The sequence below is a fragment of the Sebastes fasciatus genome, chromosome 3 (genome assembly GCF_043250625.1).
Source record: "Sebastes fasciatus isolate fSebFas1 chromosome 3, fSebFas1.pri, whole genome shotgun sequence".
Lineage (NCBI taxonomy): Eukaryota > Metazoa > Chordata > Actinopteri > Perciformes > Sebastidae > Sebastes > Sebastes fasciatus.
In genome coordinates this window covers 31,831,297-31,947,979 of record NC_133797.1, presented here as the reverse complement: position 1 = coordinate 31,947,979, position 116,683 = coordinate 31,831,297, and the positions used below count along the sequence as shown (strand labels likewise).

General features: G+C 39.2%; 9 protein-coding genes and 1 long non-coding RNA gene across 21 annotated transcripts; 5 read left to right on the top strand and 5 right to left on the bottom strand.

The window, feature by feature from the left end:
* Positions 1-4,230: 4,230 nt before the first annotated feature.
* Positions 4,231-8,789, bottom strand: LOC141764774 (uncharacterized). 3 transcript variants are annotated; one of them, XM_074630292.1, is made up of 5 exons: positions 8,522-8,789; positions 7,994-8,064; positions 6,876-7,034; positions 6,488-6,617; positions 4,231-4,781 (listed from the first exon to the last, which is right to left on the bottom strand). In XM_074630292.1, the coding sequence occupies exons 3-5, from the start codon at positions 6,988-6,990 to the stop codon at positions 4,421-4,423; spliced, it is 606 nt and encodes a 201-aa protein (XP_074486393.1). In that variant the 5' UTR covers positions 6,991-7,034; positions 7,994-8,064; positions 8,522-8,789; the 3' UTR covers positions 4,231-4,420. The 3 variants fall into 3 exon arrangements, with proteins under 3 accessions (XP_074486393.1, XP_074486391.1, XP_074486392.1); XM_074630290.1 differs by having other exon boundaries at positions 6,876-7,013; positions 8,522-8,780; XM_074630291.1 differs by lacking the exon at positions 7,994-8,064 and having other exon boundaries at positions 6,876-7,013; positions 8,522-8,784.
* A 1,870-nt stretch (positions 8,790-10,659) lies between these two features.
* nfam1 (NFAT activating protein with ITAM motif 1) lies at positions 10,660-16,053 on the top strand. The gene is made up of 6 exons (XM_074630289.1): positions 10,660-11,015; positions 11,440-11,709; positions 12,901-13,025; positions 14,513-14,629; positions 14,766-14,876; positions 14,976-16,053. Exons 1-6 carry the CDS (start codon positions 10,922-10,924, stop codon positions 15,036-15,038), a joined length of 780 nt encoding a protein of 259 aa, XP_074486390.1. The 5' UTR covers positions 10,660-10,921; the 3' UTR covers positions 15,039-16,053.
* Positions 16,054-16,142: 89 nt separating this feature from the next.
* f8a (coagulation factor VIII associated) lies at positions 16,143-23,057 on the top strand. 2 transcript variants are annotated; one of them, XM_074630285.1, is made up of 13 exons: positions 16,143-16,285; positions 16,645-16,691; positions 17,316-17,388; positions 18,374-18,533; positions 18,672-18,740; positions 18,855-18,975; positions 19,092-19,184; positions 19,495-19,559; positions 20,292-20,373; positions 20,520-20,566; positions 20,950-21,005; positions 21,116-21,196; positions 22,917-23,057. In XM_074630285.1, coding segments are annotated over exons 1-13 (954 nt in total). In that variant the 5' UTR covers positions 16,143-16,226; the 3' UTR covers positions 22,918-23,057. The 2 variants fall into 2 exon arrangements, with proteins under 2 accessions (XP_074486386.1, XP_074486385.1); XM_074630284.1 differs by lacking the exon at positions 22,917-23,057 and having other exon boundaries at positions 16,144-16,285; positions 21,116-21,904.
* LOC141764772 (epithelial membrane protein 1) lies at positions 21,583-29,186 on the bottom strand. Of its 2 annotated transcripts, none has more exons than XM_074630287.1 (5): positions 29,037-29,186; positions 26,666-26,756; positions 25,489-25,588; positions 25,125-25,265; positions 21,583-23,056 (listed from the first exon to the last, which is right to left on the bottom strand). In XM_074630287.1, the coding sequence occupies exons 2-5, from the start codon at positions 26,738-26,740 to the stop codon at positions 22,896-22,898; spliced, it is 477 nt and encodes a 158-aa protein (XP_074486388.1). In that variant the 5' UTR covers positions 26,741-26,756; positions 29,037-29,186; the 3' UTR covers positions 21,583-22,895. The 2 variants fall into 2 exon arrangements, with proteins under 2 accessions (XP_074486388.1, XP_074486387.1); XM_074630286.1 differs by having other exon boundaries at positions 26,666-26,749; positions 29,037-29,185.
* A 1,571-nt stretch (positions 29,187-30,757) lies between these two features.
* Positions 30,758-36,547, bottom strand: LOC141764770 (uncharacterized). Its single transcript, XR_012593307.1, has 3 exons — positions 36,408-36,547; positions 35,916-35,945; positions 30,758-31,742 (listed from the first exon to the last, which is right to left on the bottom strand). It is a non-coding gene; the product is annotated as an uncharacterized LOC141764770 (long non-coding RNA).
* Positions 36,548-36,564: 17 nt separating this feature from the next.
* On the top strand, positions 36,565-50,530 carry LOC141764769 (uncharacterized). Its single transcript, XM_074630283.1, has 19 exons — positions 36,565-37,054; positions 37,597-37,755; positions 38,824-38,942; positions 39,032-39,215; positions 40,407-40,519; positions 40,604-42,107; positions 43,309-43,433; positions 44,877-45,135; positions 45,384-45,511; positions 45,611-45,707; positions 45,828-45,950; positions 46,232-46,404; positions 47,376-47,473; positions 47,930-48,057; positions 48,318-48,498; positions 48,654-48,798; positions 50,050-50,126; positions 50,347-50,393; positions 50,483-50,530. The coding sequence occupies exons 1-17, from the start codon at positions 36,592-36,594 to the stop codon at positions 50,122-50,124; spliced, it is 4,074 nt and encodes a 1,357-aa protein (XP_074486384.1). The 5' UTR covers positions 36,565-36,591; the 3' UTR covers positions 50,125-50,126; positions 50,347-50,393; positions 50,483-50,530.
* Positions 50,531-53,651: 3,121 nt separating this feature from the next.
* Positions 53,652-101,046, top strand: rbfox2 (RNA binding fox-1 homolog 2). 8 transcript variants are annotated; one of them, XR_012593305.1, is made up of 14 exons: positions 53,660-54,796; positions 63,697-63,747; positions 84,620-84,826; positions 86,600-86,767; positions 87,312-87,365; positions 87,497-87,589; positions 91,447-91,546; positions 92,336-92,392; positions 92,512-92,662; positions 93,209-93,254; positions 93,676-93,712; positions 96,237-96,325; positions 97,033-97,105; positions 98,020-101,046. XR_012593305.1 is itself a non-coding variant. In XM_074630278.1 (13 exons), the coding sequence occupies exons 1-13, from the start codon at positions 54,542-54,544 to the stop codon at positions 98,062-98,064; spliced, it is 1,374 nt and encodes a 457-aa protein (XP_074486379.1). In that variant the 5' UTR covers positions 53,652-54,541; the 3' UTR covers positions 98,065-101,046. The 8 variants fall into 8 exon arrangements, 6 of the variants coding, with proteins under 6 accessions (XP_074486379.1, XP_074486376.1, XP_074486377.1 ...); XM_074630278.1 differs by lacking the exon at positions 93,676-93,712 and having other exon boundaries at positions 53,652-54,796; positions 86,603-86,767; positions 91,447-91,534; XM_074630275.1 differs by lacking the exon at positions 93,676-93,712 and having other exon boundaries at positions 53,657-54,796; positions 86,603-86,767.
* Positions 101,047-103,897: 2,851 nt separating this feature from the next.
* LOC141764767 (retinal cone rhodopsin-sensitive cGMP 3',5'-cyclic phosphodiesterase subunit gamma-like) lies at positions 103,898-106,494 on the bottom strand. Its single transcript, XM_074630281.1, has 3 exons — positions 106,414-106,494; positions 104,426-104,543; positions 103,898-104,104 (listed from the first exon to the last, which is right to left on the bottom strand). The coding sequence occupies exons 2-3, from the start codon at positions 104,533-104,535 to the stop codon at positions 103,987-103,989; spliced, it is 228 nt and encodes a 75-aa protein (XP_074486382.1). The 5' UTR covers positions 104,536-104,543; positions 106,414-106,494; the 3' UTR covers positions 103,898-103,986.
* A 2,888-nt stretch (positions 106,495-109,382) lies between these two features.
* LOC141764768 (retinal cone rhodopsin-sensitive cGMP 3',5'-cyclic phosphodiesterase subunit gamma-like) lies at positions 109,383-110,692 on the top strand. Its single transcript, XM_074630282.1, has 3 exons — positions 109,383-109,543; positions 110,243-110,358; positions 110,494-110,692. Exons 2-3 carry the CDS (start codon positions 110,255-110,257, stop codon positions 110,609-110,611), a joined length of 222 nt encoding a protein of 73 aa, XP_074486383.1. The 5' UTR covers positions 109,383-109,543; positions 110,243-110,254; the 3' UTR covers positions 110,612-110,692.
* Positions 110,693-113,987: 3,295 nt separating this feature from the next.
* Positions 113,988-115,299, bottom strand: LOC141765356 (retinal cone rhodopsin-sensitive cGMP 3',5'-cyclic phosphodiesterase subunit gamma-like). The gene is made up of 3 exons (XM_074631418.1): positions 115,141-115,299; positions 114,390-114,505; positions 113,988-114,262 (listed from the first exon to the last, which is right to left on the bottom strand). Exons 2-3 carry the CDS (start codon positions 114,491-114,493, stop codon positions 114,145-114,147), a joined length of 222 nt encoding a protein of 73 aa, XP_074487519.1. The 5' UTR covers positions 114,494-114,505; positions 115,141-115,299; the 3' UTR covers positions 113,988-114,144.
* Positions 115,300-116,683: the final 1,384 nt, after the last annotated feature.

Genomic DNA, 116,683 nt, shown 5'->3' with positions numbered 1-116,683 from the left:
AAACTACAACTTCTTAAGGTTTAGGCAACAAAACTACAACTTCTTTAGGTTTAGGCAGGAAAACTACAACTTCTATATGTTTCGGCAGCAAAACTACAACTTCTTTAGGTTTAGGCAACAAAAATACAACTTCTTTAGGTTTAGGCAAAAAAAACAGTTACGTTTAGGGAAAAACGTTGTATTTTGGGTTAATAACTACGAACACAAAGACAACTACATATAGTTAGTTTCACACAGGATGCAAACTCTGGTCTCCTGGGTGAAAACCCTGTGTTTTGTGTCCTCCACCCCTCATGGAGTTTCACACTGTCTATACAGCGCCTGACTTCTTCTTCTGCTCTTGTCATAATTACTATAGTCGCTAGAGGTCACTGTCATGTTCTTTTATACCTTCTTTCAGCGATCTACCATGTGAATAGATGAGAAAACCTACTAGTGGGTGTAGTAGGCCCCTATATTGACCCATATCTACGGGCCTTTTAGTGACTGATAACACCTATTTTATAGCTTGACAACAGTCTAATCGGCTGGCCCTACTTATATTTGACATTTATATGTGTACATGTAACCGATCATGTTATTATGTCCCATACAGCCAGTGGATCTGAGATAATGGTGAGTGTCATCTTCTGCTCTTTCATTGCATCTGTTGCTCTCATAAACATGTGAGATTGATGTTACTCATGTTGGATAAGTGCTTTTGTAGCTCAGAGGAAAATAAAGAGGCTTGAGAGTAAAACGATAGGCAGAAGAAGAAAAGAAAAAGAGAGATATTGAGGGAAGGAAGAGGTGATGCAAACTGAACGCAGCAGAGATCAAAGCACCCCAAAAAACCTCACTCCCCCTCACTCCTCAGACTCTCTCTTTACTCTGAAAGCCTTGTCCAGCAACAGGAGTTATTTAAAGAAACCCGCAGGTTTGCAAATGTATACCGACGCCTTGTGTGTGTATGTGTGTATAGATGGTGGTGGGAGAATTTTAACATCTGCGGTCGTGGATGCTGACAGAAGGATGTGAGGCGGTAGAAATAATCCTTTAATCAGTTTTTTATCTCCTGCTTCTTAAAAACAAATCTTTACTATTTTCTCTCTGTGTGTTCATCTCTTATTCTCTCCTCACACCAACCCAACAACCTCAGGATGCATCGCAACACATGTAACTACTTCTTGACAATTAACTTGTTACCTAGCAACTGGCTCTTTTTCCAGAGATGGGGAGAGGGGTTGAGGAGGGGGAGAGAGAGAGAGAGAGAGAGATTTATACAGTATTCCCACCGCATCTTAACTGGATTGGATGCAACAATGCATTGACAATACAATACCAAAATGGAAAGTACAGCCTGAGCTTAACGCCCACACATAGCAATGTAGGGGGGGTGAGAGAAGAAGAAGAGACGGAGAGAGAGGAGGAGGAGGAGGGGTGGTTGATGTATAGATTATAGTTTGGAGAAAAAAAAAAGGGGGATGAAACACATGCAGAGGGAAACAAAAGAGCAACTGACAGGCGGCGAGTGTGCAGATGCAGGTTGAAAATGAGAGAAACACGCTGCAGTATGTGGTGTGGATGACAAGTGGAGTTGTAGAAGAAGAAGAGGAGAGAAACTGGTTGCTGTAGAAACACTTGGCAAAGTTTTAATGAAGGCATAAAGTTTGACGCCTGTGCCCACAACACACACACACACACACACACACACACACACACACACACACACACACACACACACACAAGATCACCATACGCAAACAAACAGTATAATTATGTTAGCAGATAATAGGCACCCCCTGCTGGGCCCATGAGGGCCGCTCCTGACTTCAGCTGAGCAAAAAAACAAAAGATCAAGCCTCAATGAATCAGTTGTAGTGTCACGTCTGTTTACGGCAGCAGGAGAGCACTGACACCCTGTGGCAACAACATGGCATCCTCCGGTCACTGTGTGTGTCGTCTTAGGACACGGTGCACAGGTACATTTCATTTATGACTGGAGTTTAAGGCAGAGGTAAAGTAACAAAGCACAGTGGTGACAGATGCTACTGGGAAATCAAATGTTCATTGAGTATAGTCGGTCTGTAGATTATTAGTATAAGAGTAGGATAGCCTACATTTTTGTAGTTTATATGTTTTTGTATAGTTTTTAAAGAGGTACACCGACAATTCAATATCGCACTTCCATTAAGTTTGGGGACTCACAAGAATCCGATTTTTAAAAAAAGAATCGCAGCAGCAGAGGACGAGATGTCCCTACTTAGTTTGTAGTGTGGTTCAAGCTTCAAAAACTTGTTTTCTATTTATTAAAACGTATTAACGTCTTTCAATAGACCCTCTACACATCGTCTTTCAAACTCAACAGCTCCCATGCAGACTTTCTGTAAGAACAGTCTCAAGCACAACCTGTGATAACCATAGACTGTATATGAAGATGGACGACGCCCTTCCACTTCCTCCCATTGTACAGATGTGAAAGCAAAATATCTTGAGATTTTGACGCCATTTGGAGCTAGAGTCCGCGCAGTAGTGATCGGGGGGGGGGGGCTGGAGCCGCGGTATCGAGGTCCTGTCTGAACCAATCGCGAGCCGAGCAAAGCCGCAGCTTGTCAGCGAGAGAGAATCACAGCTGTCAATCATGACGTCTCACCCCCTTTTTATAGCATCAAAAAACTTCTTAAAAACCAAACTTATTAGTTATCAAACTTATAAAATTAACACTTGAACATACATCAGCATGATAACTACCTAAAATAACAGAAACCAACTTTGGGAAAAATGTATTTGGTGTGTACTTTGACTTTTTAGTTACATGGAGGGGGCGGGATTTATGACCTATACCGCAGCCAGCCACCAGGTGGCGATCAGGATGTTTTGGCTTCACTTTTGGGGAGCTTTCACGTTGTCCATCTTTATTATATACAGTCTACGGTGATAACCCTGATGACATCTGTTTTTCTTTCTTCTTTTTTATTTTGTGCCCATTTAAGGGGGAGTTATGCCTTTAGCTTCCCGACGTCTCCTGTCATATTTTTTGTTCTGCTTTAATCGCTGTTTGTATCTGGAGACCCAGGGTGCCATATTAACTGAATAAATAACACATAATTAAATAAATCATATTAATAAATGCAGGCAAAATATAAAATGTAACCATGAAATTGTGAAACAATACCATAAATTTTTTTTTTTTAATCAGCCCATTCTTTTTCTGCTTTTTCTTACATTTGTCTTAATTTAACAGCCATTTCTCCAAACAACCATTTCATTTCATGAAGCCAATTTTTTTTTTATCAAAGTCTTCATGACAAACAGAGCCATGTGATTGGCTCTCCAACAGCCAAATATTTATTAAATTAATACTGAACACTGTTTGTTTATGTGCCAAAAAATGAAAAGCAGAAAAAGTACATCACGTGATAACAACTAAACTAAATGAGACGCGAGCCATTATCTACTGAGATGTGGTTGAAAGCAAACAACAACTGCTGTTTCCATTCTCAACATTTTTTTTTTCTTTTTTTTTTCCGTGATCCATTTTCTAATTCTGATCTAAATTATTTTCTCTCCTGTGTTTATGACTTAAGAACAGGTGAAACTTTTTTTTTTAGCCAGGATCATCTTTCCAAGTTCTTTTTTTTTTAAAGTGAAACAGGTAAAAAAAAAAAAAACTTAGGCAGATTTTTCTAAGTTATTCATTTTTCATGTCAAATAACAAATAATAATAATAAAAAATTTAGGCAGATTTTTCTAAGTTACTTTCTTTTTTTTTTTTTTACCTCTTACGGAAATCTGCGGAAGCCCTGAAAGGCAAAAAAAAGTAACTTAAAAAAATCAGCCTAAAATAAAAAAAAATGTCTACATGTTTTCAGACAGGAAAAAAAGTAACTTAGAAAAACCAGACTAAACATTTTTTTTACCTGTTTCACAGAACTTAGAAAGATTATCCTGGTACAAAAAAAGCTCCACCTGTTCTTAACTTATAAACACAGGAGAGAAAATAATTTAGATCAGACTTAGAAAATGGATCACCAGAAAAAAATTATAATAATCTTGCTTGCTGCTCAGGGCTTCCGTATCTTAAAGCTCGAAGAAAATACACATTTTAAGGATGTTGCTGTGCAGAAATAAGCTCCTGAACTGATTAAAGATGTAATATAACAATAATAATATACTATAGGAAGGGAGTTTGTGTTTCTGTATGTGTCCTGACTTTAAACTCAATCTGACATTCAGAGCTGGACAATAAAATAGTGATAATCATAAAAAGAATTTATTAAAGATAAGAGTTATTTAATGACTAATACAAACTTTAATCATCATCTCTGATCTCAGAGTGTCTAATAATATGTCTATAATATGTTATTTTTACAAAAAATGAAAATCTATACAGTTAAAAGTTTGATATCATATTTCTGTGTTAACTTTCTCCTCCCCTCCATCATTGTGTGTCTCTCTCTCTCTGAACCAGCTTCACTCCACTTCTATTCAGGACTCTCACCCGTCTCCTCCTCACCACCCGGCTCTGGCTCCCCCTCGGTGGACTCGGCCTCCCCGGGGTCCCCGGTGTCCTCCTCGGGGTGTACCGGGCCAGACTCGCCACCTCTCCTCTCAGGCTCTGAGGTACCGGTACCCGGCCTCCGCCTCCAGCCTCCTCCTCCTCCTCCTTCATCTCCCGGTAGCCGTGGTGACGGAGGAACGGTTCCAGCGTTGCTAGGCGATGAGAGAGCTCGCTGATGCGCCTGCGCAGTAGGGAGACTTCTCTGAACAGGTCGTTGACGGACTCGGACAGAGGGCGCACCCTGCAGGACGAACAGAGGAGGCTCATAGGTAATATCATATATAAATATAAATATATATAAATATAACAACCGGGGAGAACAGTGTGTTGTGACAGGGTGGCTGATTATAATTTGTTAAAATTAGTGGGAGAATTAATCATTGCATTTAAGTGTGCTCATTATAGGCTACAACTCACTCTCATACACTCCATTATTGTATACTTTAAGATCACTTTCTAACTTTAGACTGGCTGCAGGATGAGTTAATGACATTAAAAAAAATATATTTGTTGAATGTTGTGATTTTTTTTACATATATTCATATGTAATTAGACCTTTTCACTTAACCGTTATACTTTCTGTAGAGAAAAACTCACCACATGGTCCATTTAGTACTAGAGCTTGTGATCATATCACACCTTCTTCATCAGCAGTTGTCATGGAGTTGCAAATGAAGAAATTTCCATTTTTTTCTGAGCAAAATTCAGGACTTCTTGTCTATGTTGGCTTAAACGCTTAAATTTGAAAATATAGGCGACAACTTGGTAAAATATCTGCTGATGAAGGAGCGATACATCTTTTGATGTTTTGTCAACTGATAGGGAGATCAAATTTACTCAAAAATACCATACTGACAAAAATACTACTTTTGTTCACAGTTTAATTTTAAATATATTAATAAATATATTTTATATTAATATATTAATTTTATATATATTTTAAATATATTAAAGCTGCAATGGGTAGAAATGGAGCAAATATGATTTAAAAAGTTATTTTTATAAAACGTTCACTATATCATGACAGTAGTTCATGAGACAGGTAATCTGAAAAAAAAAAAAAAATCATATTCCTCTGTGTCCTCCGGTGCTCCATATGGCATCTGCAAGATCTCCCCTACCGGAGGAAAACAACCAATCAGAGCTGCCGTCTCTGAGCAGCTGTCAATCACTCGCAAACTCCGATCAAACAGTCAAACTAGGCAGCTCTGATCAAATATGAATCAATATTCTGTTACTGTAATGCCTATTTCTCCCCTCAAATGTTTTCAGAAACATCTTGTAGTGTACTGTTTAGCTGTAAAATGAGAAAGTTTGTGACCCGGCAGCCATGTTGAGATCAGTTGAGGAAATACCAAGCACCGCCCACCAGCTGCAGCACAGCCAATAGGAACACTCTCTCTCTGAAATGACCTGTGATTGGCCAAAGTCTCCCGTCACAGGCTACATTTTTTAAAGCCTGAAAACAGAGCCATGAGGAGGTGCAGAAGTCTAGTTATCTCTCACAACACTTGAATTACAATATGCTGAAAGGTTATTATGGAATATTTGCCCAATGATGCAAAAAACATTCTGCCTACTGCAGGTTTAAGTCCAAAAATAAAATAAAATAAAAATCAGAAAATCAGAACCAGCCTTTACTAACCCATCATGTGTTAGTTGTGTGGTAATAAACGCCCCCCTGGGTCATGAAAGTTAGTGTTTTTAGATTGTTTTATGCATGTGAGTGAATTGTTTGTGTGTTTTTATGTTTACATACCTGCTTGCCTCAAATTGCCCCACGAGGGAAGTATTGGAATTGAGTTTTGAGATTTAAATTAAATTAAATTAAATTAAATTAAATTAAATTAAATTAAATTAAATTAAATTAAATTAAATTATTTAAACTAAATTAAATTAAATTAAATTAAATGTATTATTATGAGGTGCTAGAGGTGTTACAGTTACCTGGAGTAGTCAGGCAGCAGTGCGCTGGGCTGGGAGTGCAGTAGAGTCTTGATCTCACGGAAGATGCGTTTCCCCCATGCGTCTAAAACTCTGGTCACACTGCGCACTGAGGCCACATTCACACTGTCAGCTGAAACCAAAACATCACCCCATCAGGCTTCCATTTAAACAGAAAGAGCCTGAATGAATCAGGAATATTATGGCCACACATGCCTTTTGATCACTTTAAGATCCAGATATCCATCTCATCTCTGCAGAGTTTCTTAAATTGCTGCTTTTCATTCAGTTCACCAATAAATTCTCTTTTTAATCCTCAACTTCAAAAGGTTTGTCCCCTCAGTGATTTACAGGCCTCGTATCAAGATCAAACGTGGGGCTCGTGATTTACCTCCTTCTCTGTAGTTCCAGTACCCATAATCCAGTTCATTCTCCTCGCTGGCTGAACGGGCCCCAGTTGCCAAGGCAACCACCATCAGCAGCATCAACAGAGAGGGAGGGGCCATGATGAGCAGACAGACACGTCCCCCTTTAAGAAAAAAGAGAAAAACAAACCTCATGTGTCGTTTGTTGATAATGAACTTGTTGAACTTTTGTTGCAGAAAAGACGAAAATAAACTGAAATAAATAGAAGAAGTGATGAAACACAGACTGAAGGCTTCATGTACCAGAAAAGAGTCAGCAGTATGCAGATGTGCACACACATCTGTAACCAGTGGTGCAAGTAAAGTCAGTGGGCTACATTTACTTAAGTCCTAAGTAAGTACGTAAGTACAGCTTTCATATACTTCTACTTTTCCATTTTCTATTATGTATTATATATATTACCATACTTTGTAGGTAAAGTTTTTGAGACATGAAGCATTTTTATAGCTGAATACAGATTTTCTCCACTTTTACCAACTACAACATTAAAATACTGTTTATACCTTTATGCATATATAATATTAATACAATAATATAATAAATACAATAATTTAACGCTCTGGCAGGGACTATTCTTCACAATTAATACTTTTACTTTTGATACTTTAACTACATTTACTACATTTTATATACGTTTACTTTTCTATTTTCTACTACTTGTACTTTTTACTCTTTTTATTACTTTTATCTGATAACTTTAGTTACTTTGCAGATTAAGACTACATACAAAATGTGTAATAAATATGATAAGTTTATGAAATATGATGCATTTTTATAGCTGAATTTTCTCCACTTTTACCGACTACAACATTAAAATACTGTTTACACTTTAATGCATATATGATATTAATACAAAATATTTACTTTTGTTATTTTATCTACATTTTGCTGCTATTACTTCTGTACTTTTATATTTCTCCTCTTTTATTCAAGAAAATGGTTTGAATACTTTTTCCACCACCTGCACAGGTAGAAAGGTGCCTTTAATTCTTTTAATTTTAAAGCCATCCATAAATCAATAAAAATCTGTGATTAGTAATTGAATTGCAACTAGTCAACTAGTCTTAAAAAAAATGCACTTACTTTAACTGAAGGCCTGAAGAAAGCAGCGTTTTTGTCCTGTGACAGTCAGTGTGAGTGACCACAAGTCCAATCTGACAAAACAAAGGACGTGTTTTCATTTTTTTGACTCTAATCCCATGACTCCAGGTGCGAGAGGAATAACAAGAGAGGAGGATAAAGCATGTGACCCAGAAAAGAGGAGAGGAAAAAAAGAAGAAAAAGCAGGATTGCATCCATATGATCGAGTCTGTGAATCATGCTGGACAATAATAAGCCGATGACTCATTGTTGAGGTATTTTAAAATGTTTTCAGGGGAATATGAATTTGGAGGCCGATGAAAGGCGCAGTGAAAATTAGCCGAGCTATAATCTGACACAGCTTGTTTCACATCTGGACAAACACATCAACAACTCTGAGTGAATCAAACCACAAACCAGTGTCACTATGAGTTTGGTTTGTGTTGAAATAACTCTCAACTTTGCAGACTAACAGTTCACTGGTAGAAGCATCACAGGCTGGAAAAACAGAGCAAATGAGCCAAAACTCACAAGTTTGAGATGATGATGATGCTTCAGCTCTCAGCAGGAAGTCCCTCTCCGATCTTATTGAATACCAGATGCTCCTCTCGCCTCTCCTCTCTGTCACTGCCCCGGTCTTTTCTCCTTATTTCTTCCCCTCTCTCTCTCTCGCTCTGATTTCCTCTGATGCTCTCTCCACCCTCGCCTCGCAGCTGTAATATAATGAGGAGGAGAGTGTTGCAGGTCCAGTGCTGAGTTTAAAAACTCCTTATTTGTGGAAGAGCTGTCGTTATCTTTACACCCCAACGCACGCCCTCCTGCTCTCTCTCTGACACACACTATGACATCCAGCTGCTGCCAGATGTGTGGTGCATCCTCTGCTTTCAGATAAGTCTGATAATTGACCTCGTTTAAGTCTCCTATTCCTCCCCCCGGTGTGGAGCAGACAGGTATATGTGTGCCCGAGGCTGTAATCTCACTCTACTGAGGGATCCAGTTTCTCCTCAAAACTTGAGTTATGGACCTTTTTCATCTTTCGCCGCTTCTCACCGACTAACCTTTACCCTCTCAGACGCAGCTCACAGCCTCAACATATTTTAAATAGTTTAGATATACTGCACTACATTTATTTGACAGCTGTAGTTTTTCTGAAGAGTTACCCACAAATATGTTCAGTGTATAACATATGATGCATTTTTATGGATTAAATACCCAAGGAGGACAAGGAACTATAGCTGTAAAATAAATGTAATGGAGTACAAAGTACAATATTTACCTCTGAAATGTGGTGGAAGTGACGTATAAAGTAGCAGAAAATGGAAATACTTAAGTAAAGTGAAGTTTCTCAAAATTGTAGTACAGTACTTTGGTAAAGTTCCTAATTATTTTTCCACCACTGGAGACTTCAGGGGGATATTATACATTTAATCAACAATATTTTCAAGCAAATATGTTTTCTATATGCAACACTGACAGAAGTATTCCCAGTAAATCTGGTTAAAAAGATCAATGTTGCCCTCTTCAAATGTAAATATGTTAAAATCTGACAATATCGAACAATGTGTTAAGTAAAGGATTTGTAGGAAAGAGGGGTGATAAGAGATAAGACAAGATAAGATATTCCTTTATTAGTCCCGCAGTGGGGAAATTTGCAGTGTACAGCAGCAAAGGGGATAGTGCAAAAAACAAGATGCATCAGCTAACACAGTAAAAAAAGAAGAGCTAAACAAAGTGTAACAAAATATGAACCATTTAAATAGAAGGAAATATAAAAATATGAGCAGTATATATAGTATTGACAATAAACAGACTATTAAAAAATTGCACAAGTGGAAAAATGATATTGCACAGTGAGAATGAAATGATATTCCACCTGAAAAATATTGCACAGTATGAATTACACCTGAGTAGTAATGATATTGCACAGTCAGTAAACAGTTTAATGCAGTTATTGTCAGTTTTTGGTGTGTAAGTGTAAGCAGTGCAGTGCTGTTTGGAGAGCAGGAGAGCAAGGAGAGCAGGAGACGGGTTATGAAATGGAATGAATTATTCTTTATTGACTGACATCCAGATGTTATTCCAACTCTCTGTGTCTGTTTTCATGCTGCGGATGAGGTGAGATCAGAGTTGGCCGCTAATGCAGCCAAGAGAAGTCAAGTGTAGAGGCCGAGAGAGTAAGGAAGAGAGGAGGCGTAAAGATGGGAAAGAAAAACAGACAAACAAATGGGATTAAATGATAATAATAAACCGCTGCACTTCTTCAACATCTGCACACCTCTCCTGGCAGCCTCACAGAGTGATTTCAACAGAGAGTTACTGCTGTGAAGAAGTCACTACCGTCAGACACAGCTGGTTCACATTAACAACAGGCAGTTTGTCACCTTCAGCTGAATTCCAGCCTCACACACACACACACATACACTGACACACAATACTCTCCCTCCCCGCTCGAGTCTTTCACTTCTTCTGTCTTTTACAAACCACATGACGAGGTGTGCGCTCGTGGCTCACACTTTTATTTCTCCAACACTGTCTCACTGTGGAGGAACGCCAACATTGCACTTCACTTCACAACCAGAGACTGACGTAACAGAGTAACGCAACCAAAAATATTCCCTCTTAAGAGAATACAAAGAAAGTTAGGGGTCACATGTGTACAATTTTATTTCTATGTGGATGTATCCTCCAATGCTTTCAGGCTTTAATGTTAAACGTCTTCAAACAGATCTGTAAATGCTGTTTTCATTAGACTTTAGTCCCCAATGAGTCTCCAGATAGACGGGACATTTTGAGGAAGTGGTTTAGCCAGAAACAGGAAACCCAACGCTGCAGTTTATGTACCCAGACAAACTGAAACACTCAATAGATGCGTGGAACAACCTCAACGAAGAAGACTAGAAACTTCCCCGCAAAAACCCCAAACATCACAACATGGAAGCTCAACAAGTTTGGCATCTTTCTTCCATGTCGACCTGGATATTTGTCTTTTGCTTCCTGCCTGCTTGCTCAGGAATGGACGCACCAAGTAAGCCTTCCAAACTATATTTTGACTTCTTGGTAAAAAACAACTTTGTGGATGAAAATCTTCAATTATTTGCAGTCAAAAAAGTTTAGATATGTGTTTCTTTATCATATCAACTCTAAATCTAGTGATTATCCTCACTGCCAATCTATTCCTTAGTTTTTTTGAGGAATTGTTTCATCTATAAATGTCCAAAAAATTTGTCATGGTTTCCCAAAAGCCGAGGTGAAATGTTCAAACTGCTTCATTTTACGACCAAAACCCAAAATGATTTTGTTTATAATGATATTAAAAGAGACAAAAACAGCAAATTGACACACTTGAGAAGCTTGAACCCGACAGTGTTTGATGTTTTTGCTTAATAATTGATCAACTATTTAATTAATCGACTAATCATTTCAGCTCTCTATGTTATGTCCTCTCACAGAACTCAGCCTGGAAAGCACCGTCTTTGTGGCCTTCCCAGGCGAAGACCTCCACATTAAGTGTGAGGTGATGATGATCCCAGCAAACGGAAGCGGCGGCGTCTTGATGTGCCTCGATCCTCTCGACCAACAGATACATAGCGAATCCATCTCTGAGATGACCGGCGAGCAAAATGTCAAAGTGACATTGGAGCTGAAAAACCTGACCAGATCAGGAGAATACAGTTGTCACTATAAAACAGCCACAGTGTACTGGTTTCTTCGAGTGGGAAGTGAGTATGAAACGAAGAGAATGAAAAATGAAACTGAAATAGATTTTTTAGGGAAGTGAAGTGAATCAATAACCAGATTTTATAAATGTTTCTGCTCAGTCTTTGTAAGAGATCTTTAAAGTGGACGTGATGACAAGGTGTGAGTCTCTGTAAAAGACTGTCCTCTACCTTTTCCACGGTTGTACGGTAAAACTTAATGCACGGGACAGCGGTCTCCTGGATGAAAGACCTGTGTTTAACCACCTCCCCTGTGTGCGTCTCTTTCGCTCTTTAAAACTACGTTACTGCCCTCCTGGCGCACTTTCTCTGAGCGTTTACTGTTACCACGAATGTGTTTACAATTAATGGAACACCCGGTGCATTTCAAAGGGTGCCTTGTGCGTCGGTATCACACGCCAACCTTCAATAGTTTTGTGTCCCTTCAGATTTAAGGAATCCATTGGTACCAACCATGTCACACTAGCGTTAGCGTTAGCATTATTTAGCGTCCTTCGCTAACTAACACTCCAAACTTACGCTAAATTTTGGCGAGGAAAAACTGGCATGGCCATTTTCAAAGGGGTCCCTTGACCCTTGACCCCAAGATATGTGAATGAAAATGGGTTCTCTGGGTACCCACGAGTCTCCCCTTTACAGACATGCCCACTTTATGATAATCACATACAGTGTGGGGCAAGTCATAGTCAAGTCAGCACACTGACACACTGACAGCTGTTGTTGCCTGTTGGGCTGCAGTTTGCCATGTTATGACATATTGTTTTATGCTAAATGCAGTACCTGTGAGGGTTTCTGGACAATATTTGTCATTGTTTTGTGTTGTTATTTGATTTCCAGTAATAAATATATACATACATTTGCATAAAACAAGAATATTTGTCCACTCCCATGTTGATAAGAGTATTAAATACATGACAAATCTCCCTATAAGGTTAATTTGAACAGATAAAAAATGTGTGAATAATTTGCGATTAATCACGATTAAATGTTTTAATCGATTGAAGCCCCTCGTCTAAAGCCATTAGTGGACTATATTACTGATGCTGACAGTGTGTTTAGTTTATATTGAAATATATAAAAAGTCCATTGATCTTAAATATTTTTAGCCTGTGGATCACTCGCTCGACAGATGATGATCTATTTATGAAACAATCCTGCACAGACTGACATTGCATTGTGGGTGTCTTCTTCCAGGTGAAAGCAACACAAAGTCGGAAGGAATGCTGGATTACACAGAATCCAGCATACTCGGCGTCTTCACTGTTGTGCTGCTGGTTTTCAGTGTGGTCGGCTCATTGTATGTCTTCAGAGGAAATGGGGTAAGATGGGCCCTGCTCAGACGTTAAGAAACAGCATGTTGCAACGTCAGAACATTGTTTTGTTATTGACAGGCAGTGTTGTTGATGAGTTTCTGAAGCTCCAGATGAAGTTGAGCTTTTTTTAAATGTTCAAATTATATTTAGTCACAGAATTAATATGCAATTATTTGATGGCTGTCATCAAGCCTCTTCTTAAAATAGAGCAGCCTTGAAACATCTAAACCCAAATCAAACCTACCTTTTGAAAGTAAGATTATTGAAACTGTTGTGTACCGGAACTAAATAACTTCTTAAACTCAAAGGATTAATTAATTTATTAATAGCTGGTAACTAATTAAATAAATAGACAGACTGGAAAACTGGGCTGGACGGGAGTCCTATCTACAGGACAGGAACTACTTTGTCTTACTCAAAAAACACAACTGTGACTGTGGTGTTTGCATATGGTTCGAGTCTAAAGGCAAATATGTCCTGCTATAATCCAGATTATTTAATGCAAATCATTAAATTACAGTCACAAGATACAAAACTAGAGACGCAGCTTGCATGCCCTTATGAAAAAGTAATATACTTCAAGTTTATTTTATGAAGTATACTTAAGTTTAAATTCAAGTATATTTCCACCCAAGTATACTTTATGTAGTAAGAATACTAATATCAATGTACTAGTAGTGTACTTGTAAGTGTACTACTTCAATACTTCTTGGGATTAAATTGGCCTACTTTTTTAGTTTGTAAAAGTATACTTTTAAGTGTACTTTAAGTTTAAGAATAGTAAACTTTAGTACACAACTAGTTTACATCTAAACTGTATTTTGTACTGCAACTATACTATGAACTATACTACAAGTGTTAGTTTAATAGTTATATACTTGTCGCCCACTTTTTAGTTAATGAAAGCACGCTTTAAAGTATTCGCAGTAAACTACTAGTTGAATAGTTTTTATACTGCAAGTATACTTGTATATACTTGTAGCCCACTTTTTAGTCTATGAATGTTTGTATACTTTAACTTATAGTACTTAGCCATCGATTTATGTATTACATAAAGAGACTTGCTCCTTTTGTTATTTGACTTGATGTTTTGTGATTAAAATAAATAATTAAATTAGTTTTTCTCTCATGCCTCCACGGTGAACGGAGAATCCAAAAACGTAGAAGATTCTTGATGAATTTAAGTAAATTCATATCAAAACATCCGTTTACAAAGCCAATCATGCCGTTGCCATGGCATTATAAGCCAAGTACACTTAGACTTTTCTGTATATTTGTCAGTATAAGCAAAGTATACTTAAGTATATCTCTGATAAGTACATAAAAAAAGTAAACTGAAAGTATACTCTCTTATTTTAAGTTTAAAATAAGTATAATAATAGCACACTTGAAAAAACTTATATTTGGTAAGGGTGTGCTTTATTCTAGTTTGTTTGTTATCCAGTTTTTGTTATTAATGTTTCTTTTGTTGCATTAAATTATCTATTCTTTAGAAAGATCGCATCACTGGAAGTGGCGACACCGGCAGAAACAGAGAAGGAAGGACAGAGAGTGAGGTTGTGGAACACAACGTTGATGCAATAACAGCTCCGTCTACCTCTTTTTATGCTGTAAGCACCTTTCTACTCATCAGTATATACACAGACACATTTCACTTGACTTAAACTGTACCATGTTATTTTTGTCCACCATCTTCCCTGCATTCATATCTTCATTTTTATATTTCTTGGAAACTGATTTTCTCAGAGTCTTGAGCCTCGGCCCAGGTCCATTTATGATGAGCTGGACCTCTCAGCTGCCAACAGAGAGCCAGACCAAATCCCAGCAAAACTCCAGAAAAAGGAACCCAAAGAAACAGTAAGTGGGAACTTCAGGTGCTTTGTCACGTTTTCTGTTATCAGTGGAAAACAATAAAACATGCAGTAGTTGCTGACCTGTCTTCTACTTCCTCCACAGATTGCACAAACCACACAAGACCAGGATGAAGGCGTATTTGAGTCTGTCTATGAGAATTTTTGAATCATTTATAAACTTGTATCGACAGATTGTGATATTTATATCATTGCCTGAGATGATCTCAGTTTGCTTTGCTGTGTCATTGTCGCCTGTTACCAGAAAGTTTTAGATCCTTTAAAAGTAAAAGTAACAAAAACACAATTAAAAAAATACTCTATTGCATGTAAATTTGTGAAAAAAAAGTATTATCAGCAAATTATACTCAAAGAACAAAGTTAAAAGTACTCATTATGCAGGCACAATGGCATCTATCAGTGTTACATTATAATGTATGATGTTGTAGCTACTTATTTACTGTATAATTATAGGTTTGAAATATGAATCAGAAAAGTAATTAGTATCTATAGCTGTCAAATAAATGTAGTGGAGTGAAATGTACAGTAATATAAAAAAGTGCAGTGTTTCCCTGAAGGCGAATTTGAGTCTGTCTATGAGAATTTATTAATCATTTATAAACTTGTATCAGACTAAAAGTACTCATTATGCAGGCATAATTGCATCTGTCAGCGTTACCTTATAATGTATTATAATATTATTACGGATGCATTAACATTGCAATGTTGTAGCTACTTATTTACTGTATAATAATAGGTTTAAAATATGAATTTGAAAAGTAATTAGTATCTATAGCTGTCAAATAAATGTAGTGGAGTAAAATGTACAATAATATAAAAAAGTGCAGTGTTTCCCTCTGAAATAAGATAAGATAAGATAAGATAAGGTATTCCTTTATTAGTCCCGCAGTGGGGAAATTTGCAGTGCACAGCAGCAAAGGGGATAGTGCAAAAAACAAGATGCATCAGCTAACACAGTAAAAAAAGAGCTAAACAAAGTGTAACAAAATATGAACCATTTAAATAGAAGGAAGTATAAAAATAGGAACAGTATATACAGTATTGACAATAAACAGACTATTAACAAAATGCAAAAATGTAGTGGAGTAAAAGTATAGAATAGCATAAGTAAAGTATCTCAGAGTTGCACTACAGAAATTGAAATAAATAAATCTGCCACCTGTCTTGACTGTGTCTTTTTGTGTTCTTCTAACCTATCCCCTTATTTGGGCATTTCCGTCTGAGAGTCAGCACCACCCCGACCAATAGAATTGTGAGCTCTCGATTCAACGAGCCAATCACAACGCTCCTGACCAGCTGTACTTCCTGGTTTGGTTTGTTGTGTTGTGCATCGATCATGGCTGCAGAGGGAGACTTTCTGGCGAGATACCGAGCCGTGTCCAATAAACTGAAGAAGTAAGAGGGTTGAGATACATTAGTTCAACAATAATGATAATAATAATAGTGACAATAATGCTGTAGATAATGTATACAGCTAGCTAGAGCTAATAAGCTAGGCTATGCTAACAGTTAGCATGTCACTGTCATTACAGTCAGCGTCACGTGACGTTATTTTAACCTTTGTGTGCTTGTAATGTAGTTTATAACGCAAATATCATGTTACATGATGTTAATTGTTTAGTTTAGGTTCATGCAAAGTAGTAACTGATATGTAACTATGTTGCTAAATAGCCAACAGTTCATTTGCAGCTAGGGTTAGGGTTAGATATTGTGATATTTTAGAACATTGTAAATCGTGTGTTTCCTTCTCACAGACGTTTCCTGAGGAAGCCCAATGTAGCCGAGGCGAGCGAGCAGTTTGGTAAGTGCCTGTCAGTCTCTGCACAACCTAATGATAAGATAAGATAAGATCTTCCTTTATTAGTCCCGCAGTGGGGAAATGTGCAAAGGGGATAGTGCAAAAAACAAGATGCATCAGCTAACACAGTAAAAAAGAGCTAAACAAAGTGTAACAAAATATGAACCATTTAAATAGAAGGAAGTATAAAAATAGGAGCAGTATATACAGTATTAAGAATAAACAGACTACTAACAAAATTGCACAAGTGGAAAATTATATTGCACAGTGAGAATGAATGAATGAATGAATGAAATTGTATAAGTGGTCTACTGGGAGCAGTGCTGGTTGTGGAGTCTGACAGCTGTAGGAAGGGAGGACCTGCGATAGCGTTCCCTCACACGCTTTGGGTGGAGCAGCCTGTCGATTAAGGAGCTCTCCGATGCTGAGATGGTGTCCTGCATGGGGTGGGAGTCATTCTCCATCACGTTACCTTTACACTAATACGTCAAAATAAGAGTATACGTTTAGTACGCACGACATAAAACCAAACTCCAACCTTTCTCCTTGTTATTCTCCATATTATAGGTGATATACAGTTTCTTCACAGTTTGCCTCACATGTATTTTCCTTGTTTTGTGTTTTAAGGTCAGTTAGCCAAGGAGCTGAAGCAGCAGGACTGCCTTCAGTATGCTGCCTTCTGTAACCTGGCCATGGCTCGGTGAGTGGACACTTATATATACTCATACCTTTTGCACCGGGTTGACTTAAACCACAACAATACAAGAGACAACATACAGTGATATTTTACACAACATCTTTGAGACTACTGCTTTATTGTCAACTGCGAGCCAGACGTCATCACCCGAGATCAGTGGCCCACCTCATTAATGTTCTTGTGGCTGAAAAGGAGCTAAATCCCTCAAGAACAGCTCCAAATTTTATGAAAAGCTTTCCATGAAGTGTGTCGGCTGTTATAGCAACTTAGAAATGCTCATGGCTTTGTAATGAGATGTTCAGCAGTTCATATACTGTATGGGTGTAATGTTCAGGTGTTCATAGTTTCAGCCATGTACTGTACTTACGTAAAGTCCTACCTTCACATCATAAAAGATTCCTCTATTGAAAATGACTTGTATACTGTTGCTGTGTCGCCCGTATGTTTGAACACAGCATCAAGCCAAAGGCCACCTATAAAAAAGCATTCTAAAACCGTAAGCATCATTTGAAAACAACCTCCTAAAACCGGAGGGTTTTCTGAAAAACTGACAGAATTGTCATCGTTTACTAAAACCTTTATTTCTCAGCCTCTGAAGCAGATAGAAACATGAAATATAAACCCTTTGAGAGCATAAGTAATTTGTCAGTTCTCCACCCACATGTCAGGCATGTCATATCATGCTTGTTATGAAGTTTTTGGATTCATGCAACTATGTTTTCAACTCTTTAAACACTGATTGGTCTAAATAGAGTGCCTTATGTTAACGATTCAGTAACCAGTTAGTCAGATCATCTCCTACAGTTCCATGAGTGATGACTACTCTCTAGTTATTCATGTCCCATACAATAAACCACCGCTGTGTGACATAGATGATGGTAATTAGCCCAGAGGGAGCCTGTATAATTCATAGTGATGACATGTTTACTGTTGACGTATTTGATGGTGCATCTGTTGTTGTTACACATGCTGAATGTCTTGACTGCAGGTGTGAGCAGACTCTTTTTAACGCTCCTGGTGAGGCTCTGGCGTTAACCGATGCAGCCCGCCTCTTCCTCACATCTGAGAAGGAGAACAGGGCGCTGCAGGCTCCGGGCTTTGATGAGCACCTTCAGGCTGCACTCAACTGCTACAGTTTTGCCATCAAAGTACGTAATGATTCCTAGTTTTTTTTAGTGCTTGAAGCAACATTTGTGCTCTGAATAGATTACAGGAGTACATTCCTGTATTGTTTCCAAATTTCTATAGAGACTGTAAGATAATGCTGATGTACAAATGGCTTACAGGTGCACATTGAGATGAACCAGCCTGTGATGGCAGCCAGCCTGTGTCTAGAACTTGGCAACGCGCTCAAGGTAAAACTTTGGATCCGAGCTTCAAGCTGTCCTGAAAGATTTGCTTTGATTTTAAATTGATATACTGTTATACAAATGACATGTTAATCTCCTCTTCTCCTCTGGTGTCAATAGGAGATGAACAGACCGGGAGAGGCTATTGTTCATTACCAGAGGGCTGCAGAGTTGCAAACACAGACACCAATTGAAGCTCTGCTGTCAATGGGAGAAATGGCTACGTGTAAAATTCTCACCCGTGAGTTCAGCCTGTCTATTTACATCGGATATGTAGCTGATGTGTGTTGTATGTGCATATATGATTTGACTTGATTATCCGCATTTGAAGCTTGCATGTCTCTCTTGTTTTTGCAGGTGACTACGACGGTGCTTTGTCAGTGTTCACAGAGATGCAGCTGATGTGTCAGGAGAGAGGACTGCAGCTACCAGGCATCAGCACCCCTGTTGGTGAGGCTTTGCATTTATCTACAGGCTCTACCTTTTTAAAATAATCAGATGTATGAATGGATCCCCAGTGAGACAATTTTCTAAATGGAGGTTGAATACAATATGTCGAAAACAAAAATGTAGGGATAAGAACATTTTTAATGCAGTGATCAAAAGCTGAATGTTTAAACAAACTAAAGAACAATAAACCAGGATCAATGTTTAAAGGCAGTGTCTCACTTTCTGCTTCAATATCAGTGTTGCATTTTATTTGATTACAGAACAGTGTAATATTTCATTTCTCTTCTGTATCTTCAATTTCCCGAAAAAGGTGCCTTTTTGGACATTGTGGCTAAATGTGAGATCTCCAGAGTACTACTGCTGATGTTGCTTGAGGTAAGCACCTTGATTTTATACATAAAGACAAGACATTGTAAGAAAACCATCTATATCACAATATTTGTGTAACTGAAGTGGAAAATACGGCCTAAAAACATGAGAGGCTCTCACTAGAGCCAGTGTTTGGTTTGTCCGTTCTGGGCTATTGTAGAAACATGGCAGTGCAACATGGTGGACTCTGTGGAGAGGACCCGCTCCCTATGTAGATATGAAGGGCTCATTCTAAGCTAACGAAAACACAACAAGTTTTAGTTTCAGGTGATTATACACTAATGTACTAATGTATCCCCCAAAATGTTACACACTGTTCCTTTAAAAAGTGGTTTGCCATCGGCCAAGTATTGGTTGCCAATTTCTCATACTAGTTGCCAATGGCAACCTGGCAACTGTCAGCCTGTCGAGTCCTTTAAACCAGTTCTGTATTTTTCACTTCACTTATGGAAAGCTATATTTTAACAGTGTTTTATAGGTAGTGATAAAACACTGTGTACCCAGTGCAAAGTATTTTTTTACTACACATACACAGCTACAAGAACACCTGCCAAGACTTCAGTGTCAAACAGCCACAGTTACATTTCAAATATTAAAAGAAGGAAACGCCTCCACATCAGCAACGCAACAGAAAATATTGTATTATCAATGCCAAGTATTGACAATACTGATTATTTATCCCACATCTGCACATCAATTACTGAAGCAGCACTTTAACGTTGCTGTTTCCCTGTGCAGCCTCCGCCTCAGAAGTTGTTACCAGAACATGCCCAGACCCTGGAGAGATACGCATGGGAGTCTTTTGACCCTCACAGCCAAGGTAAATGCACCTCAAGATTTATCTACTATTAGAGCAAAAATGTATGATTTATATACGTCGTATTTTCACTGAGTATGCAGATCATGAATCCGTTGAGTGACATATATTTGAAGTGTTGTAAACGTGGATCTTGTCCTCTCCTTCAGTGACCTTCCTGCCTGAGAATGTTTTCCTGCTCCTGCAGTCCGTAGTGGTGAGTTTCATCATCCACATACTTGTACAGTTCACAGGATTTCCTGATGCTTCCTGCCTCATACAGGAAAAATAATGGGGTTTGTCTTCCTTTAACAATGGAATGATTTCTATTAGCAGCATTTGCAGTGCTGTCAGTGTTTGTAGACTTGTCTTTTAATATGAAGCAATCAGTATTCACAGTTCTTGATTGATGTTTACTCATGACTTAAATAAAAGATTATATAAAGCAACTTGTTCTGGATGAACAGACTTTATCCACCGTATTGGCAGAGCTATAAATGAGCATAAACATTGACGAGACTCAGAGAACTTGTCAAGGTCATCTGAATCTGCAGTTCTGGTTTTATTTGTGCTGCGTATAACAGCAAATCTGTTTTGCAGATGGCTTGTCAGGAGAAAGACACAGAGTCCCTCAAGTCTCTTCAGACTGAGCTATGGTGAGCATTCAAAAATGTTAATTTCCATCATGTGATGGGGATTGAGCAGCACTTTTATTGCTTCTCTATCATAATTTTCCATATTGATTATGTTATTTTTCTCCCCTCAGGCCGTTTCTGACTGCGGAGCAGAATCATCTTCTCCACCTGGTGGTTCAGGAGCGCATCACGCCGTCTGGCCAAGGCATTTAGTCAGCCCAGGTTTTACTCACTTCCTCTGGGAACGATACTTTATATAATGGAACATTCCTGTTTCTGACTGGGTCTGTTGTAAGGCCTGAAGAAGTGTTGCTTTCAAAACCTCAATGTTGTAACTTGCACTCAGAGAGAAATGCTTGCAATACAAAACTTTGCCCTTATTGAGCAAAGTCAAACACATTTTAAAATCAGTGAAAGTCCAATAGCATTTTCTAGTAGTGTGCTGTCCTTTTTTGTAGGGTTTCTTATTTAAATTTGAATTAATTTGAATGAAATCTTGTGTGCTCGCTACAGAACTGGACCAATTAATATATATTTATTATGCAACAGTGACTTTTGTTGCATTTACAGATAGTTTAATAGATGAAACATGAACGGCTTTGTGGTATAATTTGTTTTATTAATAAATGATATGGCTTAAATTCCAATGTAATTACAAACAAAACCTTCTATTGCATAGTTTTGAATTATGGTGAAATGAAACACCATTGACCTCCATCCCTGGTTCACCTTGCATGTACTTTTCTTATGATAGCAGCCAACTACAGACACAAAATCAAACATAGTTAAAAAAACAAACACTCAATACAAAATGTTACAAAAATATAATGGTTACAATGTACATAGATTAAAAAAAAAAAAGGATACACTATACTTCAGTTGTAAAATGAGGATACATGATTAAAGCTACTTGTACTGTATATTAAGGCTGGTCTTTCCTGATTGTTCAAGTACTGCAACAGGAATGTTGTAGTTTTGCCAACATGCCGTACCTTCACAGATACACTATTTTGTTCACTTCTCGACTTCTGGAAACCTGACGTAGTAACGGTCAGCCTCACAACGGGATTATACAGGATGATAAGAAGTACTTTCGTCTCACAGAGTACTTTTAAACTACTAAATCTCAAAAGGGCTTTTTATGCTTTTCTCCTCCCACATGATTCTTAAAGGAATAGTTTGACATTTTTGGGAAATAATTAAACATGAAGGTAGCTACAGCAGCCGGTTAGTTTAGTTTAGCACAGAGACTGGAAACAGCTAGCCTGGCTCTGTCGAAAAGGTAACATCTACAAACCAGCACCTCTAAAGCTCACTAACGTCTTGTTTGTTTCAATCAGCGCTTCATACAGCTTCATACTTAAAACACAGATATAACATCTATCCTCTTATCTACCTATCTGCGAGAAAGCGTATATATTTCTCAAAAAGTCAAACTATTCCTTTACAGTACTAACGGACATGGATAGCTCTCCAAACCTATATGTAACTAGCTTTTAAAAGACATTGGTTTATTATGTATTTTATGGTTATACTGCTATGAAAGAAGCACTTTTAAAGGTTGCGCCCTACTAATCACAACCATCATGCTTTAGCTCATGAATAAAACGGTGCCCTGCCCTCTTCTCTCTTTTAATCAAATAGAAATCTATGAAGTAATATTGTGAAGTTCCGCCCTTCATGTAATGTAAGCATGAGCTCCATTTCAATTTATAATATTCAAAATATAAACAAATGGCTCTTGTAAGCAATTGAACATTATCCCCTCCCCCATTTTCTTAGCTGCAGATGTAGATCATCAATCTTTAGTTTTTTTTCCTCCAATTTTTGAAACAAATCCTACTCTTTCATTTTTCCCAAATTCAAACTGGGAAACATGATCCCAGGCCTGCCCTCGTTCCTTTTATCCTCTCACTCGCTCTTCTTCCGCAGGACGAGGTAGGTGATCGCTAAGATGAAGGTGAGGACAAAAGAGATCCAGGCCAGGACATAGGAGTGGCCAAACCCTCCCCCCGTTTTGTTGGATTGAAGCTCGGCCGTGTAGATGGAGGCTGCTATCATTATACACAGGCCTGCAGGACAGAAAGGGGGAACAGTGTCACATATACACCCAGACAAGGCAATTAAGAAGTAATTATTTTTCCTATTATGAGACAGGGATCACGAACGAGGACGGTGCAGCAGACGGTTCAATCACAATGAAATGAGAAACATGACAGTTTCACCTTGCTAATTTCCCAATGATTATAAAGTCATGACAAGACATGTTAAAATCCCATTACTTGTGCTGTCTGTAAGTACTTTTATGCACTAGTAGCAGTGCCAAACGTAATCCATATTTAACCTGCTTTACTTAATTGTATTGTGACAGATATTATTGTAGTTCACAGGTCTTCTGTCTACATGAATACATTCAGTTTTAACCAAACATCTGTCACAGCATGAGATCTTTTTATGGATTATGTACTACACCTAATTCAGTGATATGAATGTGACTTAAATTCATCATTCGGTTTTGAATACTCTGGTGAATATTGTAACTTAATGACAGATTTAAGGCTTTGATAACAATCACAATATTCTGCCCTTGTTGCCGACCAATAATTAGTAATAGAGCTGAAACGTGCGGTCGATTAATTGATTAGCCGATCGTATGAAATGTCCTTGTCCCAGTCCCTGAAAATTTGCGTTTAAAAAAAAAGAAAAAGAAAATCGGATTTATCGATAATGCTATTGTTCGTTGCAGCCCTTATCAGTACATTTACAAAAAAAAACTCCAGACAATAGGTTCACAGATGTTTGAACACGTCTCCATTTCTGTTGTACAGACAGCCTTTCACCTCTAAATATATATCGATTTCAGCCACATTTAAATGTTCTAGAAATGCCATCTCGGTGTGACATTAAAGACAAGAGAGGCTGAAGTTTGAGAAGATTAATCCAAACACGTTGATTAATCCAAACTACTGCAGTGATTTTCAGTCATGTGTCATTGAGGCCTGAGACTCTACAGATTAACAGGTCAAACCAGCTGATATTGGGGTTAAGGGGAAAAACATTGTTTTTCATGCACTGGTCAATTTTGAGATTTTGGGCTATTTTGCTTCCATAACATGTCTTCTTTCAGACTAGTGGAAAGAAAACATCCAAAATACACATTTAAGTGTTTATTTTACTATTTTGTCTATTAAAGATTTCTCCTAACTTCACCTAAAGTTAGTATTAGATAATGCATCATTTGCATATTAAATCATAAAATCTCAGAAAACTTATAACAAAAACGAATTGTCTTAATGTGTGTAATAAACTGAGAAAGTTTCATAGTAATATCTATTAGTTAACATTTTATACCCCATTCACATGTAGTGTTTTGCAAAACATGGAATTTTACAATACATATCTTTTAAAGGCCGTTTTCTCAAAATTCGTTTTTTTTTCTCAGTCTCCACTTCAGTAGCACTTAAACACACCAAATGTTCTAATTTCATTCCCATCTATGTTCTGAAGGTTTTTACAGAGGGGTTCATTCATATATCATTCATGGCCTGATTTATAGAACATTTTATTCCTAAAAACATGGCAAAAATGGATTTATTATGGATGTCGAAAGCATTTTATGATTTATGATAAAAAGAGGAAAACCTTTAAAAACCTTTGACTCTAAAATACATTTTCAGAAATATGGTGATATGACCATCTCTGATGGTGGGATAAATAATGGTGATATCTATTTGTTAAAACGTTTACCCTATTCACCTGTAGTGTCTCCCTTTAACCTTAAAACCTGCAGACTCTTGAACCTGGATGGCACACGGGTGAAAATCACTGACCTTCAGCGTAGGTTTGTTTTAACACTATCTGTACAACTTATTTATTTTTTTTACTCTGCTCGTCCTCGCCTCCTCTGAGAGAAAGTTAATACATTTTAATATGTTGTACTGTTGGAAAGCTTGGATGTTTTATGCTTAGTCCTATCAAATTAAATGATGTACAGTTACACATTAGTCTAGAACAACTTTAAAGTCAAGCATTTAGCTCACATCCTCCATAGAAATGTACAAAGCTCAGCTACAGGAAGCAAGAAAACAAATCAATATTTCTTATAGCCGCAGGTCAGACTTTTGACTCCGGGTTACTTACAGGCGATTAGCTGTAAAATGCCGGTGAAGGTGAACCTCTGGCCTTTGGGCAGGGTGAACAGCTGAGCCACAAACACTACCAAGGCCAGAATGGCAAAAATGCAGGCCAGCACTGAGGTGGCCTGCACCGTCTGGAGATATTCTGCAGCAGAAAGGACGACAAAACAGACACACAGTCAGTGAAGGATTCACAATACAACACAGATACAAGGCAATGTTCACCTTGAAGCACTGTTTAAATGTCATATCTACTCTATTATTAACACTCACAATAATTACTGATAACAAACAATTTCTGGCCAGTTACTTTCTCGATCTTAACACCTCAAATCTCCAGTCAGAGCAAGTCAACATGTGAACTTTACCTTCTGGGTAGTCTTGCAGGTTGGTGTAATGCCAGCCTGAGTTCGTCAACTCCCACCTGCCCCACAAGTCAGTTGTCACCGTATCAGTGATCCACCAGGCCTGAAGACACACAGGAAGATATGTATAAACACAGATATCAAGAATATCAAGGCACACACAGTGGTTACATCACATGTAAAGAAATACTTAGTTTAGTTTTACTCATTAAATGTTTAAACTTATCTTTCCCCTATTCAGTGTCTGCTTCTATGAGCTCTTATTAAGTTGACCGTTTTTTTTTTTTTTTTATATTTCATAAGAGCTGGTGAAAGTCTGTCTGTAGATTTGCAACACTGTGGGTGGCAAAATGCCAAAAAACATCTTTTGACTAGAGCTGCAACAATTAATTGTAAACTATTGAATTAATCACCAACTATTTTGATAATCAATTAATCTGTTTGAGTCATTTTTTAAGAAAAAAAAAATCTAAATTCTCTGATTTCAGCTTCCTAAATGTGAATATTTTCTGGTTTCTTTTCTCCTCTACGACAGTAAACTGAATATCTTTGAGTTGTGGACAAAACAAGACATTTGAGGACATCATCTTGTGCTTTGGGAAACACTGATCAACATTTTCTGACATTTTGTAGACCAAACAACTAATCAATTAATCGAGAAAATAATCGACAGATTAATCAACAATGAATAATCGTTAGTTGCAGCCCATTTGATGTTTGACTCCTGGGTATCTCCAAGTGGTTTAAAGGCATGTGTGCTGGCCTTAACTTCCAAACACAAATGCATAGGCCTATTGCTTGAGGAGTTTGAAAAATCATGTAATAATTATTAACATTATTTATAGAGCACTTATTAAAATAAAGTACCTCACAGAGAGAAAATGGAATAAAATACCAAAGTGAATGATAAAATACATGAAGGACAAGATTAAAATAATTAAGAAATTCAATCCAATAAACAAGCAGCTCGGATAAAATCAGGATATGCTTTCTGATAAAAGTATGTTTTTAGAAGAGCCTTAACAGAAGACATTCACTCAAACAGCCTTATTTCCTGTAGAGCCTTTTGGTTGTCATTTATTAGCTCCTATAAAACCTTTTGTTCTTCCTCTGAGCACTATAGGGGGAGTGTTTGTTGAATAAGAAAACAATAATAGACCAATAATAATCCACACTTTACATTATCAATGGCGGCCACCAGAAGCAGGATGATGGTGGTAATGTGCAGAACAACGATTCCAGCAAGCATCAACATCGTTGCCTTCTGAAAAATGACAACAAGAGAAAGTTCAGTTCAGTTCAGTTCAGACAACTTCATTTATCCCCAAGGGGGCAATTCATTTGTAGCATTCCCAGTCCATACATCCATACATCTATACGTACAACAGACAACCAATAGTTAGTTAAGTCAGAGGAAACATATTAAAGGCATGAGGCAGTTGGAGGGACAAGTTACAATAAGAGCCATATAAATACATAGGATTATAGCAAGTGTTATAGAAAATTATAGCAAATATATGAGAACAACATATCTTAAAGTTTCTCTAAATAACAGTCATTTAAAGTGGGTTTGGTCTGTGTTCAGCAGCTTAGCAGCAGAAGGGATAAAAGACTTGGAGTAACGTTTTGTTCTCCTTAAGGGCACATTATAACGTCGGCCTGAAGGCATCAGAGAGAATTCAGCAGAAAGAATGTGATCTGGTTGGCTGATCATTTTTTTTGCTTTCTCAGCCACCTGGGAAGGATGCACACACATTATTTATTTTCCACTTATGGATGGTCAATTTTGAGATTTTGGGCTATTTTGCTTCCATAACATGTCTTCTTTCAGACTAGTGGAAAGAAAACATCCAAAATACACATTTAGGTGTTTATTTTACTACTTTGTCTATTTAAGTCTTTAGATTTCTCCTAACTTCATCTAAAGTTAGTATTAGATAATGCATCATTTGCATATTAAATCATAAAATGTCAGAATATTATAACAAAAATAATTGTCTTAATGTGCGTAGAAACTGGGAAAGTTTCATAGTGATATCTATTAGTTAACATTTTATACCCCATTCACACGTAGTGTCACACATTTTACAATACATATCTTTAAAGGCCATTTTCTCAAGATTAGTTTTTTTTCTCAATCTTCCACTTCACCAAATTTTGTAATTTAATTCCTATCTATGTTCTGAAGGTTTTTACAGAGGGGTTTATTCATTCATTTTCATTGCCTGATTTATAGAACATTTTATTCCTAAAAACATGGCAAAAATAGATTTATTATGGATGTTGAAAGCATTTTATGATTTATGATAAAAAGAGGAAAACCTTTAAAAACCTTTGACTCTAAAATATATTTTCAGAAATATGGTGATGACTATCTCTGATGGTGGGATAAATAATGTAATGAGGAAAGCATCAGTTCACACACACAGATGTCCCAAATTAATAACAGTTACTCAAAACAGAATGACACAGAGGAGGAGAGCTGTGGCATGCAAGCCCAAACTCGCCCCAGAAGTCTCCCAGACAGACAGATCTGAGGATAACTGCTGTCACACATAACCGGTTTCACAGGCTAAAGAACGCTTTTGTCCATCAATCCATCTTGTTGCTAAATAATAATTAATGTGCTGCTAAAAGACATGTAAATCCAGAGGACAGATGGTAATTTTGTAATGGGTTATGTATGAATAAATGTGATGTGTTTTATTTGTTTTGTCTGATGGGTCTTACTTGTCTGTCTGCCTGTCTATGGTAACAGTATGTCTATTGTATGTGTACTTTTTCTCAAACTGAGCTGCGTATGGATGCAAAATGAATTTCAGTGCAAACTGACAATAAAGGTTTATCATATCGTATCGTATCTATAGTTTATCATGGAGATAATGATTTGCTATAGTCTGCATCGTATCGTATCATTTGCTATAGTCTGCATCGTATCGTATCTATAGTTTATCATGGAGATAATGATTTGCTATAGTCTGCATGTATCTATCTTAAATGCTTTTTTCTTTAAACACGTTATTTTCTATAATAAGGCAGCTCAAACAAATTGCCATCCATTTGCAGCTCCCAGAAACGCTCCTCTGTTAGTTTAACGACTCTTTAGTCTGTTTCCGTCGACAAGAAAGGCGCATTTGTTTGGAGACGCTGTTTGGACATTCCCAAATGGGTGCCGCTCCGTTACACACACTGTAGGCCTTTACTATACAGTCACCTACTTTTGAAAAGAGCGCGAGAATACGACGACAGAAAACAATAATAAAACACACCTCTAACTTTATATACCCGAATATACACACTGTGGACATGCTCAACCTCTTATGTAACTCATGAAAGAGTTTGTTGGGAGATGCGCGTTTCTTTAAAAATACTTTTTTTTGTGCGCTCACTCAAGTCACATCCGCAACAAATCCTTCAAAACGCTGCTGGAAAAAAACTTAACTTTTCTGCACTCCACACAACAACAACAAAAAACATCACAAATCATGCATTAGAGCGTTTCACAGCTTATTGTACATAAAACAACTTCACAAAGTATAAATAAACGTTACCTTAATGCGCTTTAACGCACGGGAGTTATTTGGGAATGTGTAACAGTGTAGACCCACCCAGCTTTGAATTCACAGCACACACATCACCCTGTTTTCCCTCTTCCATTCCCTCTCTTTCCTCTCACCAAGCCACACCCAGAAAGTTTCTTTTTTTTCTCCCCCCTCTCAATGAAATGTCCAGACGATCCAAACAGCTTCAGGTTGTCCCCTTCAACTCCAAACGGTGCGTAAAGAGGATCATTTTAACACCTCTTTTATTCCTCCAATACCTCCCCCACAGGCAGCTTCAAACTGATTCCTTTTGATGAAATTCACCACTTGGGTGTCCCATCTTTGTAGCAAACTGGCCACAGCAGCTACAGCTGTGCTGTTTTTTCCCTATGAATAATTTTGGACACACATAAGCATGTCTTTTACTTGTGCTTTCACACACTTGCCGGTTCATTAAGCACATAAAATGATTTCTCCAAAGAGGGGACGTTGAGAAGTGTTACAGACAGTAGTACCCCAGACACCGCACTGTTAAGAATTTCCCAGTAAAATAACAGTAAAGAACTGGCAGCAGGGTTGCCTTTATGTTACTGTAAAATTAACATTATTATACTGTCGCTGAAATTTACAGCTTTGTACTGTTAATGAAAAATACAGTTTGAACTGTTGTTTTCTTATTAATTTCACAGTATTTTATAGTTAATTAACCGTTTAAAGATACATTATATAGCTGTTTTTCACCTTTCTTTTACATTATCTTACTGATTTGTTTTAATGCACTATTTAGGTTGTATTTTTTACATACATTTTAATAAACATTATTTTTTGCCTAGATGAATAGACTTAGCAGGTTACAGACATAGGAATAGTCACACTAAATACAATTAAAGGCACTTGTTAGGAAAAGGCTATAATAGACTTGTTGACACTTTTCCCAAAATGTCTGTCTATAGCTGGCTACAAACACAGAATGCAAACCAGAACAACATGTGAGTGAAGAACAATAAAGCTAATTCACTGATTCTACAATCATGTACAATGTACAAGCCTCACATGTGCAGATCAGCTCCCAGTGCTGTTTTTTAAGAATGCATTATAGTTCAGTTAAAAAACGGCCTATGCGCATTATTTAACAGGTTTACTTTTGTATTAACAGTAAAGCACTGTTTTTAGCAATAACAGGTTAATACTGTTGAAATCCTGCTGTAAATTAACAGCAATTGTTTACAGTGCACATAGCATGTCTTTTATTTGTGCTTTCACACACTTGCCTGTTCATTAAGCACATAAAATTACTTCTCCAAAGAGTGGACGTTAAGAAGTGATATAGACCGCAGTACCCCAGACACCAGGGACATTTTCATCTCTCCAACAGCATTTGCATGTTTTGAAGCAAGTAAAAGTTAAATTAAATAAATACTGGCTCATTAAGGTGCAGTTTCCCCCAGGGTTCATGTGTAGAGCTACAACTATTTTGATAATCGATTAATCGGTTTGAGTCATTTTTTTAAGAAAGAAAATCTAAATTCTCTGATTCCAGCTTCTTAAATGTGAATATTTTCTGGTTTCTTTACTCCTCTATGACAGTAAACTGAATATCTTTAAGTTGTGGACAAAACAATGCATTTGAGGACGTCATCTTGGGCTTTGGGAAATACTGATTGACATTTCTCACCATTTTCGGACATTTTATAGACCAAACAACTTACATACATAAAAATGCATACACAGAAGAGGTTGGAAATTAACAGATATCAAGGACTTCAAGTCACATAACGTGGTTGCATCACATGTAAATATTCAGTTAACGTTTTGCAAATCTGCTGTGTCATAAAATGTTAGTCTTTAAAATAGTCTTTCCAACTTTGTTGTTATTTTAAAAATGTACATATATACCAGTGGAGATGGCACCATTCATTGTGCTCTTACATGAGCTCTTGATAATCCAATTCTGGGACACAAAATATAAAAATGTACTGACATTCAAATCCTGGGTATTTCCAAGTGGTTTAGCAACACATGCAGTGGCCTGAGCTTCCACTGGAAATGTAATTCATTTAATACACCCTTTTCTGACATTTATAAACTCACAAGTTGACTGTAAGACATTTAGTTTTTCCTCTGGACTCCAGCCTCTGTTAAATGGGAACATAAAGGGTAGGCGTGAATAAGAAAGTTCAGTTACATTATCAATGGTGGCCACCAGAAACAGGATGGGGTAAATTAACACACTAGACTCTCAGATAAAGAAAAACAGTCATATTTTAACCACAAACTGTCATATTTTAAATAGATACTGTCAGATAGGTATTATTATTGGCTGTAGTCAAATAATAGCATGTTATTAGGGGATTACTTGGCAGACAGTGCATATCTAGTAAAGCCTTTTATCACCGGTCTCAGATGAGAGAAAGCTCGAGCAGTTATCTTCTTATTTCTACAAAGAAGCAGTGTATAAAAACAGTTACAGGACATTTATGTATAAGGTTTTTTTTCTAACAGGCCTCAGCTCATGTCTGCCTCTGTGTTATCTCCCCTCAGGCCGTGCATGGTCTCTCAGTGAAGACCACATGGACCGAGGAAGTCCTGATCCCAGTACTACAATGGCTGCTTTATCCTCCTGGAGGTGGGATGAGGATAGATGCCATAATTGCTTCCTTTGCTCTTGTACCGACCACTCCCTCATTTGTTGACAGTACAGATTCACTCAGTAACCTGGAAACATATCAGGATTATGAATTATACTGACACTTTCCCACTCAGGTCATCTGTGGCCAGTAAAATAATACAGAGGCAAGATTCAAATATCACTGCTGGAAGTACAATATGTACAGATACTATGATTTAAGTAAAACAGGAAGAGGGTTGTATTTTCTCTGTGGTTTGGCACAGATCTACACTGGAGGCTCCCTTCTGCTGCAGTCGTTTGTTAAGCATCATCAATGGATGAAACAATCTTTAGAGACTCAGGGCTATCTTTGAAAAACCCAGAACACTTAACTGCTGATCTAAATGTATTTCCAGACTCCTCATAAACCTTTTTCTCAAGTTTTTACTGTATTATCTAATCCAGGTAGCCAGAACATAATGTCTTTTCTCTTTTTTATTAAAATATGCACACCTTATTTTGCATGGAAATGTAAAATATTGGAATGAAACATCAATATATACCAATATAACTGATAATAATTTTCTAAATTATGGTTTATGTTTTACAAATTGAGTAAGGAGATATGTAGTTCCCGTTACCGTCTTTGTTTGGATTAGGTAATAGCAATTGTGGAAGAAGTATTCACATCCTTTACTTAAAGGTGCTCCATACGATATCCAGAGCATTAAAAAAGCATCAAACAACTATTTACTATTTAAAGATATAGAGGAGTTATATCTACCTGAGCAGAGAATGAAGTCACTCTCCCTCTGTGTGTGTTGTAATCCGAGTTTCTCCTCGCTTTGTTGACATCCCCAGGCCGGCCGTACGTGCCTTTTAGTGCATGTGAGCAGTGTGAAAGGGTTAAAGTTCTAAGACAAAAACAACTCCCAGACCGGACAACGCCGTGGTAGCGACCTGTCAATCACAAGGTAGCCACACCCTAAAGCATCCCCTTCTTTATGGAGTTTTTGACCCTAAATGGGACCATAATTTACTAAATGAACATCATGCTTTATTGAAGAAGACTTGAAACTATCGATTGAGCCCAGAAACTCATGTTTACAATGTTTACTGAGGTAATAAATCAAGTGAGAAGTAGGGTCATTTTCTCATAGACTTCGATACAATCAGACTTCTTTTTGCAACCAGAGGAGTCGCCCCCTGCTGGCTGTTAGAAAGAATGCAAGTTTAAGGTACTTCCACATTGGCTTCACTTTTCAGACCCAGAGGTGACCCACTGACTTAAAGTATCAAAGTAAAAGTACTTAATGCAGTAAAATGTCCCCTGTGGCTGATCTATTATTATATGTGACATTATTAGATTGTTAATACTAATGCATTAATGTGTGAGCAGCATTTTACTGTTGTAGCTGCTCGAGGTGGAGCCAGTTTAAACTACTTTATACAGGGCTGCGACTATTGATTACTTTTATTATGGATTAATCTGTTGTAGAAGTAACATTAAAAGAAAAATACTCACGTAAAGTACATGTACCTCAAGTATTGTACTTGAGTAAATCCACTACTTCCCACCATTGGGCAACAGTGGCACAAATTTGGGGGAAAAAATAAATAAATTTCACCCCAATTGTTAAAAGACTTTTTGAGAATTCTGGATATACCATCAGGACAGCCGTACATGATGTTTCAAAGATTGCTCGGGAATCATTTTTCAGAAAATTGGATGCTTATATAGCTTTGTGACCCGAATGTAATGGTGCTGGTGCAAACCGGGGCGAGGTTTTATTAAAGTCAAGCATCTGTGGCTCAGACCTATTGAAACCAAATATCTCTTTTAGAGTGAATACATTTCTCTGTTACATAACTTTGTGCAATGCTGACTGGGCGCTGATAGCGCCATTAGTGTAAGTTTCCCTTTTTATTATAGTATTGCCGAGATGAAAATCATTTGGAGGGCTGTATTATTGTCACGGGGTGTAGGAGCGGACAAGGGGAAGTATTTTCTCCTGGTAGTACCTCTGAATAGAAGTCAAAATTGAAACCATTATACCTGACCCCTGATGGGTTGTCGTATCCTTACAGTGAACGGTGAGTGGGTGCTTAGCAGTGCTGGTTCTCCTCATACGCCTGAGTCTGAGTCACTGGAGTTTTCTATTCCCGTCACAACATGTGGGCCTCTACAAAGTACAATCTAACAGCCATTGTGCAGTGGGTGTCCATTGGAAAGACATTAAACCCAAGTAGCTGCTGCTGAAAAGACCTGATGTAAAACAATGAAATCTTTCAGGAACACATGCTGACAATAATCTCATTTTGAGCTTTGTTATGTTTTGTCTACAAAATGTATATTCAATCTTAAAGAAATTCCATATCCACTTAGACATTTTAACAGGCTGTAAAATGAAAATCCACATTTTCACACCTTTTCTAAAGAGGCTTATATTACATTTGTTGCCGTGCTAGTGGCCTGGCTCTTTGTAGGTCTGTTTGTTGGTCAACCACTTTGGTCCAGACTAAAATATCTACAACTGCCTGATGAATTGCTATGAACTTTTGTACATACATTCACGTTTCCCCGACGATTTATCAAAATAACTTTGGTGATCCTCTGACTTTCATCTAGCGCCATCATCTGGTATAAACCAATACTTTAGTTTATGACTAATTACCTGCAAGAACAATGATATTCCCATCAGGTTCAACTGTACTCTGTGTTTAGTGATAATTAGCAAATGTTAGCATGCTAAAGTGCTACACTAATACGGTGAAATGGTAAACATTATACCATACTTGCCAACCCTCACGATTTTCCCAGGAGACTCCCATTTTTCATTGCCCTCTCCCGGTTCCCTCCCGGGTCACACTTCTCCCATTTTTCTCATTATTTTCACACCTTTTTGTCCCTTTTCATTAACTCTATCTGTTTCAATAATGACATCGAGTACACCAAATGTTGTTTCCCAGTGGAAGAGAGCTGCTCGCGACTATTGATATAAATATGCTTTGCTCGCCGCACATCACAGCATGCAGCGCCCGAGTTGGGCTTTGCTCGATGCAGCAAAAAGCCGTCGTGGTGCAGCACAAACCATTGGAAATAACGGGTTTCAGAGCGCAGTGGTGCCGTTTACACGTTGTGCCTGAAAGGGCCTTCAGTGAGTGAGAAAAGGAGAGAGAAATGGAGAGTGCTAAGAGAAAGAAATACTCAAGCAGGGGCAAAAAATGAATGAATGAATAAAAACTGATGAATATAGTTAGTAGGGGCGAATTATTCAGTTTTCTTTCCTGAGAATTAAAAGTAAAAATTAAAAGTAAGCCTATTTAACATAAAATTACTGTTGCAGTGTATTTATTATTTTGTTATTTTCAGTCTTTAAAAGTCACCAGTATGCAGGAAACAAAGTCTGAAACTCAAATTTTTCTGGACCTCCCACTTGGGTTTTGAGTTCCTCCCTATTTTTTAGTCTCAAGGTTGCCAAGTTTGCAGTATACCTGCTTCGCATCAGCACGTTAGTGGTGTCATTGTGAGTATGTTAGCATGCCAATGATAGCGTTTAGCTCAAAGAACTGCTTCACAGAGATGCTAGCATGGCTGAACACTCTCGCAGAGGCCACATGCAGCAACATTGTGCTGAAGTTGTTACACAGCACACATCTTCCCACAACAAATCCCTGTCTCCTACTCTGCCCGATTCCTTTTGAACTGTCAGCGCACATTCCCATAACATCCAATTGATTACCACAGCCTTCACTCTCGGCTTAAAAGTTCCAAAAGTCTGAGCTTTTCAGATTAATTTCAGAGACTCTCGTTGCCTCTGGACACTCAGGCTTACAGCCGGTCCTATTGAAAATCTGCAGTGACACAATAACTAAGAAACTCCCCCACAGCCACATTTACCCTCCACCTCATGACTCATACCTGCAGGGCTTTCCCTTCGCCTTTCAGTCCTCCTCGAATACAAAACGTTGGTCTAAAACTGACACTTTTTTACCAATTTCTTCTTCGTCCAAACTATAATAACTCTTTAATCTTATTTCATCAGGACCCCTAAAAACGATTCAGTCTTTGGTTGAAATGGTCACAACAAGTCACAACTGGTAGACAGCTGTGACTGGTGATGAGGGGTCTTATGTAGACATTGATTTGTTTAAAGGGTCACAAGCTAAAAAGGTTGGGAACCACTGATCTAGGACTAAACTTTGTATCCAAGTAGCCACCTTCTCCTCGCAGAAAACCACTCACCCCACAAGATGGCGAGGATCAGGAGTCTTCTTACCTCTTCTCCTCTCCAGTGGCTCCCTGTGGACTTGAAAATGGAAATGAATAACTGTTTTTTTGTTTACATTTTCCTTTTTTTTTTTATTGTTGTAGGTCTATGGTACGATGGTACGACGGAATATTAGGGCCACATTGAGTCAAAAAAATAAATCAGAGATTTCAACAATAAAGTCATAATATTACGAGAATAAAGTCATACGTTTACGAGAAAAAGAGTCATAATAGAAAAATAAAGTCATTAGTTTAAGAGAAAAAAAGTCATAATATTGTGAGAATAAAGTCAGAAGATTATAAAGTATTAATTTTACATGTTATTTTCTTTTTTTCCTCATATAGTAATGACTTTTTTCTCGTAATATTATGACTTTATTCTGGAAATCTCTAATTTGTTTTCCCTCAATGTGGCCGTAATACTCCGTAGTACATTTGCTCTTTGGCCCTCACTGCATTAAACTTATATACTATATACTTAGACTATAAACTGTGTTACCTTCATCACAATGCTCAAATGTTTTGCGGCTCCAGACAGATTTGTATATATATTTAATTATTTATTTTTTTGCCTAAAATGTCTCTTTTGACAGTAAAGGTTGCTGACCCCTGGGCTAAGTCTATAAACAAGTCATCTTATTCAGCTTCACCATCTGTGCAGCTCTCTAATTGGTCCATCGTTGATGACTGTTAATTGCTCGCCCTCATGTTCAGGTGACGCCTGTTGTGCGCATGTGAACAAAATGTCTTGCAAACAGAGAAGAGGTAAAATTACTTTGTTTTTATTTGTTGTAACCGTTTATTTTCACACGTTTCAAGTCGGTCATTCGGTAAGTTTAGGACAGCGGGAGGAAGAAGAAGGTTTACCTGAAGTCCAGGAGTCACCAGCGACCAGGTGGGAGAGGATTCAACAGGATAACGACGCCCAGCAGAGACACCTGGTTGAACAGAGAAGAAGAGGCCAAAGTCTGCTCAAATCCACCCGGCCAGGTCTCACGGAGCTTCGGCCTCAATCTGCCGTCTTTCCCGGAGAGCCAATCCCATATTTCAGAGCACCAACACTTGATGACAGCTCGTCCTGGACTGTTGGTAACATCAGGTCCTCTGTTTCAGACCCTGAAGATGGATATCAAGCAGATTTTACAGGTAAAAGCTACTCCAGCGATTTAACATGTCAAAGTATTACAGGTATTTGAGATTAACTTTACTGCTGCAGAGTAAAAAAGAGATTTACTCTCAAGTACTGTTAAGTATAATTTTGAGGTAATTGTAGGGTACTTATTTCCATTTAATGCTACTTTATACTTCTACTTATGACATTTTAGAGAGAAATATTGTTCTTTTACTTCACTACATTTATTGAAGTGCTTTAGTTACTTTTCAAAATAAGATTTTATATACAAAACATGATCATCTTATAAAATATGGTCCTTTGTTACATATTAAACTACTAAAAGTATATGGAGTAGTTAAAATTTGCCCCACCTTGAGCAACTACAACATTATGCTGCTTACACATCAAAACTACTTCTGTACTGCTGGATGTTTTCCTTGTAATGGAGTATTTTTATACTATTCATTAAAGTAAAAGTAGCAATGCCACTGTGCAGGATTGCTTTGACATGGAGCAGCAGAAGGTAAATCTAATCCTAAACTCTTCTTTGTTTTCGTGCTGTTTTTATATTTAGGTGTTCATGGAGTCCAGGGGAAGGTTATGGGCCCATCATTGGACTCCAGTCCACATTCCTCTGAGTGGCTGGCTATGAGGCCCTTGGTGCAGTGTGATGGTAGTGTCATGACCTTCACTGCCTCTGGAGAAGAATTCAAACACCTGTTAGTGGACAGAGGTAAAACGTAGGATGCTACTGATGACGGTGGCAGTGCTGTTTGCAGGCTCAGATGGAATATGCAAATGCAAGGAAGGACATGTGGTTGCAGAGGATGCCTGCCTTTCTTGCATGAATATGCAAGGGGGCATGCAGTTTCAATGCAGAAACAAAAGACCTTCATTTCACATATTGTATCAAGGAGAGTGAATTTAATGCAAATTTACAAATGTTTAACATGCATGAGCCTGTTTTTTGCCCCCTATTTTATGCTGGAGAAAATGTTTGCAACAGCAGCAAAAGCTTTTATATAAAGGTCATTTGAAATTTACACGAAATGATAAACCTTGTGATGTAAACCAATTAGAACTGCAACGGTTAATTGATTAGTTTTCAACTACTAAATTAATCGACAGCTATTTTAATAATTGATTAATTGGTTTGAGTAATTTCTTTAAAGAAAAAAGTCAAAATTCTCTGATTCCGGCTTCTTAATGTGAATATTTTCTGGTTTCTTTGCTCCTTTTTGACAGTAAACTGAATATCTTTGAGTTGTGGACAAAACAAGACATTTGATGACGTCGTCTTGGGCTTTATGAAACACTGATTGACATTTTTCACCATTTTCTGACATTTTATAGACCAAACAACTAATCGATTAATCAAGAAAGTAGCCAACAGATTAACTGACAATGAAAATAATCGTTAGTTGCAGCCCTAAAACCAATACTGTACTATTGATCTTTCATAAAAATCAACTTGTGCTGCAAGTAACCCTTATTTTCATTTTCTATTAATCTGCTTTTCTCCCCAATTAGTTGATTATTGATTTATGCTGTAAAATAATCAGAAATGCCCATCACAATTTCCCAGAGTCCTCATATTGCTAGTTTTGTGCAGCCAACAGTATTAAACATGATCTAAAATAAAGAAAATCAGCAAATCCTCACATTTTAGAAGTTGGAACCAGCCGATATTTGTTGTTTAATCTTGATAAATGCTTAAACTGTAATTTTCTGTGGATTGACTAATAGATTAATCTGATTGTTTCAGCACTAAAATTAGCTGTTCAACATTTTCTCTTTACAGAGGGAGCCTCTCCCATCTCCCCGTTCCAGTTACCTCCATACTGTGGTTACTCAGTGAGGACGTCCTGGAGTGACCTTGAGATGATGGTGCCTTATGATGCATGTTACATTACACAGGAGGTACCAGCAGCAGCAGCAGCATTATATCTCCACCAGCAGTTATTCCCTTTGTCCTGTGTTCTTCACCTCCTTGTTTGTCTCTCTGTCAGAATGGCAGTTATGTGCTGCCCATGTTGTGGTGGGGCAGCCCACTGAAGCTCTCCTGTCCGATGCAGACGTCCACTGCTGTCCCCCCTCTCTCCCACTCTGCCCCCTCAGTCTTGTGCTCCTCCTACGGCATGGCGGTGCAGATACAAGGACAGGAGCAGGATATACAGATACTGGGAGTCATCGGTATGTTGGCTTTATTGGGGGAGCTGTTTGACAAATTGATTGTGTTTTTGGTTACAACAACTTTAATTGTAGTGTTTTATACTTTGTACATTTTATAGTGCTACAGTATATCATTTATTTCAATGGAATCCACATGGATTACAACATAAATCTTTTAATTAATTTGTCCATTTTATATGTAGAAATCCATTTTTATCTGAAGAATAATATAATAATTTTAAAAGATTTAATAGATTTAAATCTGATCTACAGTTATCAATTTATAAAAAATGTTATCAGGCTTATTGCTTTTTTATTTAGACAGTAGTTTTAGAATAACTATATTTAAGTCTGACTACTTTAAGGTCAACAAAACAAATAAATAAACCAGAATTATATTCCTGGCAGCATGGAGAGGGCTTTGAAACTTCAATTTGGGAAATAAAACGGTCATGCTTTATTTTACGAGTCCACAATCGGATATGTAATCAGATACTATATATAGATAAAAAAGGCAAAGCTCTGAGACGGTTCTTTTAGCTAGAGATTAGTTCATAGTGTTGTTTGTAATTTGTTGTTAATTTCCAGACGAATTTCAGAATACACTTAAATATTCAATTTAGTTAAAACCTATTCAAATAATATATAACATAAATATTGACAGTTTTATATTTTTATTATTCAGTTAGTAGTTAAATTGCATTGTTTTATTTAAATGGAGGAGATATTTCAAATAATTTCCTCTGAAGTTTACAAAAACATTTAAATAAGCTCTTTCCCTGTAATTTGTGCTATTATACAGTTCTTTCAAGAGCACCTCCCAGAAAATGATGGTCTAGTAAAAGAAGAGTTACTGTTTTATTGTCCAACATGAAGGTCTACTCAAAGCCCTCTCCACACTGCCAGGAATACGGTGGAGATATTATGATCCTTTTATTTAATTATTTATCTTGTTATCCTAAAAGCAGTCAACTTTAAATATACTGAGCCTGTAAGCTTATTAATAATTAATACATTTATTAGTGTATATGTCGGCTGGGATCGGCTCCAGCCCCCCCGCGACCCCTAACGGGATAAGCGGTTGCAGATGGATGGACATTTATTAGTTATGAAATTAAATTAATAAAAAATATCTACATCTATCTCCATGAATCTGAACCATTATTGACTGAATGAGACTGACTACAAAAACATTTGTATTCTGCTTTACAGTGAATGGAGGTTGGGGTCCGTTTGTCTCTGAAGAGTGTGCGTACCGTGTCCCCTCCCATCCTGGGGAGCTGGCCTTCTTCATCTCCTACGGTGCTCCGTGTATCACTAATGGAGTACGTTATTTAATTTGAATGGATTATTGAGGCGGGCTGCTGCCTTGTACCAATAATATTTTTTATGTGATTCTATTTTTTCAGGATGGTCTTCATCTCCAGCTCATATTAGATGATCAGGAATTCATTCTCTCCTGTCCAGTCAGTCCTCAGTTTCCCTACGTGCCCTCTCCTCCTCCTCCTCCGTCGTCTCCTGTTGACCCTCAGCTTCCCTATATCCCAGATCCTGTCAGTCCTGCACCGACCTCCCCTCCTCCTCCTCCTCCTCCTCCTCCTCCTCCTCCTCCTCCTCCTCCTCCTCCTCCTCCTCCTCCTCCTCCTCCACCCCCTCCTCAACCTCCAACCCAGGAGCAGATTGCTCAGCTTCCTGACTTCTCCCACTACCCCTATCCTGGATTCCACTACCTGCAGCTTCCCCAGGTCTACCCTCCTGGCTCACAACCTGCCCGTCCCTCTCAACCTACTCCTGGCAGTCCTCCTGGACCCCAGCAGCAGCAGCAGCAGCAGTCCCTCTACCCCACGGGGCCTGGCAAACTGCCCTACTCTCCTGGAGAGCACCCAAAATACCCATCCTCTCCTGACCAGCCTCCTGCGGAGGTGCAAGCCACATCCGCTCCAGATCTTAGCCCAGTGGAGGATAGTTCTCCCCATCAATTTTCCAAATTACCTGTTGGCCCTTTTGAATATGCATCTGGTGGATATTACCCCTATGTGCCGTTCTACTACCCTCCATTGACACCAGCGCCGACCTCTGCAGCTAAAACTACTACTACTACAACTACTACTGTTACTCCAGCTACCCACCCACCCAAACCTCCAGCAAGCCCTAATTACCCTCCATATTATCTTCAGATACCTTACTATCCTGCACCCACTGCAGCACCAGTGACCCAAGCACCTGCTCCTCTCCCTCCCAGCCCACCATCACCTCCTCCCTCTCCACCAAAACAACCTGTGGGTCCACATTACCCCGTCGGTCCATTTTATCCCCCTGCTTCTTATAGCTCTTACTATCATTATGGACTATTTTCCTACCCTGGTCTTGAGGTCCAGCCTGCTATCGCTCCATCTTCCCCTCCTCCACCTCCTACCACCACCACAACTACAACCACAGCGATGGTTCCCAAACAACCTGACAGTCCCAGCTATCCCTATGGCCAGTTTTACGCCCAAAGACCCATTTACTTCCCACCACCCACACCTCCACCCCCTGCCAAAGAGAAAGATGAAACTACTCCTCAGGAACCTCCAGAAAAAGTGGATGCACAAGCCAACTGCCCTTACTCTCACACGACCGGTAGCTACTACCCTTATCCCTATTATTACCATCCTCTCTACCCGCCACACTACCATCCACCTTACCCCCCTGTGCCCCAGTATCCAGAGATTCAACCACCAACCACCACCACCACTATAACTCCCACCACTACCACGACAACTCCCACCACTACCACAGCAACTCCCACCACCAGTTATACAGCATCTACCACAGCTGGACCCACTCCACAGACGCCCCATCTCCAGTGTCTGATGGGGAGGATGGTTGTTTTCCTGCCTTTTGCTCACCCAGACTCCATCCAGGTCAGAGGTCAGTGTTTGTGTAAACGTAAGAGCTCTTTGTGTTAGTAAGAAGTGTGGCTTTTCACGTTTTCAAAGAAAACTCAAGGCCCCATTTAAAAAAAACTTTTAGCCATGTTAGCGACATGGCTCCATCAAAGACAATGTTAGTCTGTCTGTCGGTCCACCACTTTGGTTCAGATATCTCAACTATTTCGTTGACTGGATTCTGATGGCATTTTATACAGACAGACACAGTGCCCAGAGGATGAATCCTAATAGATTTAGTGTTTCCCTGGTGGGCTTTTCTAGCTCCATCAGCAGTTTCTTATTTATCTATTGAAATATCTCAACATCTACTAGATGGATTGGCACAAAAAGTTATCTTTTTTCATCCTAATGACTTTGGTGATGCCCAGACTTCTCCTCTAGCGCCACCACCATGACAACATTCATTTGTTTAATACTTTGGTTTGTGATTGAATACTTTAAAAACTCATGAACTCCCCATCAGCCATGTGCCGTCCTCCTTTCTTTTTTTACGCCTGCGGCCTTCCTCTAGTAACCCTGTGTTTAACGTAACAAAGCTATGAATGAGTTATGAAGTCGGCAGAAATGCGGACTTACAGGAAGTGTTCATAAAGGGCTCAAAATGTCTGCGAGAAAGCCCTCATGCACTTGACTTGTTGCGCTTGTTTGACAGTGGGACAGCCCTAAACCCTCACAAACTTTGCGGGAACGCGCCCTCAAAGTCCGTGAGTGTTGACATTGGGATTTGGCCATTAAACCTGCTAGCCTTCAGCATAATACCATTGTGAAAAGCATGCTGATGTTAGCTTTTAGCTTTAAGTGCTGCTGTGTTTAAGTACAGACTCACAGAGATAGACACGGTAAGAATAAATGTAGTGTCCATACACATATTCTATACATTTGTATTCTCTTTTGGAGAGGAAGTGTTCATGTAAAAACTTAATTCCTTTGTGTATTTTCTTTTTTTAACTGACTCCTAATTGCAAACTTTATTTTATCCAATCATCTGAGATTGAAAGTGCATTAACCTTAATACAATATATTGTCGCTGGTCCCAGATCAACACCCATACAGATATCCACAATTTCTTAGCTTGCTCAGAGACACCCCATCAGTATACCTAGCTTTTACTTCTAAAATTAAATGATATTAAGTGTGTTACAGATATCGAATATCTTAACAATCTTTGTTTTTAACATCAGACCAAATGAAGACCTGGCTGTTCATCTCCGGTGTGTCTCCACTGTGTGGCTACATGCTGCAGATGGCCGAGGGCTCCGGGGTAATCCTTCACTCTCCTCTGCCCACCTGCCACAGCCAGCCACGGGTGAGACCTTCCATAATGCCTCGTCACTGCCTGCAAATATGTATTCTTCATATAATTGCTTTTCTTTAATCATGTCCCTGCTTTTAAAGAAATTATAAGATTGTGTTTCTTTGCCAGTTTTTTTTCAGTTTAGTTTTGAACTTGTTGGAACGCTCAAAAATACAAAAAATGTTATCTTTAATTTTAAAGTCCCAATGAAATGGCATAGTGTTAGCCTTTTAAATCAGGATATACAGCAACATAAGTTTCAAAGAAGTTCTTTGCCTTTTTAAAACATTTTTTATTCATGAAAATAAATCATGAACCACAGAGGGCCTATATAGACGATGACGCTTGTTGATAAAGTAAAATTTATAGAATAATCGTGAAAGAAATTTCGTAACTTGAATTTAACCACTGGAGGATTATTTTAATCCATTTTTAAAATTTTAATTCATCAAGTAACGTGATCTCTTTCCGGACACATAGCGGATGTGATCATACCCAACAAAACAAAAGGTTAAATGCTAATTTAACATGCCAGAATTAAATCACCCTTTCAGTATCATGGATGGCGCCACTCGGCCAGGCCAACACACTTATATTCATAAATATAAACTTCAAGGTTTAACAGAAAATAATCTCAAAATGCAATTATACAACATAAAAATAAATGGGCTACAGTATATGCCTACTTGTCAGACATAGAAAACAGTCTGCTTTGATGATGGATTTCTGTCTACTGAGATGAACAGCTGATTGTTCAGCGTGGAAGCGTTCATCACGAAGCCTAGACACGGTGTCATCTCTATTGTCACGCAAGTGCTGACATTTATGATTTTATTGTTGTTTGCTCTATAGACTGTTCTCACGTTGCAGCGCTTTACTTAGATATAATTTTATTTGAGGTATTTTATATGCGTCTATTGGTGAAGTAGTATTAATCACTATGAGGGGCTAAATATATGGTCCCCACCGGAAATAAAAATAATTTAGCAGAGGCAGGGATTTATAGACCTTCCCCCCCCCCGGCAGTGTGTGTATACAGTATATGTACATTAGTACAGAGCGAGACAAAACACTTAAAAGGCCTCAATGCAGTCCAATATAATGACACCACAAAGTACAAAATTATCTTGGATTGCTGACGCTGGTGGTTTGGACCACTTGGGTTGTCACTACAGTGATTTATGACACCCGTCGTGCTTGTGTATAGAACAGACAAGCAGTTTTTCCCAGTCAGCAGCTCATATTTACGATTAGTCCCATATGGACTGTATGCAGCATTTGCTCTGCATGCAAGTGTACTGGGTGGAGTGTTTTTATGTCCTGTGCAACCCAACTGGTAAAAATTCCGTTTTATTGCGAGTTAAGCTCAACTTGCAGTCTCTATTTTTAAATACAGTAGCTGGAAACCTTGCGTGGTGGTTCATACTGAGTTTATTGATCTCTCTTTCTCTTTAGACTCCCACGACCATTTCCTTACCTCTGAGGTTTTGGGACCTTTCCATGGCGCAGTATAGGGCTCTGGACCTGCAATGCGCGTATCAAACGACCCCTGAAACTCCTGCACCAGTTACCCCACCAGTGTCCACTACCACACCCAGCACCACCGAGGGCACGGTCACCCCTGCTGTTGTGCCAAAGCCTAAAGTCTTCTGCACCTCTCATCAGATGACTGTGGAGCTCCCCTCTGGTCCTTCCTCTGCAATTGTTGTTAAAGGTGTGTGTATGTTCCAGATGCATATGGTTACCATCAGCTCTGCATGAGTTGAATTTTAGCATGGTTCAGGGGGGCTGCTGTGGTGTACAGTTGAATGGGGGGTGGGGGAAAAGGTAGGCTTGGTTTTTTTTTTGTTTTGACTGGGCTGCTCTTAAACTCTGTGCCTTGCCATGCTGAGAGCTATAATTGTGCTATTTAAAGTCTACACAAAAATAACTTATTGTATGTTTCCACATGTACTTTTTCAGACATTAAAGGGAACCAGATGAACCTCCAGGATGCCCCAAAGCACTGTGGGTATTCTGCAAGAAAAGGCAAAGATGACAAAATACGCTTGAGTCTCCAGTTACACTCACGCTGCCACATGAGTGTGCAGGCAAGTATTGACTCAGATTTCACACTGAGCACATGACCTTTTGTATAATTGACCATTTGCTGTACCCATTAACTCTTGTATAAACATTTTCTCTGAAAGGGTAAAATGTACATCATCACTGTCGTCTACATGACAGTAAGTGGGAGACGGGAGGCTCAGTTGTCCTGTCCGGTTGTCGTCCCAGGGTCAGGACAAGGTAAATGGATTTTATGTTTACACCTCAGAAAGGCTATTCAATCTTCCAAAGGGTGTTTTCTCCCGGCCATTCAGAGTTATTTTAACTGATGCGGCTGACATTTGTCGTGCTGTCCCTCAGAGTGCAACCTTCCCAGCGAACAGCGTCTCCCCTGCGGACCCGGCTCTGTATCCCAGCCCCAGTGCCTCTCCATGGGCTGCTGCTTCAGCAAGCACCCCCCTGCCTGCTACTACCCAATGGATGGTGAGCTGCAGTTTGAGTCCCCACTGGCATTTTCACGCCACTTAGCTGAGTACAGTTGAGCTGTTTTGGAAATATAAGCGCTACAGCTGCCGGATGTGTGAGGAGGCATATTCAGGGCCAGCATAGCATGATTCAAGCTGGCAGTGACACAGAACGAGAAAAGGGTATAAGATACCTTGGGTCTCATTATCAATTGCCTCCTGAGATTTCTGACCTTTTTGTTCATCTGACCTTTACATAACTGTGTGTGTGTGTGTGTGTGTGTTTGTGTCCTCCTCCAGAGTGCACTATTGACCGCCACTTTGTCTTCTCCGTGCCGGCCTCCCTCACGGACCCCCCTCTTTCCCCCGCCCTGCTTGTCGCTGCCGGAAACTCCACCTGCAAACCTCAGAGAGTGACTTCCAACTACGCCTTGTTCAAGATCCCGATGGACGGCTGTGGGACACGCAGAGTAGTAAGCTTTAATGAATGAGAACATTTCCCAAAATATTGAAAAGTTAGTAAGACCCTGAGCAATAACTGCATCTCTGGACCGTTAGTTTCAGTTAATGGAGTATTGATTTAAAGGCCTTGCCTGGTGATATTCTGTTTTGTTTTATTGTACCAATAACAATGAACTGAGATTGTGTCTAGAAGGTAACCCACAAGTTGCAAAAACTCGCTGCCTGACTCGCTGCCTAACCTCAACCATTCAAAGTCAATGCCTAACCTTAACAATCTTGTGAGAGTTTCACAACTTGTGGGTTACCTTCTAGACACGACCATGAACTGATCATTGCTTAACTCAGAGTCCCCACATGTCCTGGAAAGCAGATGACCAATTTCCCAGTCATTGAAAACACATGGAAAATGACAGAGAAAGTAAAATGTCCCGAAAAATCTTGTGTTATGTGTCCTATTTTCCTTTAGCTGATAATGAACTATAGGTTACCTATTAGAGCTCCCCAAAATGGAGAACATTGCTATCTGAAAAGGCTAAGTTATGTTCAGGATCACATTAGCGTTCAAATGGTAGTTTATGGACGAGAGTATTTTGAATATGCTGCTCTCGGTTATTTGTGGAAACGGTGAACATACCCCCAATGGTAGCACATGCAGGTTGTATGACGTTACATAATGTTGCTTTCTTCCGAACTTGTCTTAAAAGGTTGAATAATGTTAAATTGAGTTGATTTCATAGATAAGTTGTAGCCATAGACGGCACATCTTTCAAGTCAGACTTCCACAGAGAGGAACATATTAGTGTATGGCGTGATCCCTGTCTGTCATACCAGCTAGATTATCACTGGAAATGTCCTGGAAAAAGACCTCTAGAAAAGAGTGACTGAGAGTTAACGGACCTGTCCCAGTCAACCACAGATCCTGGACAATTTAGTATTTACTAGTGTCCACATGTAAATTGCATGTCTGATTCTGTCCTGGCAGACAGCGGGGAAAACGGTGATCTACATGGTGGAGATCATCAACAAGATGCAGGCAATCAGCCTCAACTACGGCACCATCACGAGGGATTCTCCTGTCAGGTCAGAGCATGTTCCTCTTTTTTATTATCAGAGTAAAAGTTACCTGTTCAGAGCAGATTAAGGGTTTCATTTGGACCATGGCCACTTGGGGGAAGCAGAAAGAAGTTGCGAACATATTGACATGTCATCTTTTTAAGTTTATGGGCCAGACTTGTTAGCAAACTGTTGCTTATATACACACATACACAACAGTTATGGAGAAACATTATCATTCATCTGGAATCATGTTTGTGTCCACCTGATGCATCAAAGTCCAATATTCTCTCTCTTTTAGTTCTGTTTTAGTCTCTACTAACTCCTGAGGGAAATTTCTGGTTCTTTAGCGGTGGTTTAATTGCAGCTCAGGGAATCCTTCCTGAATTTCTTTTCTCCATTTTCAAGTTCAACCATCAAATGAAGACAAAAATAAATGATGAAATACTGTATATTTCCATAACCATGTTTCCTCATTCTCAGGTTGTTGGTGGAGTGCAGGTTTCTGCCAGGCACTGTTCTGAGTGTGAGCTACTTAGTTAAAACTCCCAGCCTGGGACCTGAAGTTCAGACCAAGGGGATGTTTGGAGTCCAACTCAGGATTGCCAAAGGTAGATTCATTTCAATACCAACAGCTGCTTTGCATAATGAAGAACTTATAATTGTGTGCTGTTGTGTCTCTGGACACAGGTTAATGCCAGTCAAGAGGGATGGAAACTATTGATAATTAAATCAAATTATATCCAGTGTTTCAGCACTATATGAATGCTTTAAACATCCTGATCAGCTTAAGGAGAACTAGCTTTGAGTGGGCGAAATGTGGTTCAAGAAATAACCTTCTTCTATCCCAACACACCTCCTCTCACCCCAGACGGCCAGTACAGCAGCTACTACCCTCAGTATCATCAGCCCCTGCAGATGCTGCTGGGGAAACCCCTCTACCTGGAAGTGCGGCTGCTCAACGCCCCGGATCCCAGTTTGGTGCTGTTGGTGAACTACTGTGTGGCCTACCCCCGCTCTGGAAAGGCTGTGTGGATGCTGCTTTACAACGGGTACGTCGAAACATCTCCTCTGAAGAGAACATCAACAAAAAAAATATTGCACATGCATATCACATTTTAGATAACAGGGAAAACAAGGGAAGTATATTTTTGATACCTATTGTCCTGTTATCTAATTGGCTTACTGATTCAATGCTACTCCCTAGATGTCCGAACCCTTTGGACCCAGCCCTGAAGCAAGCTGTGATATCTGATCCTCGGCCGCCCTCTCCTCAGGCTCAGACCCGCCGCTTCACCATCACCACCTTCCAGTTCCTTCCTGATGGTGAGTTCAAGGACCCGGACGAGGAGGTAAGGATAAGCAGAGACCCTTGATTTCTATTAGTAACGATGTGGGGAGATATTATAGACATTTAAATGTATTCATTGTGCTCTTTTCATGATTTTTTTTTAACATCTTACAGTAGTATTCATTGCCTTCTAGTGTTCAACTCTGAACTAGAAGTCCGGTTGAAGTGAATTTTTACCATTTTTATCAATTCTTGAGTGGTAAAAAATGGTTAAAATTAGCACCAAATCTGTGCAACAAATGGTATCAACCAAAACATTGTTGAAACAGCTTATGAGACAAGAGTGAGCATGGGGAGGGCCATCATATACCTATGTCCTAATGCTCTTAGCCCTTATACACTTTCACTATTTATTTTAATCAATTATTTGTTTTTTATTTCTGATTTATGTGAGTAATATTTAATAAGTTGATCGCATGATTTGTTTGTAAAATCAAAGTAAGTAGTAACTACAGCTGTAAAATAAAAGTAGTGAAAAAAAGTACAGTACATAGTAAAAAGTGCAATGTTTCCCTCTGAGATGTTGTGGAGTAGAAGTATAAAGTAGCATAAAATGGAAATACTCAAGTAAAGTACAAGTACCTCAAAATTGTACTTAAGCACAGTACTTGAGTAAATGTACTTAGTTAATTTGGACAGAGCCAAGCTAGCTGTTTCCAGTCTTTATGCCAAGCTTAGCTATTCAGCTGTTGGCCCTAGCTTCATATATATAATGTACAAATATGAGTGGTATCATCTAATCTAACTTTTGGCAAGAAAACAAAAAGCGTATTTCCCAAAATGTCTCACCCTTGCTTTAAGCATGCATCCCCTATAGTTTTTATGTGTTGCAGCACAAGGGAAGAAATTTAAAACCTGCAGCTGTTGCCTAGAGTCCCTGTGAATTTGCCCCCTGGGAATCAAGTCTTATCTTAAAGTGGCTGTTGGACATTTTTCTTTAAACTCCCTGTCTTAGTTTTGAAAAAAAAAAAAAAGTAAATGTAATGTGAAAGTATGTGGCTGTTCCCTCAGAGCAAATTCACACAGGTTTTTTCTTTGAATTAGCATACAGTCCATGGAAAAGGAAACCAGTGACAGCCGTATCTCTAAATCTCTTAAGTCAGCATTCATTACGAGGACATGTGGAGAGGCCATTTTGTAAACTGCAAGTTCTGGCCAAATCTCAATTGGCAGCAGCTGTTTGTCATAGGCTGCACACTCTCGAGGCTGGACACTACATCAAACCCTGCTCTACTTCTGCCCTCCCTCTCAGATCTACTTCATGTGTTCAACTGAGATCTGCTCGCCACGTGACGGGCCTTGTGTCGAGGGATGCTTTGGCCAGTGACGGTGAGGAAAATGAGCGCTCTGTCCTCAAATCACCCGCCATGCCCTTATGAACTCTGCAAGATCGCATGAAAGCACCCATGAATGAGCCCCATTACAACACTCCTCGCTGACAAACAGCCCGAGAGCCAGCAGTAGCTTCCACATGACAGCAGGTCAATGATTTAGTAATGAGGGGAGTTGTGAATTATTTATCAAGACTGATCCATTTCCTGTTTTTCAGTTACGACATGGAAGACGATTGAAGCTTGTTGAGATGATGATGATCTGGTAAGCAGCACTAATGTGTTTAGCTCATGTGAAAATACACCGTTACTCTTCTATACTGAACATATCTCCTCTCTTCTCCTCCTTTTCAGGCCTCAGACGTCACTTGTTCAACCACCAATAAAAGCTCTTAAAGGACACAGAGTGTGTCTGTGTTTATCCCCGAGCTTGAAGCCACTCTGTTTTACAGCAGGAAGTGGTGCTCTCTCAAAAAGTGGGAGGCAGTATTGTTTACATGAACACTTTAGCCTTGTAGAGACTGAGCATGACTGAGACTTTGTTTTTGCTACCCTTTATGTGGAACATACAGTAGGTTTACAGCAATGCGTGTTTGAACAAGATAACTGAAGATTTTGCATATAACCACTGTTCCATGAGAGAGGTACAATACATCAGTATGGAAATTGCGTTTGAAAGGGAACTTCAGCATATTTTCAACCAAGTTTGATTGCACAGACAAGGCCAGATTAACTTGTTTTGGGGGCCGTGAGACAGAAATGAGCTGTTGTGTCCCTATAAACCTCTACTGTGTAATCTGTACTGTATTACTTTGCTGGAATATTACATAGCCTTAGGTTAACTGTGTGCTAATTTGATTAAACACACATTAATTTAGGGTTATGCACTGTATAAGCACCATCAAATTAAACTAGAAGGGCACTCAGAGAGCGCAGACTTCCGCCAAGGCCAAATGGCCTTTCTCACAATGTTAACAAAAGCGATCAATAATGCCTGTATCTGCCCCGTGATTTGGATCTGCTTCAAATTTATTTATTTTTTTGTGCTCAAATTTTTATTTTTCAATACTGGGGGTTAGATTGACTATAACAGCAAATCGTCAGCATTTACATGCATGTCTAATACTGGACATGGATCATTTTAACACAAGTATACAAACATGGTATTCTTTTATTTTCTTTAAATCCATGTATATTATTTCCCCTCCACTCATAAAAATATCCCCTTTTCTGCTCCAAAATTGAATGGGTTCTTCCTTGGCCCATGCTACACGCTTCCACCAAGTTTCATGAAAATTGGGCCAATAGCTTTTCCATAATCCTGTTGACAGACAAACAAACAAACCAAACCGAAAACACAACCTCCTTGGTGGAGGTCATGAAATGGGGTCTCTTCAAGATGAGGCCTCAAGATCAGGAAATAAAGCAATGAACTGCAGTACAAAAATAACAATCCACTCACCACAAACTACTTGCCACACTTGCCAACAGTGAAGCTGGGGCTCTTGTGCAGTTGCCCACTTTGCCTGATTAGTAATCCAGCCACGCCTACAACTTCAGCTGTAGTTTATTTATAGTGCTCATCACCCAAAGAGTCACATTTTGCAGGTTTAAAATATAAATATCAGACACACTGCTATAAGAAACTCATGTATGCATAAACACAATCCCAAACATACAGGTACAAATGACAGCAAGAGAATTAAAGGAATAGTTTGGCACTATGGGGAAATACACTTATTCAAATTCAGCGGAGAGTTAGATGATATTGATACCTTTCATACATGTGTCCGGTAAATATAAGGGTCAGGTTATGCTCGATCAAAAGTGGGGTGAAAAATTCAGTCTTCATAGAGAAGGGACGAGGCGGGATGTCATTTTAAATGTGGGGATAACGGTGCACATTTTCAGACGGATTGAACTAACAAGATTCATAAGTGAGTGATTTTTTTTTTTTTTTTCAAACCAGGCTAGCTGTTTCCCTTTGCTTCCAGTCTTTATGCTAAGCTAAGCTAACCATCTCCTGGCTGTAAAGACATATTTAACAGATAAAGGCTACATAGGAGTGGTGTGTTTTTTTCTCTAAAAATGTTGAACTGTTGCTTTAAGGTAACTGTCACAGTAGAAGGTTGTTTACTAGAAGGGACCAAAAAATTAAAACAATGTTTTTTTTTATGTAATCTAGGAACAGTTAAATAAGATAAGATAAAATAGAAATTGATTAATCCCAAAGGAAATTCTTGTGCCAGAGATTGCTCAAAATTACAAGTTCAAGTGTATAAAAAAAAAAAAAAATTCTAGCACCAGTGTCTAAAAGAATACGAAATTAAGTAAGTAAATAAGATAAGTAAAATAAAAAAAGGTAAAGTAAGCTAAAAAACAAAACAGAAAAAGGAAGTAATATTGCACATGTTGGACATCAATATTGCACACTAATAAATAACTGGCACTGTGCCATGTACAGTATATGATTGGTGGTGGTTAAACGATTTCAAGCCCTGCAAATCGGGGAGACTTGAAACCAGTTTTTTTTTCTCTTGTATTATAATCTGCTTCAGCAAATTGCCTCTGAAGTACTCGCCTCTCATGGTAGCCTTTGACCACTGGGTGTCATCCAAGCAATAAAAATGCCAGAGGAACATAAGGTACTCCATGCTGCATGACTCACAGCTGGGCTAGTGTGTGGAGAGACCTTGGCCTGTGTTGTGTAATGAGTTAGGAATGAAATCTTGATAAAAAACCCACCCTATTGCTGTCCTGCCATGTGACATGACCACCATTACGCACTAAGACTGAGAAATAAGAGGTAAAACTCAGCTTTATTGAAGAATATAGTGTGCACCAGTGCGTAAAAACACTTGATTTAAAGGTTTGTACTGTAAAAAGCGTGGTTTGTAAATTTGTGAGCCTGGTTTGATAGCTCAGGGCTTATGCCCTTTTCTATCTATAGGAAATCGTTGGAGGGAGGAGAGAGGAGATGGAGGAGGAGCCCAGTTGGTGTTGAGGCATCATGGCCCATGCCTGGCCAGTTGAGGAGTTTTTTTTTTTTTTTTTTTTATAACAAAATTAAATTAAATTAAATATGGATAAAACAAAATGGAGAGAAAAATAATTTAAAGAAAGAAAAAATATATAAATAAATAAAAAAATAATAAAAATAAAGAAAGAAAACTTAAAAATAAAAAAAATAAAAAACTTTAAAAAGCCAACATAACTGGGCAAGATCAATATCATGTGACTGTGTACAGTGAGGTGGGGGTGGCTGGCTGTCAGTCAAAATGCAGATCAAATTAAGGCAAGATTATCAAGAATAAGATGAAATAAAGTAACATAAATATATAGATAGATAGAAGTCAAAGAAAAAAAGCGTGGTAGTCTCTATGGAGCCATAAGACCCCCCCCCCTCTCACACACACACCTCCCCTCGGTGTGAATGTATGGAAGCACTGCGGCACACTGCGTGTATTTTTGCAGGCTGCATGGCTGCCTGGCTCAGCAGCGTTCAAAGAGAGAGAGAGAGCAGGAAGATAGGAGGAGGAGGAGGAGGAGGAGGGGAATGACTACACCAAGAGAGGAGGAGGAGACAATTTCCTTTCTGTAACACACACAGGCTACAAGATCACACCGGGAAAAAACGGAGAGGAAAGAAAATTATAGGCGAGAAAGAAAGAGAGAGAGATTGAGAAAGAGAGAGAGGAAGGAAACACCGCAGCCCTCTCTGTGGTTGTTGTTTTTTTGGAGAGAATCGTCTTTTGCTTTTTTTACGCAGACTTTGCGGACTAACATGGGGGCAAGAGAGAGCTCCTGACGCGGATTGACTTTCAGTGAACCTCTGGTACAAGCTAATAAGACAGGGAGGGGAAAAAGGCGACAGGGAAGACATGTTGAGGGGATTTTTCTTCTCGTCTTGAGGTTTTGCGGTAGTAGGATGTTGATGTTGCGCTCTTAAAAACACAACAGCTCCTCGTATAGAGAAAAGAGAAACGAGGGCAAATGGAAATTGGGCGGTAGGTAGGTTTATAAATGCTCAGGAGCCATTGTTTTGATCGGTGCTTATTTAATTGGTTTGTTATGATCTGAAATAACGTTAGGCCTCTTAGGCAGCCCTGCAGTATAGGCTGAATAAATACACGCTCAGCAGCAAACATAGCTGGGAATTAACCAGACAAACAAGCGTGTGGGATTTTTTGTGCGCGTTTATTGTGTTTTTGTGGTTAGATTACATTTCTTAAAGAGCCAAACATCAACTCTTCAGGGGGGTCATACAAAAGGCCTAGTAGGAAAATATTTGTGACTATTTTAACCTGCAGAGGAAAAAAAAAATCATCCACCAGGTTTGGTTTTTAAGCACAAAAAGGTGCACACGAGTTTTTTTTAGCTTCAAGACAAGGAGGGACAAAAGAAGATTTTTAAATGTTAATGTCGACCGACGTTGCATCCATCATGCTGCCTGTGTCCCGGGGTCTCATGGACCGGGATAGAGAGCTGGAAACCCTGGCCGGGGTGGTGCATCCCAACGCGGCCGGAGCTCCGGCGGTGGTCCGGGGCATGAAGCGAGGAGACCCGGAGCCAGACGGTCAGACAGCGGCCGCTCTGGTGGACTCCACCGGGGCGGAGTGCAAGCGTCCTCGGATCGACGGCTCAGGAGGGATCGGTGAGGTTGGCCAGGTGAGGAGGAGCTCTTTTTGGTCCCAAAATGCATGTGCAAAGATCTCTTGCATGGTGGCATGATTTAAATCCATTTATATTTACTTATTTTAAATTGTGGTTTTGTAATCTGTACACATGTCGAAGTCACATTGCAGTTGCAGCAGCAGGAAGGCCCCCAGTGGTCTCCACCATATAGACTTTGCTCAGTCCATTTATTTTAATCAATTATTTGTTTTTATTTTGTGATTCATGACTAGAACAATTTGACACACAGTGCTGAGTTGCAAATTAATCTTCAGGTTCCCAGCTTTCAGATGTTGTACACTACTTCTATGTGACATCTACTGTTGACCTGCTATCTCCTCCTAAAGACCCCCAGTACCCCCTAAAAAAAGGACAAAAAATGGGGTCCATGGTAAACAGGGGTGGAGTGGAAAAGGTTAAAATCATTTCTGGCATTATTTCAATACATGCATTTACTTATAAATATCCTGTTGTGGTTTTGTTCACATGTCGAAGTCACATTGCAGTTGCAGCAGCAGGAAGGCCCACCAATGGTCCACCATATAGACTCTGCTCAGTCCATTACCACACTTTCACTATTTATTTTAATCAATTATTTGTTTTTTATTTCTGATTTATGACTGGAACAACTTGACACACAGTTGTATCTCAAATTAATCTTCAGGTTCCCAGCTTTCAGATGATGTATACTACTGCTATGTGACATCTACTGTTGACCTGCTATCTCCTCCTTAAGACCCCCAGTACCACCTAAAAAGAAAGACTGGGTCTATGGTAAGGAGGGGTGGAGTTGAAAAGGTTAAAATCATTTCTGGCAATATTTAAAGGAATAGTTCGACATTTTGGGAAGTATTCTTATTTGCTTGCTTGTCAAGAGTTGGATGAGATGATTGATACCACTCTCATTTTTGAAGGATAGATATGAAGCTACAGCAAGGAGACAGTGACAGTGAGGTGACTGTTTTTGTCCAAAATGCAAGGTGCAAAGATCTCTTGCACGGTGGTATTATTTAAATGCATGCATTTACTTATAAATTGTGGTTTGTAATTTGTTCACATGTCGAAGTCACATTGCAGTTGCAGCAGCAGGAAGGCCCACAATAGTCCACCATAGACGCTGCTCAGTCCATTAGCAGCACTGCAGGACATACCAGCACATTTCACAGCTGTAAATGACTACATGCTGTTAATTCAGTTTTACAAGAGGGGGTTGCAATAGTAAAGCATGTAATCCATGGTGTTCACTGGGCTGTAGCAGCTATAATATGTGGCATTTCTTGCTGCTATATTGCAGCTCAGGCTTTTACATATAAGGTTTAAGGAGGAATTACAATAATATAATATGAATTAATCAATCCACTTGGTTGTTATATTACAACAGACATCCTGTTCCCTCCAAAACCCTCCTCCAAAGAACATCCTCTATTATGAATATCAGTGAAGCCCAGACAGGTTCTCAGCTGAGGGGTGGGGGGGGAAATGTAAACAAACTTGACCTTTTATTATGCAAAGAGAAAAAAACTCCTGCCATGTGGCATAATGGCGTGGACAGCATTTGGTTTACAATGGAAATTGATGTCAGTGTTTGCTTGTGTGATCTTTGAGGAAGGGGAGCGGACGGGAGGGGGTATTTGAGGTAAACAAAGGCCTCCAGTTTTATTAGGGGGCAATCAGCCCAAACCTAATCAGTCTAATTACTTTGATTCTCAGACCCCCATCCTGCTTTTATCAACATCACTGCTGCAGTTGTTTGGCCTCGCATTATGTGCTTGAATCAGCAAATGTCATAGACTCTCTTAACCTATTTTCTTTCAGTGTCAGTAAAATCAATTTTCAGTTTTTTTTTTCACCCCCCTCCTCTGTGACCCCAAAAATGGTGAAATATTTCTTGATAGAGCGTCACAGGAGGGCTGTAGGATGCTCTGGACATCATTATGGTGTATTATGTAGGGTGAAGCACTCTATTGGTAAACGGAAAGCTATTTCTCTGCCATTGAAAGCGCCAGTAATGGAGGTAAAGTGGCCTGTTTGCTCCTGTTTGGAAAACTAAATGGCTGGCTTTACATCGCCATGCTGTCCGTGAGTGCTGACAGACAGGCTTAGGAACGTAATGCACTTAAAAAACAGATGTGAGAGGAAGAGTGTGTGTGTGTGTGTGTGTGTGTGTGTACGTGTGTTTGTGTGTGGGGTTGAGAGACGCACAGATCAATAGCTTCAGCCCCTAAAATGTATTGAACGTGAGCTGGCTGGATGGTCCGGAAATGAGAGTGGGAGAGATGCCCCCCTCCCTCCATCCATCCATCCCTCCCTCCCCCTCTCTCTCTCAGTTGGTGCAGGAACAGATTTGCCCTATCACTGGCAGTAAAGAGGCTTTGTTTCCAGCTAATGGGATCACATCTCATACTGGAGGGGGCATTATAACCACACTGATCCTGAGATCCTTATCTAAGGCAGAGGGTTTATACAACACATATGCGCAGACGCACACACGCACACACAGACGTTGGTACGATCCAGATGACGATTATTTTCTTAATCAACTAATTAAACTAAACTTGTTATTCAAGCAAAAATACCCCCAAAATATGCTGCCTCCAGCCTCTCAAATATAAATATTTCCTGTTTTCTCTGTTTTCTTACATTGTAAATTGACTGTGTTTGGGTTCTGAACTGCTGGTTGGACAAAATAAGACATTTGATGACATCACATTGGGCTTTAGGAAATTGTGATGTGTTATTTAGCTTATTTAGGCTTCAACGAACGATTATTTTCATTGTTGATTAATCTGATGATTATTTTCTCGATTAATCGATTAGTTGTTTGGTCTATATAAAATGTCAGAAAATGGTGAGAAATTGTCTCCCAAAGCCCAAAATGACGTCCTCAGATGTCTTGTTTTGTCCACAACTCAAAGATATTCAGTTTACTGTCACAGAGGAGTAAAGAAACCAGAAAATATTCACAATTAAGAAGCAGGAATCAGAGAATTTAGCCCTTTTTCTCTTAAAGAATTACTCAAACTGATCAAATCGATTATCAAAATAGTTGCCGATTAATTTAATAGTTGACAACTAATCGATCAATCGTTGCAGGTCTGCAAAAAGTAAGCTTATCTAAGGCAGATGGTTTAAACAACACACATGCACAGACACACACACACACACACACTCATATGTTGGTACGATCCAGATGATAATTATTTTCATAATCGACTAATTAAACTAAACTACTTATTCATGTGAAAATACCAGAAATATGCTGTTTCCAGCCTCTAAAATATAAAGGTTTCATGTTTTTTCTGTTTAATTTAATTGTAAATTGAATATGTGTTTTGGGTTCGGACCACATAAGACATTTGATGACATCACCTTGGGCTTTAGGATATTAATTGCATTTTTCACTGTTTTATTTAGGGCTGCAGCAAACGATTATTTTCATTGTCAATTAATCTGTTGATTATTTTCTCGATTAATCGATTAGTTGTTTGGTTTATAAAATGTCAGAAAATGATGAAAAATGTCGATCAGTGTTTCACAAAGTCCAAGACGACGTCCTCAAATGTCTTGTTTTGTCCACAACTCAAAGATATTCAGTTTACTGTCATAGAGGAGTAAAGAAACCAGAAAATATTCACATTTAAGAAGCTGGAATCAGAGAATTTTGTCTTAAATATGACTCAAACTGATTAATCGATTATCAAAATAGATGGCAATTCATTTCATAGTTGACAACTAATTGATCAATCGATTAATCAATGCAGCAAAAATATGCTGTGTCCAGCTTCTCAAATTTAAAGATTTCCTGTTTTCTCTGTTTTATTTCATTGTAAATAGAATATGTGTTTGGGTTCTGGACTGCTGGTCGGACAAAATTAAGACATTTGATGACATCACCTTGGGCTTTAGGAAATTGTGATTGGCATTTTTCACTGTTTACTGATGTTTTATTGATGATTAATCAGGAAGATGTCACCTTGGATTTTCAGAAACTTTGATGGACATTGTATAGACTAAATGATTAATCAAGATATGAAAGTAATTGTCAGTTGCGATCCTACATTTCTGTTTCACATCTCCAAAAACTACACTGGCTGTCAGTTTGTAAGCTCAGCCATGAGGTTTTAAATGCCAGTCTGTGTATATACAGTAAATTTAATTATTCCCCTAACTCGGTGAAACCATCGATATTTTAGAAGCAAAGTGGGTTGAGTGACGTTCAATTTTCCTACTTTTTAAACCGGAGCACTTGGCTTCCAAAGAAACATCTGTAAAAATGCACACAAGCACTTTCTGTAAAGCTCGTCTTCAGAGGAGGGTAAAGGATGGAAAATATTACAGCAGACAGAATCCTGGCTCTCCTAAAGCACCGTGTCTCCCTTCCTCCATCCTTTTATTTATGTAGAAAAAAACATTTTACTGCCGGCATCACGGCAGGAGTTGACCTCTGACCTGTAACTGCAGCCAACACAGTGGGGCGTGGTTGTGGTAAAGAGCAATCCATTTGTACCACTGCAGCCCAATAATGGGATCTTTCCCATTCGGCCATTGACACTGCTGTTTTTCTCATTAGGGCATGATGTCATCACAATGCGGGGGTGGAAATGCTCTGTCGAGTCAAATCTGCAAAGTTTTAGCAGAGCAGCCAGGCACATATAAATCAGTGCCGCGTGCAGTACATGACTGAATGCTCAGCTAACACGAGCAAATGGATCTCGCTGAGTTCATTCAACAGTGTGAGTTCAAATGTTCACGGCTGCTCATAGAAATTAGCTGCTGACCTCCTGCTGCTGACACGGCGCTCATCCAATAGTATGGATTTTAAATGAATATTAAGTTATCGGCTGCACAGACCACCAGCTAGAGTGCTCCCAATGAAAATAACGAGTCCATTTTACATTCCTGTGCTGCACCGGGGAAGTTTCATAACAACACCCTGCATCTCCAGCCTGAGTCAGGTTTTGGGAATTGTTGAGAGGTTGTCCGCTTCAATATCCATCTGGCGTGCTGCTGAGCAGCTCATGTTTTGTTGTCACTCTGCGTAGGAACCGGGGCTCTCTCTAACCTAATAAGGTCTTGCCAGGGGCGACAGCGTCGAGGACAAATGACTTGATTCGGACATTAATGTAGGTGGATCACCCCTCTGTACTTTTCATCTCAGCCCCGGCACTGAAATAGAAAGAAAACGTCAGCAAGAAAAATGAAATCTTGCTGTGAGTTGAGAGTATTTATTTAGTTTTTGGGCCCCTGTTTTGCTGTGATAAATTGCCAGGAGAGGTCTGTTGACTGAATCATGTTTGAGAGAGATGGTGCTCTGCTCTGCTCTGGGGCAGATTTGATGTCCTTTAAGTGTCGTTATCCTCACATGTCAATTGCAATTGAGTGATTTGTTACTCTTACAGTGTTGATCTTGATGCCGTTGAATGAATGAATGTATATTTATTAATATTTATTTAGAACTAATGCTTCAGAGTAAGTAGGCTCAGAGTAAATTTGAGCTCTGATGATCTCTTATCTCACAGTTAGACATATATAATAATATATATTTAGGGTGGGTATTACTGGCTGTTGGTAATTGACTAATTGTTTGAATATTTTCTTCAAGCAAAAATGACAAAAATTAACTTTTTCCAACCTCTCTAATGCAAATATTGCTGCTTTTTTTGACAAACATGATAAGTATATTGAATATATTTGTGTTTGGGAGTGTTGATCAGACAAAAGAACGTACATTTTTTTGCTGCACGATTTTGAAAAAATATAAAATTTCAACTATTTTGACTGACATTGCAAATGCGATTTGATTTGCAATATTAGAGGGGATGGTCCTTTTTACATCGTTATTCTCATTCCAATGTATTTAAGTGATTATTGTGTGATTTTTGCAGGGATCTGTACCGAACAAAGATCTGTAGAACATGACGTGTAGTCCAGGACGTGTAGTCCAGGACATCTCTGCAGCACCACAATATTTAATTTAAAATGGTGTTTTGACACACATTTCCCCTTTCAACAAGTACTGAGCCTCCTGCTATTTGAAAATTGCAGTAAGCCATATTGAGATAAAATTGATTAATTGTGCAGCCCTAATTTGAAGTCCTCACCTTGGGCTCTGTGAAATTGTGATGGACATTTTTCACCATTTTCTGACATTAATTAGGCTAAACAATGAATTGATTAATCAAGAAAATACTGATTGATAATAATAATAATACTATTAGTAGCAGCCGTACACATAATTCACATAAAAGTGCTTCAGATTATGTAGAAATATGTTAAATATTACATAGTTTAGGTGTTTCAATGCCCTGTGCTAATCAAATTTAATTAATCTCTTCTAAAAATGTAAAACAAAATTAACAGCAGACAAATGTTTCTACCAAAAATGGACATCAACGTAAAGTCCAGTATCAGGCCCTAGTTCCCGTGGAATGAATTAATCATGATGGGCAATTAAGATGTGCAGTAAATAATTAAATGCAAATACTAATCTTCTCCAATCAGATCTGAAATAAATTGGAGGGATAAAAATAACAGTTGTATCTGGAGATGCAGATCAGCGCAGTGGACACCAGTTTGTTGCGTGTGATTCGCTGGCCGATGCTGCTATATGATTATTATTGTGCCAGCGCTGTGAAGCCGGCTTCCAAAACCCACTCTGCCTGCAGCCAACATCCTCCTGAAAAAGCATGTGTAGGTTTACTGTGGAAAGTCGGAGGGATGTGAAGTACATTGAGGGGAAATAAACATCAGATGATCTGGCCGACTGTTCGGGAGGCTTAGCACATAAGTGCTCTGTGGATGAAATGGATTCACATCCTCCTGAGTGTATGGAGTGCCCTGCTTTGCAGTTAGGTAGGATGACTCTCAGAGCAGTGAAAATGTAGTTCCTCTTCTGAAGAGCAGCGGTCCCAAAAGGCACGATAGGAATAGACACGAGTCTTGTGACTAAATTAGACATCATACACACTCACAAAACAATCACAGACACCTACCACCACCTGTAGTTTTTGGAGAGGAGTAGCAGAGTTCATGTAAGAGGGATTACTGTCGCCTTGTGGAAGGATAGAGTGAAGGAGAAAGTTGGAGGTAACTGAGCTTGAGCAGATTTTATTATTACAGAGCTCTGTTTCCTCCCCCCCTTGAGCTCGCCTTTCCTCCCCCCTCCTCCCCTCTTCGCCATCTGTTGACTTCAAGTCATTTTGTTACTTTCTCCTGATTGCTCACCCGGTATTCCCCTGCAGTCTCTCCTCTCTTGTTTTAACCACCCCGCACCCACCACCCCTAAAAAAAACAAAAACACCGCCGTCATCAGCTGTGCCTCATTTGTCATCACCAACACAAAAAACTTTGAAGCACGATTAATTATCGTACAAAATCTTCTTGCTCCTCATGCACTGCGCTAGTGACTGGTGTTGAGAGTGAGACTGATGCAGCCTCCGTGCAGCCATCCCTCTCTCATTCCTCTCAGCTCCTTAAGGAAATGAAGCACATGACTAGTCCGCTCATGTGTGTGAGTCATTGTCTTTGCTGCCTCCCTCCATCTCTTTTCCGTTTTTTTCTTTCCCCCCTTTTTTGCTGTTCATTTCCCGTTGTATTTCCAGCTCTGGTTCCTCCCTCAGCCTCTCGTAATATGAATTCCAGATGTTCCCAGATGTGTTCTCTCCCCCCTTCACTTCTTTGACGTAGCGTACCGCCCCATTTTGTCTCCTTTTTTTTGTTGATCCTTTTCAACTCTGTGCCTCCAGTGCGTTGTTTAGAGTTTGGCTTCGGTGTAAAATAAGGTTTATACTTTATTCATGTTATTCAAGCCTCTAAGAGGTGATTCATTATTTAGAGCTTCTGCCTCCCAAAGCCAGTTCACTAAGTACATTTTTGGCTCTGAGATAGACTCACACAAACTGCATTTTTCTAGACGCTTCCTTCCCTCCCCCCTCCTCCCCTCCGCGACCAAGCTTCTTGCGTTTGTGCTTAGTTGTAGCGAAAATGCCTCATGGGGTCCAAAGTTAGATGGCTACAGTATTAATCAGGCGAACTGAAGCTGTAATGCGCGCAGAGCAAAGTGTTCCCCCCGAGGACAGAGCAGATGAGGGACATTGGTTCCAGATGAAAGGAAGATCATGGGGGGGGGGAGGATGGAGAGAGGAGGGAGGAGCCGAGTTGTTTTCTAATCTAGTGATATGAAGCCAGAGACAGGCAAATCTGTTTTCCTCCTTCAAAGCGTGTTGAAATTGCTGCGTAACACTCCCTTTTTAATGGAATACATTAGCATAAAAGCTGGAACACAGTGTTATGAGTACAAATAAAGTGAGTTACAAACTATTTTTGGGAGCAGGGACATGATTTGTGTTTAATATTTGGCTCCCAAACAAAATGAGTTGTTTTCTTAGAGCATCTTGTTAGATTATAATTACTCACCAGATGTTTGATGTATTGGTCCTTTGCTTTTACACAGCATGAACATTGAGAGGAATGTGTCGGAGATTGCATCAGTGCTCCTGATGCCATTTCACACCGACGGGCTTCATGCTCGCTGACACTCCTGACCTATTTATGATTTAAGAGCCGTGGTGAGAGCTCGTTCTTTCTGCCCCGTCTTTCATCTCCCGCTTGCATGATCTCACTCGCCCCCGTTATCACTTCTTTACAAGCAGACAAAAGATCCGCTGGGTGGAAAACTCCAGAGGAGATGGCAGGAGCGTGTCACCGGGCGAGTTAATTTGATTAGGAGTCAGTAACACCGCAGAACTGTTAAGTCAAATTAAATGTGTGAAAGACTAGAGAACCGTGTGAGTGAATGAAACGGCATTCCTGAGTAATAAAAAAATGACACCAAGCTGCTTTTTGTTTTGCAAATTACTGACCATGAATCTAAAATCTGCTCTCTTCTCTTTCAGAACAACGACCCTTTGACCCTTGGTTACCATGGCTACCCGTCTCATAGCCAGGTAAGGACATAATTTAATTGCAAACTCACATGTTTTATGATATTCCATCATCTTTTTTTCTTTCTGATATTTCTTTCCTATTCATAAAGCATTAACATGGCTCAGTGAAGCTCTCTAAACCACAAGGTGGGGGTGTAGATTATAATTTATCAGTCGTGTAGAAGACATGCCTCCACACCCTTCACTCTTCCAGTCCTGCCCTCCCACTACTTTTCTTTCTACTCTCAACAATCAGCAATATTATTAATCATCTTTGAGCTTTTAAATCCGAATTATTTATTCTGTTAGCGCCGTTAAACACGAAGATATTCTAGTTTTTCCTCTCCTCAAACAAACGCTAATACACGCCCATATTGTATATTGTTTGTGTGTGTGCAAGGCTACAATCTGTTTACTCGTGTTTGTATTAGCCTGCTGATTGTGTTATTAGACTGTTCAGTTTATGTGGTTAATCCTTAGATCATCCTTCGTTCATCCACTCATCCTCTCATGCTCTGCCCATAATCCCCTCATCCCTCGCTCTCTGTGATGCCCAACAACCTCTGGCCGCTTATCTGCACTAGATCTGTCTTAAGCCTTCACGTGTATGTTCTTATTTGCTTCAGTATGAGTTTTTTATTGTACTGTTTAGGAAGCCTGGAAGCCAATTAGTTTTTATTTCACTGTAAGGTGATGAAGCTTTGAACCGTTTCCTCGCTAATTATAATGTTTGAAGAATAAACCTAAAAGCTGAAGTGTTACCTTGTACGAGCAATCTCTTGCTGGGATGTAGTCAAAGGCTACTTGAGGGACTACTCAGAGGTGTAAACCGGCTTCTGACCAGGAAAAAAAAAAAGACAGAGAAGGAAGAAAAACAATGCCGGGGCAGCGGAAGCTCCCACAACACTGAGGTGCTAAACTGTCAACAGCAGTGTGAGAATGATGTGATCAAAGGCTCCTGAAAGGAAGAGCCTGGAGAGCAGCAGGAGCTGTTGTGTGAAGAGAGGGACGAGCCCTTGTCAGACATGCAATATCAAACTTTCCTGTCTTTTTCTCTGTTAAAGTAATGTTTCGGGGGCTTTTTTAGGTGATCGTTCAGTAATTGCTGTATTCAAATGTGACAGGACAAGAAAGGCTTGTGTGATATTTGTCACCTGGAGAGTGAGAGGTAGTGGTGGAATTGCATGAAAACAGCGGTGAGTTGCAAGAATAAAATGATGTTAAGGATGATGAATGTGCTCTGCATCAGTGATAGACGTTTAAACCAGTGGGCAACTGGGTCTGAAAAGTGAAGCCAGTGGGGAAGTGCCTTAAACTTGCATTCTTTCTAATAGCCAGCAGGGGGCGACTCCTCTGGCTGCAAAATTAAGTCTGATTGTATAGAAGTCTATGAGAAAATGAGCCTACTTCTCACTTGATTTATTACCTCAGGAAACATTGTAAACATGAGTTTATGGTCTCAATCGCTAGTTTCAAGTCTTCATCCATACAGCATGATGTTCATTTAGTAAATTATGGTCCCATTTAGAGTCAAATAGTCCATAAAGCAGGGGATGCTTTAGGGCAGGGGTGCCCAATACGTCGATCGCGATCTACCGGTCGATCGCGAAGGTAGTGTGGGTAGATCGCATGGCATTTAAAAAAAACAAAAAAACAAAAAAACAAAAACATTTTTTTTTTTTTTTTTTTTTTTAAATAGACGTCAGCCAACAAATTGCAACACTGTTTCACCTGAACTCATCTGGAATGGAGGATGAGATTTTGACACTACAAGCTGACATTCAGTCCAGGGCTCATGGACAGTTCTGGAACTTACTCACAGAGGAAAAGTACCTCAACATGAGGAAATGTGCTACCTCCTTGACTGCATTATTCGGCTCCACTTATTTATGCGAGTCAGCCTTTTCCCACATGAAGATTATTAAGTCCAAATACCATTCCACCTTGACTGATGATCATTTGGAAGTGTGCTTGAGGCTGGCTATCAGCAGCTACTGTCCGGACTATGCATCCCTGGCTGATTCCATTCAGTGCAAGTCATCAGAGTAAGGTAATGACAAAAAATGTACAGAGTTATATTGTACAATATGGGTTCATGCAGTTATGCAAGGTACACCAACATATATTGTACATATAAAGAATACTCAATATATTTATAAATAAATATATGTTTTGCATTTTTATAGTAGGTAGATCATTTTGACTTGGTCATTTTATAAGTAGCTCGCATGCTGAAAAAGTGTGTGCACCCCTGCTTTAGGGCATGACTACCTTGTGATTGACAGGTCGCTACCACGGCGTTGTCCGGTCTGGGAGTTGTCCGAGTTTTCATCTTACATCTTTAACCCTTTCACAGTGTGTTTTCAGTTCATGAAAGTTAATTGTAACAGTTTCGTTGCCAAAAAAATGTCTTTTGCAGCGTTTGGTTGTACTTAGCTCCACCCTCTCGTGTCAGTTCTGGTTGCACAAAACCAAGATGGCGACGGCCAAAATGCCGAACTCAAGGCTTCAAAATGTCAGTCCACAAACCAATGGGTGACATCACATGACTACATCCACTTCTTGTATACACGTTAACCATGGCCATACAGGTTATAGTAAAACTTGTGTTACCACTGAAGCCTAGTTAAAGACCATCACGAGCATGAAGGACATTGACATTTACTATCTACGTTCTATAATTTGCTCTCTAGTAGTTATAGTAGCTGTCATTGTTACTGGTGGAGTCCGCCTTTCCCGTGCAAGATTTAAATTGCCTACCCACGCACATGGGATTCACAGGAAACAATGCATGCATCTGATGGATGTCGTGCTGAAGACAAATACTGTATGTGTGTATGAGTTCAGTATTACCATGTTGGAGGACATCGTTGACTGTCTTTTAAAAAAAATAATATGACATGATGAATCCTCACACTCGTTCCATTCTGTTGCATTTCTGATCGAGTAGCTGCTCAAGGCGTGTTTTCCTGTCCCCAGTGGTCGATACACGTGTCATTAAATGTGTCTGAGAAAGATATCTGTCTCTTTAGCTGCTAAATGCTCCACCAGCTAGTCGCTAACTTTGTCTGTCTGCGGTTTGGTGCTGTTTTTCATTTAAGACAGCTGTCTTATTCTGCTGGAAATAAGGTTGATAGTAGGGCTGCACAATTAAATAAAATGTTATCGAAATCGCACTATGGCCTTTTGCAATTTTCAAATCGCAGGATGAGGAGGAAATCGCAATATTTGTTAAAGGGGAAATATGTGTTAAAATACCATTTTAAATTAAATATTGTCATGATGCAGAGATGTCCTGGCCTACACATCATATGCAGACTTAAGAAAACATCTTTGTTTGATACTGATCCCCGCAAAAATCACACCATAATCATTTAAAAACGTTTTTCAGTTAAAATGAGAATAATGAATCATATGCTCTATCATATCATATCGTAATTGCAATATCAGTCAAATTTTTTTATATTTTTTCAAAATCCTGCAGCCATAGTTGATAAGACTCGGAGCAGTGAGAGTGCACCAAAAGAGTAAAAATGCAGGCTGTAAAACCAAAACAATGAGCTGAAAGATGCTAAAATATGGCCAAAATATTGATATCATGATTATTTGTCATGATTATTCACTGATTTTAGCGACAACATATTTTTATTGCACTTTCACATTAAAATAAACAGAGCACTGCTTCCACTTCCATGCTGTGCTACATTCCTGCTAATGTACAAATTAGGGCTGCACGATGTTGGAAAAAACTGACATTGCAATATCATTTTTATGCTATAAGTATATATATTGCAATATGAAAAAAATACAGGAATATTCATGTTACCCCTTTGTTAGCTTCATTTTAAAGTTAAATGCTTCAATCTGATGCACTTCAAGAGCAAAATCAGCAACAATAAGAGCTAGATACACAGTTTAATGCTCTTAATTTAATCATCAACACATTGGTTGTATCGATAATATCTATACCAAAAAGTGAAGCCAAGACATCAAGCTGTTAGTTTAGGAAGCCCTTGATTTGATTGGCTGCAGCGTTTTCTATGAGCAGAACATGCATTTTAAACGTCAGTATCGCAGGCGATCATATTCATTTAATTGTGGGAAGCCAAAATTGTGATCGCGATTAAATATTCGATTAATTGTGCAGCCCTATGCAGACGTGACTTTTGCAGAAAAGACGTGAGACAAACATGTAAATTGCCAGCACATTTATGTAACAAGGTGCATCTCTGAAAGGGGCTAGAGAGAGAGAGAGAGGGAGAGGAGAGTCTTTACTTCCTCTCCCAGTGGTGCCAGCAGCCCCAGTTAACTCACCTACATGGAGAAAGAGAACAGAAGAAGAGAGAGAGAGATAGAGAGAGAGGAGAGGGAGGGACTGCGACATGAGAGGGAAGCAGAGGGGAGGGGAAAGTTTGCAGGTGTGACAGAGGCAGAGAAGTAGGAGGGGGGAGGCGTCAGGCTATCTGGGTGAGAGAGGAGGACTGGAGACGAGGCAGAAGAGATGAGCCGGCAAGGGCACAGCAGCAAAACAGAAGGCTGGGGGTAGAGGGAAAGGAAGGAGCGAGTGGGAGAGAGGGAAAGAAAAGAGTGAGTGGGAGACAGAGACACAGAGACAGAGAGAGAGAGAGAGAGAGAGATAGAGAGAGAGGGGGAAGGAAAAGAAAGAAAGCAAGCGAGGGAGAGTGACAGGGACAGAGGCCAACAGAGGAGGAGGAGGAGGGGGAGGAGGAGGAGAGGAGGTGGGGAGGACGGAGGGGGGGATTGGCATGGCAGACAGAGCGAGCGGGGGCAGAGAGAGGGAGATTTTGAATCTGTGAGACAGACAAGAGAGACTGAGCTGGTGAAGTGACACAGGCTCGGAGAGGGAGAGGAAAGCGAGGCAGCGTGAGAAGAGGAACGGAGAGAGGAGAGAGGAGCGACGACAGTTTGAGTTGTTGCACAGAATACGATGATGGGACTGTACTATCCTTCCGTGTTGTCGGTGAGTGTTTATCTCCATCTTTCTCGCATCCTCTTGTGTACGCCGTACATCTCTTTTGGCTCCACTGTACATGCAACGGCATCGGAGCGGGCGGGCACTGTCATTGAGCATGAAATGTTAATTAACCACTAACAGATGAGGACTCTTCTTGACCCCCTTTTGCTGGAGTGGTCCAGTCAGGGCATTTCAGACTCTCGTTAGTTGCTATGAGGGATATAAACAGTGAAACCAGCGTAGTAGGCGTAGATGACAGCGAGAGATACAGGCTTGGAGATTGTATCGCTATACAATTATGATTCGCTACGGCGAAACGCACGAGCGGTGATGTATTATTGTACGCCGTTGTTGTGGCATCTGTTCTCATGCCCAGAGCTAGAAGCGCATGCAATCTGAACATCAAGAGCTGCCACTGCCAGAAAACCCGTGCTCTGCCATGTATTATGTATTGCTCAGAAGATACATACAGTACTGCACGCTAGTCTGTACAGCTGGATGTTACTGCAGTAAACTCTTTAGACATTTCTGAGTGGAAACAGCGAAGGGAGTAGGGGGAGGAGAGGTACGTAAAAAAGTCTTTCTTCTTTATTGCCTCTGCAGCTGTCTCTGTACATCGCTCAAGCCCTGTGAGCGAAAGGGACAGGTGTCCCCAGAACAGTTGTCTCTGTCTGCTTACTCTCTTTTCTTTCTCCTCCTCCTCCTCCCTCCCTTCTGCATCTCTTCTACTCAGCTAACACCTCCTCACTGTAATTTCTGTGTCACACATTTCACAAACGCACAGAAGCCGAAGCACACAGTGGGCTGCAAAGTTGGTGCGCGAAGTGTCTCGTTCATATCATATCATTACATTTCATTCGGTGAGTCAGGCTCTCTCTGTGTGTGTGTGTGTGTGTGTGTGTGTGTGTGTGTGTGTGTGTGTGTGTGTGTGTGTGTGTGTGTGTGTGTGTGTGTGTGTGTGTGTGTGTGTGTGTGTGTGTGTGTGTGTGTGTGTGTGTGTGTGTGTGTGTGTGTGTGTGTGTGTGTGTGTGTGTGTGTGTGTGTGTGTGTGTGTGTGTGTGTGTGTGTGTGTGTGTGTGTGTGTGTGTGTGTTTCTTCCTGCCTTTGCTTTGCGCGTGTGTTTCTCTTTCAGCTGTACCTTGGATTCCTGCTCTCTTTACTGTTTGACCTCTTTTCTCCCTCCTCTATTGCTCTCCCTGGGGCCCTGGCAGCTGTTATCTCAATGTTTTCCTCTAAGAGCCCCTGGAAGAGGGGGGATGGGGTTGGGAAAAGAGTGAGAGAATGGGAGCGGGAGAATAGAAAATTGATTTTTAAGGTGATGGGACACCCTCGGGCAGTTGCCAGGGAAGCCCGTGGATGAGGAAACTGAAATTATGCAGAGACGGACAAATGAGAGGAGTTGAAAGAGATGGAGAGAGCAACGATATTAGGTCAACTGGAGAGAGCTGGTTCGCTCTGTGACGCAATTTCAGACTGTAGAGCTGACTTTGCAGTTACGTGTGTGTGTGTGTGTGTGTGTGTGTGTGTGTGTGTTCAGAGATCTGATTTATTAGCTCTTTTATAGTGTTGCTGTATGCTAATATTTTTTGGCCCTTGCTGCAAGAGAGTTGTTCAAAAAGACTGAAATATTTTCAAGCCCCACCTAAGCGTGTGCCCTAAGGCAAGGGAGAGACGCCTACCTGCTGCAAAACTACACACACACCCACGCACGCACACACACGCACGCACACACACACACACACACACACACATTGCCACGCTTTCACTGTAAACGGGTCATGAGGTTTCAACCCCCCCTCTTCACCCAGCCTCCTCCACCTCCCACCCTCCACAAATCTTGTTATTGATTCTTTGCAGGGTTAACAATGATGGTCGGTAAATGATCCCAATGAGCCGTGTTGCCGTGGCAACTTCCATGAGTCATTCATTTTGTGCGGATTGTTAAATGGTTCGAGGAGTGAGGAAAATGTCGACGGGAGAGCCATGTGAGGTAAACACCTTTTGCAGTATGCTTCTAAATAAAAAAAAAACATAGAGAGATGGTTATGAAATTGCCCAAACCTGGAGTTGCTTTAGCGGTTATGCCTCTTTAGCAGCTATTTGCATCTCTAATGGCTCTAAAAGCGCTCGCTGGGAGGCGTCTGCGATGAATTCAAAAGAAGCTGCTTTTGAAATGGATAGGGGTTACCCCTCGCTGACTCTTTGGATGGTGCGGTTGACAGTGACAACACCGTTCTACGACTGGCTTGTGTACATTTTCAAACCACACTCGACAACCAGATGAGTGCTTTATTGTCACAGAGCCCTACTTGAGCCCTAAACAAGACTAACTCGTTTCATGGTCATACCTAATGTATTGAAAGAGAGCATGTCCATGTTGGGTAAATATGTGTCTGTGTGCGAGTTTGTGTGCTCACCTGCACACGTGTTTGTTTGGTATGGCGTGTGGCTTTTAATGAGGAATACATGTGGACAAATAATGTCATCATCTTTTTTGTTGTTGAGTGTTTACCTTTAATAAAACGCTGCAGTGGAGCCGAGCGGACCCGTTGACACAGCTTGTGGAGGGATGACAGGGACAGTCAGTGATCATGCGTGCACATGTATGTTGAAGGGGGGTTCTCCCAGAAATGATGGAAGGGGGGTCGTACGTGAAGCCCTACAAGGAAAAGGATGGGGGTTGTACTGGGAGGGGTTTGTTTGACAAGCAGACATGTTACCCTATAAGGAGATGGTGAAGAGTGTGGGAGGAGGAGCCCGGACGTCGCTGATATCTTGTTGCTATGAAGCAAATGGGCTTGATTGACATGCGTGGGGGCGGGACGTATATGCAAGGGTCCCGTCTGGATTTTATGAAGCGTAAAGAAGCGAAGCGCACAGCAGAGAGAGTGGGAGGAAAGGGAGAACAGCAGCAAGAGGAGCGCAGAAGAAGAAGAGCAAGAGGGGGAGGAGGAGGGGTTGACGTGGGATGGAATAATTTAACAAGAGGGTGTCTCCTGGCTCATCGGTATGCCGCAGACACGCTGTAAACGTTTCTCCAGCTGTTTGCAGCTCGGGTAGCATCGGCGCGGAGTCAGGAGCCAAGATCTGAGCTGAACACAACTTCCCCCGTTTAATACGATTATTGAGCCAAAATGTGAGCTGCTGCTAACAGCATGAATCACATTTTCCAGCGTCAAGTTTGTTGAATTAGGCTATAGACTAATGGCTGGAGGCCCAAGGAAGTAAGATACTGAAATGTCATTATTCATGTGAAATGACCCAGTGTTGCCCTAGTTAGCTCTTAGCCATGTTCCTCTCCTCCTTCTCCTCCTTCTCCTCCTCCTCCTCGTCTCCTCCTGTAGCGTAGTGAGACCGCTGCAGACGAGCACATTTTATAACATGTCTCCTCAGACACACTTGCTGCTGCTAACTGACCCGAAAGTAAGCCAGCTACAGCTACCGCTCTGAGTCACTGGCTTTGCCTGGCCAACGCATACTTACACAACCCTTAATGCCTTAACGCCCCAACGCCAGGGGAGCGGAAGCACAAACGTGCACACACACACACTGATATGCACACGACATGTACACAAACAAAACGTACACAAACCTGAGTGCTGGCACAAATGCGTACAACAAGGTACAGTTTGTCTGTGTACAGGGCAGCACTTTTCTTCAATTTGACCAGGAATGCCCTCTCCCTCGTTGTCTTCCTCCACTTATCCTGCTATCTATGTGCATTTATTCAGCAGATGCTTTCATCCTGATGCGAAGCACAAAGGCCACTCGCAGTCAGCAAAAGGCCCATAACTTGACGGTTAGAGATAGCGGATAAAAACAAGCAGGCACACACTATTTTTGTAGATAGCGGGATGTTGACACAGTGTATCAGGTAGAGAGAGCGCTGCTGAGATGCGGCTAAAATGGATCTCCTCTGAAAAGGCCAATCGTCGAACACAAATACAAGGTTGTTTTTGGCTCGTATTCCCGCTTCTATTTTGGTCTGGCAGAAGGAACAGCAACAGCCGGGGTTGTCCATTCCCCTGCTAGGCTGTAGTCTGTTTCTGTGCATAAGCAACAACAATGAGGAGGCTGTTATGATTGATATGGATATAATCTGTTAGCGGTGGTATAGACTGTGGAAATATTATATAGTGTCGCAGCCAAGATATCAAAACCCTCATGTCCAAAGTGTGCAGTATTAAAAATTCAAGTCACTATCATTCTTTCTGAGTTCCATCACAACTTGTCAAGTTCGAGACTGACTCATCAGTAGATGAGTGAGTTGTGTCATGAGTCATCAATGTTGGGACACGAGTACGACAACACTGGAGCCATGATGGAACATTTTAATGCAGAGTAGGAGGGTAGTTTTCCCAACAAATTTGACAAAAGGTGAATGTTTTTTTTACTCTTTCTTTCTGTTTTGTAGTCGACTATATTCTCAGCACCAACCATTATAGCAGAGGGATCCCTGAGTGAATTTTCCTCAAATGTTTTCCTTCCTCCATTTTTGCTCATTGTTCAACTTCCAGACGTATTGTTCCATGGAGGGCAACTCATTTTGCAGCAAGTAGCACACATAATACACACAAAAGCTTCAGATTTTAAACGAGACTCGGCGTCTACAGTGGGGCTTCTCAATCCGGACCCAGCCCACACCTCGGGTTATGAATACGATACGTTATGAAGTGTAACATTTTCTATTTTGAAATACATTTTACAATACAAATTGTTAGTGATGTTGAATATGCAGTGTAGCTGGAGGTCATTCACAGCGATCCTGTCATCAGATGAATGGGGTTTTAACGTGGCTTATTTCCCTATTGTTGACATCATTGTCATGGCGACGTTAACTGCTGGAGAGTGTTGTTGTTGCCGCCGAGTTCACACATTAACGTTACATCGGAGAATTCGCGATCAGCTACTAAATCGCAGAAACTATACAGACTATATCTTGTTTTCTCTGGTACATGATATCTACAACTAGTGTCAGATAACTGTCTGAGCCGTGTCTGCCTCGGTTTCATGCTGACCCAATCGCAAGTGATAGGACATTAATTAATTGCGACAACGAGTAGCCTAGCGGGTCTTAAAGGCACTGTATGTAAGTTTTTACACATATGTGTAAAGTGTTTTTTAATTGTTTGTTTTATTGCCAGTGTGTGAACAGGTTGTAACCTTACCTAAAAAGTGAGACTTTCTGGGTTTCCTCTAACAGCCTGCTAGACTGCTTTTAATGTGAAGAATGCGGGCAGGTTTTTCTGGAAAAATCCAACGGATGTGACGTCATGCACGCCCGTGAGTGCCTTTACTTTCTTCAGCTCTGCTACAGGGCTAACATTCAGTTAGAAATGGAGTCCACTAACGCCAACAAACGAGCACGATCAACAGGACGCTGACTGTCATTGACTTAACAGCCACTGGTGTCACTGTTAACAAGCCATTTCTTATTCTTACATAGAGCCCCTTTAAGTGAGTTGATTAAATGTTATTTTGTTATCGCCAATCGTTCTGGACCTCTGACCTTGAATAAAAATCATATGCTGACTTTTGAGTAATAAGTTTGAGAACCCCTGATCTACAGTAATGCTAGTGCTTGTGGGAGGCTGTCGTTACGCTGCAGGCTCACCAAAGATGCTACAATTCAACCTGAGGGGGGTATGAATGTGTGTACCAAATGTCATCAGAATTCATCTAATAGTTGTGAAGATATTTCAATCTGCAGTGGTGGACAGGCCAACAATGCCCCCCATAGAGCTGCTACTGTACCCAATGCCAAATTCACACCAGGCAGCGGTGAGGTGTAGCTCGCCGCAATAATTACGTTATTGCTGTTGCCGGGAGGCATATTCATGTGTTTCAGGCGGGAAGAAATTCTTTGTAACATAGGTCAACATGTTACAGGAGACACAGGATCTGCTGCGGGTACTCTCTGGCAACAATTCGCCACTAAAAGTTAAACTCTTCCCAACTTTTGTTTGGTCGCACTGCAGAATCAAACGGCCGCAGCTCGCTGAGCTCGGGACATTGCAAGGCAGCCTGCCGTAGGCTGCACTTGGCCGCTGCTCTGGTGTGAATTCGGCATAAAAGGTTTTATTTTAAGTTGTTTGCTATCATTTTGCAGCACTGAGGTAAAACTTTCTGAACTATACATGTAGGCATAGTCTCAGTTATCGTCCCCTTTCACCACTTGACCCAACCTGGGTGATCAACTTTCCCTTTCTAGCACGACACAGGAGCGGGTCTAGTTTCCCTATTTCTGCTTGTCATCCAGGTTAGCTCTTACCTGGTGACCCAGAACGACTTGCTCCGCCCGCTATCATTTTTACCTCCGCGAAATGCAGTTCATCTAGGATGGGCTGATGCAAGGCGAAGCCAACCAGTGTATCATTTAGCACATAATGTATTTTGTCTCCTGCAGTTAAACTGACTAATGTTCCTCATCTCTGCCCTCCTTTTCTGTCTCTCTCAAATATAATGAATTCAGGATGTCTCATCAGAGGATTTCAGCTCATGTTCACATTATTACCATCAGTGATGTAACAGTGATACAGACAGAAAAATTCTCCACATATTAACACTTTTTGCGATCTATTTTTAAGCTTTTATTCATTAATCAAAGCACAGAATTATACAGAAAACACATTAGAAAGATGGATGGATGTATGGGAACGCCTTGAAATCAGTATCTATTAAATGAAAGTTCTTTATGCAGAAAACTCAGGAAGAGACTGAGATTTTGTAGACCTAGATGTATATTTACTTACATATTGATATTATATAATCAAAACATCCACAGGGCATAATGACTGCAACAGTCTGTGCAAATAATGAGAAAACATTCTCTGAAAACCAAGGTAAGACCGTCGTGCTGCTTCATGAAACTGAGGCAGGACAGGAAGGCAAGGATGTGAAGGATGTTATCACTTATCAAAATCTTAATTTGGGTGCTTGTGGACAAGATTGGAAGAGGTTCATACAGCTGCAGGGTTTAGAGGAGCGGACACAGCTGCTGTTTCAAAATATGAATGAAGTTAAACTTGGACTCTGTGGTCAGTAATCTGGCAACTGTATGACTCGAGTGCTCGGCAACCGAAGATGGAGAGCATGGTTTCTATTCTGGCCGAGGTGGAGACTCTTCACCTGGCAGGAGAGCGGCAGAGGCAGTTTAGGTATGAGAGGAGGATGGCAGGCAGCGCAGATTAATAATGACGAACACATATTTACACTATATATTATCAGGAAGAGGAGAGAGTGAGATAACAGGATTGCTGGTTGTGATGCTGACATCAGACCAGTGCTGCTGTCATAAAAGGTTGCGTTCAAAGCGTCTGATACTGTTTCTTTTGCTCTGACATCGGCAGGAAAAAAGAAAAATAGTCACCAGGTGAAGTAGTTTCTGATGGCTCTGATAGAATGGGGAGAATTTTCTTTTAATTGATTATACAAATGGAGAATAGAGCTGAAAGATTTTGGTGATTAAAGTGGTGTTTGTGCCACAGATTTGCTGTGTTGCACTTTGGTTGAGCTGCTGAGGGACATTTATTTAAAAGTAATGGATCTTGTAGTCCGCTGGTTCCCAACCCAGGGGTCCCGACCCCCACTAGGGGTCACCAAAGCTTCATGGGGGGGTCGCGAGGCCTTCTTGATTTTAAGAGGTGTAAGACAACCGTTTTTTAAAATATATATACAGTTGGCCTATATCTCAGCATTTCATTAATTACTGTGGAGAAAACTAAATTAAATTATTTTTAAAGTTTGGATTATTATTTAAGATATAAACAGGATAAGAAACACCTGAACACAAGCTATATTCACAGAGCCATCCCTCTCTGCTAAACAGCCTCGCCCTGCGTTAGAAAAGTACACAGTTAAAACAACCAAAGAGCTAAAAGAACAATGACCAAGCATCAGGGAGAAGAAAACACTGAATTCGTCATAAAAGAAGCCTATTAGGTATGTCTGATGTTAAGAATTAATACAAATACAAAGTACAGACAAAGAATTGTATTAAAAGTCCCAAAAAAATGTTTTTATTAGAATAACATTTGTGTTATCAGTTTCACGGTATATAATTTCATTTGCCAGTTTTATTTGTTAATATTATTAAGGTCTGATAAGTAATGCCTTATATTAACTTTATTACTCAATCAGGAAGTACAATAGTAAGAATAATAATAATGGCTTCATAACAGAAAGACGGATTGGTGCATAAATCAAGGTTTTAATGCAATGATTAGATATGACTCATGACTCCATTATTTCCTTTGGTTTGTTGATGCCTTCAGTTTCAATTCATCAATTTATAAAAGTAGTTCCTGATTTCAAGTCGTTTAGTAAACTATTTTCACCTGAAGATTCATTTAAACAAAAATGTGAGATTCAGGATAAATAGATGCACTTTCAAAGCAAAGAAATAGTTAATTTGATGTTTATTGCACATAGTCGTCCCAATGACAAGATGTTAAAATATGTCTGACCTCTCTACCTGTAGAAAAGCTTTTTGCTTATTTTGTATTAGGGATGTTGCGATATACCGGCAATGACGATAACAGTGATATTTAAAAAAAATATATATATATTGATATCACGTTAATAATACACATATGATATTATCTTGTAAATACCCAGCGCCTCTTAAAGGGATACTTTGCTTATTTTCAACCAGCTTTGTAACATTACAATGTGGTTACTGTTCATGCAAGTAAACAATGTTGAACTTCCCTCCATGTTGCCAGCACCAAAAGGCCACTGCTGTTTGTCTAAACTACAGATTGTACTTCTGCAATATTTGTATGTATGTATTTTATGTATACAGTTATGGTTACAGACTCTCTCGCCACCTCCCTACACTCGTATTTTGAGTGTAATACGTTTTCCAAAAATAGAGACAAAACGCACAATAAACAAAGTTAAAAATAAATTTGACTGATAACAATATTATTTTTCCTATAGATCTATTATCCTGAAATCTTTTGGCCACGATAATCTTGTAGTGAAAATCTGATATCGTGATAGTCCTATTTTAAATCTTGTAAATGGTCAATATAATACAGTAAAGTCCAGTTGTATTTACTCGTGTGTACCTGTGTTAGTTACAGACGCAGTTTCCCTCTCACTGCTGACTCGGTGCAGCTTCGCCGTAGCTGCTCTCATGTCACAATATCGATGTGATCCGTGTCGACCGTGTGCATCCTCCGGTTTGTCACTGAGTCGAGGGGCCCGGCCGCCGTGTCACAGGTGTGACGCTGAGAAAGGTCAAAAGCTGGGAGACAGATGGCATACACACACACACACACACACGCATACACACGCACACACACACACACACACACACACACACACACACACGCACGCATACACGCATACACACCCTCCCACACACTTTTAACACTCCCAAAGGGACAGAGATCTATTGTGCAACTCAGATGGGCATCGCTGCAGCCTGTCACTCACATGCACACATACACGCACGCGCACACACACACATGCGCACACACATGCGCACACACACACACACACACACACACACACACACACACACACAAAGTCGATGTAGCCAAGCAGATGTCTAGTAAACATGGAGTCTCTTTGGTGGTGATATCCATTTTTGTGGCGGAAAAAAAGACACAGAATATCATTACTTTTACTAATAAATTATTCTTATTACTGCCTGTTATTAGTGCTTCTACTATTATTATTATTACTACTGCTAATAATGATGATGAAGATAATAATAATGATGATTAAAGTAGAAGGTGAACAGGAAGACGAACAAGAACAAGGAGATTAAGAAGACAAGAACAAGAAGACGCTGCCACATTGTTTAACCATTGTTTTTTTAATACTGTTCTCGCTAATAGATTCTACCTCTATTTGCATCTCTTTTCTCAATTATTTGTTCAGTTTTCTAGTTCTTTAGCTCTTAATTTATGATAAGTCATAACGACAGACACTGCCTGTCTCCGTCTTAATAAAGCTTTATTGAACTGTTTAAACAGGCACAACGATTGAATTATGTCCAGGACTTAATCACTCTATACCTGTCAAAGTGTGATTTGTTTTACTTTTATTAGCCATGTTCGCACTTCCATGCAGTGCTACATTCCTGCTAATGTACAAAAACTGACATTGCAATATTTTTTTTCTGCTATATATATATTGCAATATGAAACAATACAGGAATATTCACCCTACCCTTTTGTTAACTACGTTTTACAGTTAAATGCTTCATTCTGGTCACTTTTTTTTTTTGATACTTTGTTTTTATTGCTTTTCCATGACAGAAAGACAACACACACATAGAACAATATAACAAAACAAAAAACATGAAAGGATATAGATTGCCCTGTCTCTACAAAGTTTTCTTATTACTATGACATATTCAATGGTTAATTTCCTCATCCTGTCGTTGACATGTAAACATTGTCCATTTCTCCCACTTCTCTCGACATTGCTCCTCTTGTGTTCTTATCCTATGGGTTAACAGTTCCATATCATATATTTCATTCACAATTTTCAGCCATTCATCTTGCGTAGGTGGTTCTGCCTTACACCATCTCTTCGTAATGGCCTTCTTACAGGCCGCCAACAACACTTTCAACAGGTATCTGTCTTCTCTTAACACAGTATTTCCAGTCATATTGCCGAAATATAGTACCAAACATGACTTGGGTATATCATAGCCCAAAATTTTGCAGATAACCTTATGAACATTTCCCCAAAATTGTGCAACTTCAGGACAAAGCCAAAATATATGTGAATGGTCTACATTCATGGCCCCACATCTTCTCCAGCAAGGTTGTGCTACAGACACGTATTTATTTGTAATTTGGGGTGTTATAAAAAATCGAATTACATTCTTCCAACAGTGTTCTCTCCATGTACGTGAAGATGTTGTGGACTGTTGTGTTCTCCAGATATGTAACCATTCATCTTCTGTGATAGTGACATCTAATTCTTTTTCCCATTTCAGCTTTACATACGATGTTGTATTTCCCCTTCTCTCCATTAGGCACTGATATAATGTAGATATTATCCTATATTTTTTTGAATTATAAACTCCAATTATGGTTCTTACTATCCCATTTTTATCTAAATTGACATTGTGCTTTATGTCTCTGTTATAAAAGTCCCTTAATTGCAGATATCTAAAATGGTCCTGGTTGCTCAATGAATAGTTTTGTTTCAGTTCCTGAAAACTCATAACATTCCCATCTTTTATTACTGTACATAATGCTGTTACACCAATTGGAATCCATTGTTTGAATCTCTGGTCAAGAGTGCCAGGGATAAAATTTCTGTCATAGGCTATCCATCGAAGTAATCTGAGCTCCTTCTCTAATCCATATTTCCGTACCAATTTAAACCAAAATTCTAATGTAAATCGAGTAATAGTATCTACCTGGTCAAGTAAATCCTTTGCTACATCTCTGTCCCCAATAAGGCTCTGAATTTCTCTTCCTTGTACATATCTCTCTAAATTTTTCCATTTTGCTTCATAATCCTTGGCACACCAATAGATTATTGGTCTAATTTGTGCTGCATTGAAATATTCCCTAAGGTTTGGCAACGCCATACCCCCTTTATGTTTCCCAATCTGTAATGTCTGAAATCGGACTCTTGGCCTTTGACCATTCCATATAAATCTTGAAATAACTTTATCCCAGGTTCTAAATTGTTTCTCAGGAATTTCAATTGGTAATGACTGAAATAAGTAGAGGAGTCGTGGGAGTATATTCATTTTGATGGTATCTATTCGTGAACTGAAGTCCAGTGGGAGGACAGCCCACCTCTCAATATCATTCCTAATGTCCTGATCCACTTTGATATAGTTGGCTTTATATAATTTCTCAGTTCCTCGTGTTAATGTAACGCCGAGATAAGTCATTTTTTTAGAACTCCAATTCAAGTTATATTTATGCCGTATAGTTTCGGATGGGTAATAATTAATTGTTAAAATCTGTGTTTTTGCTAAATTTAATTTGTATCCAGAGTAGAAGCCGAATACCTCAAGTTGATTGGTTAATATAGGGAGGCATGTGTCAGGGTCCTCTAAATAACAGATCACATCATCCGCAAAGAGCCCAATGATGTGTTCTTCATTTCCAACCTTTATCCCTTTAAGGTCTCTATTCTGCCTAATTGCTTGTGCAAGGGGTTCTATAAAAATTGCGAATAAAGTTGGGGAAAGACAACATCCCTGCCTGGTGGACCGTTCTAGTACTATACTATCAGTCAGACTGCCATTTATTTTTATCCTTGCCGTCGGATTTTGGTAAAGAGTTTTAATACATCGAATGGCCTTATCATTTAGTCCAAATTTCTCAAGTACCTGATACAGAAATGCCCAGTTTACACTGTCAAATGCCTTTTCTGCATCAAGACTTATTAAGACTGCACTAATATTTTTGTCTTTGACATGTTCAATGATGTGTAGGGTTCTTCTTATGTTATCTTGGGTTTGGCGCCCTTTAATAAAGCCTGTCTGATCTTCATCTATAATGTCATTCATGAAATGTTCATATCTTTTTGCAATAATTGAGGTGTAGAGTTTATAATCTATGTTTAATACTGATATGGGTCTGTAACCAGAGCAGGTCTCACTGTTCTTCCCCTTAGGAATCACTGATATAACAGCTTCCTTCCAGGATGGTGGGAGTTCACCATGTTCAAGTGTATAATTGAAAGAGGACTCGAGTAGTGGTATAAGTTGTTCACTGAATGTTTTATACCACTCAGTTGGTAGGCCGTCACTGCCAGGGGACTTATTTGTTTTTAGTCTGCTCATGGCTTTCTTGATTTCTGTTCTTGTAATGGGTGAAGTCAAAAGGTCATTCTGATCCTCCCCAATTGATGGTAAGTCCAGTGTCTCTAGAAAAGCTCTCATTTGATCAATGTTAGCAGACGGGGGCTGGCTATACAAACTCCCATAGTAGTTCCTAAAGATAATTTCAATCTCTTTTGGTTCATAGGCCATCTGATTTGTTAGGGTATCCCTTATCTTATGAATTGACCTATCCACCTGTTGTTTTTTCAGTCTTTTTGCTAACAATTTGGTTGCTCTAGGCCCCACCTCATAGTAGGATTGTTTTAGAAATCTTGTTTTCTTTTCTATCTCTGGTTAATAATTTATCTATATTATCCCTGATCTCTTTAATTTTTGGTAGTAGTGTGGAGTCTCGTGTAGATTTATGTTGTTGTTCAATTTCAAGCAGTTTTTCCTTTTCCCTCTTAAAGGCTTCTTCTCTAGCTTTTTTGATAGATGCTGTCCTGGCAATAAGCTTCCCTCTCATGACTGCTTTAAGAGCGTCCCACAAAATAGCAGGGTTAACCTCTCCATTATCATTTTCATTTTTATATGTTATAATCTCTTGTTTGATCTCCTCGACAATTGATTTATTATTTAATAATCCTACATTTAATCTCCATAATGTTTTTTTCTCCTGTGATTTTAATTTTACTTTGAGATAAATTGAACAGTGATCTGATACGTCCGCTCCTTCAATTTCACATTCTCCTACTCTGTATAGATCTTTTTTATTCATGAAAAAATAATCAATTCTAGCATAGCTTTTGTTAGGTGCTGAAAAATGTGTATAGTCCCTTTTAGAGGGGTGCAGTTCTCTCCAAATATCCACTATACCAAATTCTTTAAATATTGTCTTGATCATTTTTGTAACATGGTTGGTATTTTTCTTATTGTTTGTTGTATCTAGCTTACTATTCATCACGATATTAAAGTCACCCCCACAAATTAATATTCCTTCCATTTCCAAAATAATGTTATCAAACAGGTTTTTAAAGAAATGTTTTTCACTGTTTGGTGGGGCATAAACATTGACCAATGTCACTTCTTCGTTTTCCAGTTTTCCTTTCACAATAATATATCTGCCCTCCTTATCACTAATTTCTTTAGAACATTCAAATTTCACAGAGTTAGGGATGAGAATGGCCACGCCTCTTCTACAACCATGTTGAAATGAACTATAGAATGTATTTGTATAGCCAAACCTCTTAAGCTTCTCATTTTCCTGCCTAGACAAATGTGTCTCCTGTAAGTATATAATCTGTGCCTTGTCTTTCCTTAATTTGGTCATTACTTTCCGACGTTTAACTGGGTTATTCAGACCATTCACATTCAACGACAATATCTTAATATTATGCTCTATCATTTCTATTTATGGAGTCATGTTGCAATCCAAACCCAAACATAAAAAAAATAACATACATAAAAAAAAAATATATATATATGAACTTATGAACGTCAACTGAACACAGAACTTTGTGACTTCAAAAGCAAAGGATGTACTCTGCCATCCCTTGAGTTCCCTGTTGGTGGGAGGAGGGTAACATACCTCATTACTGAGGGGGCCCTCCCTAGTAGTGGGAAAAAATCCACAAACTGGTATTCCACGTATACTAGAAGTGTCCAACATTCAGCGCATACAACACTCCCTCCATCGGTTTCACAAACTTATTGAATTAAGTCATAAGACTTTTATAATATGTGGCCCAGAGTTCGCATTTTTCTTCAAGTAATGTAGACCATAACAAAAGGAAATAAAAGAAAGAAAAACAACAACTAGTTATCTTTATCCTTGTAACTGAAATTATTAAGAGGCACAATCTTAAAATGTCTATTGTGTTAATAAGGGCTGTAGAGCCCAGTTCAAGCTGAAAGTAATGTTCGAGTTTAATTGGTAATAATACAAATAATAATAATAATAATAATGTTCGTAATAACTTAAATTATACCTTTATCTCAATAGGTGCCTCTTTCAAAACGAGATGTATTCCCAGACACGTCCATCTTGTTGTAGCGCCACCGGAAGTCCCATTCTGGTCACTTTGAGAGCAAAATTGGCAACATTAAGATCTAGATACACAATTTTATGCTCTCAATTTAATCATAAACACATTGGTTGTATAGATAATATCTATACCCAAAATTGAAGCCAAAACATCTCAATCACCGGCTGATGGCTCGCTGTTAGTTTAGGAAGCGCTTGATTTAATACGCAGCAGAGTTTTCTATGAGCAGAACGCACATTTAAAACGTCAATATCTCAGGCGATCATTTAATTGTGGGAAGCTAAAATTGTGATCGCGATTAATATTCGATTAATTGTGCAGCCTTACCTTCCAGTGCAGTTATTAGCGAGTTATAAAAAGATCTAAAAGACAGTGATGGTTGGTTTATCTTCTGCCATGCTTCTTCTATCACTCATCACCTTTTATCCTCCCATCCCCCCTTTACTCTCCGTCCCTGCTGTCTCCCTCCGCTCTCTAACTATTACCATTTAGGGTATCCATGTCCCACTGCCAACAGCAAGGAATGTGTGTGTGTGTGTGTGTGTGTGTGTGTGTGTGTGTGTGTGTGTGTGTGTGTGTTAATGCTTGTGTCGTGTTTGTGTTGTTCCACCATGTGTTTGTGGGTGCCTGTATTGTTCTCCTACTCACTCGGCACTGTATTTTTTTTTTCTGGGGGTAATAATAATGTTCACAAAATCCTTGGGCAGGCGTCCTCCTTACTAACAGTTGGTCTTTGTGTGAGCGTTTAGGTGTGTGGGTGTTTGCGTGTCAAAGGTGGTTTGTGTGCAGAGGCGTTTGTGAGTGTGTGTGCAGGCGTTAGACACTCACCATTGTACAACACTGAGTATGGAGGCATCTGACCCTCAATAATAGATGTGGCTGCAGTGAATATTTAATGGGTGGGGGGTGTGGATACATGCACACATTTACACGCACACACACACGCGAGGAAATGGAAATATAATATCCACGCCTGTATGACTTTTAGACTGAAGCTGTTGGGAAAGTGGTCTCTGTGTGGTCGGGTGATGCTCTCAGTAAGAGATACTGTGGACGTTAGCCAGCCAGCTACTTTAGCTTTCACTCCTTCCTCACCCTCCTCTCTCTTTCGTCCAACAGGGCTCTCAGGATAGTGCTGGCGGTCAGGAGGGACTCGTACCTCCACCTTTCTCCGCATTCCCTCCACCTCCACCACCGCCCCCCCAGAACGGCCTGGCCCTGGATTACGGGGGCAGCCTGTACGCAGCGGGGGCCGTCCAGGGCCCAGTGGAAGCCGGCGGAGCAGCGAACATCGCCGGCAACGTTGCCAACAGCCTCAGTGTCCAAGTGAGTGCCAGCCTCTGTCTCCGCGTGCTGCCCACATCAGGTGTTTGCCTTGAGAGCGTGCCGAGAGCGAGAGTGTGGAGGAGTATGCGTTATAGATTAAAAAAATAGTAAATCAATGGGATGCACCAATCTAACTTTTCTTCACACGATAGAAATTCTGATATTCAGAATCGGCGTACTGAACGGTACCAATAACCGATCTGATACCATTGTCCCTTTCCCCCAAATACAAAATCTGCAAACCTCTCTTGTGTAGGGCTGATTTAAGATCTTTCTTAATTTATGAGTAAAGTCACGTGAAGCTGTAACTACACATTCAACAGCATTTTAATTTACTCCCCTTCACAAATTCAAAACAGGTATGTGAACCCAAGACAGTTGTTCAGAGCTGTTTGAACCGCCAGCTTAGCATGAGTTTAGAGAGACGTGTTGTACGAGACGTGGATTTAGTTTATTTGCACAATTATTTGGATACAAAATACATACAACAGGAAAACCAGTAAGTTCAGTGCAGGAGAGGAAAGAAGACTGGAAGGCTTATTCAGAGTCCTCTCCTATTGACACACAAACAAATGACATTATTACTCATGAAAAGCGAAATGACGTAAACAAAACAACAAACGAATAAAGAACACATAACAACATATATATATATGCACAAAACTCACAAGCAAGCATAAACAGTAGTAAAAGAAAGAGAAAAACTAAGAAAAAACAAACCTAGAGTTCAGTAGATATGTACAACCAACAGAATCATCTTGCCATGAGCTTCTACTAATAAGATTAACTAATATTTCTAATGCTTTAATATTTCTACAACTACTACTCTCAGTTGTCTCAATCTTTCTATACTGCACGCTGACGGTTGATTGCTGTATTTACATTTTACAGTTTATTAGATACACCTAGCTAAGACGAATACAGTCTAATTCAACAGCCCTGTTATAAATGCTACCATCATGAGGGCTAAAACTGTTTTATAGAGGTGTTGATTCAACTGTTTGGTCATTTTGTGCTGCTGTTGAATTGTGTTTATACCGACAGATGTTTCCATTGTTTTGTCCATCTCATTTATGTAATTTAGGGTAGCATAATTAACAAAAACACTTCTTTCTATAATAAAGCTGAATTATACAGTTAAGTTTACTAACTTTTCAAGCAAAAAGGCCAAATATTCTCTGGTTTCAGCTTCTTAAATGTGAGTTTTTCCTCCGTTTTATCTTTGGGCGTTGGACTGTTATGAGTAGTTTGAAGACGTTACTTTTAGAGCTGCAACGATTAATCGATTAGTTTAAATGAATTGCCGACTATTTTGATAATCGACTAATCGGTTTGAGTAAATTTTTAAGAAAGAAAAAGTAAAAATTCTCTGATTCCAGCTTCTTAAATGTGAATATTTTGTGGTTTATTTACTCCTCTGAATACATTTGAGTTTTGGACAAAACAAGACATTTGAGGACGTCATCTTGGGATTTGGGAAACACATTTTTACCCATTATCTAACATTTTATAGACCAAACAACTAATCGCTTAATCGAGAAAATAACTGACAGATAAATCGACAATGAAAATAATCATTTGTTGTGGCCCTGGTTACATTGGGCTGTGGGAAATGGTGTGTTCATTTTTCACAATTTTCTGACATTTTCTAGACAAAAAGTTCAATCGATGAATCTAGAAAAAAACAGATTAATAGAAACTACATTTTGTTGCAGGCCTGCAGCTACAGTAAATAATAAAACTCTTCCTTTCTTCCCTGTCCGTTTGTCCCAGCAGTCAGATGGGTCCTCCCAGATTGACGGTCAGTCAGTTGTTGGCTCAGGAGGAGTCGGTGGCGGAGGGAGCATTGGAGATGATTCAGAAAAGGGGACTCCTAAACGCCTCCACGTGTCCAACATCCCCTTCCGCTTCCGAGACCCCGACCTACGGCAGATGTTTGGGGTATGTAGACTGCAATATTCCCCCCGATTTCCACTATGAATCATCACATAACAGTAACCCAGAAAAGTAGCTTTGGATTAAAAGCATGCGGTTAGTAAAAATAATGACTCGAAGGACCAATCCAGTGACGTCAGCACTGGCTGTGTCCTCAGATTTCTTTATACTGTTTATTCCCTGTCCTTGAGTGGGATTTTACATGAAAATAAGGCTCCGTCATATCTGTTCCAGCTAAAAGGAATTGTAGTATTTGACTAAAAAACAAAACCTTTACCTGGAATATCATCTTCTAGAAAGATTATTTAAAGCCAGGTGTAAAAAAAATCTGGTCTCATACTCGGCCTTTTTATGTAAGAGGAATGCCTCTAAAATGTGGTGCAGAGAAAAGAGCAGAGGCAAGGAAGATATGGTGGAAGAAAAGACTGCCAGAGCTGGCTGGCTGCCAGCTCATCATGGTTGAACAGTGCTGACACCCCGTGGCAAGACGCAGTACAAGACGTCCATGCTTGTTCAGCCTCTTCATCTCCTGTTTCTTTTTGTTTTTCAGCAATATGGCAAAATCCTCGACGTCGAGATCATTTTCAACGAGAGGGGATCCAAGGTAGGAAGCTGGAACGACATGTAGTTTTTAAACAGTTGTAAACCAAAATGAGCTCAGAAGCTTACCATCTACCTTCTCTTGCTCTCCCCCTCCTTTCCTTTTTCCATTTCCCCCGTCTCCTCTGCCTTCAGGGCTTCGGTTTTGTAACATTCGAGACAAGTGCAGATGCAGAGAGGGCCAGAGAGAAGCTTCACGGTACGCTGGTGGAAGGACGTAAAATCGAGGTAACTCACCAAAAAACGGCGACCATTCTCTCCTCTGTTTCCCCTCCATGTCCGACAATGAGAGTTTGTTTCTGGTCGTTTCTGCCCCAGAGAAGGTTTCCGGGTGGCTGTATGTGTTCGACTCTAACCCCTCTGGCTTCACTATAGCATGGTGCAGTGGTGCCGTGCACACAGATGTCTCTTTTGACGGCACTTCCTGTCGATGTCTATGCTGTTGTTGTTGTTGTTGATGTTGTGGGCTGTCCATTGCACCTCGATCTTAAAGCTGTGTGGTTTGCAAAGCATGCTGTGTGGAGTGGCTACACAACAGGCATGGCCCGGCGAGACGTCACTACGGCACGGTCGCTGACGATATCCGCTTCTGTCACAGCATGTAGGATCTTTTCTTTTTTTTATTCGTTTTCCTGCACCTTTTCCATCACCATCATCACTTCTTCCATGATCATGATGAGTGGCACATCTTTGGTTTATGGTTGTGTTAATGACTGGAAGGGCAGTTAATAGCCTCTCAGTTATTTTTCCTCTGAAAAAAAAAAAGTGCTTGCTGGTGTCTGTAAGAGGCTACTGTATGTTGCATGGATGGATCATAAGGTCAAATATCGTCATGGAGTTCTTCACTCTTCAGTTAATATTACACGGGTGACTCTGGGTGGCAGTTTTTTAATGTTTGACGTGTTAACAGACTGATGCATGATGAGGAGCATTTTCAGGGGGCAGTTTTTTGGGGAATGAGACTGCCGTGAGAAGTGTGGTGTCATTTCTGATGCTTCAAAAAAAAAAAAAAGCTGACTGTTTAATTTCAGACGTGCGAGGTGAATGGTAAAAATAATAAATAAAAAAATGTTTTGTTTACACACACACATTTGCATCCACCACTCCTGAAAAAGAACACCAGATTTCATGGAAGTGCATTTTGTTGTTACATCTGTTTTTTTAATTTGTCAGCATGAGCTCGGATTTCAGTTGCAAATGGCCTTGGAGATCAGATACACCATGCTTTCGCCATTTGCTCTGGCTCTTGATTTTAAAATCACGCTTCCTTTTTTTTGTTTTTCACTTGCCACTAAAGCTCCTCTGCATGGTCTCGAATGTCTTGCACTCTTCTCTGTCTCTGTGTGGGTGTGCAGGATTAGAAATATGGAGGGCGGAGAGAGAATGAACATGTGAAGAGAATGCAATAGATAGCTGTCGTTCCCTCTCCTTTCTTTTATGTATTTTTTTTATTTTTTATTGGTTCTCCTCCATCTCTCTCCACTCTTTTTCACCAGGCCAGTCTGTCCGTCTGTCTGTCTGTCTCTCCCAGTTTGTGTGTCCCCATATGCGCCTGCATTTCTGCTGTCCACCCTCCCCCCCATATCTCTGTCCATTTCCCTGTCCTGTGATGTAGTCAGGTAGCATAAACACGGAGATTTAAGTTTGATTTTGAGTGATTTATTTTGTCAGTTATTTGAATATAATCTGGGCAACAATAACGGGTAGTTTCCCTCCCAAGGTAGATTTTAATTTATGACATTTTCTGTTTCCATTTGTTATCAACTTTTTATGATCTGTGTTTGTAGCGGGTTTAAAATCAGTAGAGGCTATAGATTGTTGTCAAATGGCTGATACTTGTAGGTGACTGTTGACACGTGACCTGTTACATCACTTCCTCTCTACCACATGGTGGGGGTTGCTTTTCATTACCTCGTTTTGTTTGTTTTCTTTTTTTGGTTCATCATTTCTTTTTTTTTCTTTTCTTTTTTTTTTTACATATATTTTCTCTATTTCCCTGATGATTTTTGTATGTTGTTGTTGTTGTCAGTCTCCACGGTAACTGCTCGCGTGTCCTCACGCCGTTTCCCTGGCAACGGTAAGTTGTGTACACATGGCATCATCTTTGAATGACCCCTCCCCCCACCCCATCCGTCCAAAAAAAATAAAAAATTGAAATAAAATGCACCCAACACCCAAATGAAGGACTCCTTTACTGAAGGGAGCTTGATTGATTGATTGATTGACAGAACCTGATTGGCTAATCCTGTGATTGATTGGGGAGGTGGTGAATGAAACGATTACGAGATTAGCCATTGATCGCATGGCATTATAAAGGCCACTTGTATAACTGAATGTACTGCATCTATCTGCAAGTGCAACAACTATGACTACCACTTCTTATGCATTCATTCCAATCACCTCTCTAACTGCATTCAGCATTTAATTCCAGAGCTGTATATCCTGCATGGTTTACTCTTTCTCGTCATCTGTATGACGCCATATAGTACTATGTCATCTCTCTGTGTCATGTGTCAGCCAATAGCTGCATTTTTGCACCTTAGTGGGACAGCATGCTGAGCATGAGTGCTATGTTAGCTTTACTGGAGAGAGGATTATAGTTGTCTGTATATCATGGTGTGCTGTAGTACTTGACGATCACTTTCTGTACCACTTTGTAGACTGCAGACAGTTGTAGAGGTATGGCTGTTTTAGACTTAACATATCAAATTAAAGATGCATATATATGGATGAATAGTGTGCGCCCAAAAGAGGATGCAAGCTTATTCTACTTCAAAGCAAATCTACTCTCCATATGTAATATGTTCACTTCTAGCCTCTTTTAAGAAAGAAAAAAAGCTGCCATGAATTAATCTGTAGACCCCAGCAAAGCAAACGTAAAAAATGTGTGCCACTGATTAAGTAACGGCAGCTTTTCTTTGTTCTGATTTCTGTAACGAGGTGTCCTTGTTTTACTTTTTGATCAGTTTGGTTCTGGATGGTGTGTGTTGGTGGTTGTGTGCTTCGAGGTCTCTCTGGTGTGCGACACTGATCTGGAATGCCTGGCAGTGTTTCACAACCATGGTTTGATTTGATTTTTTTGAGGAATGATATTTGCATCCCCCATCGTCTCTGTCTTTATCTTTAGACTTCTCTCTCTCTGTATTCTCCATTCATCATTTCTCCATTGTTGCTCCTGTACAGTTAGATCCAATGTAGGCAAATGGTCAGATGTATTTTTGTATGTGTGTATCGCATCTTGTCGTTTCTGTTTGTTCATTAGAAGAATTGCACATTTGGATGGATTGTTCACACTCTCTCTCTCTTCTCCACATCATGTATGTGTTTTTCTGTGTCTTTTCATGTGGACTGGCTCCTCCTGCATCCCTCTATATTTCTGTCTTTTCTCTGTCGTTCTCTCTCCCTCCCCTCCCTCCTTTTTCTGTATGATGTGTATTGGACTGGGAGGGCTGCCAACCTTTTTTGATTGGTCTCTTGCTGCATCTGATGCTTGCTGATTGGCTAGTTTTGCTCACCTCTGGTGATGTGATGCGCTCTTGATTGGCTGCGTGTAATTTGTGTATGAAACTCTTTGATTGATGTTTTTTGCATTGTGTTCAACTGATGAATCTGCCGCTTAATTCACCTTCTTTTTCCCTCCTTTTTTTTTAAAGGTAGCAATATACTGGTCTTGGATTTCTTTTTGAATGCTTTTGTTCTGAAATATTTTGTTGTTTTTCTTTGTTCTGTGTGCCAATGGTTGCATTGTTTGTGTGCAAAACTGCCTGACTTACTCACCAGGATCCTTGTTTTCAATGTCTTTCTCCTTTAAAAGAAGTGCATGCATCAAATACCATCGCAGCTCATCAACAGAATTAACCTCTGTCATAAGTAAAAAAAACTGTTTCAAGTATAATGACACCTCACACTTTAAAGTTCAATATGAAAACTCTGATCATCATGTGTCTGAGAATACATTCAGTTTAAGAAAGCTTTTCAAACACAAACTATAATGTGATTGGATTCTGCATCATTCAATTCCTCAATGCTTGTTTATCCGTTAAACTGGGTCGACTCAGCCCCTGACCGTTTTTTCTGGTGTCCAGGTGAATAACGCCACAGCCAGAGTGATGACGAACAAGAAGATGACTACCCCTTACTCTAACGGAGAGGGCCTTGCGACATTGCCATACGGTAATGCATACGGTAACCTAACAACAGCTTTTTTTTTTTTTTGATAAATGGTGACTATGCTGGGCAATATAGCTAAAATTAATATCACCAAATAGATAAAAGTATTGGTTTACAATGTAATGCATTATATCCACAAAACAAAAGCATCAATTACTTTTTTTTATTATTTAAAGTTGGAAAATATAACTTCGCTAAACAATAGCATAGGGTTGCAACTGACGATTATTTTCATTGTTGATTAATCTTTCGGTTATTTTCTCGATTAATTGATTATTTGTTTGAACAAACAGTTATTTTGTTTCTATTAATCTGCCAAATTGTCATGAAAATGTCATAAAATTGTGAAAAAGTACCACACAATTTCCACAACCCAAAGTAACTAGGGCTGTAACTAACGATATATTTTGTCGTTTGGTCAATAAATAGCAGAAAATCTTGAAACATATCGATCACTGTTTCCCAAAGCTCAAAGACATTCAGTTTACTGTTATAGAGGAGTAAAGAAACCAGAAAATATTCACTTTTAAGAAGCTGGAATCAGTGGATTTTGACTTTTTTTTCTGAACACTTACTCTAATCGATTATCAAAATAGTTGACGATTAATTTAATAATGAACAACTAATCGATTAATCGTTCCAGCTCTAGTGCAGACAGACCGTCAGGAAGCTTTATACATCCTCTCTTTACAATGAACAACAAAATGAACAGCAAAGATCACCGAACAAATGCACAAATCATAAAATGTCTGGTTGCTTCAGTGAAGTTTCAAATGTACATTTTCATTTTTTTGTTGACTCTAGCTGGATGGAAATTGAGTCCCATGGTCCAAGCCATGTACAGCCCTGAACTCTATACAGGTACGACAACAAAGATTAGCTTCATACTCACCGAGACCGATGGAGACGAGATGCACAAATAATGTTGTGGTCTTGAAGGCATTTATGAAGCTCTTCTTTCTACCCTCTCTGTGTCTCAGTACCGGGGTTTCCGTACCCAGCAGCAGCAGCAGCAGCAGCTGCCTCCTCCGCTGCGACCTTTCGAGGCGCTCATCTCCGTGGTCGTGCTCGGCCCGTCTACAGCGCTGTCAGGGCAGCTGTGCCACAACCTGCCATCCCTACCTACCCGGGGTAAACACACACTCACGCAAACATAAATAACTAAACCAGTAAACTGCTATTGATAATGAAAATTAGACATAATGATACTCTTCTTAAAATGCATGTCTTCACTTAGTTAAAAATAATACTTCATAATTGTGCATGCTGTGTGTTTGAATATATTTTTATTGAGATATTGACATTGAGAGTTTGCCGAGCTGAAATACCATTTCCTTGTACCTCAAAGGTGATAATGATACTTTAGTGATGAAATTGAGTCTAGCAGTAGTATCACTCTAAAGTTGGTGCATTTGCATACAAAGAGGTGGTATTTTTGTCTTGCATGTTGCACGGTGTGTAATAATCTCACCCTTCTTTCTTTTCTCTCTTTCACAATCTGTTTGGCACCGTCCTCTCAACTCTCTCTCTCTCCCCCAATCGTCACTCTTGTTTGTTGTTTTCTGCAATGCCCACATGGTGGCGCATCACACCATCTTTTTGTTTTGTTTGTTTTCGCCTCTCCACCACCGCTCCTCTCTCCTTTTCCTTCCTTCCTTTCTCGTCTCTCTCTCTCAGTGTGATGGCCTATCAGGATGGCTTTTACAGTGCAGCTGATCTCTATGTAAGTATACCTCTCTCTCCTCTACTGCCTCACTCCTCACCTACGTTTTCCCCCTCTTGCCTGTGGGTTTTCAAGTGTGAAACGGCACGGACCAAACCCATAGAGACGTGTACTTTTGGGTGTTTTGATTCATCACAGCTAGAGACATTTTATGTTCCCCTGACTTTATCTTAAATTATGTTTTTTTTTTAAATTACAGATAAATTGAACTCGTCACTTATGTTTTCTGTACAATCGCCCATGAAATGTTCCTTCATACAAATATAAAAATAGTACACACACACACCATTCACGAGTAGACTCCTCTAGGGTTTGTCTCTGTGCATTTGTGAGTTTAGTTTGTACCAATGTGATTATGAGTGTGTATGTGTGCGTGCGTGTGTGACCAGGTTGACAATAGCTGTTTCTGTTCTCTCTGTAGACTAGTGTTTCAGGACATTAGTGGCAGATTGCCCCAGGTAGGGTTTACACACTCTGTGTGAGAGCCAGTGTGCATCCTCCTCGTCTCCAATGACTGCGTGCTGCTAGACATTATTGACCATCTGAGATTGAAATGCCTTCTCTGTCTTCTTCTACTAACTCACTGGATTCTGACATGGGTGGAGTTGCGGAAGGGGGAGAAAAGAATTAAGTTGAAATCTGAATTCGTGAAGACATAAAACGTCTATTCATAAATGATCTATAGGAGAGATGGATGTACATTTTAGAGTAAATTAGGTGCAGTATTGAAGGTTAATACTTGGAACAGTGGGTCACTTTCTTTATCCAAATTCTGCACTCGTGATAAAGTTTTCAAGTCTATTCCGTGACAATTCATCCAGCTACATTTTGTACATTTTGTTCTTTTCCTCAGTGTGAGAACAAAGACATTTTGTCTTATTTTGGCAGTGTCCCAAGGTGACACCCTACAGCAATGAATTTAATACTTTTCATTATGTTCTTGTTGAAAGATGCATTAGAACACACTGTTTTATATTATTTGACATTTAGGGATGCACCGATCCAACTTTTTCAGTTACGATACTGATGGTGATACCTGGGCTTTGGCTATCAGACGATAACGAGTACCGATCCGATACCAGTGTTTAATTAATAAGCTGTATGCCTCATGTGTGGAAGTAACTGGGATCATTCTGTTATGTGTAAGACAACAACAGGCCTGACTGATTGAGCATTGTTTTCTTTGCAAAACAAAATGTAACAAATAAATACATAGACATACATTTATTGAATTGTTATTTATTATTAAAATAATAAATCGTACACCAACGACTTGGTAGAAAATCGTCAAATTGAACAGGAATTACAATTCAAGTGTAAACCTTTTTTAATGCAGCGACAAATTGGTCAACAGGAATTCAATTTCCAGTATGTAATGTATGTAATATATGCATATAGAATTGAATTGAATAGATAGCCTCTATTTGTCATGATATTTGCTATTTGAGTCAGTATCGGCCCGATATCCGATATCGGTGCATCCCTAATTTTCATCACACTCTTTTATTCCAAAATCAGAAAACATGTAAAAAGAATCCAAAACTAAAATAATTTCAAGCCAAGACATGCTGTCTTTTTGTTATACTTTTTCCATTAATTAACTCTAAAACTATTTATTGTACACAAACTTACCATATGAAGTATTATGCGTCTTTTAGAGTCTATTTTATTTGGTGATATTGCCAAGCTTGAAATACAAACAGAACACAATATAAATAAGACATGAATAATGAAATTACAACCTGAGACGTATCCAGTAGTCGGAGGGATGTAGGAGAGTTTCTATCAGCAGTTGATTCAGACCCCTTCCAGGAATCTCCCTATCTGTTTCACCTGTGGCATGCTAACTGAATCAATGTCGGCATGCAGACATATTTACAAGGCTGACTCCTCCCCCAAGTCCCCCTATTTCCTCCCTCCTTTTTCTATAAACCCCCCTTTTTCTGTCATTCTTTATTTCACTTCTTGTCACTCTGTTCATTCTTTCTTCTTTCTCTCAATAATTTAAACCTTTTTTGTTTAAAGTGTCATCTGGCATTAGCACTTCCTCTTCTTCTATTTTTATTATTCTCTTTCCTTGCACTATGACTCTTCCTCTTCCTCACCTATTTTCTGCATCACCTCCTCTCTCCTTTTATCCCTCTTTATCCTCTTCCCCACCTCCCCGGTCCAGCCTTCCTCCCATAGCAGCAACTGTGTGGTCCTGAATGCGGGGACTTGGTCGTGACTGATCCTTTAGGGTAGAATGCAGCGGTGTTTGTTTGTTTTTTTATAGGGATGTTTGGCCTAATACGCTGTACGTTCTGAGTTTGGGAAAGCATGCTGTGTCTGTCAGTGATTGGTCGCTGGCCACGTGAGCGCGTGTTTGTGTGTGTGTGTGCCCTTTTTAATCCGACTGGCTGACTGTCTTCTTACACCTGTAGTTTTTGTTCATCAGCTGTTCATCTAAACATAAATAATGACACAATCATCTTGCCACCCCTTCCCCTTTCTTTAACTGTGTGTTTTTGGTAGGGGAACCGGGGTGGGGCACAGTTATGGGTATGAAATCTCTCTCCCTCCATGTCCAACGCACAGTGAGAAAGATGATGTACTTTAACGTTGCACAGGGGAACTCTGCAAACAGTAAAACACAATAAGTACAATTAAATATGTTTTTTTTCCGGGGTTAGTCATGGAGGGAGAGACCCACACAGAGCCTGAGCTACATCCTTGTGAATGCTATACTGCACCAGATTAGCCAGTTTTGCTGACTGTCTGCTTGTTAATCTTTCGCTCTCTTCTCAGCAGTTTTCCTCACAATGTAACACTTTAGATTAACTACTAGTCTGTTCAGTGTTTAGAGGAAATACAGCAAACCGTTAACAATAATTCACTCTTGTTTCTGTTTTGTCCCACCTCTCTCTTCATTGTGTCTTTCTCCTCTATCACACACACACTACCCCTCTTGCATCTCTCTTCTCTTTCATCGCCTCATCACAGGGCGGATATGCAGCGTATCGTTACGCCCAGCCGACTGCGGTAGCGACTCCTGCAGCAGCGGCGGCTGCAGCAGCAGCTTACAGTGACAGGTGAGTGGACCGTCCGGCACATCTTGAAGCCTCCTCTGACACCTGCAGAACTTGAGATGTTGGCTGCTTGCTTGCAGCACTGTCCTCTGTCACTAAGTAGTCACTTTATTTTTAAAAAAAAACACTTAAAATAACACAAGTGCTGTACATTTATCAAGGCGAGGGTAAACTGGAAGTAATTTGAGGTTTTATTCCTACAGAAATCATCGACCAGGAGGTGAATCTTTTAAAACAAAAGCCCTCTTTCCTCCAGCAGTTACAGTATACTAGTCACCTTATGCTATGCAGGGTTATTATAGTAAACTAAAACTGAAACTAATACGAAAGTAAGTAGTGAAACATATTCTTAGTAAACTAAAACAAAACTAAAACTAAATTTAAATGATATTGCTTGGGTACAAAACTAATAAAAATAAAATAACAATGAAATTCATTTCGGCTTTAGTTTTTTTTTTTATCAAAAACAAACACCGTAAAACTAAAACTAAATTTATGATAAAAAACTAAAACTAAACCTGAAAAACTGAAACTAAATTAAAACTAGCAATCACACTCTGACAACTAACAAAACTAAACTAAAATTGAAAAGTCAAAAATAAAATAAAAATTAATTAAACCCTAGTACTATGAGCCAATTTTTTTTTTTTTTGTTCTTCAAAATATAATGCAATACCTCATGTTTGATGTGTTTTGTTGTTTTCTGATAGCTACGGACGAGTTTACACGGCAGACCCCTACCATGCTGCGCTCAATCCGGCTGCCTACGGTGTTGGAGCCATGGTAAGTCCCTAAAGCCCATTACACTCTCAAGCATTCAAAGGATTAAGCAAGTGATAGTCTATATGTTTCTTTTCATCAACAATTCCCATGAAGGAGCAAAACCAACAATGTGTTAGTCCGTTTGACCAAAACGAGTCACAAATAAATTGTTAGATTTTTGTTCGGCACTGTAGTTTTGAGCTCAAAAAAGGAATAAATTGTACATTTGTTAGAAAACGTTGATGATTGGATTACAAACAGTGCAATGTGGGTAACTGCCCAGGGGGCCTGAAAAGCTTGAGGCTTTCTGTTTTGAAAACGTTGTTTGGGAATGTGTAGCATTAAAACACAATTTCAACTGACCTGATGGGGCCTTTTAAAGGAGCAGTGTGTAGCATTTAGAGGGGTTTATTGGCAGAAATGGAAAATAACATTAAAAAGTATGTTTTCTTTAGTGTATAATCACGTTTTTGCGTCTGCCACTGTAGTTCTCCTACACGCTTGGCACACGGAGATGTTTCAGTTGGCAAACTGCAACCTCACCGCTAGATATCGCCAGATTCTACACGCTGCACCTTTAAGTTGTGTTTTTAAGAAGGTCCATGTGTCAAAATCTAGTTTTAGTCTAAGTTACTGTGTTTGAATAAATTACTACACAGCAAATCTGGAGCCAGGTAGTATTCCAGCATAGAAAAAACAGAAGACATTGCACAAATAGTGGGAGGATTTTTGTTCCCTATATCAGGGTATTTGCTGCACAGAAAATACTTTTGATTTGAATTGAGTAGGATAAATTTCCTGTTGGTTTTGGTCTTTTTATGGATTTATTCACAATTAAGAAAATATAGAATATGACCAGACTGATCATTTACTGAATAATGTCCCTTTGGAAAAGACTTTATTCACTAAATGTTTGTCTTTTTGTTGTTTCACAGGCCACACTGTACAGGGGAGGCTACAGTAGATTTGCCCCTTACTAAAGACACTACATTTCCCAGGAGCTCCTCTCTTCCATTGAATCACTCTGAAAGAGCTCCCTCTGTTGTCGTGGAGGTGGACTGCACCCAGTTTTAAAGTGTGGAGACGCCCACAGCAAAGATATTTCAGATCCCACCCCTGAGCAGTCCCCAAGTTTTCTTATATACGCTACTACAGAAATAGAGGAATGCTGTATTAAAGACTGATGGATGGCCTTTACATAAAAAAAAAGAAGAAAAAAAAAAGACTTAAAATGGCCACCTTCCCTATTGCACGGCTGTAATATAGTCCCCCCTTCTTAATCCCTCGGCACTCAGCAGCACAAGACTCGCGATGGAGCCCAGATGTTCTTCCAAAGGCTGTATGTGGATCACTGACATTTAAACAGCTGTCAACTGTGTATGAGAGAGAGCGGAGTGCTGTGTGGCCTGCACACACTCAACATTTAAGGAAACAGAGAGGGAATCAAAGTGTCCACAAAACGTCGGAGCGGTATAGGAAGCAGGAAGGTGCATCGAAAGAGAACCTTAAAAAACATTTTGAACCAGAATGACGAGTCACTAAAATGATAAAAAAAAAAAACACCCACTGATGGGATTTTTATAATTCCTCCATAACGTGGACGGATAGTAACGAGAGAGGATTTCCATTCTTGTTGTGTTCTGGTAGAGGGAGGCTGAACACGGCGGCTCGGAGGCATGATGTGTGACGGTTTATACAGAAATCACGTCCGAAAGCTGAAGGGAGGGAGGGTTATTAGAGCTGTTCCTTACCTCAAGTTTTCTTAGTATGTGGAAATGGTGAACCTTTAAACTTAAAATTGTTATGATATGCAAAGAAATTAGTTTAGAGAAAAAAAGTTACCAAATTATTATTATTATTATTATTGTAATTATTCTCATTATTATTCTTATAAAAAACATTATTTTGTTTGACTCTGCAGCCAGTGCTGTTACGGGACAAGTAGATCCAACAGTGAACCTCGGGGTTAAAATCAGAAAATGAGCATCTATATGTCAAATCTTTTTTGACTACAACTATAGTCTCACATCGTCTTTCTCATGCACAGGATTTCACTTCACCAGTAAACCACAACTAAAACACTACAAAAAAGTTCAACACTAAAAACATTGTCTTCTTTAAAATTGATTTTTAGCTTTAGATCCAAACAAAATCATCCACCCACAACCCCGGGGGTTCAAGTATTTGTTGATCCTTTAATGTAGAGATTTATTATTTGGATTTTCCCCTCATGCTCCATCTTTTATAGAGCAAAGTCCAACATTGAATGAGTCTTCCTGAAACATACTTTAGTCGGTTAAATATGTTCGAGATGCTGCCAGCAGCGATTACTGAGCAAGAGAGAGATTCTGTCGGTGAGTTAATAGAAAATATTTAAATGCAAAACACCTTACTATTGTGCATATTTCTATACCGTTGTATTCTATATTTCCAAAACGTGGCTTTTTTTGGCTTTTGTTTTTGTTCCAAAGATTTGTAGAAAGCACATTTTTCTGCCGTATGTATAAATATATTATCTTTGTTATTATCATATTCCTTGATAATCCTATGGCTGTCTTTATTTACTTCTTTTTCATCTTCTGTTTGTCTTTTTTTTATTATATATCTGCAAGTGTTGTTCCTTCTCCAGTAAGGTGCAAGTTCAATTTCAAGTTTTAGTTTGTTTATTTTTTACTTTGGAGTCGAGATCTTGAGTCGAGGGCGTACCTGAGAGGTGACAAACTAAAGGTATGCAGGTAACACTACCAAACTTTTGTCCTCTTTTTAAATATTCTGTCAATCCAGGTTTGTTTTTGTTTTGTTTTGGGTTGATTATCTGTTAGCATGACATTTATTATATTTCAAAACATACAGGAACGGCTGGATTTTTCTTTCTTTATTTGCGTCCATATTTTGGTGACTGATACATCTGGTGTGAATGAACATAGGCGTGTAGCACTTTGGTTTAAACCAACTGTGTTTCTTTCTTTTTGAGTTTTTTTATTTCAACAGTTATTGTTTTTGTTTGAAGCAGGCTCCTTACATTTCAGTGGTTAAATCTGCCAGCGTGGTTGCTCCAGGTTTATTTGAAGATATCCAGTAAAAATGTCTGAAAGTATTATCTCTCATACATAAGCAGGTTAATATTCCAACATGGTGAAAATCAAAATGTCATTGTGGAATATGATCTACGTTAAACGGGGCCGTTATCGTTTGTTTTTTTTACCTGTAAACTAATTTCAAAACTACCGTTGTGTTTTCCATTTCTCAAATTTGGAAAAACAGGTCAATAAGATGTTTTTTTTTTGTTTATTTTATTAAATGTGCTGCTGTTGGATTTTCACATGACATTTATCATTTTATTTGTAATATCTCCAACTTACTACAGAATGTGCTCCGGACATAAAAAAAAAAGAAAAAAAGAAATCTAGCCAAAGATGCTAACTTACAGTCCCCAGCACGTTCTGGTTCTCAGCCTGAAAAAGTGCTACACAAAATACACAAAGATGGACTTATGAAGCCACTGAAGGCATGGACAAACCAGCATGAGCGATACTTGTCAAGTTTAAAAAAAAAAAAAAAAAAGTTTTGCATGAATCTTGTGTCTTTCATATTTGACTCCTGAGCAGCCGAGTCCAGTTGCGTTCTTCTTTACCACTAAACTCTGTGGAGAAATGACGGGCAGCTAGCAGGTTTGAAGCTAGCTAACACAACGAAGAGCACAGTGCTGTTTGGCAAAAAGGCTTGCTGACAAACGAAATGGCTGCCGCACAAAATAAACACGTGGCAGCTTCATTTTCCTGTCATGGTTTTCTTGCCGCTGTATTATAGTAAACTATGTGGCCATTCTTCATAGTTGCTATGGTTTCTCAATGAACAGTCCTCTCCCTCTGTCATGTCTATATCCCCCCTTGACTGCCATTATGTTTTTTAGTTATTGAATGTCCATATAAAATGTTTTATATAAAAATGTTTTGTTGTGATCAAGCTTTCATGTTGTTTTCTTTTTGGTATTCTATTTATTTAGTAAAATGGATGAGCGTTATCTTGTAGTTCTTCACCTTATTGTACACACAGACAGTGCCAGTATGGGTGCTGATTATTAATTTAAAGGTCCCATATTATAAAAAAAGTGAGATTTTCATGTTTGTTTTATTATAAAGCAGGCTTAAGTTCTATATAAATACTGTGAAAGTATCGAAACACTCAATCCACAGGGAAATACACACAGCCTGTATTCAGAAACTCTGCATTTGAAACAAGCTGTCAGGATTTCTGCCCATTTGTGATGTCACGAATATACAATATTTAGACCCTTGACACAATTTTAAATGTAAACATTCTAAATGTGTCCCAGTTTATTCCTGGTTGCAGTGTATGTGAATGTCATCAGCTGACAGGAAGTACACGTGGACCCAAGCCGTTGCTTAGCAACGCAATTCTGTTGCAATTCCGTCAAAATGAGCTAAAACAGAGCGTTTCAGACAGAGGGTAAATACAGGCATATTCAGGCTGACAGTATGAGGAAAATAAAGTTTTTTTGGAACATTACAGCATGTAAACATGTTCTAGTAGAAACACAAAATACAAGTATGAACCTGAAAATGAGCATGATATGTCCCCTTTAAATCTTAATGTTGATCGTCAAGTCAGTAGCTATACATTAAACCTGCAGCAGATTTCTTTGGCTGCTTAATGGCAGTGGAAACACTTACATATCATCTTTTAAAGGATAACTTCAGTATTTTTCAACTTTGATCCTATTTTCCCATGTTTTTGTGTCTTAGTTACTAATGGGGATAACATTAGGTCCAGTATTTAGTGAGAACGCTGCAGCCGCTAGCTGCTAAACAATCTGTAATGTAATAATTTGGGGCAACCTGGCACCGTCAGTTTACGTCCACTAAAAGTGCTTGTTTTTGCATCTGACGGGCTCACATTATTATAAGTTTCTAATAACATTATGGAAAGGACCCTACAGAGAAATTGAACGTTTTTCTTACCGTTTGCTTGTTCCAGTCTGTTTGTTATTTTGTTTCTCGCTCAAAGAAGTCTGAAATCTTGCGTCTCGTCCACATTGTCAAAATCATCTAAATATTCAGCCATGACATTGAAAATCTTTTAGATAACACTAAGCTACACTTTCTGTACTCTTGACACAACAAACTCTGACAACACCGGTGTCCTGTGGCACTTCTCTCTCCAACTCTCACTCACGTTTCCCTCTGTAGGGTCCTTTCCATAACCTCGACCGTGACAAACCAGAAAAAAAAAAAACAATCAGAAAAGCACATTTGTCTAGTGGCAATGGGAAAGGAGTCTATCATCTATTTTTAGCATTTTATCCCACTTTTATGTGCTAATTTTTGTTAATTTAAAAGTGTACGTCTCCGTTTTCCGGGGACAGTCCCCATTTTTGGAGGCCTATATGTAATTTACGTATGTAATCTATTGATTAAAAGAAATCAGTCACAGTGAATAAGCTACTGTCAGGGTAGAAATGTGTTACTTTGACACGTGTGTCTCACTGTTTATTATGATCAGTTAGGGCTGTGACAAATGTCGGGTTTTTTTTACATTCGGAACTTCTATTACGTTTTTTGAAGGAACCTTCGAACTTCTTTTTATGACGTCATGACCCTAAAAAAACAAATGGAGAATTTTTTGTTTTATGTAACTGTGGTGCTGTCCCCGGCTGGAGCTGTCCCCGGAAATGTGTTTTGAAGCCAGGTGAGTAACAATCGTTTGACATACGCTATTAATGATGTCACAATTTATTATATAGATTATCTGCTATATATGTTTTCTGTTACAGAGTAGAGATGAAGAAGAGTGAAGGAGAAGAGAAAAGGTAAAGATATGATTACAGAGCCTGCCGATTTATTATTCCAAACAATGTCTGTCTTGTACATATATATAATTAAATACACTGTATTGAACCTTCGTAGTTTGACCACAGCTTCCCATAGCTTCAGTCACCATGGTGCTGTAAACTATGATTTTCTGACACCTAATTTTATCAGTCGGCCTGCACCAGAGTTTATTAAAGTACAACAGTTACCACGGTCAAAATAAATGAAACCGTAATTGTTTAAACGTTATTTGGTCATTGTACTGGACAAATAAAATTTGACATGTCATTAGGATACTGTACATGATCTGGGAGTCATGGATGTCTGTACACAATTTCATGGCAATCCATCCTGTAGGCTAGTTGTTGAGATATTTTAATGTGGACCCAAGTGGTGGACCGGCCGACCGATATAAATATTGATTATAGCAGCTTTAATGATCCAGATATTAGTATATTATTTGTTATAGGTTTTCAGAAATTCCCATTGAGTTCTAATTTGTGCTTAAAGAAGACAACATTTCATTGGGGAAAAATATTTATTGAAGGTTCTACTCACTATCCTGTTGATAGTGTGGACAAATTTACATTCAGAGGTCGTAAAAATACAAATTCATATACATCATAAACAGCTGTACATTAAAAAGGAATAGCTCCAAAGAGGAGTGGGGTCATGGAGTAGAAAAGGCAGGATAGAGGAACAAAGGTTCAGTGGTGATATACTGCAAACAGTGATCCAACCTGCTTATGCAACAGATTTAGTCCATTGTCTCTCAGAAATATACAAGCCAGGTGCAAAGTATGGGGGAGGAAGTTTGGAGTTACTTCTTGAAGCATGGACACCTCAGTGAAGTTTATGTATATATTCATAAATAATTGTGATATGTAGCTTTTTAAAATCGCATTTTGGGCGTCAATCTTTGTGCAATGTTTCCCAAAGCCCACGTGGACCGAACACATCGTCAGACATCAGGGCAGGTATGAAGGAGAACAGGGCGAGAGGGGAGGACATGGGCGACGGAAAATCAGTGCAGGAAGGTAAAGTTTCTGTGGTGAAAATGCTGCGGGTCTTCTAGACGATTCCATATTTCGCCAGGTCGCCGAGCTCCAGGTCCCCGTAGGCTTCCCATGGGCAAACCACTGTGATGTCTGTGCCGAGACCCTCCATGCCGGGGATGTCGTCTCCGAATCTGAAAAAGAAACACAAGCGTGTCTTAATTTCATTTAATATGCGGCTTTCAGTTGTGGAAGAAGTATTTAGATCCTGTAGGCTATATAAAAGTACCAATACAACAATGTGAACAATCACTGGGTTAATTTTATTTAAGATTATTACTCGTTGTTGTTTTTTAATGTAGAATTTAAATCAGAAAAGTAACTTTAGCTGTCAGATAAAAGTTGCAGAAAATGGAAATACTCAAGTAAAGTACAAGTACCTCAACACTGTAATTGAAGTACAGTACTAGTAAGAAAATGTCTTTAGTTACTTTTGACATTAAGGTCCATCTTACCCTTTCTGGCCTGGTTTTGGGGCCTTGCTCTTGAAGGTACGAGCAGCCCTCTGCTTGAACTTGGGAGGTGCCTTCTTGTCGGCGGGAACTGCAACACCTGCGTCTGCCATCTTTTACACTGAGAGAGAGAAAAACAATTAAAAGTAAATTTGTATGTCTTGATGTTTAAGATCCTTCCTCCTCTAAGCCCCTCTGCTCTTTGCTTGTATGATATACATAACATTCCCAAATTAGGTTTACAAATTAACTAAAGCTGTCATAAAGCTTCCTCAGACCCTGTTAGCTATTCTAGTTAGTTAGTCTATTTTTACACCTTGGCTTTAAAGATTACTCTTGGCCATGTTGCAGCCTGGTCATCTTCACTAAATTCACCTAATTCCCTAGTGGGTCAACACGCATGCTGTGTATTGAGAATAATAAATCCTGAGTTTAAGGAGATTTTACCCCCAACAACTAATTTACAATCTGCTTTAATCCGACCTTTTTCTGACCTCAGCTATAAGGATTACAGAGAATCTCAGCAGTGCTGTGGACTTTGACCTCTCTGATGGCGTCTTTGAACACGCAAACAATTCTAGTTATTTTGTGGAATATGCCCTAAAGTCTCAGTTAACAAATTCTTAAAATTCACACCCACCTCCTAGTTACAGTATGCTCCTGCTTTTAATTAGCATACAGCAAACAATGTAAGCAGTGTGCAGATATACAGTATGTGTGTAATGTTCTTCTACTCAACACAACTAATACTATAGCATCCGTGTTATCTCCAACACATACTGATGAAAGTACCCAAAGACATCTTTTTTAAATTGTTTTTAGCTTCATTAATGAGGATGCTCCCTTGAAATCTAAATCTCTTCTTTTTTTTTTTTTTAAATTGCTGTCCAATTATTTAACATAAACCAGCAGAGATTCAACATTTACTGTATGAATAATAATAATAAGGAAGGGAGGAGAAAAATGCATGCAAAAAATTGTTTAATTGATGATGATTTCCTGTAATGCGCCCATCAGAATCTAAAGTTTTAGAAACGGAGATGTGCCAGATCCTTGCTTGACACTAGCGAGACAGCCTCTGTTTTATTGTCTCACTGGTTTCTTTCTATTTTCTTTATTATTATTCTTTATTAGTTTTGTCTGTTTTAATTAGTTTTTACTTATTGCTAACACTCATGCCATTAGGCTACTGTTATTGCATGATGTTGCTTGCAGCTTTTTACTTTGCTGCAAAAGCAAATTTCCCATCCAGGACAACAAAGACTGAACTGAAAGTAAGAACATTACAGAGAATATTCTCAATCCTTCACACATACATAATCAATCCCCCTTACGGCAGATGAACAGACATTTTTAAAATAAGTCCTGACAGCAATCAAAGGTCATTCTCCACTTAAAACCTCCCTTTAAAGCAAATTAAATTGTCTTTCATAAAATCAGGCTTTTCAAGCACTGATATATACGTTTCTGGTAATTCTTTTTTCTTTTTCAGTTGAGTAATTGCCAGAATATGTCTTAAACCTGCAGATTAAAAGGAATACCTTCGGAGGAGTTAATGCCCAGATATTGCAGGGCCTCCATAAGGTAAAACGTAAGTAGCTACTTTAAGTAAATTTCACTTGTATAAAACTTCAAAACAGTATTTACAAAGTGCCTTACAAAAAGGAGAAAAGTAAAAGAGACAGATAAGATAATGTATAAAACAAACAAAAAAACAATTTGGTTTTCAGGTGCTTTAAAAAATGTAAAAACTGACTTGGCTTCTTGGAGAGGCAACAACAGCACATCCCAAGTAAAGATAACTTTAACTCTACAATAATACGTTATGTTTCTACAATTTAAAGATCACATCCATGATGTAAACATCACAGTATCTATTTGATCTCATGCTTTCTCAGCACTTTCCTGCTCTAATTTAACCTTAATCCTTACAGCAGAATTGAATGTTAGCCAAAACTGGCAGCAAAGAGAAGATCAGAGTTGGATCTTACCTGGTTTTTGTAGTTGGCTTCTGGCTGATGTCTCTCTGGTCAGTTTGTGTCTTTCTGGTCTCTGCCCTGGTGTCTTCTTATATACACCCCCTACTAATCCCCCTGACATGTTTACCTATGATTTTCTGTCCCCTCTGCTCTATTAGATTAAGGAGGGGGCTCAAAAAGGTGTGTCGTGCCATGTGAAGACGTCTGCAGCATTACATAATGAAGCATCTCTGAGGAAAAACACAATTGGATTTACTGGATTATGTAAGTTGTTTTGGAACCTGATATTCTTTTCTGAATAAGTGCATTTTAAAAAAACAATTAGATATAATTGTAAAATAATAAATCGTAATGCAACAACAACAATAAATTCAGTTCACAGTTGAGTTTTAACACACAAACATTGAATTGTTAAAGCTCATTCATGACCTTGAAAACAATTATTTGACAGAAAAATCTTAACTCAAGGTCCATTACTACTCCACAGCTTTCACCCCACATCTCACAGTCTTAATCAGCTAACTAGAAAACGATGACAAATATAGAAAATGGATTTAAATTAAGTTTTTCTTCGTCAAATACCATAAATAGTGAAGATTTGGGGGCAAAATTGGATGCTATGACAAAATCATGGAGTGTATCTTTAATGTTTGACCCTCAGACATGTCTTTTCATGTCACATTAATAATTGTTCTGTTCAGTTGTCAGATATTATCTCAGTATTGTCCGTCTTTAACTTAAGTCCATGTCATGAGGTGAGGGATTAAGAGCTGATCGGTTAAGTGTTCTTTAGTGATGGATCTCGAGGCTCAGAGCTTCTCTGCTCTTACGTAACATGCCTCAGATCATCGTGCCAGTTAAGTCTGGACACATGTTTGTTTACAAATAAGGTTAAATATATCTCGATCCTTTCCCTTACAAAAAAGAAGTATACCTTAAGTTTATTTTATGAAGTAAACTTCTGTATATTCCCAAGTATACTTTATGTAATATTATACTAATATCAATGTACAAATAGTATACCTGTAAGTGTACAACTTCAATACTTCTTAGGACTAAAGTGGCCCACGTTTTAGTTTATGAAAGTAAGTATACTTTAAATTTAAGAGAAGTAAACTTTGAGTACACAACTAGTTTGCATCCAAGTTGTATTTTGTACTGCAACTATAATATGAACGATACTACAAGTGAACTTACAGGTAAACTGTTCGTTTACTAGTTATATACTTGTAGCCCATTTTTTAGTTTATGAAAGTACACTTTAAAGTATTCTCTCAGTAAACTACTAGTTTAATAGTTTTTACTGCAAGTATACTTGTAAGTTTTCTTAAGTGAACTTATAGTACTTGGCCAAATATACTTTTCTGTATAATTTTCAGTATAGGCCAAATTTACTTTGACTTTGCTGTATACCTGCCAACACTTAGACTTTTCAGTATACTTGTCAGTATAAGCCAAGTATACGTACTGTTAGTATAATTTCGTTAAGTTTATCTTTTATACTTACATATAAAGTAATCTGAAAGCATACTCTCTTATTTTATGTTTAAAAGAAGTATACTAATAGCATACTTGAGTAAACTTCTTTTTTGTAAAGGTTATTTACGTAAAAGTAGAAATACCATAGACTAAAAATACAACATTACAAGAAAAATTCCTGAATTCATAATGTTACTAAAGTAAGTATAAAAGTACTCATTATGCAGAATGGCTCCTTTTAAAGTGTTATAGAAAATTATATTATTCTGTTTTATTTTATTTTTTATCACTAACGAATACATGTAAGAGCATTTTAATGTAGTTGCTCAAATAAAGTATGAGTACGTCAAAATTGTATTTAAAGGCACTCTATACGATATCTAGAGCATTAATATAGCAGCAAATAATTAATTGTAAAGATATAGAGGAGAAATGTCTACCTGAGCAGAGAATGAAGTAACTCTTTCTCAGAGCTTCTCTGTGCTTCGTTGACATCGCCGGGCCGGCTGCACTTGCTTTTAGTGTGTGTGAGTGCATGTGAGCGTCTTCCACTGGCGAGCTTGAGGCTGCCACTCTTTACTGCGCTCATACGGCGGTTACAGCTGATAACGCCGTTGGTCGCATAAACGTAGCACCCAACCTCCGTTTCCCCTCAGGTAAACACTGTTAGCTCTGTCAACACTGTTACCTTTGTTTTCGCTGTTAGAACCGTTAGCTGCGAGCCGCCAGCTCAGCTTTTGACATATTGAGAGCCATGCGGAGGCAATAAATATGCTCCCAATCTCATATTTAGCACCTTTAAGTGGAGGACTTGAGTAAAAACACTTACATTCCACCAGTGGTAGTGGGATGCTACAGAGGAAAAACAAAGGGAAAAGGACATGAGCTGTCAAATGCAGAAAAGTGAGACAATGTCTTATTCATTTATTATTTATAAAGGCTTCAGAGCAGCTGCTGATTCATACCCTTTGTGTGTTCTTCAAGTTATTGAGTGTCTGTATTTGTGCACATTTAGCATAACACATTTTATCACTTTTCTGCATTCGATGGCTCCCCTTCTTTTTTCTTTGTGGCCTGTTATCACTAACATGTTTGGGACATGTTTTCCCTGTTTTTGTAGCTATATATAGTAAAAAACAAAGGTTAACCATGACATTGTTTTACACCTGCAGTTAGTTTTCATATACAGTAAATAAATGACTAAACCACAATAAGCAGTTACTGCACTGTAATAAAATGGTTTTGAGTTTGATGCAGAGGGGTGCAGTATGTGGTGGGTTGTGACAGACAGACAGACAGAATATCTTTCAGCAGATTGTTTGGCTTTTGATAGTCATGCTAATTACTGTCACTCACTCCTGCCAATAAATGACACCTCCATAATTCACTTCAATTCACACGTTGACAGATGTATCTACAGTAACTTGAAATACACCTTGTATTTATATCTCGCTCTACTTCATCTCATCTATTCGTGGCTGAGCTGGTACAGAAGAGGACTGAGCCGAGTTGGCACATGCAACCATGACAGAACATCTGAGGGGATTATAGCCGCTCGGAGGACTTTAAAAAGGGAAAGTCGGACAGAGGAAATCCACAACTGAGAAACAAGCGAAGCTCATCAGACAGCATCAGAAAAAACACGCTGAGACTTCAACTAAAGGTAAGATGCAATTTCCTCAACTCTTGTACAGGGAGGCCTTTACTGCTTTGATAACATGGGATGCTTCAGCAAAGAGAAAGACAGACAGAGTGATGCTTTATAGCTTTTTTCTTGAGTATCATGACTGAAAATGAGTTGAAATCAGATCTAAGATTCTTACTGAGAAGACTTCATGAAGAGTATAGTTGTTTGTGCTCCTTCTTGTTGGTACAGCTCGAGGCCCGGCCTCTATTTCTTTATAATGTCCTCTTTATACTTGATGGATTTGGATGAACCCAGAGGAGTTTGAAGACAGGCTGTAGTTGTTTTTTTAGTTTTTTTATTAATGCTTAACGCATTTATGCTTTAGTATTATGTCTGGATGTTTACTATAATGACACCTCTATAGAGAGGAGATTATTGGTTGATGGTAGTGAAGGAATCTGCCGAGGAAAGGCATGTTTATTTGACAGCACCTTTCAACAGCAAGGCCATTCAAAGTGCTGTATATCAGTCTGGAAAAAGCTTTAAGACAAGATATAAAATAAACACAAAGCAATATAAAAAGACACATGTAAATAAGATTTTATAGAAGTAAACCAAATTGAATAAATGTTGCAGTGCAAGATATGAATTAATAGTTACATTACATACATTTTATTTAATACAAAGCAGTAGCAACCATGGATCTCATATGTTTTGTTTCTTTTTCTTTTTCAGTAACTCATCGAAATGGCAGACGTTGCAGTTCCCGCCGACAGGAAGGCTCCTCCCAAATTCAAGGCGAGGGCCGCTCGTACCTTCAAGAGCAAGGCGCCTAAACCCGGCCAGAAGGGGTGAGATGGATTTAAGATCACAGAACCACACATAAAATATACACAAGTCTTTTCTATATTTGCCATTTTCGGCCGACTTTCAAGCGAAAACTTGTATCTCTCAGTTTGTACTCATCAGATCTTTTTTGCACTCAGATTCGGAGACGACATCCCCGGCATGGAGGGTCTCGGCACAGACATCACAGTGGTTTGCCCATGGGAAGCCTACGGGGACCTGGAGCTCGGCGACCTGGCGAAATATGGAATTGTTTAGCCCTCTTCCCTCTACCTTTACCCAAACTGCTACTATTATCCCTCATGTATTCTAACTGTTGACTGAGCAGCTGAACATCTTGTACTTGTGCGCTCTAGAGAGGAGCTAGCTTTTGATTATTTAAAGATTTGACCTGGAATAAAAGAAATCTAGCACTCTCTCTTGTCTCCTGGACTTTATCTGCCCCTGCCTTTCCACCAGTTCTCCATCGTCCTCGTAACGAGTGGTGTCAGCAGCTCTGGACCTCAGCTTGTATTTTCCACAGAGGAATACAATAAATCAAATGGAGTATATATTATATGAAAGAGGGTTGGATATCTGTTATTGTGATATCCAGGTAATGTTTTCCTCTTCCACCTCGTCTCCTCAAAGCTGCTAATTCAACATACACAGATGTCTATTTTGTGTATTAGTTATGCCAAATTAAATTTTTTATAAGAAAGTCTATAACTCCCTTCACTCTTCAGTGAAACAGATCATCTGTATATTTTGTCAGTAGAGCGGAACAATCTCATAAACACAATAAATGTCAATATTTTGAATAGAACTTCTGTCTTTGCGTCCTTCCTATTATTAACACCACATAATGAAACACATAAAAAAACAATAACCAAAAAACATCAACAACAACAAAAAAACACAAATACATGTAATTTGGCCTCTTGTGTCTCTCACTCTTCTTATTTTCTGGCTTCAGAGTACAATATAATAGTATAATTTGTGCATAATAACTCTGACACTGACACTGGTGTGGCCATCATTTTTTATTCGCTGTCAGACTTGCATATTTAAAAAAAATTTATATAATTCACTGAATTTTTAAAAATAAATCTGGCTTCAAGGACAGAGAGCGAGGGAGAATAAAAGAAGTTGACTGAAGCTGCTGTTGCCGTGACAACCAAAGCTGCTTATTCACAGTAAGTATAGAGTCTATTGTTTTTCTCCACAAGGACATTAAAGAGAAGGTTTAACAGAGAAGATTAACAGTTTTAATATCAATACAAACACCACATGTTGATAAACATCGTTATCATCTATTTTTTAAAAGTTTTTAAGGAAGTAAGAAACTATTTAACAACAGACAAAGGAACAATGCCTCGTGAAACGTGGCATAAATAATGCAAACATCAGTTCAAAACCTTTTGTTACTTCATTAGCGGGGTCCTGGCAGACCCATGAGGAGTTGCGAGAAGATATTGCTTCGATTTAAGAGGTCACCAGCCAAAAAGGTTGAGAACGACTGCTCTACAGAAAGTTGTTGCATGGGCTTCATATATTAAAGTCAATGCCATGCAGATACATTTGGTTTCATCTGCTGAGGTTTTGAGACATCAGTCTCTGAGATTTCTGCCTCCAAATCACACACATTTATTCATTCATTCATATTCACACCAATTACTATCCTGATACTGATTGGATCAATTCTGTAGCAGTGAATCACACATGGAGATGATACTATGGTGCACACACCACAGAGATGAATCCATGTGAAGCTCAGCAGCCTGGTGAAATATCTCGCATTTAACTTTCTTCCTTCATTTCAAACAGACCTTGTAATCTTTTTTCTCCTCTGTGTTCACCCACGTCTCCACCCTGAGGGGCCCCGCTAATGAAGTGGCCAAAGGTTGTGAACTGATGTTTGCTATATTTATGCCACATTGCACGAGGCACTGTCCCTTTTGTCTGCTCGCTGTTTAGAGGCTCAAACAGCTAATTGGTGCAGTGACATGAATGCGCATTGATATCTGGAGGCCACACACACAGACAGACAGAGAGAGAGAGAGTGAGAGAGACATTAACACCAACAAAAATGTTACCAGAGGAGCTGCTATTGTGTAGATTACATATCAGCTTTGGTTGAACTAAGTACACCTAAATATTGTGTCTAAGTACGTCTGTAAGATACTCATACTTTCCTTGAGTATTTCCTTTTTATACTCCTTTAGACTTCTACTTCTGTCCTATTCAGAAGAAGTACTTTTTTATGAATAATAGTTTACTCTGCAGATTAAGATTTTATATACCAAACCTATAATAATTTTATGAAATGATGCATCGTTACAGATTAAACTACCCAACAGTTAATAAACTAGTTGATCTTTACCTCTCCAAATACAACAGCAAAATGTGACTTACACCGTAATGCATCAATAATAATGAATGCAATGATATAATATGTAATATAACACTGTTTTCACAGGCTGATTCCTCCTAAAGTAAACTAAACTGAACTTCATGTTTAAAATCTGTTGACTGATGTATAAGATGTTAATACTACTTCCTCCACTGTACAATATACTGTATATAGGATAGACATGGGGTCGACAAAATAATGTAACACTAAATAACCTCTTCCTCTTCCTCTTGTGTTCACGTTATGATATTTGAAGCTGTACCTTTTAAAAATGTATGATAATTCTGTCTTTTTGGACAAATCGATTAAATAGTTTCTTTGAAAACTTCTTAAAAATGCCAGATTTCTAGATAGATAATAGATGATAACTTGATGTTTATCGACATGTGGTGTTTGTGTTGACATTAAAACTGTTCATCTTCTCTGTTAAACCTTCTCTTTAATGTACTTGTGGAAAAAAAACAATAGACTCTATACTTACTGTGAATAAGCTGCTTTGGTTGCCACGGCAACAGCAGCTTCAGTCATCTTCTTCTATTCTCCCTCGCCCTCTGTCCTCGAAGCCAGATTTATTTTTACAATTTGACTGAATAATATATATATTTTTTATATAATGCGCAAGTGTGGCAGCCCAAAAAAAATTGTCAGTGTCAATAAGTGAGTTATTAAGCACAAATTATACTATTATGTTGTACTCTGAAGCCAGAAAATATGAACAGTGAAATACAGAAGAGGCCAAACTACATGTATGTAGTTGTTTATTTTGGTTATTGTTTTTTTTATGTGTTGAGTGTGAACTGTTAAAATAATTTTAAACATCAGTGTAGCATGTGGTGTTAATAATAGGAAGGACACAAAGACAGAAGTTCTATTCAAAATATTAACATTTATTGTGTTTATGAGATTGTTCCTCTCTACTGACAAAATATACAGATGATCTGTTTCACTGAAGAGTGAAGGGAGTTATAGACATATTTGGCATAACTAATACACAAAATAGACATCTGTGTATGTTGAATCAGCAGCTTTTAGGTGAAGAGGAAGAGGAAAACATTACCTGGATATCACAATGACAGATATCCAACCCTCTTTCATATTACAGAATATATACTCCATTTGATTTATTGTTTTCCTCTGTGGAAAATACAAGCTGAGGTCCAAAGCTGCTGACACCACTCGTTACGAGGACGTTGGAGAACTGGTGGAAAGGCAGGGGCATATAAAGTGCAAGAGACAAGAGGGAATGCTAGATTTCTTTTATTCCAGATCAAACCTTTAAATAATCAAAAGCTACCTCCTCTCTAGAGCGCACAAGTACAAGATGTTCAGCTGCTCAGTCAACAGTTAGAATACATGAGGGATAATAGTAGCAGTTTGGGTAAAGGTAGAGGGAAGAGGGCTAAACAATTCCATATTTCGCCAGGTCGCCGAGCTCCAGGTCCCCGTAGGCTTCCCATGGGCAAACCACTGTGATGTCTGTGCCGAGACCCTCCATGCCGGGGATGTCGTCTCCGAATCTGAGTGCAAAAAAGATCTGATGAGTACAAACTGAAAGTCGCTTCACTTGAAAGTCGGCTGAAAATGGCAAATAAAGAAAAGACTATATATTTTATGTGTGGTTCTGTGATCTTAAATCCATCTCACCCCTTCTGGCCGGGTTTGGGCGCCTTGCTCTTGAAGGTACGAGCGGCCCTCGCCTTGAACTTGGGAGGAGCCTTCCTGTCAGCGGGAACTGCAACGTCTGCCATTTCGATGAGTTACTGAAAAAGTAGAACAAAACATATGAGATCCATGGTTGCTACTGCTTTGTATTAAATTAAATGTATAACAATTTATTCATATCTTGTACTTTACTTCAATTAATTTTTGTTTTACTTTATGAAATCCTATTTACATGTCTTTTTATATTGCTTTGTGTTTATTTTATATCTTGTCTAAATGCCTTTTCCAGTCTGATATACAGCACTTTGAACGGCCTTGCTGTTGAAAGGTGCTGTACAAGTAAACATGCCTTGCCTCTGCAGATTCCTTCGCTACCATCAAGGAATAATCTCCCCTTTGTAGAGGTGTCCTTACAGTAAAGTTCCAGACATAACACCAAAGCATAAATGCATCGATAAAAAAAAAAGTACTCCAGTTTTAAGAGGACTTTATAAAGAAATAGAGGCCGGGCCTCGAGCTGTACCAACAAGAAGGCCAGCAGCACAAAGAACTACTCCTTATGAAGTCTTCTCAGTAAGAATCTCAGATTTGATTTCAGCTCCTTTTCATCCATGATACTCAAGAAAAAAGCTATAAAGCATCACTCTGTCTGTCTTTCTCTTCGCTGAAGCATCCCATGTTATCAAAGCAGTAAAGGCCTCCCTGTACCAGAGCTGAGGAAATTGCATCTTACCTGTAGTTGAAGTATCAGCGTGTTTTTTCTGATGCTGTCTGATGAGCTTTGCTTGTTTCTCAGTTGTGGATTTCCTCTGTCCGACTTTCCCTTTTTAAAGTCCTCCGAGCGGCTATAATCCCCTCAGATGTTCTGTCATGGTTGCATGTGCCAACTCGGCTCAGTCCTCTTCTGTACCAGCTCAGCCACGAATAGATGAGATGAAGTAGAGCGAGATATAAATACAAGGTGTATTTCAAGTTACTGTAGATACATCTGTCAACGTGTGAATTGAAGTGAATTATGGAGGTGTCATTTATTGGCAGGAGTGAGTGACAGTAATTAGCATGACTATCAAAAGCCAAACAATCTGCTGAAAGATATTCTGTCTGTCTGTCTGTCTGTCACAGCCCACCACATACTGCACCCCTCTGCATCAAACTCAAAACCATTTTATTACAGTGCAGTAACTGCTTATTGTGGTTTAGTCATTTATTTACTGTATATGAAAACTAACTGCAGGTGTAAAACAATGTCATGGTTAATGTGGGTCACTTTTGTTTTTACTATATATAGCTACAAAAAGTGGGAAAACATGTCCCGAACATGTTAGTGATAACAGGCTACGAAGAAAAAAGAAGGGGAGCCGTCGAATGCAGAAAAGTGATAGAATGTTTTATGCTAAATGTGCACAAATACAGGCACTCAATAACTTGAAGAACACACAAAGGGTGTGAATCAGCAGCTGCTCTGAAACCTTTTGTAAATAATAAATGAAAAAGACATTGTCTCACTTTTTTTGCATTTGACAGCTCACGTCCTTTTTCCTTTGTTTTTCCTCTGTAGCATCCCACTACCACTGGTGGAATGTAACTAAGTGCATTTTCTCAAGTACTCTACTTTAGTACTATTTTGATATACAGTACTTGTACTTAACTTGAGCAACTATTACATTAAAATGCTCTTACATGTATTCGTTAGTGTATTCTACAACACTTTGAAAGAGCCGTTCTGCATAATGAGTACTTTTATTTGTGATACATTTTGCTGATTATACGTCTGTACCTTATTAATTCAGGTTTTTTACTTGTAATGGAGCATTTTTAGTCTATGGTATTTTTACTTTTACTTCTACTTTACTTTTCCTTCCACTACTACATTTAATAATAATAAGTCTATATGTTTGATGGTATGGAATATGTAGTTTTTAGTTCCCAATTTTACAGTTTATTTACTGCCATACAGAGACTTGAAAACAGCAATTTCCAACGAAGCTTCACACCAGCTCTAGTCTTAAATGACACAGAGCACAGCAGTAATTGTCAAATGCTAAAGGTTAGGATATATTTAACCTTATTTGTAAACAAACATGTGTCCAGACTAAACTGGCACGATGATCTGGAGCATATGATGTAAGAGCAGAGAAGCTCTGAGCCCCGAGATCAATCACTAAAGAACACTTAACCGATCAGCTCTTAATCCCTCGCCTCATGACATGGACTTAAGTAATAGAGGGACAATACTGAGACAGTATCTGACAAAGAAACTGAACAAATATTAATGT

What these genes read in the sequence shown, in the direction of transcription:
- LOC141764774 (XM_074630292.1), bottom strand. Translation starts at nt 6,990, where the DNA reads ATGGCCCCTCCCTCTCTGTTGATGCTGCTGATGGTGGTTGCCTTGGCA. An exon ending in CTGGAACTACAGAGAAGGAG is followed by an intron (nt 6,618 to 6,875) that starts GTAAATCACGAG and finishes TTTTGGTTTCAG; the next exon opens with CTGACAGTGTGAATGTGGCC. An exon ending in CTGCTGCCTGACTACTCCAG is followed by an intron (nt 4,782 to 6,487) that starts GTAACTGTAACA and finishes TTCGTCCTGCAG; the next exon opens with GGTGCGCCCTCTGTCCGAGT.
- nfam1 (XM_074630289.1), top strand. Translation starts at nt 10,922, where the DNA reads ATGGAAGCTCAACAAGTTTGGCATCTTTCTTCCATGTCGACCTGGATA. An exon ending in CGTCTACCTCTTTTTATGCT is followed by an intron (nt 14,630 to 14,765) that starts GTAAGCACCTTT and finishes TGATTTTCTCAG; the next exon opens with AGTCTTGAGCCTCGGCCCAG. An exon ending in AAAAGGAACCCAAAGAAACA is followed by an intron (nt 14,877 to 14,975) that starts GTAAGTGGGAAC and finishes CTTCCTCCACAG; the next exon opens with ATTGCACAAACCACACAAGA.
- f8a (XM_074630285.1), top strand. Translation starts at nt 16,227, where the DNA reads ATGGCTGCAGAGGGAGACTTTCTGGCGAGATACCGAGCCGTGTCCAAT. An exon ending in AGGCATCAGCACCCCTGTTG is followed by an intron (nt 19,185 to 19,494) that starts GTGAGGCTTTGC and finishes TTCCCGAAAAAG; the next exon opens with GTGCCTTTTTGGACATTGTG. An exon ending in TTTTGACCCTCACAGCCAAG is followed by an intron (nt 20,374 to 20,519) that starts GTAAATGCACCT and finishes CCTCTCCTTCAG; the next exon opens with TGACCTTCCTGCCTGAGAAT.
- LOC141764772 (XM_074630287.1), bottom strand. Translation starts at nt 26,740, where the DNA reads ATGTTGATGCTTGCTGGAATCGTTGTTCTGCACATTACCACCATCATC. An exon ending in TGGTGGCCGCCATTGATAAT is followed by an intron (nt 25,589 to 26,665) that starts GTAAAGTGTGGA and finishes GTGTGTCTTCAG; the next exon opens with GCCTGGTGGATCACTGATAC. An exon ending in CCTGCAAGACTACCCAGAAG is followed by an intron (nt 25,266 to 25,488) that starts GTAAAGTTCACA and finishes TTTCTGCTGCAG; the next exon opens with AATATCTCCAGACGGTGCAG.
- LOC141764769 (XM_074630283.1), top strand. Translation starts at nt 36,592, where the DNA reads ATGACTGTTAATTGCTCGCCCTCATGTTCAGGTGACGCCTGTTGTGCG. An exon ending in GCTGCCACATGAGTGTGCAG is followed by an intron (nt 45,512 to 45,610) that starts GCAAGTATTGAC and finishes TTTCTCTGAAAG; the next exon opens with GGTAAAATGTACATCATCAC. An exon ending in CTGCTACTACCCAATGGATG is followed by an intron (nt 45,951 to 46,231) that starts GTGAGCTGCAGT and finishes GTCCTCCTCCAG; the next exon opens with AGTGCACTATTGACCGCCAC.
- rbfox2 (XM_074630274.1), top strand. Translation starts at nt 54,542, where the DNA reads ATGTTAATGTCGACCGACGTTGCATCCATCATGCTGCCTGTGTCCCGG. An exon ending in CCAACAGCCTCAGTGTCCAA is followed by an intron (nt 84,827 to 86,599) that starts GTGAGTGCCAGC and finishes CGTTTGTCCCAG; the next exon opens with CAGTCAGATGGGTCCTCCCA. An exon ending in TGGAAGGACGTAAAATCGAG is followed by an intron (nt 87,590 to 91,446) that starts GTAACTCACCAA and finishes TCTGGTGTCCAG; the next exon opens with GTGAATAACGCCACAGCCAG.
- LOC141764767 (XM_074630281.1), bottom strand. Translation starts at nt 104,535, where the DNA reads ATGGCAGACGCAGGTGTTGCAGTTCCCGCCGACAAGAAGGCACCTCCC. An exon ending in CCAAAACCAGGCCAGAAAGG is followed by an intron (nt 104,105 to 104,425) that starts GTAAGATGGACC and finishes TTTCTTTTTCAG; the next exon opens with ATTCGGAGACGACATCCCCG.
- LOC141764768 (XM_074630282.1), top strand. Translation starts at nt 110,255, where the DNA reads ATGGCAGACGTTGCAGTTCCCGCCGACAGGAAGGCTCCTCCCAAATTC. An exon ending in CCTAAACCCGGCCAGAAGGG is followed by an intron (nt 110,359 to 110,493) that starts GTGAGATGGATT and finishes TTTTGCACTCAG; the next exon opens with ATTCGGAGACGACATCCCCG.
- LOC141765356 (XM_074631418.1), bottom strand. Translation starts at nt 114,493, where the DNA reads ATGGCAGACGTTGCAGTTCCCGCTGACAGGAAGGCTCCTCCCAAGTTC. An exon ending in CCCAAACCCGGCCAGAAGGG is followed by an intron (nt 114,263 to 114,389) that starts GTGAGATGGATT and finishes TTTTGCACTCAG; the next exon opens with ATTCGGAGACGACATCCCCG.